General features: G+C 40.7%; 11 protein-coding genes across 12 annotated transcripts in view; 8 read left to right on the top strand and 3 right to left on the bottom strand.

Moving 5' to 3' along the window:
- Positions 1 to 3,077, bottom strand: part of ifi44g (interferon induced protein 44g) — a 5,097-nt gene extending 2,020 nt beyond the window's left edge. Inside the window, exons 1-6 of one of the 2 annotated variants that reach the window (XM_069680415.1) lie at positions 3,020 to 3,069; positions 1,723 to 1,803; positions 973 to 1,103; positions 673 to 721; positions 311 to 506; positions 1 to 127 (exon numbers count right to left, since the gene is read on the bottom strand). The exon at positions 1 to 127 is cut by the window's left edge and continues 26 nt beyond it. In XM_069680415.1, coding sequence (XP_069536516.1) covers positions 1 to 127; positions 311 to 506; positions 673 to 721; positions 973 to 1,103; positions 1,723 to 1,803; positions 3,020 to 3,033 — 598 coding nt within the window. In that variant the 5' untranslated portion in view covers positions 3,034 to 3,069. Of the gene's footprint in view, positions 128 to 310; positions 507 to 672; positions 722 to 972; positions 1,104 to 1,722; positions 1,804 to 3,019 lie in introns of both variants that reach the window. The other variant, XM_069680416.1, reaches the window with a different exon arrangement.
- A 1,474-nt stretch (positions 3,078 to 4,551) lies between these two features.
- tmem38a (transmembrane protein 38A) lies at positions 4,552 to 14,661 on the bottom strand. The gene is made up of 6 exons (XM_069680164.1): positions 14,187 to 14,661; positions 8,887 to 9,043; positions 7,215 to 7,399; positions 5,927 to 6,014; positions 5,317 to 5,434; positions 4,552 to 5,171 (listed from the first exon to the last, which is right to left on the bottom strand). Exons 1-6 carry the CDS (start codon positions 14,308 to 14,310, stop codon positions 4,968 to 4,970), a joined length of 876 nt encoding a protein of 291 aa, XP_069536265.1. The 5' UTR covers positions 14,311 to 14,661; the 3' UTR covers positions 4,552 to 4,967.
- A 922-nt stretch (positions 14,662 to 15,583) lies between these two features.
- smim7 (small integral membrane protein 7) lies at positions 15,584 to 18,136 on the top strand. Its single transcript, XM_069680228.1, has 5 exons — positions 15,584 to 15,666; positions 15,890 to 15,931; positions 16,023 to 16,075; positions 16,182 to 16,272; positions 17,393 to 18,136. Exons 1-5 carry the CDS (start codon positions 15,641 to 15,643, stop codon positions 17,406 to 17,408), a joined length of 228 nt encoding a protein of 75 aa, XP_069536329.1. The 5' UTR covers positions 15,584 to 15,640; the 3' UTR covers positions 17,409 to 18,136.
- An 872-nt stretch (positions 18,137 to 19,008) lies between these two features.
- Positions 19,009 to 23,385, top strand: LOC138607457 (mediator of RNA polymerase II transcription subunit 26-like). Its single transcript, XM_069680069.1, has 3 exons — positions 19,009 to 19,289; positions 20,315 to 20,389; positions 20,492 to 23,385. The coding sequence occupies exons 1-3, from the start codon at positions 19,218 to 19,220 to the stop codon at positions 22,034 to 22,036; spliced, it is 1,692 nt and encodes a 563-aa protein (XP_069536170.1). The 5' UTR covers positions 19,009 to 19,217; the 3' UTR covers positions 22,037 to 23,385.
- A 572-nt stretch (positions 23,386 to 23,957) lies between these two features.
- Positions 23,958 to 36,901, top strand: slc35e1 (solute carrier family 35 member E1). Its single transcript, XM_069679645.1, has 6 exons — positions 23,958 to 24,314; positions 26,518 to 26,588; positions 29,778 to 29,915; positions 30,922 to 31,047; positions 31,155 to 31,400; positions 31,915 to 36,901. Exons 1-6 carry the CDS (start codon positions 23,987 to 23,989, stop codon positions 32,140 to 32,142), a joined length of 1,137 nt encoding a protein of 378 aa, XP_069535746.1. The 5' UTR covers positions 23,958 to 23,986; the 3' UTR covers positions 32,143 to 36,901.
- A 1,761-nt stretch (positions 36,902 to 38,662) lies between these two features.
- On the bottom strand, positions 38,663 to 41,172 carry LOC138607997 (prostaglandin E2 receptor EP4 subtype-like). The gene is made up of 3 exons (XM_069680657.1): positions 41,165 to 41,172; positions 39,895 to 40,723; positions 38,663 to 39,012 (listed from the first exon to the last, which is right to left on the bottom strand). The coding sequence occupies exons 1-3, from the start codon at positions 41,170 to 41,172 to the stop codon at positions 38,680 to 38,682; spliced, it is 1,170 nt and encodes a 389-aa protein (XP_069536758.1). The 3' UTR covers positions 38,663 to 38,679.
- A 25,157-nt stretch (positions 41,173 to 66,329) lies between these two features.
- Positions 66,330 to 82,331, top strand: LOC138607815 (FYN-binding protein 1). The gene is made up of 16 exons (XM_069680468.1): positions 66,330 to 66,430; positions 70,833 to 71,430; positions 71,968 to 72,073; positions 72,665 to 72,720; positions 72,838 to 72,875; positions 73,107 to 73,138; positions 76,228 to 76,360; positions 76,620 to 76,782; positions 78,493 to 78,643; positions 79,759 to 79,775; positions 79,992 to 80,052; positions 80,332 to 80,374; positions 80,641 to 80,803; positions 80,978 to 81,011; positions 81,617 to 81,654; positions 81,806 to 82,331. Exons 1-16 carry the CDS (start codon positions 66,428 to 66,430, stop codon positions 81,832 to 81,834), a joined length of 1,665 nt encoding a protein of 554 aa, XP_069536569.1. The 5' UTR covers positions 66,330 to 66,427; the 3' UTR covers positions 81,835 to 82,331.
- A 462-nt stretch (positions 82,332 to 82,793) lies between these two features.
- pex11g (peroxisomal biogenesis factor 11 gamma) lies at positions 82,794 to 86,444 on the top strand. Its single transcript, XM_069680318.1, has 5 exons — positions 82,794 to 82,936; positions 83,615 to 83,812; positions 83,984 to 84,162; positions 84,675 to 84,743; positions 84,891 to 86,444. Exons 1-5 carry the CDS (start codon positions 82,874 to 82,876, stop codon positions 85,087 to 85,089), a joined length of 708 nt encoding a protein of 235 aa, XP_069536419.1. The 5' UTR covers positions 82,794 to 82,873; the 3' UTR covers positions 85,090 to 86,444.
- Positions 86,445 to 86,966: 522 nt separating this feature from the next.
- Positions 86,967 to 94,849, top strand: LOC138607269 (amyloid-beta A4 precursor protein-binding family A member 3). Its single transcript, XM_069679850.1, has 11 exons — positions 86,967 to 87,191; positions 87,974 to 89,000; positions 89,149 to 89,176; positions 89,270 to 89,415; positions 89,574 to 89,660; positions 90,714 to 90,884; positions 91,591 to 91,770; positions 91,993 to 92,205; positions 93,249 to 93,368; positions 93,554 to 93,694; positions 93,811 to 94,849. Exons 2-11 carry the CDS (start codon positions 87,987 to 87,989, stop codon positions 93,880 to 93,882), a joined length of 2,172 nt encoding a protein of 723 aa, XP_069535951.1. The 5' UTR covers positions 86,967 to 87,191; positions 87,974 to 87,986; the 3' UTR covers positions 93,883 to 94,849.
- A 241-nt stretch (positions 94,850 to 95,090) lies between these two features.
- On the top strand, positions 95,091 to 123,562 carry abca7 (ATP-binding cassette, sub-family A (ABC1), member 7). The gene is made up of 49 exons (XM_069680369.1): positions 95,091 to 95,175; positions 96,652 to 96,750; positions 96,863 to 96,956; positions 97,544 to 97,685; positions 98,185 to 98,309; positions 99,430 to 99,548; positions 99,802 to 99,999; positions 100,126 to 100,218; positions 100,460 to 100,697; positions 100,854 to 100,993; positions 101,239 to 101,355; positions 101,447 to 101,644; positions 102,645 to 102,850; positions 103,219 to 103,395; positions 104,352 to 104,574; positions 104,702 to 104,923; positions 105,068 to 105,272; positions 105,370 to 105,483; positions 106,303 to 106,474; positions 106,866 to 106,997; positions 107,221 to 107,360; positions 107,500 to 107,637; positions 107,898 to 108,139; positions 108,357 to 108,414; positions 108,579 to 108,781; positions 109,979 to 110,108; positions 110,462 to 110,607; positions 110,704 to 110,828; positions 111,382 to 111,489; positions 111,855 to 112,041; positions 112,270 to 112,364; positions 112,602 to 112,634; positions 112,791 to 112,896; positions 112,985 to 113,059; positions 113,265 to 113,434; positions 113,651 to 113,828; positions 114,143 to 114,258; positions 115,289 to 115,433; positions 115,723 to 115,846; positions 116,606 to 116,735; positions 116,892 to 117,018; positions 117,273 to 117,335; positions 118,345 to 118,451; positions 118,616 to 118,757; positions 119,048 to 119,182; positions 120,044 to 120,147; positions 120,310 to 120,402; positions 120,701 to 120,950; positions 121,360 to 123,562. The coding sequence occupies exons 2-49, from the start codon at positions 96,685 to 96,687 to the stop codon at positions 121,822 to 121,824; spliced, it is 7,116 nt and encodes a 2,371-aa protein (XP_069536470.1). The 5' UTR covers positions 95,091 to 95,175; positions 96,652 to 96,684; the 3' UTR covers positions 121,825 to 123,562.
- A 2,560-nt stretch (positions 123,563 to 126,122) lies between these two features.
- On the top strand, positions 126,123 to 132,574 carry r3hdm4 (R3H domain containing 4). The gene is made up of 8 exons (XM_069679920.1): positions 126,123 to 126,300; positions 127,416 to 127,573; positions 127,723 to 127,844; positions 128,060 to 128,180; positions 128,263 to 128,348; positions 128,728 to 128,813; positions 129,765 to 129,820; positions 130,189 to 132,574. Exons 1-8 carry the CDS (start codon positions 126,257 to 126,259, stop codon positions 130,290 to 130,292), a joined length of 777 nt encoding a protein of 258 aa, XP_069536021.1. The 5' UTR covers positions 126,123 to 126,256; the 3' UTR covers positions 130,293 to 132,574.
- The last annotated feature ends 8,466 nt before the right edge of the window (positions 132,575 to 141,040 follow it).

Below are 141,040 nucleotides of genomic sequence, written 5' to 3'. Positions count from 1 at the left end.
TAATGACAGACAGGATGTCATGGAGGGTCAGTCCAGTCATCTCTCCATCCCCCAGGCCCATGACATCACACAGCACCAGTCCAGTAGGATCCTCTCCCTTCTGACGACGAATGCTGAACGACTGCAGCTGACACAAACATGAGAAAGTTTGAATGAAGTTTGCACTAAGACTGTCTCGAGACAGATTCGTTAAGTGTCGCTTTCTTGTAGCTTTTTGTACATATGTCGTCTGTACTATACTTGAATTACTTCGAATGGAGCGTGAAAGTTCAAGCTTGACCTAAATAATGCCTCGAACACGTCCTCTTACCTTCTTGGTGAAGCTGGTGGAGGAGGAGCCCACCATCGCCCGGTTGGTCACTCTTCCGTTAAACACCGACTGGACTGAACTGACGAAGCTGGACTTTCCAGAACTGACCGGGCCCAGGAGGAGCACCCGGGTCTGAGTCACCTCCTTACAGCTCGGCCTGAAGGAGCTGACGGTCATCATCATGCTTGTCTTCTGCCTAGATTGGAATTTTAGATACTTGCTGTTCATAATCATTTGAGGCATTGTAGGGGTGTATTAATCTTAATAAGAGGAATGAGGGTAATATTTTCAACAGTGTTTGAAAGAGGTTTTCTTCTCACTTAAAACAAGCAGAAATGTTGAAAATAAACAGTTTCACTCACTCTTCTGTCCACTCCACCGCTCTCCATGGCGTGTCAAACCTCAGTTGAGCTGAAAAGAGTTTAATAGTGTATCACGTTTACTGAAATAAGCATAAGTACTGAAAACCATTTTGTAAAATGTGAAAACTATTTATTTATTTCTGCAACTGTAGTAACATTACAAATAACGTTCTTGAAGTTTAACTGCTGCTGCTTTTAGTGCTTAGTAAACAGAAAAAGACATGCCTCCAACCTTTTTCCAGTGCACACAATGTGGAGGTTCTGCTCTTTGATAGTTAGTTTGGCTGTCTAGAAACTTACCTGGAAATGACAACAAGGGTTCATTCTTCCCTTTTTCTTTCACAGTGGTAGTTACAGCATTGGCGGCAGAAGGCTGCCCAAAAAGTGAGGAAGTAGGAGCTGGGAGGGGCTCAATGGTTCCAAATTTGAAGCTGATGAAGTAAACAGTCACAGGCATTAGATGAGTTGGTCATGATACCAGCATTTTAAACTTCAGTATGTGTCAAGTATAAAAAAAATAACTTAGTACCTCTTTTTATGTCTAAGGTACACAAAATATGATATAATTTATATTATATGATTCTATTTATTAATAACCAACCTGAACATTGGTGATAATGTTAATAGTAGTAAAAGGCAAAGTGTGAAGGATTTTCCTAAAACAATGTATGGACTCAAAAACAACCTCTCTCAATCAAAACGAAGGAAAGAGCAAAGACCTGTTAAGGGTCTTGCACTTTACATGCATGACACTTTATATACCTAAAATGTAATCTTAGCATATATACCTTGTTTTTCAAAGAACTTCCTGGAGATAAAATATGGAAGAAAGCAAAATGACGTCCCTGACTTCTGTAACACAAAGGACTGAACCCCGTTTTTACATAGCATCCGACTTTTTCCACACTAAAAATCCTCTGAGATCTAGGACAAAGTTACACTGCAACTTTATTTATTATTTTGTACAATTTAAACAAAGATGCCTCTCCTACCAAAGGTTATCATTATTACATTATACAACTATTCAATCATCAATCACTTTTAACCTACCTTCCTTGTCTGCTCTCACTTTCTTTTATCTTCTTTCTCCTCCCTGTGACTGTCTGTCTCACATGACTTGATAGGTCTAGGCTAAATAAAAAAGTAGTCATGATAATCATGCAATGAAAATCTGTGTCAAAAATCTAACTGAATGAGCTAGCTGAAGTTAAATAAATGATAAGAAATAAAAAAAACCTCAAATAAAAAGTTTTGCACACACTGTATTTAGCATGCTTTGATAAATAGAGGTAATTTTGACCCATAAAAAAACGGGAGTCCCTCTTTAATTACCCTCACATATTAATATGGTAGCACTCAGGCCCTTCAGACCTTTAAATCCCATTAAAACATATTTTCAGTTGAAAGGCCTTAGTGACTGGAGCTCACTAAATTTACGATCTTTAATTATGCAAGTACGTTCTTTAAATATAACAGAATCAAACTGACAAAGACATAAAGCTGTAACCCTATGGATAGTTAGCCAAACACAAGGTTGAAGTCACAAAACAGGTACAAAAACATTAAATACCTAAAGATTTGGCCTCTGGTAGTGCTCGAACCTTCCCTAAACTCGGCTGATTCAGCTTATTCCTACAGAAATCGCTATTAGTGTTACTTATAGTGTTGAGATAATTGGTCTATCACTTGAAAATTATTCAATAAGTATAAGTATGGGTGAAGTCACTTTTCAACGAAAAGGTTCAAATACCCCAAAAGCTCATTAGAAATAGAATATTTGGGAATTCTGTGTTTGGACAAAAAGCCACTGTAATGGGTATTTTCATCATTTACCCTCTATTTGATGGCGTAAATCAATCATAAAACAATAAACAAACTAAGTTAAGTCCCGGTACAACCAATAGGTAAAAGAGGCGCATCCCCTGATGTGGTGACCCTCAGCAATAGCTCAAAAAGCTTCTCTGTTCTCCAACACAGATTTAAAACTTGCTGAATTGACTGCTAAGAGTATAAAATAATGATCCCAATCCAAATGTAACTTTATGTTGAACAGCGATATCCAAACTCATTTCATGGCGCAAATGTTAATTATATGCTTGAAAATAACTAACAATATGGGACTTTAAAGGCTCACTGATCCAATGAAGCTAGCCTATGTTGACGTGAACCTGTCTGCTTCATCTTATCACCTAGTCTGCCTGCAAGCGACGGAGAAAGTTCAACAGGCTGGGAACCGTAAAGTGGAAAAAGTCCAACACGGCTAGATAACTAGAAAAAGTAAGTAAGTTAGTCTGAACTCCTATCCTTTTTTCTACCTGTGAAAACTTAACGCTCAGATAAACCTTACCCGAATGAATTCATAACAGCTGTTGCATGTAGCTCGACGTGGCAGTGAACTACAGCGTTTAAAGCCCAGAGGGAGAATCAAAACAGAGGCGACGCCTTTTCTGGAGAAAGGAAAATGAAACCTAAACTATCGGACTGTAGACAGAGCGGGATGGTGATATGAAAGTTAAGCACAGTGCTAGCTTTCCAAACATCAAACATGAACACTAAATGGTTTCAAGGCAGTTTACTGTGTATCATATCATCGGACCGGAGGGCTTGCCCCCTCCCTTACACCTGGATGACTGCATCTTCACTTGGAGGGGGATACGAGTTGTTTAAAGCTGTTGAGAGGAACTTTCTGTTTGTGTTGATTTTGGCGCCTCCTGTGGACAAAGCCTTACCTCTTACCTTTTTGCTGATTTTGTCCTGCACATGCTGGGTTCGACTCCCCGCCTGTTATGTTTTCCTTACCTGAACAGTCATTTAACGTTGTCATTTTGAAAAGGTTTAATCAGTTCAAATAACTGATGGACCCCCTTCAGGAAGGGCACTCACTTAGCTCAGTGGATAGAGCACCTGCCCCATATGTCAAAGTGTATGGTTACACTCTGGTTCAAATCCAACCCTGGTTAAAACACTAATATGGGTAGTGCATTTCTTTAAGTTATTATAATATAATGGAAAATAGATCAACTTGAACAGGTAAGTACAGCACAGCAACAGGGTGGTGCGATGGTTTGCACATAAATGTTCTGGGTTCAAGCTGGTTGGGGCCTTTCTGAGTGGAGCACGGTTGGTCAGGTCGTCGGCTCTTCGGTCAATGTACATACGACAGTACTGGGGCGTTGGTTTCGAGGGATAGCGGAGCTTGGTTGGTCGGGAGAGTACAAGTAATTTGAATACTTTTGTTAAAGTAATCTGATTACTTTTTTAAATAGGTTTTTAGCACCATCGCCTCACAGAGAGAAGGAACTGGTCTATTGTTTAAATCTTCACAGTGGCATAAAAGGTACATGTACCCAAACAGGTAAACATTTCAAGGTGGCAGGTTAGTAAGGGGGTTAACACTGCTGCCTTTCAGAGAGATGGCCCTGTGTTCAATTTCCCAACAAGAGGCTGTCTTTAAATCATCATAGTGTGATAAAGGTAATATAATATATACACAAACAGGTTAGCATTTAGCTTTGCTGGTTGGTGCTCGGGTTAGCACCATCTTCTGGAAGCTAAGAGTCCTGGGTTTGATTCCCCAGCTGGGGCCTTCCTTTTAAAGTTTAAATCATCATAATGTGATGAAAGGTAGATAAGCCCAAACAGGTAAATACTTCAAGGTACTTAAATATATGTCAGAGCATCCTGTGTCCAAAAATCAAATATCTAACAGCTGCTGAAATGTTGCTTTAATATGTGATATCAAGATACATAACCTACTGCTTGATCTACAACTGAGCCTCGAGTAAAGTACAGATAAATTCAGAACTTTTTATGACCATTTCTTACTACTGAGAGTAAATCAGAAAGAGAAGTAAAAACCACAACGACACAGTGTTTCTCTTGATTTTATTTAAAGACATGATTTTGTTATCTCAATGTAAAAAGCAGCAATAATGCTTTATTCACATTTGAATTTCTGATTGAGAGTCGGCTAAATTTAGGAACATTTTCTCCTCCTCTCTGAGGTGAGGTTTGATTTGTAGCAGAGGCCGTCCTGATACAAACATGGATCACCACACAGTGTTGAGCACAGCTGCAGATGTTCACAGACATAAATAAATAGGTTCAAAATGTCTGGTTTGGGTTGAAGTGTGAAACATTTGCCGTGGTATTTACAGAGTTCTTGTGCTGTGTAAATGCAGAAAGCACCATTTTGCTCTAATAGAAAGGGTTTCATCTGGAAAAACATCAAACTGACCCTTTCCCTGGAAAGGAATGGGAAGTCCCATCAAGTGGAGGCCGAGGCAGACGCACTTTTACTCAGCTTTCTTGGCCTTCCTTTTACGAACGCCTTCACTCAGCTCCTCCTTGGTTTTCAGAGGTGAAGACGGGGCGGCGGCGGGGGCGTGATGGTGGTCTTCCTCAGATCCACCCAGAGGAGAGCCGAACAGCAGGTGGCAAACCCAGGACTCGATGAGGGCGAAGGGGGAGCCGTGAGAGTGTCGGGCGGTCATAAACACCTGAGGACAAACAAGTAATAAACCTTCACACTAACAAAACACCGTCATCTAGTGTCCAACAAAGCACATTATATTATAAACCAGGCTTTGAATAAATCAGAAAAGCAACCATATCTACTACACTCCACACAGCAGCCGATCTCACCTTGCTTGTGGCCATGAAGAGGGTGAAGGCGAGGATGAGGGTGCCTTTGGACACAGGCAGCACGTGAGCCTCCTGCAGGGTGAAGAGGATGGCGCCGTACAGGCTGGCTTTGGTCGGGCTGCAGAGACGAAGGACAAACTCTTATAAAACATCAAAATAAAGACATCACAGAAAGAGTGGTAGATAAAATAATTCACTTGTTGAAATCCTCTCATTTATGGGGGTTTAATGGGGTCCACACATAATGTACAACAATAAAACAGTTAAAACATCCAAAACACAAAGGAGAATGAAAAAAATGTTTTGAATTAAGCTTAAATGTTCTCCAATAACGTGTCTAGTATTTTTTTCCCTTAAGGAGTTAGTGATTTTAATGTGACAGTGACTTTGTGAAAGTCAGTTGCACTACAGTCTGCCAAAGTGCCGTATTTCATGTAACCACTAGGGGGAGCCAGAGTCTGAATATTTCTTTAGTGGCTTCAAAACCTGGCCGTGTTTTGTGCCACTTTTTTCATCACGTCTCTTAAAATCCTAGTTTCGTCACTGGGTTTTGGTTGGAAACATCTTGACGGATGTTCCCCCCCCCCCAGCAGCATGAACTCAGACTTACAATGACATGTTGAGGATCTCGTTGGTGTCGGGCCTCCACACGCCGCGCAGCAGCTGCTCAAAATTGGAAATGAGAGCCACTCCAGAGCCTGCGAGAATAAAAATAGACAGTGGAAAAAAATGAGGACAAAACAGTCTGTGTCTCGTGTGACTGCTCTTATTTGGCTTCAGCTTTTCTCAACGTGGATGCCTGCAGGTCCGACGGAGGAGAGACGACGTGACAAATCAATAATTTGCTCCTTTTCCTTTTAAACGTTTTGCTGTGTTTTGAACACTTGGATTGGTAAACATTATCTACAGACAGATTCGAACAAAATGAAGTCAAACTGAGCTGAAGAGACTTTGACTTTAATATGGATTTAATATAAATTAGTGATTATAACGTTACCTGTGTAACCTGGTTTCTAAGAGTAACCTGGTAATCGCTGGTACTGTCTTACTTTGACATGAATGAAAAGCACGTGCACGCCGGCGCTCACATGCGTCATTCATTCATGTTTAAATATGGCGGTTGTGTCGTTTGCTGAGGGTGGCACTCACTGAATGCAGCTGTTAACGCAGAGAGCTGCCGCTATGGTGAGCAGAGCAGACTGCACCCTTTCTTCTTTAACATATTTAACGTCACTTTTCAAATAAAATGATTCTACAAGCAGTCCTTCCTCTCAAAGGACAATAAGCTGGATCAGCTACAGATCTCTGGTCAATAGGTTACAGATATATTACAACATGTGTAAACAAGTAGCTGACAATTTTTATATCTATTTATTCTTGTTTTATTCTATTTATTTTATTTGATCTTATTCTGCACTTCGCACCTCCGGGTGATGCCACCCTGTTTTGCACAATGACTTATTTAATAGCTAAAATAATCTTTCAAGGTTCTGCAGAGTTGGTGGGACAAAGATATCGATATAATTACCATTGGCTTTAGGGAACTGTGATAGGCCTTTTTTACACTTTGATAAAATAAATTTATTTTCATTGTTGATTGGTTTGATATGTTTGCTGTTTCTAAATTAAAATCTATAAAAATTTCAGAAAATAGTGAAAAATTTAGATCTATGTAGGTCATAGAGGAGTAAAGAAACCAGAAAATCAACATGTTTAAGGAGAGGAAATCCGAGAATTTGGCGTGTTTTCCTTTAAAAAATGACTCAAACTGACTAATCAATTATGAAAATATTTGCACTTCATTTAGTTCTTGACAACTAATCAACAAATCCCCAACCTTTCCTATGATGACTCATATACATTTACAACAACCTGCTGTGAAATCAAAGGACGCTGACCTTTCACGTATCCAACGATGACCATGATGAAGAAGCCGTGGTGGTAGGCGTGGTGGGCGTGGTGAACACCTGCCGCGATCTTACGAGTGCGGACGACTTCCTTCAGGGCGACCAACACCAGCTTGACGGGCAGGAAGGCCACGCACTTATAGAAGAGGTTCAGAGGGCAGTAAAAGACGAGGTACCTGTGATTGTAATGACACAGACAGAGAGGAAGATGGTGGAGGATGAGATGTTAGAGTGAGAGGAGGGGGTGCCAAGAGATGCCAATGAAACCTTTGTATACAGCTGTGATATGCGGGGTAAATGTATTTTTAGTTTTGCCTGAACTGATCCTTTAAAAACTTGTTTCTGTTCCCGTTTAAAGCAGGAATAAGAAACGAACCATTTAGTTACTGGACATATTAGCAGGTTGATATCAGCAGTCACGTGACCTTAATTACCAGCTGATGCTTTTTTAGATGTTTTAACCATTGCTTGAAGAGCAACTCAGATCTGTTACTTCGGTAACAGCACTAATAACACACTGAAAAATACTCCCAAAATGTGCTGTAAGTGTAAGTAGCAAAATGACTCATTGCGTGTCAAAAGAGCGCTTGTAACTCTTATATTCTATATTTCATTATGAATGTTTTTATAATGTGGTAGCATTTTAATGAGCTTCTTTTATTTGAATACAAGGCAATGATTATTTTCATTATGTACCAACATGCTGATTATCTTCCCAGTGGTTTGGATTGTTTGGTTTGTGTCCCGAACAGGTCGCACCTTTACAATGTTTGTTTAATCGAATCAGCAGTCCAACCCGCTGACTTTCTATTATCATTAAAAGTCAATTAAGATTTCTTATTTTTTGCACTTATTGTTTAGGATAGCTGAAGAGACAGGAAATCTGGGGAGTAGAACGTGGGGGATGACATGCACCGAATAATCAGTGCGTCGAGGACTGTAGCCTCTGTACATGCTCTACCAACTGAGCTAAACCAGCGCCCCATAAAAAGTCAGTTAAAATAATAAAGGAAAAGCAGCAAATCCTCACATTTAGCAGGTGAAACAATATTTAGCGTTTTGCAGAAAGACCATACATTTTCTGCAAAATCACCTGATCGATTAATTGACTACTTTCATTTCATCTGTTATACTGCATCATATCTGATAGGTGCAGCAAAGCAACTCCAGGTGTTAGATGAATGCACGATTTTGTACAAGTACAATATTGACATCTGTATTGTAATTGTAGCAGGTAAGAAGTTTAAGGCAGCCTGTAAAGAAAGTACTCCTGTTCAGGGTTGAGGGGGGGGGCTGGAGCCTATCCCAGCTGTCATTGGGCAAGAGGCGGGGCACGTCCTGGACTGATCGCCAGTCAATCACAGAACCTAACGAGCATGTCTTTGGACTGTGAGAGGGAGCAGTACCCGGAGGGAACCCACGCATGCACGGGGAGAACATGCAAACTCCACGCAGAAAGGCCCCCTATCTCCTCACTGGGATTCGACCCAGGAACCTTCTAGCTCACCGCCCCTGTGCAGCCCCTACTTGATTAAATATAATTCATTATTGTCAACCACGGGAATGACCTCCATCTGGTGGCTGGTAGGAAATACTTTGATCACATATCAAGTCTTTTAAGTTTGATTAAGTATTATGTGATGTGATGCTGAGGTTTTCTCACCACACAGCGGAGGCCAGCAGGATGTGACTGTTGTGTTGGAAATAGTCGATGGGGCTGCTTCCAAGCATGATGTCTGCCAGGATGTAGCTACCGAAGCAGTAGAGCATGGCGCAGAGCCAGGAGGCCACGGGACTCCTGCGAGAAACCTCCACCGAGCCTGCAACACAGAGGAGGAGATGTGAGGAGAGGAGGAATTGAAGGAGTCCCTGTGAAGGTTTTTGTGTTGTTGAGTTTCAAATGTCACCTGGTCAATGATGCATCACAATGACTACAAAAATATAGCATGAAAAACTACAAATCACATATTGATTGCATGTTTTTCCTGCCCGGGATAGCTGGGATAATCAGAGGCCTTTTCAATCATTAATCAATATAATTTACTCATTGAATGTTTTTGCTCAATATGTATGAATATATGTGTAAATAATTCAAACAAAGAAGAAGAAATAGAGAAACATTGTGGTAAAACAATTTCAAAGAAGTGACGCGTACTTTGGCCGCTCCAGACTGTCGTATCAAAACAAAGACATCAATGTATGCCTCGGATTATTGCAAAATCATTTATTAACCTCAATTTCAATTCATAACCTGACCTAACCAGGACTGTGATTAAAAGGAATCATGATGCTATCTATTTAAAGACTTTCAATGGGTTTCTATGAAGTAAAACTGTTAGCAATGACAGTTTAAAGCAGCTATCAGTGGATCCCTTATGTGTGTATGAGCTGTATCTTAGTCCACGCCCAGTCGACTATTTCAGTCACGCCCTGATAATCCGCCTTTTTATCATAGCATAATATTGACTTGTGCAGTGACGTGCGAGCTGACAGTCAACAAATGACTGAGTCTTTAAAGTAAACCGAGCAGAACAGACAACTCGTTATACTACGTTATTTACAAACTGGTTTTAATAAATAAGTTAACATATATAAGTTATGACATGAAAGAAAGGTTTATATATATACAGTAGCTTTATGGCACTAACTTATTATGTGCTATCCCATGTGTTAATACATACCATAACATGACAGCTATACTTTTGGGACACACCTAATACAAATACAAAGTACAAATAGTTTGATGGGAACAGATATTTCTTCAACCCTATTGATATATATTGATGACATATTGATGACCCTGTTTAATATTATTAAGTAGAAAAAAAGAGATGAAAAGAACAAAATGAGGATGGAATTATTTTTCACATTTAATCTAAAGCCAATATTTCATCAATTTGAAGCATTATAGGCGTAACATTTGTATCCTCAATAAATTATAGGTTTAAAAAAATACAAAATTTGACTAATTTTACGTGACATCCTGTATGATAAACACATCTATCTGTACACAGATATAGAGAGGGATACTTTTTGCTGGATGAACAGATACAGCCACACACACAGATAATGATGACCTTTGAACCACTGCTAAATCAGCATATTTATCCACCTAATCACAGAAAGTATTCATATATGATGAATACATTGTCTAAACTGGTGTTGGCTTCTAAACCCACCAACTGCTTAGATTGTTTTTAGACATCTGTTATTATTTCTGGGACGTACAACACTGGATAAATGTCTCTTCTAGCTCTTCCCTTCTTCTGGAATAATCTCCTTGTTCGCGTCAGACAGTCGGACTCTGATTCAGGCCTTTAAGTCTGAACTGAAAGTGTGTAAGATGGGAGGATTTATTGTCAGATATTGTCAGAAATAGAATTTAGTATGTTTTAATCAGTGTGTATCAGCTAAAAATAAGACAGAGAGAGAGAGGGAGAGAGAGAGAGAAAGTCCTCTTCAACAGAGTCTACCATGTTTCTACGGAAGCCCAGAGAGGACAAACTGCTGGCTCAAGATAGTGAGACAGCTGAACATATTCCATGGATTTCTCTTACACGTTAAGAAGAGATGCAATGTCCACCATCAACACTTGATACCATTAAATCCTACACACACTGGACTTTTAAACTCATCTTTTTGCCTTATGTTTCAGCCAGCTCCTTATTGTTTAAATACTGACACAATGGAGGACTCAGAATGTTCCACATCAGCGGCAGCCATCTTGATTTTTTACAGTCAAGCCACAACAGTGCTAAAACTCGCTCCTTAAAGATTAACGATTGTGATTGGCCTGAACAGGAGCGGGACCAAATTCATCTATCAGAGATAACTAACGCAACAAGTTTTTTTTTTTACATGGGTCAGTCTCCATGATGAGTACTTCAACTGATGTTTTCTTTGCCAATACCTTCATATTTATTTAATGGAGTTCTTCTGTAGTGTGCAACTGAGACTTTTATTTTAGTAAGTGATCTGAAAACAGTTTTTCACACAAGTAAGTTGTCGAATGTTAACCATCCCCAGTAGGAGGATTAATTGACAAACTGAGGCAGACCCTTGGATGGATAATGCTAACAGGTACAGGGTCTGAAGTAGTTAACAAACTACATGAAAGTTCAATTAACATATGACAATCAGGAGTGTTAACTTTTTCTCCAGGTCATAAAGGCAGCTAAGAACTAAGCGTAACAAACTACCAAACACTGGGAAAGCCAAATGTTAGCTTTAGCTAGCTAACATTGGTTAGCTAAACTGTAACCTAACGCCAAAGTAAGAAACCAGCTAACATTGAGCTAAATGTAATTCAAACACTCCAACTGTAAGAAAGTAAATTGTATATCTCTAGCTAGCAAGCTAACATTAACCAACAGTGTCTCCACTGGCTTTCACACAGGACCCCTCCAACCAAAGTGTAAACTAAATAGCATTAAAAAAAAGACTTCCAATGTACCTCAATAAGGCTTTACTTTCCGTCACTGCTGAGGAGTCCTATTATACCAAAATATGGCACATTTTTACCAATATAATTTCTATAATGATGTATGAAATCTGTATGAATGTGAACAAATATTCTGTATTTCTATACAACATTTGATATGATTCTGTATCTATGTTTCATGCGGGTAAAGATTTGAACACTGGTGGAGACGTGCAGTAAATCGAGATGTGAACAGAGTGCGGCTGCTTCACCGCACAAATCTCCGACAACAGGTGGGTGAGGGTGTCGTGGTGACTGGAGCTCAGTTTGTAAGCAATCTGATCCTGAGAAATGTCGCCCTATAAATATATTCGGCTCAACTGCTTCTCCTGCCTTCAACTGTAAAGCCTGCCTTAACCTTTAACCCCACACTTGTCTCTCCTTCCCCGCCCATGTTGACCCCCAAAAACTCATTCATGTTCTCCTCTCATGTACTGCGAACTAGGACTCTCCACTCAAACACATGTAGGGAAGGTGACTATGAGACCAGCTTGCAAATGTTGTCAGCAGGCGACATTTGACAGTCAAATTCAGTCAACTTTGGTAGCCTCATGTTACATTTAGCCTGAGGTCTGATAAAACACTACAGCGAGCAAATATGTGGATTGTTCGATCAAATATAAGCTCTGTCTCTGTTTCTTCTTTTTTTCCCTGTCTATTTATACAAAATACAACAAACGTGTCTAAAGGAAGGTGAGCCAATCCTCTTTACCTCAACTACCATAAGAAATGTGAGAGCCACCATCTAAAACCCTTTACCCCTAATACTGTTAAAACCTCGGGGACAGTAATTACTATGTTTATACATGTCTTCATGCATGTGTTCGCTCTGATTAACGGGTTACATCAGCTGTGACTGTTAAATGATTACTTTAAGGATTCAGTGGTAACCGGTGGATGTGTGTTTAGAAATTCAATACAGCAGAATCAGACCAATCTTCTCTTTTTGAATCCCATACATTCTTCTTGGGGCGGCTGTGACTCAGTGGTCGAGTCGGTCGACTCCCTATCTCAAGGTTGGCAGTTAGATCTCTGACTGCTACAGTCTACATGTCCAAGTGTCCTTGAACCCCAAATTGCTCCCGAGGACATAAGTGTATGAATCTAGTACGTTCCAGACTGGAGAGTGACACTTTGCAAAAGCGCTTTGAGTGGTCAGAAGACTAGGAAAGCGCTATGTAAGTGAGGTCCATTTACCATTCTTCCGAAAGCTGGTGCCCACGTCACCCACAACGCAACTCAACCTGCTAAAGTTATGTATGAGATTCAGGCATGTAATGCTAGTTTTAAACTGTTGTTTGCTAAACAATTGCACGCTTATGACAATGTCCCTCTCACACTGCATAGTTCAATACTGCTTTTAAAATCAAATTTAAGGCAGAACCAGAGATATATTCTTTAATTGTCCAAACACTGTATCTACATCGCCCACGATGCAGCTCAGTCCCCAAAAGTATGATCGGAGTGTGAGGTGTGTTAGGCAGCTGATGTGTAATTAGACTTCGAACAGCTCCCTCTGGAGACACAGCACTTTCTAAGATCTGTGATCAAATTTAATTTTCTCATGAACTTTGACCTTTTTTTGAAGGGTTTGGCGGACATCAGGCCCATTTAAATATGAGACAACTGTACACTTTCAAGATTTTTAACGAGGTTGACATGTGTTTGATGCTCCAACAATCTTCACTGAAGGTCGAGCTGACGTCACAATGCCTGAACTTTTATGCCAGAGTTAACTTTTACTTTGGTGTGTGATTTTTTAAAAGATACACGCATCCTGAAACAATACAGGCACGCTGAGCTGCTCGCTCGACATCTTATTTCATGTTTAACACTCAATGTAAATAACACACTCACTGCAGCCGAAAAGAGTGCAGCAGAGGGGCTTCAGAGGCCCACTGACACTGTCTATTTCAGGATCTTCTATTTATTGCCTAAGTCGCTGGTATGCGCAGGCTTTCTCTCATGTTTCACCCTCCTCAGGCTCGGTTGCTCAAAGGAGTAAGATCCTGGAAAATATCAGGCTTTACCCAAAGCTGAGTGGTTTAATCCAGTTCAGTGATTTCCTCAGTGTAAATGAGGTCAGACTGCTGCAGCAACCGAGATTCCCCAACACCAAGCAAGCGGAGCTGCAAGTGCTCCTGCTGGACTTTATGTAACAGGTCATGCTTTATAAGGATAAAGATAACAGCAACAGAAGTCCCTATAGGGATATTACAGCAGTGTAAGACAGGAGAGAAAGTTAATGTTACAGGCATCTAATTTCTATCTTATAAAATAACTTTTAATGGCTTACGTTTTAAATTCCCATGTTAGAAATGTGTTATTCTAGTTGTATATTTGCTTTGTGTTGCTGTAAATAAATGCATGTTTAAGGACATGTGTTTGCAATGTGGACCTACCAAAATAACAAACATAACATACCCTTAATCTGAGAAACAACGCTAATATAAAGCAAAAATAAAAGTGTAAAGTACACTGACCTGGCTCATACTTGAGGTAGAGGATGGACACGATGTAATACGCGACATCAAACACAGGAAACATTCCCATTTTGGAGAAAGCCTGGGCATAATCGCCCAAATTAAGAACTGCCAGCACGTCCATGTTGCTCGTCTGGTAAACAGCAAATCCCTGTTTTTATTCCAACTGCGCAGTCTGGATGCGAAGAGCCCCCCCAACCCGGTCCGCCGACTCTCCACCAAAGCCCCCCGGTCTCGACAGTGAAAGCCTGTGTGACACTCAAGCCCTCCTATTAATACCACTCATCTACACAGCCTCAGCATCATCATCATCATCCTCATCTGTGCCCCGTGCCAGCTGCTCCGCGACAGGAGGTCAAACATGTCAGCTGCTGGAAATTTCAAAACAAAAGGCTTGTCCTCCTGTGCTCTTCATCGATGTCACCATTTGTTAAACAGAGCCATAAAATGCGATTAGATGTTTGGAGACGCAGAAGATACGGACAGAGATAAATTCTATATAAATAAATTAAATAAATTTTATATCAGAACATCCACAACACAATCCGGATCACATCCTGCACCGAGGCTGCCTCACAGCCACATGATCGGCTCTAAACATACAGCTCGGCAGCAGTACGAGATATCACCGACTGTTTACATTCCCCCACATGATGAAGAAATGTTGCATTTAAAGGCGTAGTGATACCAATTCTACATAAATAAACAACAGTAGGTATTAATATATTCTTAAATGTATTAAATGTATGTATTTCTTTATTTATGCTTTTATCGCTTGAAAAAAATAATCTGAGCAACGATCTCCGTGACCACCAGGGGACACCAAAGTCACACAATTTAAAATGTTGTCAATCAAAGCTAATGACGGGTGAAAATGTATTTGTTATGAATTTAAATGGTTCTAATGTGTATATTGGAACCAAATACATAATTTCAGTATTGCAACATTAAGCCTACCTGTTGTGACATGATTTTATTGCCTATAGAGGAATCCTTCAAATATTTAAAAGGTGTTCAGGTCAAACAGGTCTAAATTAATACATGAAGTTCAGACGTTGTTTTTTTTATAGTATTAATGACGATTATCTTATGGAAGTTACCTCGGAAGCCTACGGGTGGCGCAAGCTGCTCGGTTATTGGGGATATATAATATTCTAACCTCCAAAATGGGGTCTTTCAGGACGAATTTCTTAGCTGCCGTACAGCACCCATCTCATTCACCCCAACTAGCCTTGAAGCTAGAACTTAATCATTTATTGCTGCTATAACTGAAGAAATGTGTTATAATTTGCTTGGCGGATAATTCTAGGAGCCCAAGGCCTGACAGTAACAACCTGGCAGACTAGCATGAGGGCAAAGAAACCAAAAGAAACAAAAACGTTGCTATTGGTCACATTCCTGATTGCGTGAACGAACACGGAAGTGAGGCGTCTCTGTGATGTGATGTGAACAAAATGATTGGAGATCTGTTGATATTCGGGTAATTTGTTTGTTTTTTCCGTATATAACAAGTATATACTCGCTTTTTAATCAAAATGTTCTCTCTGTGTGTTACTGTGCCCTGTTAGTTAAACGGCGGTGTATTAAGCTAAATGACACGCTAGCTCCGTGCTAGTGCCAGCTCACCAGCTAGCGTTAGCTGTGAAGGTAGATATCATTACCATTACCTGTCAACAAACAGTTTCTCTCTGTGTGCTGTTTAGGACCTTACTGGTGAATGCGGGGGCTGTGCTGAATTTCAAGCTGTGAGTATAAACGTTGGCGTAACAGCAATTAACCTAAGAGCAAAGCAAATAACAAAATTCAATCAATTGGTTAACTGTGGATGTTTTGCAGTAAAAGGAAGGAGTCCCAAGGATTTGGAGATGAGTCCGGATCACCGACAACAGGTGTGTTGAAGAGAGAAAGAGCGATTTCAACGAACAGTGTGTATCACTTGTATTTATAGTTGTCAAAACGCTGCCACTAAAATGATTAGGCTATACTTTCCTTCAGGTGACAACATCAGAGAGTTTCTTCTCAGTCTGCGATACTTCCGGATCTTCATCGCTCTATGGAACATATTCATGATGTTCTGCATGATTGTGTAAGTACGCTTGGTGTCTTGCTGTTGACATTTTATGGTTGAATGTGATAGTGGACTTGCTGCTGTGACCTTAGAAACCTCAAAAGTCATCGGCTAGTTTTTTGTGTATCCTCTCCTAAAGTGTTACTTTAAAGGAAAATTTGACAACTTCTGTATCTCTGACTGTCAATAAATCACATGAAAAGACCAAAACCAACAGTGAATTTATCCTACTTATTAGAAGATTTGTTGTCTCATGTATGAGCCATACAGCTTCATGGTGGTAGTTAACCTATGACACGTTTCTCCTTTGCAATGAACACTGTATTTTATTTTGTGTCATTCCCCCAAACAATAACACATTTTATTCCTGTTTTTGAAACATAAAAAAAACTGTGCCCAACTGTTTTCGGAATTTCCTCAGCTTTTTTATTATTATTTTTTTTACAGAAGACTATCAATTTGTTACCAGCTTTTGAAGATTTATTCTGTCAGTATGAAAAAAATGGGTTAAAGATTTAGTGCCACAGACAGGGTAGAAGAATCAAAGTATTAAGGGACGGACTAATGCTCTGTTGGTTTTGGTCTTCTTATGGGATTTGTTGACTTTCATGAAAATGTGGTACCATCTGCCTTTTATCCTTAAAAGTCTAATCTTTGTGTCGACTATGTAAAGTCAAAACATCTGTGATAGCACAGAAAATATATATTGACTTTTTAAGGTTATTTTAATTTCAGATGATACATTTTTATCACTACCTTAGGATGTTAAAGGGGTAAATCCCCATACTGTGCAGCTTTTCCAAAAAATGGTAGTTAACAAATGGGCAACAAAAAAAATCACTTTTAAAGTGGTTAAAATGTTTTCCCTCTTTTTTGAGTGACAATCTATTGACAAAGAAAGTTATTTGCATTTGTGTGTGAATGTTTCGAGTTGGAATATGAAAATATCTATAAGCATGTGATATCTGATACACATCAGTTATTTACATATCCATGTTTTGCAAGCCCACTTTCCTTCCTTCATCCTGCCTCTTATGGTTCAACTCTGCTTCACTTTGTGATTTCTTACATTTCTTAGAATGGGGAATGGCATATGAACATGCTTTTCTAACTAGCTGAAATTCTTTAATCTTCACAGATTGTTTGGATCATGATCATGGGGGGAAGGACTTCCATCAAAATGCTGATTCTCCAACATGGATGCTATAAACTTCTAGTTAATTTGTTGTTCTTTTGACCCTTTTAATTGCAATTATGCTCCAATTTCCTTAAGACCCCAAAGCTTAAATCTGTTCTGACTGTACAGGAATTTATGGATTGCTGTATTTATTTTGTCCTACATTTGTTGTTACATTTTTCTCCCTTTTTGTATGAGCTGTAACTGTACCGGTACCCCTGCCTCTGTTGTACATGTGATGTCTTGTGCCCTTTCTTTCAGCACACGGCCTGTATTCTCTAGCATATCAGTGTACCTATTAGAGAGAAAATAGGGTGAAAAGATGTACAGCTCTTACTAATTGAGTTTATTTTTTTGAGCTTGTTAACTTTGTCATCATGTAACAGTTCCGCTCAGCCCTGAAACCTCCTTTAAGGATATCCTTTTATCTGTATTACTTCAATTCTCTTCAATTGGATTGAAGAGTCAAAACGCCCACTGTCACTGCAACTCCTCTGTTGTTGATAACTGACACAAATATTAACAAATGTACCTGTGAGCTGTTATGCCATACTGTGTCAATACAGAATGTTTTAATGCAATCTCCCAGATTTACAAAATTCCATGTTCCTTAACTCTTGGGCAGATGTGCTGTAAGTAAATGTATATCCACTATTATGTAAATGTATCCTTATTCTTAACAATAAAAAGAGTTTTATTATCCGATGTCTGTCAATAGAGCTGAATGTTAAAAGTACATTTCCGACATCAATGTCATTATTCATGATAAGATGATGGTGATGATTGTATGTACTTTCAAATAATAGGACCTACCAAGAATGGTTATAACCATATGTATCCATTAGGGCTGGGCAATATGACAATATATCTTCAAAACGATAAGAACATGTCTATCGTAATTGTTTTTCTATATATCGTCCCTATCGTGATGTCACAAAACCAGCGAACCATTGAGGAAAACACTGTTTATTAACATGGAGAGGGCGGACACACAACATGCAGAAAAAGGCTCAGGCTCAGCCCAAGCGAAAACGGAAACTCAGTACTTTTTATTTGTAAAATATTCTATTCACACAGGATAATCCAAAAATAGGCTTTACCGTGTGGTTATTTCATATAGGCTAATTATTTTTTAAATTATTGGAAAACATGCTATATCGTGATATTTATCATTATTGAGATTCTGAAAATCCTATATCGTGATATAGAATTTTGGCCCTATTGCCCAGCCCCAATATCCATGTTTTCTTAATTAATGAGAATGAGATAGTATTATAACATTTACATTAAAAGGGGGAGAAGCATTAATATCATAATACTACATACATAATTTTTCAGACAAAAACCAAGACAGAAATAATCAGCAACACTTTCAGGTTGCAATTATTCAAAATAACAGCTATTTGAGAATCCTCTGCAGTACAGACCACGCTATTGTCCGTCTCTCAGAACAATATCGCGGATGTGAACAGTCGATTACGTAAAATTCTCCCATCATGCTCTGCGCCAGCGCTTCACAAAAAGCCCGATGAGAGGACCGAGGAGGAGGAGGCTACCAGCCGAGGGGGGTAGCCGATTCCTGGAGAGGATTTTCTGTTCTCGTCGCCAACATTATTAAAACGTGACAGCGGCGAAGGAAAACAAAGAGAAAAGCATCATAAAACATGATGCTTAAACGCACAGAAGAGCTTCTGTCGGGCCTGTAAGTGTCGGCAGGTTTCTAACCGCCGCCTCTTCGGGGGATTCTGCTGTCTGGGTCCTTCCTGACCCGCGACACCGCCAGGCGATGACAGCGGCTACAGCCACTCCGCAGGTGATGAGAGACCGGCTACTACAGGCCATTGACGGCCAGAGCAATGTGAGTATGCCGGCTAGATCCTAGAGGACGAACCGGGCTCAGATAGACAGACAACAAGGCCAAGCCGACTCCGGCTCGCCACAGTGGGCTGACAAAGTGGGGGCAGTTCATGTATCTACGGCAAGTTGTTATTTGCTTGCTAATTAGCCGGCTAACATCACTAGTTAGCTAAAGTAACCGTTTCCACGCATTCCAGAGCCAGGCTAACTGAATGCTGTTAGCTAATGTTGATGTTGTCAACTTAGCTTATATTTATACAGTAAAATGCAAAGTGCTTCAGGACTGGAGACATGCTAAACTGCGCCCCAAGGTAGGAATTGTAAATCTGTGAATATATGTGCTTTGGTGACAGTGATTAATTGGGGTTCAGTAAGCTTGCGTCATCACAAAGATTAAAGTAATATCTCTTTCCTTACCTTTTAATGCTGATGAGCAACAGCCAAATAGTAAATGTTTAACACTGCTTAACTTTTGCAAGAGACTTACCAGTTTTTTTTGTAGTTAGCGAATTTCCCCTCTGGGATCAATAAAGTGCTATCTTAGTACTGATATTACTAATCATTAAAAACACTAAAGATGGACATGTTATTTAACATGTTAAGAGAAATGTAGAGATGACAGCTGTTTTGGTGTGTTCAAAGGTTTAAGGACATGACTTAATGATGTTATGTATTTGCTTCTAGATATCTTTTGTACAACTGTGATCATACTGACAAACTTGTCTTGTCAGGCATTATGTGTGGCCTCTGTTATGATATATGCAGGTCTGTCCTGGTCTTGTGGGATAAAATAAAATTTGCATGTAATCTCAGTTTTGTCATACTGAACCTGAAACCAGTATGAGAACATTGTCATTTGAATCACAGGTGCACTTTTGAGAGTCCATTCAAATGATGCCTTAACCTTTCTCTGCCTGTGGAGTTTATGCATGTTGGGCCCACAAGGTTCTCAATTACAAACTAACACCTACATACAAACCACTGTACCTGAATGTTGACATATACATCTGTGTTTTTTTTTAGCAGATATGCAACATGGTGGTAGTTATGGAGGTAATCTCCTATTTGGAGAAATATCCAATCACCAAAGAGGCACTGGAGGTAGGTTACATTCAGGCGCATTGTATGTGCATTTAAGATTAAAGGGGCTTAAATCCAATCAACTTCTAATGGCTGTTTAACACCTATCTTATCTCCTTGAAGGAAACCCGTCTTGGCAAGCTCATCAATGATGTACGGAAGAAAACCAAGAATGAGGACCTTGCAAAAAGGGCAAAGAAGCTCTTGCGAAACTGGCAGAAACTTATTGAGCCAGGGAAGGGTGAGGTGTTGTCCAAAGGAAACACCGGTGCATCATGGTCTTCCAATGGTTGCATCTCCTCTCCAGCTGTCACCACACCACCAAAAACTGGGCCAGAGTTGAAGAACAGAAATGACTTCAATAACTGCTCCTCCCCTAAGGTGGAGAAACTGAGCAACAAGAAACGTAAGGGTGACCAGAAAGAAGGGCAGCTCATGCCAGCCAAGATATCCAAAACGGCTCTCAATGACAAAATACAAAACTCAAAACAGCTGCTGACCAATGGAATTGGCGGTAGTGCTGAAATTTTTACAGATATGCGTGCACATCAGCCTTTAGACAGGGAGATTTCTGAGCCTTTGGACAATGACCGGCTAAATAAAATCCCTATCATTGCTGTAAAACCTCATCCAAGTGCCCCAGGATACAGCAAGCCTCCTAGCACTTCTTCTTTGCTGAAAACATCAGTTCTGCAGCAGCAAGCCAGACAGGAGCAATCTGCCTCTGGGGGGCAGTACCGAGCCAGAAGCCCACGCAGTTCCTTGCACAGTCCTAAAACTCCAAAGCAGGAAGCTGTTAAACTAACTTCATCACAAGCACAGAGTCTGTCTGTGGACTCTTCTGTGCCGGGGCCTTCGACTCAGCCTATAAATGGTTATGTTCAGGGTTTGCACATTGACAGTTCGCGGTCTGCAGATTTGGACTCTAAAAGCAGGCCTGCCCATGCATCTCTTCACAACTCATACGCCTCGTCCTTCAGTGAAGGGGTCAATTTAGAAGATGGTGGTGCTGTTATGAATACAGGGAAAAGGAAAGGGCAGAAACACAAGCCTAAAGACTATGTTTTAAAGTTAGATGGACAGACTGTAGAAGATGACACTAAACCAGTCAGGTTAAAAGACAGAAGGCTGACATTTGACCCTGTGACAGGACAGATCAAACCCTCCTTTCTTAAAGAGCCTTGCCAGGAGGAGGAGGAGGAGGTCAAACTGTGCCACAGACCTGAATCCCAGTGGTCCGAACCGCCCAAACAAAATCCACCCATTCCTCCCAGTCCCTTCCAGCAGACAGACTGGAAAGAGCTTTCGAGGAGCGAAATCATCCAGTCGTACCTTAACCAGCAAAGCAACATGCTAACATCTTCAGGGGCCCACACACCTGGTGCACACTTTTTTATGACAGAGTTCTTGAAAAAAGAGGAACACCAAAGTAAAGATGCCAAGAAAACACACACGCTTGCACCAGAATTCCCGGCAAAGGATTTACCGGGGGTCAGCAGAGAGGTCATCAATGAAGACCTGGACAGATTACACTCACAGAACTGGTCAGGGGTTAACGGTTGCTATGACACAAAGGGTAATTGGTATGATTGGACGGAGTGCATTTCTTTAGACCCGCATGGAGATGAGAGCATGTTGAACATACTTCCGTACGTCTGTCTGGATTGAGACTCAGGTCAGGTTTTGGAATTGGAAATTGTAAGCTGCCTTCACCATTGGGCGGTGCATCTATGCGTGTATGAAGGCACTTCATGTAAGCTGCTGTTTTGCATGGTTGGGGAAAGTTAAGTCAATGTGCTGACTGCTCGGGTGTCTGGCACGGGTGTCATCAGTGTTCTTTATGGGTTTTTGAAGGAAAAGGCTATGCATTATATGACCATTTAGTTGTTGGTGTTCACTAACTGTACAGGTTGAGTTTACCTGCCATTTTTTTGTATGGGAGAGGACAGGACATTAAACTGCACAGCTACATTTTATTCCTCTTATTTGTTGCCTTGTGAATGTGAGTTTCCTGCATCTACACAAATTAAGTTGACAGTGCAGTATTTAATCATTTTAAAGTTTTGTTTAATGTTTTACTTTGCAGAAATACTAAATCAACTTTATCACATTTCAGTAGAGCCTAAGCTAAAAAACTGGAGAAAACATTTACAGAATACATCTACCAAAAAGGTTTCAGTTGGTATTTGCTTGTAAGAAGTAGCTATCCTCATTACTATCAGTATTCACAACCATCTAGCGGTTGTGCTGTGGAAAACATTTATCAAGCCCTTTAGGATCAGCTTTTTTTCAGCAGTGCACAGCTTTCTCATGCGGAGACTTTTAGCAGAAAGTATTACTGACGAGTCCGTTTCAAAACATTTGCATATTTCTCTTGTGTTGTGAGGTTTGAATGCTGTTAAATAAAGTGACATGAAACTGCCAGATGTGACTGTGCAGCAGAAAGAAAGGCTTGTATTGGGGAAGAACAATACACACTGATTAAGAACTGTGGCTGTCTTGTATTATATTTATTTACATTTACATATTCTTTTTAACTTAAGATTTATATACATGTTCAGAGTATGCTAAATCCTTTCCTGTTAGATTTCTTCATTCAGAATCGGTTCAGTGATGCTGCAGCCACTTTCTGCTGGTACAACAACCTACTTGACACAGGAAATCTCTCTGAATCGTTTTGATAATGTGAAATTATTTTATTTTATACTTGCCTTTTCCTTTTACTGGTTATTACGGTTGTAAAATATGAATTCAAATTGCAGGGCAGTTATTGCTTCTAGCTTGCATCTTTGTACTGTCTGTCAGGAGGAGCTGAGATATAAATTGACATGCTGGATAAAGTACTTAATATCATTCCTTTAGATATTGTTTGCCTTATGGAAACCTGTGTTTTCCCTAAAGACAGAGCCTTAGTCAATGTACAGAAATGAGCCTTTTGTGTTCAGTCGAATGCAGAACTGAACATATTTGCTAGGTAGTCCTTTAAGTGGACATGTTGATATGTGTTAATAAAAAAACTGAAGGGATTGTGTTGTCTTCTCTTTAAGTGTTCATTACTTTCTCTTTGCAATTACTTGCATAAATCTAACAGACAAATTAATTTCCACGGTGCAGGATGTACGCTGGCTATCCATGCTAATCACTCTTTCTACAATTGTGATTAATTCCCAGGATACTCTAAAGCAGCAACATTCCCATGATTTGTCATCATCATGGACAACAAGGTTTTTTGAACACTTTGTGTCTTAGTATAATATATAGTTTATATATAGCTTAGTATATAAAATGTTCATCTTGAGGAAATGGGACACCTCAAAGGGAAATATATTTTAATGCATTTCTTGCAGTGGTTTGAATTTTATATATTTATGTATACTTTCATTACTTCTCTTAGTGGTACAGTATAGAGTTTGAAGTTTAAACTCCACAATCTATCGTTTTAAACTCACTGCAGTTGTATTTTACAAAAGCATGTCCGTTGATGACTTTTATTTTGAAAGTCTTCCCCGGAAGCCGTGCGTGCTCTTCTTTGTTGGTACTTTGACGGTCCGTGCAGAGTTTCCCTACCCCGTATGCAGCCAGACACACCACCGGTGACTCGTCACTCCGCGCTGGAAGATGGCTGCGGCGGACCGGCCCCCGGTCAGGGAAGGAATCCGGATATTTTTACTTTGTGTGTGCTGGTACACAGTTAGCTCAGGGGGCAACATCGTCAACAAAATCATCCTGAATGGATTCCCGTACCCGGTCACAGTCTCTCTGTTTCATATCATCTCTATCGTCGTCTTCCTCCCTCCGTTGTTGCGGGCATGGGGAGTCCCCAAAACAGAACTGCCGAGCAGGTACTACCGGTGGTACATCCTGCCTTTAGCTTTCGGAAAATACTTTGCATCTGTGTCGGCTCACTTCAGCATATGGAAAGTTCCAGTTTCATACGCGCACACGGGTGAGTACATTGGATTTGTGTTAAATTGGGTAATAATGTGAGGCCACCTGGAGCGTGTCAGCCTGGGTAACTTGATGATGTGTCTGTACCGTCAGCTGATGTTAGCTTTGTGGCTAACGCTATGCAACCTCGGCAACACCGACGTTTAACCTGCTTATTGGCCCTGATTCTGTGGGTCAAGAACAAACAGGCTTTCATGCGTTTTATTTACTTACCCTTCACCCTCTTACTGCAAATTGGACAGCTTTAGGCTCCCCTTAGGAATAACTAAGTGGCTGCTGTTAGCTAGCTAGCCAACTTAATTAGCGCAGATATACTACGGCAAGGGGGAGGGTCCATCTTCTGTGTTGAAGTGTGCTCTTCCAACTTTGATCTCAGAGTGCCAGGCAAAAATCAGATCACAGCTCCTCGTGCAATTGTTTATTTTTTTAATTTTAATTAGACACTTAAGGTAAAATATAACTTTGTCACCTGTTGTTGAATTCAGTAAGGCTAACGAGCTGTCGCAGTTGCTCCTTAATTAGGTACACCTAGCCAAAACCGAGCGGTCAATGGCTAAATTGATTCAGTCTTATACAACAGATATCTAATATAACTTCCCATTATGACGGTTATAATGTGCAGTTATGTTGAAACTGTTGTGTTTATTCTCACTACATTGTATTTTTGGAGGCTTCACTTTGTAGTCAGATGTTTAAAAAGGTGTCCATAGTCTTAACAACGGAAACATCTCTCAGTATACTGCTATACAGGTCAGCAGCACCACAAGTTACCGCCTATAGAAATGACTAAAGGGTTAAAGCAACACATTTGTTTTACTGTTTCATGACAGTAGAAATTATTACAGGACTTTTGTTGAACTGCATTAGCATTTCATCAAGTGGCACTTGACTCTTTAGTCAAGCCTCTAAATAAAACAGCCCTCTTTACCTGTAAAATCTTTCTTCCTCTGAAAAATAAACTTGCAGCTAGGGCTTCCTCTAAACTACCATTAAAATCCCTGGTGAAGTTTAGACCAGATTTAGAAGTAGGTAAGATTAATAGCAGGGTTGTGTATACCAAATTTATTGCACCGGTGCTTTTAGTCAAAAGGTGTAGTTTACTCCCAACAGTTTGTCTCAGCCTTCTATTAACTTAGCAATGGGTAGGTCAGGCCTCCTTTACACTACTTAAACAGCCCCTGTTGGTCTTCATACCCAAGTTGGTAGCCATTACTATTATGTCAACTAAACAAAGTTTTCCTGTTATCATGAAAATGGTTTCCTTCAACACTTTTGACTGCTTTTGCCAGCCTCTAAACTCCAGTAGATTAATTCCACCCGTTTCCATCCGTACAAGTTTATCCAGTCAAGGCTAGCTTGCTGTGACAATAAGTTATCCAGGAGGCATATTATACTGAGAAGGGCTTTTCATATTATGTATACCCTCAATAATATAACTAAGGTTGACAAAATACTAGAAACACCTCTCAGGATATTGCAAAAAAACAGCATTAAAATTCATTCAGTGCACAGGTTTTAGTTCCAAACGCATTACTACACCTCAAGACACACACATACACACTCTCTAAACAATAAACACGCTGAACAATGACTTCCACTTCCTTTTCTTCTTTTTCTTTTCCTGTCGCTTTGGTAATATCTTATGACATTTATAGCAATAAATCTAGCTAGGTTTAGCTAGGTTCCCTGAGTAAAGAGGAAACGGAGTGTATAATAACACCAGTGAATCTGTAGTAGTTTCCTTTACTTCAACTAGAAATAATTGAATTGGAGTTGCAGCTGCCTCATTAAAAAAGATGTTTAAAGTTTTTAACATGGCTTTACAATCTTTTGGTTGTAGATAAATAACTATCTTCTGTCTTGTGTGTGGCAGTTTTTAGGAGTGCTGAATTTAGCTTTAATAGTCTTAAAGTTTGAAAAGATGACTTGAGTACCTTTTATAAATGATCAGGGTGCCACCTAACTTCAAAAATATCACTTAAGTCTGACGTAGTGTAGTAAAGGCATATCAGTCTTCGAGTGTTTGACAGAGGCGTGGGCCTCGCTCTGACGTAGGTGTCAAACAAATAAGATTTCAACATGATTTTATAGTCCAAATTAACTCAGCCTCATGTTCTCTATCTGCTGCTGGTAAATGTTGTGTGTTTGCCTAGGACATAAGCCAAGTTAACACTATCCCCTTTCTGTTTTTTATTCCACAGTCAAAGCCACCATGCCGATATGGGTTGTGCTGTTATCAAGAATAATCATGAGGGAGAAGCAAACCACAAAGGTGAGTAGGTTCGACAGCAGACCAGGCACAAGGCCCGCTCTGTTTCAGCCTGTTTCTCAGTGTTTCAGAGCCAGCAGTGGTGATGTGGCACCGTGCTGCGCCTGTACTGCATCTCATATTACGGCCATCTGCAGGGGCTTTTGTCCCCGAGGTCAATCACATACTCTGTAGGCGGAGGGGGCAGCGAGGAAACTCGACTTTTTACCAGCCGGAAACACTCACCTGTTAAATCCCTGCGTTCACTCACTTCTCTCCATATTTTAGCGACCAACTGGGTCTGTGTTTATGCATGTCTTTTCTTAATGCAGGGTGTTTTGGTACGCAGTGTGCAGGTGGTGGAAAGGCTTCACACAGGTGGTTGCTCATTTCTGACCAGGGGGCAGAGTTTTATGAGAACAGGAAGAAGCATCATCTCTCTTTCTGTGGCTCAGTGTCGTTATGCTTTAGAAGTACAAAACACAGGTTATAAGTACAAAGTGTTTATCTCATATTTATTGCATGAGCATAGGGAAAAAAAACAGATCATAATATCTGCTTCTACTTAGTTTATATATACTTAAATATAGTGAAATTGAGGCTTAAAGCTTGACCCGGGGCAAAGTTCACAGGCATGATGAATAAGGAGACGTCTGAGTCTTAACATGAGCTTGTCATGTTTACCTTACAGTGGCCAGTCTGGGTCCGCAGTCGGGGAGCGTAGGTGTGCATGACGTGTTACTGCGCGTGTAGAGATCCTGCTTGAGAAGAAGAGGGCTGCTATACCGTCATGAAAGACTTATAGAACAGCTTATAGACCGACTATACACTAGAATAAGTACTTTGCAGAGTCAGGGGACGTCTACCAAACTGGCAAATAGCTACTGTACTGTGTGAGTGAAACATGAATTAAAGAAGATGACATATATATAATTTTTGAGAATGGATAACTAACTCATCCCTGTGGTTTTCTAAACTCAGAAAATGTAATCACCAAATGAATCTAATAAAGCACAGATCTCCTTTTCTCTCTGATAGGAAAACCTCCTCTGTTAATAGTAAGCATTCTTATAATGGTGTACGAATAACTTCAGATAAACACACCATTAGCGTCACTATTAATATAATGGATTGCAATTGAGCAAACTAACCCCGATGTTGTGGTCACTTTTTAAGAACCACACCGCTGTATAATCCAACACAGGCTCACGGCAGGGCTGTTGTATTTGACTGTCTTTATAAAGCTCATAATAGAGACGCAGCGCAATAAAGTCCTGCCCACACAGGAGGGGAAGGCAATTCATCGCTCCACTGAGAAATGTTGCCTGCGAGTCACTTTCGCCTGCTTGCAAACAACAGAAAAATGTCTGAGAGCTGCTGTGTGGTGGGATGGACTACCAACAGGATAAATACCCGAGAGCTATGTTTTTATAAGCATCTGAGCTGATGGAGTGAGCATGTAAGAGAAGAAGTGGATACAGACTATGAGAGATGAGGCATCAGAGGGAAGAATGGGGAAAACCGTAGGATCCTGATACTCAGTAATTTGGCCACATGAACGTTGCAAGCTTAGATATGCAAGGCCTTGTTTTGATTTGAGTTCATTAAAGCTCCTGTGAGGAACTTTCAGTTTGTGTTGGTTTTGGCGCCCCCTGTGGACAAAGACGTACCTCTTTTCTCTTTGCTAATGTTGTCCTGTACATGCTGAAGTGGTGGTTTTTAACAAAAAATCTCATCCTGCTTTCTTTAACAGTCACATGTGTCACGCACTTTAAATTGGAAAATGTAAACAAAGGCAGCGAGCAGTTAGTCGCTTCGTCTGACACCTACCCCCCCCCCCCCCCCCCCGCCAGCAGTTTCAGGAATTAAAAATAACTATATAGAAATAACCAACTTTTCCTCCTGAGTACAAAAAGCCTTCATGGTGGCTTTTCAAAATAATTGTGGGCTCCGGAAATGGGACAAAAAACTAGGCCTCTACTAAAATAGACGAGGCCAGCTCAACAAAAAACTATCAGCCGCTTTACAATAACAAACCTGTATTAATATGTAGGCGCGTTCGGTGTGTAAGCAGACGTTACTTCTTTATCTTTTCATCCTGGTGCTGTTGAAGTCGTTTCACAGAGCTGCCCTGCTTCCTCATATTGTATCCGGTTTAAAAATGTTTAATCAGTAACCAGTGACTCAGGACATCTGGTTTAAAGGCACAGTCTACAGTTGTTTGGAGTTCACACTGTCTTCAGTTGATTTGTTTCACTCTGTGTGTTCGGTTCAGCAGGTGCAAAAGTGGTTTCATGTCATCTGCAGGTCTCAGTAGCATGTTCAAAATAGCACGTGTGTGGTCTGAGAGGAGGTTCAGTGTGCTCTGGTACTGTGGGTTTAAAAAGCTTAAAGCTATTTCATCTTGGTTTCCACTCTTCTTCTGAAGGTTAAAAAGAGACATTTTCTTTGGAGGAATGTTGGAAATGTCACTTTAAAATTTTTAAGCAAAAGAATAATGCCAGCCTCAAACATCAAACTCGTTACTAATCTTTTGGCCTGTTGAAGTTACTATCATCCTTTGTTGATGTTGAAGCTAGAGCTGCAACAAATGGCCGAGTGAGAGACAGATAAAAGCCTTTTATTTTGAAAATCTATTTATCTTTTCAGTCATTGTTAAAGCATGCAAACGTTTGCTGGTTTCAGCTTCATGAATAAAAAATGTTGTTGCTTTTTTGTTATTTGTGAAAGTAAAAGTTTTTGGGGGTTGGACTGCTGGTTGCAAAAGAAAAGCACATTGTAGACTTTTGGGTTCTGGGAAATTGTGACTTCTATTATTTCCAATTTCATGACATTTATAGTCTATACTGTTAATGGATTATTGTGCTAAATAGTTGATCATGAAAATAGTTGTTTATATCCCTACATACAGCCGTGCATAACGTTTTATAGATATGATTGGCGTTGAGATATAACCGAAAAAGGGCGGCAACAAGCCACTCATATTATTACTCATCTTTTTGTAGGATGCAACCAACAATCACTTTGATTATCGATTAACCTGCAGATTAGTTTCTACATTGTTCAGTCTATAAAATGCAGAATCTCCTAAAGCCAGAGGAGTCATTTTCATATTTCTCTGACAAAAAAATTTCAGGTAGATTTAGATTAAATTCTATTTTGACACTTCTGCATATAACTCTGCCCTGTGTCTCCGCCTGCTCTCTCTCGCAGGTTTACGTATCGCTCATCCCGATCATCGGCGGCGTCCTGCTGGCCACGGTGACTGAGCTCTCCTTTGATGTCTCAGGACTCATCAGCGCTCTGGCTGCCACGCTCTGCTTCTCTCTGCAAAACATCTTCTCCAAAAAGGTAACTCATTCTCAACCCCGTCATGTCCCGCATGATCCCTGCACCAAAGAGAGGGCGAGACAGTGGAGGAGGGAGAGAGGGAGGGAGGGGGGTTTAAAAAGTTCCTTTTGGTGGTTTGATGTAAATCGGCTGAAACTGAAAAACTGAAAGCTGGAATTCACAAGTGGCTGCTTTAGCGTAATAACAAAGGTGGGCTTCAAAGAATAATTCCTTTTTATGTCCTTCAGCTTTGATCTTGTGTACCTGATTGTTGCTTTCATGAGAAGTTATTGTAATCTTGATGCTTTATACAAACAACTTCTAAATACTAGTTGCGATGTTCCAGGTGGGACATGTGTTCTATAAGGTCGTATTATATGTTAAACCGTTTTTAAAAATGTAACTTCCATATTACAAACCAATTTAAGGGCAGCATTCAAGAGGGACTGAAGGAAGAATCTCACCTCTAAAATGCCTATTTTAGTTGGTAAGTGCAATACCATCTCCTGCCACAAGATGGCAGAGCTTTTTAACAACTGACCCGATGACACAAACGATCATTCTGACTGTTTTCCAGAGAATATGTTGGTTAGATCATTGAATTTGACAAACATCATCTCTGCCACTATTTTCATGCAAATCACACAATTTCAGAAACAAGGTTATTTGAAACAAGCTCATGTTTCGGCCGCCATCACAGCTCGACACAAAGTGATCAGGCTGGAAACAGTAAGAAAAGGAGGCCCAGGTTTAACAGAACTCCCTGCACACTTCACAGGGAGGGAATGTTTCAGAAGAAGCTGGATTGCACTCTGTTTAGTCCACATGTTGAAGGAGGACCTGAAATAGGAGCTCTTTTAAAAGCAGATCAGGTTCTTGGATGACTTTTTATTTTTCATGTTCAGTTAGTGTTCAGGAAACAGGTCATGACCTTAGATATATCATCACCATCTCAAAGGCTGGTGCAATAACGACTTTGTTTTCACTACCTTTTTATAAAATGATCTGTTTCCCCTTTTTTTCAAAGGTGTTGCGGGACACAAGGATCCACCACTTAAGGCTGCTCAACATCTTAGGTTTCAATGCGGTAATCTTCATGCTGCCCACTTGGGTCCTGGTGGATCTCTCTGTGTTTCTAGTCAATGGAGACATGGTGAGTAACAGTTTCACATTCACACCACCTGCTGTCTTGATTGTTCAGCAGCATCTGGCTTATTCTGTAACCCTGAACGACACCTGACCGAACTGCTCTCCTCGCAGTCGGAGGTCTCAGGATGGTCGGGCACCTTCGTCCTCCTTCTCATCAGCGGCTTCTGCAACTTCGCCCAGAACGTCATCGCCTTCAGCGTACTCAACCTGGTCAGCCCGCTCAGCTACGCCGTCGCCAACGCCACCAAGAGGATCATGGTCATTAGCATCTCGCTGCTAATGCTGCGCAACCCGGTCACGCTCACAAACGTCCTGGGTATGATGACGGCCATCGTCGGGGTCTTCCTCTACAACAAGGTGAGTCACCATGGCAACTGGGATGGAGGAAGGGACCCGAGACAGAAAAAATGTATCTCCCTGTTTTACGGCCAAGGCAGCGACTTTTCAAAAGAACATTTTGAGCTAATTTTGTGGTCAAACATGAATGAAACATGTTTGCATCATTATGTATTTGCCATAGAAACCAGCTGTTACTTTGTGCTCTATAGATTCTCTGTATAGAGTCTATACATGCTCTGTTAGCTCTTTGCTCCATTCACAGCTGTTCTTTCTATTAATAGGAGTGAACTGCTTGGCACGCTGCCTAAAAACCGCTTTCCATATCTGTCTTTCCATCCAACGTGCGGCTGTTTGCCACTAACTGAAATGTAAATAGTAAAGTTAAGCTACACTTTATTTATCCTGTCGAGGAAACGTCTGGCCCGCCCAAACTATTTAGGATCTGTGTGCAGCCGCAGATCACTGCCAGGGGACCAACTACAAAGACACTCAGTCATTTAAAAACCCATCTGCCTCTTTCCTCTGCCAACAGGCCAAGTATGACGCCAACAAGGAGAAGAAGCTGCTGCCCAGCACCAAGGAGGACCTGTTGTCCTTCGACAACCCGGCGCTGGAGAAGATCCAGGCTAACGGGTCAGTGCCTTTCCCCCACGGCTCAGAGCAGCAGCACAACTGGAACAACGTGCTGACCGACCACTTCCAGTACAGCCGGCAGGCCTACACGACGAACTACAGCAGCAACCACCAGTATGTGGTGTAAACGAGGAGTCCGTCCTCGCCCCGGGGGTCGCTGTCATAGACATTACTGTGTGTAGCCGCCCTCCCTGCAGCGGGTCCTCTTTGCCCCGCACACGAGACTGAAGGCAAGTGCTGTTTATTGGTGGAGATGAGATGAGTCTTTCATGACGGGCCAGTGATGTGACCTCCCCCGCACTCCTCCCTGTCTAAACTTCACTTTCTGTAGTTTATTTATTACTTTGGTCCCGACTGTATGAGAAGAGAGATATCACCTGTTTTCAGACACTTTGGGGACAAATTCAGACATTTTATCCAGACGCAGAAAAGTGCCACAACAGGTGGACACTAAAAAGGTAGTTGATTACTAAGTTGCACCTTACTGTCTGGACATGTCTGAGTTTAGTTCTCACAAGCAGCCGTATTCTGTTTTGGATTGTTTTGTTCACTTTCAGAGGAAACGATGTCAGCTGTAATTATTTACTGTGAACACTAACATGCACCGAAACAAGAGTCCGTCATGATACATCTCATAACACGGGCAGCTCAGTGGAGGGGGGGGGGGGGGGCATTTACATTTGGGCATTTTTATCTTTTAGGGTAGTCATTTTTTCTTCACGAGGCACCTGTAACGATGTGAGGAGAAGTCATCTTCCTCTCCTCTGTCAATAAAAGTTTGAGGCAGCAGGACAAAGTTTGTCGAGGGTTGTGCAAAGTAGGCGACAGTCACCTTAAGTCACCTCAGCTCTACTTGGTGGTGAGCGCTTACTGGCAAATGTCAGAATACTAGCATGCTGTACTTACAGGGTAAATATTCTACCTGATAAACGTAGGCATGTTAGCATCGTCATTGTGAGCATGTTAGCGTGGTAACAGTAGCGTTTACCTCCAAGCAGAGCTGTTAGGATGGCTGTTGTTACAAATGCCCGATGAGGAAAACAATTCAAAAATTCAAAATAAAGAACAAAAACTTTAAGTCACATTTCAGCCACATTTGTTGTCAGCAAGTGTTTTTACTTGTTAAAATAACTGTCGAAGAACATGATTTTCTAACATGCGCACAAACACGGAGCCTCCTCGTCTTTGAACAACAATAAACCGAGAGCGAGACGAGTTCTGTCTCCCGGAACAGTCAATGACCTCCCGCAGATCTGTCTCGTTCCCCAACACAACACATCACAGTTTGATGTCATTAAGATAAACAGAAAAAATTTGCTTAGAATTAGACATTAGCTAAAACAGAGCACTACACGCGTCACACTACAGCAGCTGCGCACTGCAAAGATGATGCTTCGCCCGTCTTAGAGGCTCTAGCCATTAAAATTAGTCAAGATGTTAAAGTTCTTTATTTTTCTGTCTCAGTTTAGAGTTGAAACAACACACAGGCTTTTTTAATTGATTATTAGTATTTCGTGATCTGCGAAGCGTCTCCGGCAGAGAAAGATTCTCTCTCCTGTCAAGTGTTTTTTTCCCCAGTCTGAACCAAAGCTGCTCCGCCATGTTTGTTCTTTGTTTTTTTACACATGGGCCCGGTTCAAGTTTGCGCATCATGAAACGACTAAATGTGTTACGCAGATTGTGACTCTGTCCGTCAAGTAGCGTCGGAGTGTGATGTTTGATTTTAAGATCACTGGACAGAGGAGACGTGCGTGAAATCAGAGGTTTGGTTTGTGCAATTAAAGACTCAACTTTAACTTCACATAGACGAGAGGTTTGATTGTCATTATTGATTACACGTCTGAAAATTTGTTACTTATAAACATTTAATAATGAAAAGCTCTTTTTCACTGCTGGATTTAATATAGGAAACATTGGTCACCTGCTTTTCTCCGTGTGGGTTAGCTTGTGCTAACTGATGCTCTGTTAGCATAGGAAGTTTTTGCGTAAATTTTTTTGGTTCAGCCGTCTCAGCGTCTGAAATCTATTTCTGCGTATTTATTTTGTAGGGATGATGCACATTTACATTGTGTAAAAGCTCCGGTTGTAGCCTGTAAGTTTTTAAACTGTGTCTGGCGGGAAGAAGAGAGTGCAGTTGAATTGTAACGTGTTTTTTAGAGTACAAAGTTTTGCCTTTTTCGACTAATTTTAAACACTGTCGCTGTATTCAGTCTGTGGAAGAAACAGCTCGTGCTTTTGGGGCTTACCAGAGACTAAGTAGCATTAATTCTTCTACGTTTCCTCCTTTTTTTTTTCATTTTTAGAGCGAGCTAGCTCTGCTGAGCTGGTTAGTATGACGTAGCGGTTCTGTTATCTCCAACAGGGCGAGAAATCCCCACAACTTCGTCAGGTAAACAAATATGATGCCCTACTTTTAGAAGCTGATATCAAGGGGAAAAGCAGAAACACTTCTTTGCTGTGACATAGTGAATGTTCACATCCCTGGAACAATTTTTTAAATGATGGCTCCAATCTTATTAGTGTGCTGATTATTGTGCTCTGTGAGGCTGTACGTTGTGGAGTTAGACTACACAACAAAAAGTGTAATGTAGTCCAACACAACACCACAAACAGCAGCCTCAAAATAACAAGACTTTGATCCAGAAGCTCTAAATTACATTATTTTTATTTTTCATATTCAGTCTGTTTTCAACATTTCATATACCGGCAGTGGATGAAATGAAACGGCAGAGAGTATCGCCCATCTCTGCAGAGATTGGTTTTACAGCTGCATGTGTCTCACATAGGTCAATGTAACATCTCTCTTCAGCTCCTGAGGCGGCTGTAAAGCACCTGTAAAGCACCTGTGATAATATGATACCTTCCCAGCACCAAACGGGAACTAATTCACTGAGCTGCCGGAGAACAAACAGGAGCATTTAACAGCTAATGCACCACATATCTCTTTAAGCATTTAGGGAAGACTTGAGTTTAAAGAGGGGGTATCATGCTGTTTCACATTTTAAGATGTATATATATAATGTTACAATGTTGGATGTCCAGACTAAATGTGGGTGAAGTTTCAAATCTATAGGTTAAAGTATGTTGGAGTAATCTCCTGCTAAAAAAGTCTCAGCTTGCAAGCTGCTGTGAACGCTCGCTTTCAGACAGACTTTTTCAGACTTTCACTTTGTGATGTCACAAAATGGAGGAACTCTATATTTGGGCATCTGCTCGAGACACAGCAGAACTTCCTGCTCCTGGCACAGTTCAAGGACACATCCACCAAGCAGCTCAGTCTGCCTCAAAAAATTTTTTCACTCCCCACTCTGCTCAACGGCTCTGCTCGTCACGTTGGTTCAGAATGTATTGCAGAAAGTGTTTCTTTTAGTCGTGAAGGAAAGACATCAGTGTTTACTTATCCAAAGGACGAGAGCAGCAGACATTCGGTTCAAATCGAAAAAATTAAGTTTACTCTTTGCGAACAAGTCTGTAACACGGCCACAGGGTAGGAGGCGTGCCTCTCCCTCCCTCGGTAGGCTTCGGAGAGCTGGCCAATCAGAAGAAAGCAGGCTTGTATGGGCGGGGTTTCTTAAAGAGACAGAGCTGACTGAGCTTTCAGGCAGAGGCTGTATGAGGGCCTGCACAGAGCACCAGTGTGAGGATTTTTTTTTAACTATAAATTATGCTAAGCTACTCCACAGGTATCACAGAGTGAAATATGAAGTGTGAAATTAGCATCATACCCCCCCTTTAAATAAGAGTAAAGATCATTTGTCAGGAGGCCATTGATCATTAATGGATCTTTTATATGTTACTTTAGTATGTTTTGAGTTTCTGCTCCTTTAATTTGAAGGAGCAGATGCTTTTGAGTTCCTGTGCAGATATATTACTGAACACAAAGCAATGGCAATCAGTCAAGGACACACTTCATCTTTAAATCTCTCTTATCTCCAGAAGGTGAAACTTAGAGAGCTGATTTTCACTCTCTGAAATCATCACGACTGCTTTAAGAAACTATTTCAATATAAATTCATTGCAAAATGCTAACTTGCTAACAAAATGCTAATTAGCGTATCAGACTTGCACAGTAAATTACTACTTGTGCAGTAAATCAAATGAATCTGACATATCGTACACTGCCAGATGGTTAAATTAAAACTTTTTTACGAGTAAAATCTGTCGTCCAGAGGGAGCGGCTCGCTGCTGAGAAACGTGGTCACTTCTGAAACAGCAGGTTTACATCCAAACAAACAATTTGAAAAATTACACAATCCTTTTCTGAGGAATATTGACGTGAAAGCTCCACTTCAGTTTCCAAACACTCTGTGATTATATCGAGAGGGTTTTTTGACTGTTAATGTCAACATGTTCATGCAGTGTTTTTCCCAGAATGCATCAGAGCAGACCTTTTCTGGTTAATTAAACATCTCAACTCCTCCTGAATCTTCATCACATTTTCTCCTTCACGTTGCCAAAAGCAGAGTATGTAATGTTTCTGGCGCTGACGCAGTGCAGCACGGAGGCCTTGTTTGCGGGTGAACAAGATGTAAAAATCCATAAATTATAACATGTTGTACTTTATGGATTTCCTGATGATTGTTTATTTCTGTACAGTGAGAATTTAGAGAACGGTCAACTCTCCTGTAAAGCTTTTATCGGGGCTGTAAATGTAAACTAGCGAGGGGGGGGGGGGCTACTTTGTAAAACTTGTATAATTATTATTTTTGTGCGTCTTTAATGGATCTCGAGACAGAATTTTTACTTAACCAATGTTTATAGATTTTTATTTATGTGTCAAGGTACAAAGATGTTGTACAGAGGTGCAGCTGTGCACAGTCTCGTCTGCTTATGTTTAGTAAATGCTATTTTTAAATGTTGGGGAAAAAATAAATGCATTATGGAATACTGAACAGAATGACTGTCTTTATTTTTATTAAAATATCAGGCAGGCTATATATACATTCAGGCTTTCTTATTAACCTTTTTTGGCCTTTTTTATTTTTATTTTTTAGCCTTAATGTGATTGGACAGCCGTTGAGAGACAGGAAACGTAGGGAGTAGGAAGTGAGGGATGACCAAATGATCGTCAGACCGAGAGTCGAACCTTGGATCAGTGCGTTGAGGACTGTAGCCTCTGCACACGGGGCGCCTGCTCTACCAACTGAGCCAAACCAGCACCCCAAGATGGACATTTGACACACTTTTATGCTATATTCTTTTAGAAGGAAGTCATCATTTCAAATATTCCACTAGCATTGTTATATGTTATGTGTTTAAGGAAGAATATGTCCCTCTTCTGCCTTGTCACAACAAGAAACAGGCAGCTAAAACCCTTTTAAAAAAACGGACACCAGAGTACAAATGGATTCTGAAATATTACCTAGTGTCTGCTTGATGTGTAAATAGCTCATTATCAGCTTGTTTTGATGTATTTGTGCCCCCTAGTGGCCAAGAATCACTTAAGGCAGCATCATACTGCAAGTAATCCTGAGTAGTATCACATTCTGTTTGGAGCCTCTCATCCACAGAACCCGTCAGTGGAGCCAATCTTACCTCGAACTTTTTAAAGATGGATGAAATCTGCACAAGCTCCAGGAGTGCATTTGAAGCACATCCTGGAGAGAAAATCCTGCAGGTGGAGGTAAGTCACCATCCGTGACACCTGCGTGTTTCCCCGCCTGCACTTCCTTCCCCATAGGGTCACAAGATTAATGAGGTGTCATGAGATGATTAATTGGAGGGATTCACTGGCCTTTGTCTTTTTACTTTCTCTTTAATCTTTGTAAAATGTTGAGTCATTTGAACAGCTATTGGAATTAAATGATGTGAGAATTTCGAGCGGAAATGCGTCTTTTTTTAAATGTAAAATCTTCATCAAACATGGAGTGAAAAGAACATTAAATCCCTCTTCTGTGTAGGAAAGTAGAAGTACAAAGCAGCATGAAATGAAAGTACAGTTTCATTCACGACTAAATCATTCAAAGAATTGAGACAAAAGACACCAAAGATGAAGCTGTAGGATCTTTAATGCAAACATCCATCAGCGATATTCAGTCTGTGCTTCTCATGTTTCCCTCCTGATGCACAGGTAACTTCTGAGGAGTCTCCTAATGGCAATTCTGTAACTGAGAGAGGATTAGGAGCACAAACCGCGAATACCACCGCCAGACTGTTAAGATGTCCACGCACTTCTAACACTCACTGATCAACTGAGCTCTGCCTGCAGATGAAATGAGCTACTGTTAAATCAGCAGGAGCTGTAACCCTTCTACTTTGACCACTAATCCTGTAGCTGCTTCGTTCACATTCCCGGAGGACTGATGGAAGGAGGGTCGGCCTGGGGGTGAGGTAACGAGAGGAAAAGTGCAGCTTGACACAGGCCTAGTGGTATGGAGAAAGCAGGAGCCGGTTAAGAGAGGCTGGGTGACACAGAAAGGCACAAAATAAAGGCTCAGTCTTTTTGTCGCTCTTAGTTAGAAACAGACTCCTCTTCCCTGATTCACTGCAGACTCAAAAAATAATCCTCCAGGAGCTCGGAGGGTCCCGTCCTGCTGTGAGTCCACAGTCGTCACAGTGTCTCCATCCCTCTGACGTCACTCTGAAGCAAAGTCTCTGGCTCCCCGTCACAGATGCTCGCAGCGTGAGCGAGGTTCATGGTTGTCAAACATGTCCTCAGAGTGTTTTAAGTCTGGTGGAGGCTCTCTGTGTCATGCGGAGTGAACTTGGCTGTGGCGTGCAGCTGAGTGATGATGTTTGTGTTGCACATCAGCTGTGTGAACACGTGGCCGCCTGCCATGAGTTCTGGATATAACAGATGTCTTCGTGGTGTGGGAGGTGAGCTTCCGCGTGTGCTGCTGCCATGTCTAGATAAACTGAGCAGCCGACGAAACAGAGACCGCCTGAGGAGGATGTAGATCCAGGGGTCCAGAATGGGGTTAACAGAGGCTATCCGGATGGCCGCCAGGTCAGCTTTGTGGTCATCTTTCAGCATGAAGCAGTTGGCGAACACACGGACCTTAAAGAGAAAAACACGTTCAGATCTTCACACTGTGAATAACATAAGATTGAACTATTTATCCCGAAGGAAATGATAGTGCTAGACAACTCCAAAAATAGTGAAAGTACTTCCATATACTCTGAAAATGTCCTCTTTTTCATTCATGAAAAATGAATAACTATATATATAACTATATTAACCCTACGATAAAATGTAGACCTTATTGCTAAGCAACCTCTTTACCTGACCACTTGTCCAAGCTTTAAAGTTTTAATAAAGTGTGTGCAGTTGGAAAAAGATTTTTTTTATCCTCAAATTGTTGCATTTAAATAACTTTTGGAGATGACAAATAAGTAAAACAAAGTAACTCAAAACTCAAAAATATATAAAAGAACTATTAGGTGTATAACTTTTAGTTTGTATGGAAAAAATAAAATAAAATCGCCTTTTAAGTGTATTTATTTAGTGTCTGGATTATAGATCAATCATAATACAGCTGAAAACATGTGAAGAAGTCCCTCTACATCGCCCCTGAGAAAAAGCCAATCGGCTTTATACTTTTGTAGTCTTTGAATTACTTGGGATCTTAAACAGGATGTTGAGCTGTTTCAAAGTAAAAGCATCAGGCTGGTGCCCTGCCCTTAGTTTTTGCCCCAGCCCCTTAGACAGGCTCAGACCGCCACTGAATCTCACTTATTAATCTATCGCAGCTTAATAAATAGACACCTGAGACAAATCTTAAAAGTAACATTTACTGAACCTAGGATGTTTGCTTTCCCCTCGTTCCTGAAAAAATTCTGAAGATGAACAAGTTTTGTTGTCATTTATAAAGTTTTGAATGAAAGATGAATAACTAATGCAAACCGATAACGGCTTCATCACGATCCCACTCTGACTCACCACTAGCGGGGCCGAACAGGCGAGCACCACCGCAGAGGTCGTCACCAGCACCGCGATCATCTGCGTCTCTGCGGCGGAGGACAGAGCTCTCCACCTCTCCCGGACGCTGGCTCTGGTGACCGGCCGCCGAACGGTCCTCCGGCGCATGAGCAGCAGCGCTCCGCACACCGCCAGGTTCAGCACGATGGTGCCCAGGATGAGCAGCACGCTGACGGAGCCGTACATGACGGAGTACGCGGCGACCACAGGCTTGTTCGTCCTCCAGTTGATGAAGCACCAGGTGCCGGAAGGCTGCAGGTTGCTCTTCGCCATGCCCATCATCGGGAGGCAGCAGAAGAAGATGTGGCTGATGTAAATGAAGAAGAGGAACTTCTGCGCAAAGCGTCGGTCCACCCCCCACCGCTGGTAAGTGTAAGGGCAGCAGATCGCCATGTAGCGCTCTGCTGCCATGGCGCATATGATGCTCAGCCCTGCGAGACCGAAAAACAGCAACAAAAAGGAGTCAAACTCGCACACACGCATGTTTTGAAGCACTTGCCGGTCCAGGTAGTTGGCTATGGTGAGTGGGCTGGCCAGGCACGTGCCCAGCAGGTCCGTCACTGCCAGACCGCACAGCAGCGTGTAGAAAGCAGAAGATTTCCTCTCCTGTCTCGATACTGAAAGAACGATTATTGCGATTATATTCCCAACAGCACCTCCAGCGAACATAAAAACCGGTAAAGCTAAAGCAGTCTGCCTGGTCGCGTGGGAACGCTGAGCCATACTGTCGTTACTGAAAACAGATCCGTGCGTAAAGTTCCGGTTCTCCATGGCCAGAAGCACCCAGAGGCTGATGTTTGGTTGCGATAATTACTTTGGACTGTTGTGGATTTGGGAGTGCATTTCCTTTTGAACCCCCTGCAGAAGAAAAGGAGTCAGCAAGGGTATTTTCTCTGGTAGTCTCATCCCCTCTGCTTTCCTGTAATCCACATGTGTGTAATCACAGCTGTGGAGGGAGAGGCGGGCTGTTTCTGTAATCCTGCACCACTGAGACTTGACAGGGATGGATGGGATGAGACGCTCTGGGCGACGGACAGACGGGAAGATAGACGTTTTTTTTTTTTGTATAGATCAATTTCCGCTTCTTGTCTAATGTGCGGATGTTTACGTCACCACAGAGCTGCGTAAACTTTGAAGCAGCCTGTCAGGAGGTCAGCTGGACTGGCTGGTGAGTAAAGACGGAGAGCACAAACAGAGAGAGAAGAGACCTCAGCAGACTTGTCACACCCACTTTGACATGAGTCGTGTGAACGCAGAAAATATTACACCGAATCAAACCACAAATAACAGAGGGAAACTCCTCCACTGCTTTGGAGCCAATGCACAAAACTCATCCATCAAACTGAGCATGTGCATTTTAACTGGAAGAAGTAAATCAAATTCAGAGCTTCACTCCTGAACTTACACAGTTTTTCTCTTTCCTTTGCACATTTTCCCCCCTTCTTTAGAAACTCTCCCCTTGGCGAACAGGTGAAATCTTGACGTCTGAGGCAAAGAGATCTCGCTTACCAGAAAGCTCATATTTCCTTTGTAGTTATTACATTCCAGTGTCACATGGGTGGATTTGAGGCTGCTGTAAGGAAACCAGAGATAAGTGCAGCTATAAAAGCATACAAATCCACATCTGTACATCAATGAAGTCCACTTCTGGTTTGGATTCTGAGACGTTTCTACTAGGGATGCACGATATTGGATTTTTTGCCGATATCCGGTATGCCGATATTTTACAACTAATTTAGCCGATTACCGATATTTTTTTCCCGGCACGCCTAATTGCAGATATCATCAACTCTCTTCTGTATTGGAATTAGCGTACAGTATAATGGTGATGCTCTTATCACATTTGTTACAACGGTCGGGGTGACGGGTCTTGAGATGGTTAATCAAGTTTGTAGTGTTGAAAGACTTTGCCTTGGCTCCTCCTCACATCACCGAAGCTGAGCAGTCGTTGCAAAGAGCAGTTTTGCTCTCTATTTCGGACACTTTGAAAAAACTTCCACACCACGGACAGTTTGGCTTCTAATTCTCTCATGCTGCACGTAAACACATGTGACGTCATCACGCTGCGCCGCGCAGGTCTTCTTCGCGCCGGGGACATTGCGCCGAGGTCGGGCATTTAATCAAGTATGCAGCAGCCCTTTATTTTATCGGTTAATTATATTGGCGGATAACGGCGTGTTGGCCGATATCCGTCCATTTTAAAGCCAATATCGGCCGATACCGATAACGTGCCGATAATATCGTGCATCCCTAGTTTCTACCCTTTTTTTTTTACTTATCTGACAGAGTGATTGAACTCTTGAACTGACCAAAGGCATGTTACCAGTGAAAAGTTAAACTCATGAATAGATGGTTGGAAAAATGTCCTCCAGCTTGTGTTGTTATGGTTTGTATTTTCCCATTCACGAGACCGTGTGTCCACAGTGCAGCACACAGCTTCGCCCCAAACACAGATGACTGTAAAAGGTTGTGAGGAAGAGCAGACGGCAGATGGACAGCGTTGAACACTCGGGACGTCAGTGCACTCAGCCGGCTCTGTGTTGACGTCTCTCTAGCCGTCGCACATTCATTACAGACTGACTTCTGTTTACAGTGAGGAGCAGCAGCGAGGCCTCTCTGTGTACAGGCCTTAAAAGACAAATAGGACACCTCTCTGAGAGGTAAACCAGCGCTGCTCATCTCTGCTGCAGACAAAAGAGGAGCTGGCAGACTCTAAAAACAACAAACCACTTAAGTGATGCCACAGCTCCAACACAGACTGGAATGTCCCGTAGATAGGAGTGAATCATGGGACGTACAATCCGTCCCTGTGGGGTTTACAGTTTCGTGTATTTCGGTAAGGTAATTCATCTATTGAAAATGCACTTTAGATGTATAATCTCTGTCTGTGGTATGGGTCTATAAAAGTTAATGTAGATTCTTTTGCATGACTAAGCTGCAAAACAGAACATACCTCAATATGCCCCTATAAACCCATCTAAATACATTAATCAGCCCTTTAAGACACAGGCAAATGGACACAGCCTTTCTGAGCAGGCATGTTCCAGTTAGCTGAGACTGAGGCGGCTAATCTACCATTCACTGGTCAGTAAAGGGAGTAAAAATAACAGCCCAAGTTATTTTACTGAAGTTCCTTTGGTTCTTATTAAGCCCTTGTTTTGGTAATATATGTTTTTTAAACATCCCACCTTTTTGGAGGATGTATGGACATAAGCTACACAAGACTTAATACACACATCTCAGTATCAGGTCCTTGAATCGCAGTAGATCACATATTCAATGGAAGAACGCACCATCCCATAACTGTAGGAAAAAGAGAATAAAGAAACAAATAACTTGAATAACCGACTTAAAGAGCGACTTGCAGGTTGGAGACCCCAGTGAATCAATGTGTAGAAAAATGATTTAGTAATTATATTACAATTAAATATATGAATTAATACACTACGGTTGCTTCTGGAGTCATTTTTTGTACATTTTCTTATATTTCTGCATCGAAACAGACGACCAGGTGTGTCGTAACATAAGGGAGTCCCACAGATTAATGACAGAATTAACATTAATAAATATGGATATAAATCCCAGTTTTGTCACTGAAGATGAAGAAACTGTTAATTCATATGCATATGACGGACCACAGGCTGATAATTATGAGCCTGTTAGCGTCAGAGAGACCAGGAAGAGAACAGCAACAGGAGAGACATTGAGCGATGAGAACCAGTGGAGAACTGGGTAGTGATGATTGAGCGGCGTTAGCTAGCGATATCTAACACTGTGCTCACATCACAACTTAAAGTTTATCACATACCAAAGGCTCTAACAAATCATGAGTAGTATCAAGTGGGAGCATTAATACTTACCCATTACAGGTACTAATGGTTGAGTGTCAGCTTGTATCAGTTGGATTTCGTATTGCCCTCTATAACGGTAAATCCTACGTTTTACGGCACCACAGCGCTGTGTGTGAGAGACAGGGAGAGAGAGCGGTGACAGTTTCCTGATACTTTGTTTGATAGGTGCTTGTGTGTCCCATCCCGAAGTCCCGTCTCTTCACCTGCACAAAACGCACCCAGGCATGAAAGCTGCTCCTCTTCCCGTCAGGACAACGGTCAGCTCGAAGTCCTGTCAAGCTGGAATTGGCACAAACGCTAAAATTAGACATCATAACAACTGGTGAAATGCAATGTTAGACTACCGAAATAATATTTACACAATACGATACGAAATCTCAGACTTAAGACCACCTACTTCTGCAAGCTGAGCTAAGGCAGAGTGGCACACCGCGAGTCCCTCTTGTTACGTAATATAACGCAATGTTGAATAAAAAGCCACTTGTAGCAGCGTTACTGAAAACAGCCACAGTTTCATCTAAATGTGTGCCCTTATGTCTTTTAAATAATATGAAATCAAGGATTAACCTTTCCCACAGCCATTTTCAGACAAGATTGAGTATAAATGTAGTAAAAAATGTATCCTGCAAGTTGCTCTTTCAGGTTTGTTTCCCAGAGGGTTACGGTGTAACTATGGCAAAGACAGGGGAATATATTTGCATATTGGAATATTTGAAAGAATACATAGCCCTAAAAACAAAATGTAAAATCGTATCAGTTCATCTTTGAGTCCAAGGGCACTTCTGAGCAAGATTTAAAGATACTCCCACAAGGCCTTACTGAGATGTTGGGTTCACGGGAATGGAATGGACAGGAGGTCTCAGTAAACTTAACCTTTGACCTCCAAACGTTCATCTTTGAGTCCAAGCGGACCTTTGTGCCAAATTTGAAGATATTCTCTCGAGGCTTTACTGAGTGGTCGTTCTTAAAAATGGGACAGACAAAAGACCTGAAAAAAATGAAGCCCTTGGCCACAGCTGTTGGCTGTGTGAAGGCATAAAAAATATTAATGTTAATAATATTAATGTTTCAAAATATGCAAAGAAGGCACTATATGTGACCACAGGATGAGCACAAATTCCTCTTTGACCGCACTGTAGTGCTGCCTTAAACACTGGCATGTTAAAGTTGCACAAAAAAACACCTATCATTGGCTCATGCAAAACTGCTCGGACTTGTGTATACAGTTTATTGTGCATACCCTTGTGAATTCTTGTTCTAGTCAGCAGCAGGCTGGCTCTTAAAAAGCATGAAGGTAGCCAAAGTCCGTCTGGAGTTACACAAGCAGAGGCAAGTCACAAAAACAACAGAGACTGATCCAAAGCATGTGAGCAAGAGTTTACAGCCTCTGATAGGAACAAATTCAACATTAAGTTAGCTAGTAATTACGTTAACTAGATATTTGTTCTAGGCTAACATTACGTTAGCTAGGAGTTAAAGCATTTTCTATTGTATTGTGTGAAACTAACAAAGGGTAAATATAGCTTTGAGCCAAGTCCTTGCTTATGGTAATTCTCTATTTACAGATTCGGCATTAAAATGTTGACTGTCGGCACATGACAGAATATTAATAGGTTTCTGTTTGTGGTACATTTGTTGTCCAAGTAGTATTGACCAATCAAGTATCAGCAGGCAGCGGTGTATGCAGGAAAAACAGTCCAAAAGCAGGCGGAACGTAATCCACCGTAATGACATCTCAGCTCCCATCAACAATCAACTGACCATGATTTAGCTGCTTATTAATCTCTATAAAACAGACAGATGCATGTTAGTTCAGCTCACAATCCGTTCTACATCTACTATTCAACTTCAGACAAATTCGATTGACACTGTCACGAAAGCCGTTCAGCGTTTAGATTTCCTGACTTCCTCAAATGCACCAAAAAAATGCTCAGAAACGGATGGACGAGCGCTCCTCCGGGGGGATGTAGTGAACCAAGAAATGACAGCGTTTATTTTGCTGACATATCTGGAGGGGTGAAATGTTGTACCGCAAGAGAGGACAGAAGCTAGAGTTTCCCCTGTGTTACCGTGTTTTGTTCAAAGTTATTGTCCGCGTGTTTATGTACAAATGAACTGTCAAAGGGAGCACTGACGCGAGGACGTGTCACAGCACTGAGAGCAAGCGAGCCGTGGGTGAAGAGCATCTGAGAGGCGACGGACAGGGTCAACAACCGGTAGGCCCATTTCGCTCACCTTTAGCCTGGCAGCCAAATGCTTAAACCATTTTAAAACCAATGCTTCATATACACGGGCAACAGACTCCTGGAAGCCCTAGACGACAGCTGGTAGACCTTTTCCCAGGTTCATGTTTGCCGTGACACTATCAAGTTGGGTATCTGTAAATGTAAAAGTTTGTAAAAGTTTACCCCAGGTTTTGTCATTAGGCCTACACAGTAACACCACTACTTTTTTTTATATTGCAGTAACATTAGGCCGAACATAATTTGCAAACATTGCCTGCATCACAGCCGTACTGATATTCAGCACAACAGCACTCTCTCTCAAGTGATAACTTACAGTGAAAACTTCAAGGACACTGGGTTGTAGGGTCAAAATCCCTAGTACTGATACTAATACTTTTTTATTATTAAAGCCATCAGTGTACGAAGGGTAGAGCCATGTGTCAGTATTTGAGTTGAATGCATCACTTCCTGTGTCAGGTTCTACAGACTACATCGTTCATTGGTATTAAACATGTTTGCTGCGTGAGGAGCAATGAAACAAAAATATAAACTGAAAAACTATATCTGACAGGACTACTGCTACATTGATTTATCTGCTTTCATTTAGTGCAGCCGAAGTTAAACACAAATAATGAAGTATGAGTAACTCGATTCTATTGTGTCTCAGCTCAGCGGGCTGGGACCTCCATGGGTCCCGGGGAGACTCCAGCGGCCACAATAACATGAGGAAATCTTTGATCAGTTCACGAGAAAGGATTCCACCAAAGATCCTTTCTCCCTCAAAACAACTGATCGCTTCACAGGAAAGGATTTCATTCAGGAGTCATCATTACATCATAGACAATAAACTTCTTCTGTGTCTCTATTCTTGTCAGTCTGCGGCGGGACTCTGTAAAATCCATTCATTAATTCTGCCTAATCACAGCAGAAATACCAATTAACTATCTGTTCTTTGGTGCCTTCTTAAAACATCATCATCATATGAATTTCCAAGGACTTTGAAGTATATGTCTCTCGGGGTAGATAAAAGATGCTGTAGCCCTTCGGCGCTGCATTTCTCAGTGCAGATTTTTAAGATATGGGCAGCCAGTGATCATTTTCAGCTGACTACCTCCTCCTTCTACCTCATCTTTTGCCAACGCCTGAAACCACTCACTTTCGAGAAATGTCTCCATCTTCACCGAGATATTCCTCCCCTTTGCAAAAGCACTAACCCTCCAATCTTGCTCATATTTCTTTCAGCCATTCGCTGAAGTGTATAACTGATATCTTTTGTGATTTATGAAATACATTTACTTGTAGGTCATGACTGGAGCATGACTACATGACTGTATTCTTAGATTAAGAGGCTAATAAAAAAGAAATCCTCCAACATCACGCTGGTCTCTTGCCTTTAGGTCCATCTGTTTCTAAACATTGCAGGCATACAGAAGTCTTACAGAAATAATTCATACAGTAAGCCTATGTCACATTCCTACGCTTACAGGAAGAGGAGTGACGCAGTTCATGGTGATATTCTTTAAGCACTGTAAACCCTGTCTGCTCTCTGGCGTCCATATGAACCCTCGAGGGACCAAACTGTGACTTTCAAGACATTCAGATGGTGGGACAACAGATGCAGGAAGTAAGAGTAAACCAGCAATAGGAATAAACCCTTATACAGACAGGCATTAACAAACTATTATGAAAATGTTACGCACAGAAAAATTAGATAGACCTAGCAAGTATCAATTTGCAAACTGCTAGTTTGCTGTGTTTAGAATTGCAGCCATCTTGTTTTTTGTTTGTTTGTTTTGGTGCCAGAAGTGACCATATTCGGATGAAAGTGTGGAGCGGAAGACCAACAAGGGGTAAATAAACGCTAAGTTGTCAGATTCATACAGTTATACAAGCCTCGTTCATTAGCTAGCAAATTAGCTACTTTGGTCAGCTTGTTAGCTAGGTCTGTCTGATCTGTCTGTAACTAATTATATTTACTCAAGTAGCTTAGCGTACATCGTTATATATGTAAACAACTTGTACTTTACTTGGGTCTTCTCTTTTGATTTCACTTTCTAATACAACTCAGATACTCACTTTTAACCTCACTACGGTTATCTCTCAGCTTCAGTTACACATGTGAGGAGCTTATATAATATAAGTCCAAGGACGGTTAATTAACTGACAACGTTTTTGATAATTCTGTAAGTGGTTTCAGCCTTTCAAATGTGAGGATTTTTAAAAATATATATTTCAACATTTTTTTAATTTGTACTCATGGTTGGATAACCTCTGGCTAATGTTGACAGCATTTCTATTTTCAGAATCCTTCAGACCAAATAATCGTCCTCTGTGGAGTTGGTGACATTTACAACTTAATGTAGTTCATACAAAAGCATTCAAACACTTTTATACGGTGACAGCGTTACATATACTCTCTCCTGTTCACTAAATATACATTGTCAACAAAAACAACCTGAATTTTCATCCCTGATACTGTTTAGCTTGAACATTTTTGAGTTTATCTTTAGAGGATTTAAATCTTTTTCATCCACTCAAAAGGTCGCAGAGTTTCCACAACACACACAAGAACATGAAATCCTTCAGCTTCAGGATGAAGAGAGAAATCCTCAAAACGGGTTAGAAGGTTTTCATGCAGCAGTGACAGACTTGCTGTCCTCCGTCATTGGATGTCAGATGTGGGAAACACTTGACCACACTCGCTCAGATCAGCATGTTGGAGAGATGCTGAAGTATTTCATGTCATCATTCAGCCGTGTGGAAATGTTTTTGTCTCAGCCCAGTAGTCAGACCCTAATGAATGATGAGCCACCCTTGCATATGATTATTATCACACAGTATTAAAGGCCACATTGCAAGCATTTCCCAAAGCTCCAGGGGGACTTTTTCTTAATACAATTAGTTTAGATCTCCAACATGGAACAGAAAGTTTTTCATGTCATGTAATACTGGAAATAACAATAAGAAGTTCAGAAGACAAAACAGTCCGAAGTCACGGTTTCAGCTGTCTGCTGAACCTCTTGGCTGAGGACTAAATCTGGATGCTAACCACGGCAAAGAAATGTTTAAGTGAGTGAATAGTTAGTGTCAGATTTTAGCAACATTTCCACCAAACACTTCCAAACTTTTCCAAACATTTACCTTGATCTCAGATCTATTATTGTTTTTTTCCGGTTTCCAGACCGACTGTGAAAGGTCGGCGTGCTTGTTACTGGATGGTACTTCTGCCTCCACTACAAAAGTTGCATCACATATAGTAAGCATCTGTGCTAATATTTTTCAATTAAACAAAATTAATTGGAGTTTATTCAGTGCTTTGACAAGCAGAAATAAATATTTTGTTCATCAATCAGCTGAGTGGAGTGTCTTTAGCTCCACCTTTATGTCCGGGGTCAGTGTGCTTGGTACCTCAAGAAAGGGAGAACAAGAAATGGGACCAAAAAAGTACTTTTTTGGTACCATTGATAATGATTGCCAATCAAAACCCATAAATAATCATTTTTAGGTGTAACAAGCTTAATTGGCCTGTGTCCACTTACAGCGTTTTTTGCTCAGGCAGCGCCCACGACATCCATTTCAGAGCGCTTCTCACGGGCGTTTACTGTTGCTAAGTTACAAAAGTTGTCTGCCAGCACTTCCGATTCCCTCGGTAGTGATCATTAAGTCTATTTTAAATAGCTCTGTATGCTTAATATTTGCTTTTATTCAAAGAAATTTTACATAGAAAAAAAAACTGAGGAAAGGAATCGTGTCCTGACATTAGCAGCAGCTCTAAACCTGGAAATTCTACCCTTAAAAAAATGAGAGGATTAGCTCTTCCTCTGCGATTGTTGTTGACAAAGTTGATATGTGAAGTCCCGTCCCTTCTTGATTTTGGCTGGTCGGTGAGGGAAAAGTGACATTGACGAGGGCGGCGGCGTTCTAAGGGCCCGATCAGACAGAACGCGCTTTGCAGGCTGTAAAACGCGAGGCGCAACGCACTGCCTTTTTTGTGGAAGTAAACATCCGATCAGACAGAGCGCGTTTTAGCAGCTGGGGGCGGCTTTTTTTTCCTACTGTTGTTAAGGCAACCACCGAATCATTAGCTGTCATTAACCTAACCGTTACAGTGTAAACTGACAGAAGGCTCACCTCTCCTTTCATCCGATTGGACAATGAGAAAAGATGCCCATGACGTCGGGCGCTTTTCTGCTTTGAGTTGAAGTTTTTTCAACTCGAGGCGCTCGGAGCGTTTACTCAAAAACGCGAGGCGCACAGAGCGGAAAAAAGCGAGGCGCTCTGCAAAGCAAAAGCAGCGCGCAGAAAGCCTCTCATTGAAAACAATGACAAAAAAGCCTCCCCCAGCTGCTAAAACACGTCCTGTCTGATCGGGCCCTAAAAGTTGAACTATTTTCAACTGAGAGCATTGTGAGCGCAGCAACTGAAAACACCTGACAGTGAAAACACTGAAAATGTATAGAAAATAGGGGCTGCAAGCGCAAAAAACACTGGTAGTGGACACAGGCCCTAATTTGCGTTATTTTGGGGGTTTATTACAGACTGTAATGGAATATTTCATCACAAACCTGGCGTGAGTGCCTTAAAATTGGCTAACACTGGTTATAGTGAGGTCATGTCTTCTGTATTTCTTTGTTTTTTTTGTGACTTCATGGTTTCACCAGGAGGCTTGATAATGAATAACTTGCATGACAAATTGATGAGAAAGTGGCCAACACACACAAGTAATAAATCCTCCACAGTGCAGGGCGGAAGTGGATCATCCCGTTCAGCTCAGCCTGTGTGAAACCTCTTTTGACTTCACTGTCACTGTTGGGAAATGGGGCTGTAACCTTTACGCACACTTTTGACCAAGGAATCTTGACCCCCCTCAGAGCTGTGATGACTATGATCTACATGACCTTTTCATTTCTCTGGTGTTTACTTCAGATTGACGAGTAAATCAGATTTAATTTGGTATTTTATGCCCTCAGGTTACTAACTTGTCTGCTGTCCTGCCAACTGACCTAGATATTGTGTGTTTGCGTATTATTTCAGCTTTAAAAGAATCTCGCTCATTTAGATGAGATTTGGGGAAAGCTGAGCCTAATCTGACATTAAACTTCCTGATTCTGATTCTTTCAACAAATTAGCTTCGCTTCCTGAGAAAATGTTGCTACATGCACAGAAGCCTCTTTGCTAATCAAAACAGAGCGTCATAACCAGTGTTGTGCTTTCTAAATATTTATTTGGGTAAGTGAATTGCTCGTATTTGGCTTCGTTTTAAGTGAAAGCCACTTTCTCTGTTTCCTTATTACTTTGGGCACTTTGAAGCACTTCCAACTGAACAGAAAAGAGGAGGTAAAAAAATCTTGTTCCTGTGTATTATTTATATTTTATACTCACCGGACAGGACAGAGAAATAACTTACAAATAAAAAAAATATTATCACAACAATAACTTAGTTTGAGGTACTCTGTCTGAAACAAGCCAACAGCAAACCGTAGTTAGTAATGGAGACAGTCATGTGATGTGTACCTGAGGCTATGAATGTCTGAATAAAAGGATATCAGCTGTAGTTGCTTTTGTTTGAAAATAGTTCTCACAAAATAAAGAACTTAAAAAAATAAGGGGGTTGGTGGGGGTGACTGATTGTTTGGTGCTAAAGATTCGGTAGAGCAGATTCATTGAACATTACGATGGAAACAACAATACACAACTCAAGCTAGCTAACAGCCGCCTACCACCTGTAGCTAACGTTAGCCAGAGGCAAACAACACATGACAAAAATAGCTTACTTTGAGCTAACGACGCTAACTTACAGTGTTAATGCAGCACGCTCTGACAGTCCTGTGCTTCACGCTCATCCTCATCGTCCTTGTTACCTTCCATATTTGGCAACACAATGTCTCCACCACATTAGCATTTAGACGTACTTTGTAGATCCACAGAAATCCTCTTTGTTGGAATTAGCAGTCCGAGATTGTTGTGACCAACATCATCCACTCGCCCTCGTTTCTTTTCGATATCAAAAGTAAAATAAAAAACTAACATAGCCCATAATCAGCTGATAAGCATGAACTTATTGTATTTAGTAACTTATTCATGTTTATGTGGTCCAACACATTCAATCTGACTTGCGACGACATGAACCCACCAGTCAAATGCACACTAAGCAGCAAAGGTCAAAGGTCAGCTATGGGCAAAATATGATTATGCAGTGCTTTGTTAGTTGTGGGCATTATGCAAATGACACCTGTTGTTACATTACAACAGGAGCCAAATTGAAACAGCTTGTTGAAGCACATATCCAGTAGGCGAGCTATGGAAACAACCCAGAGGCTTTCACTTTCCACAGTCTTAGGTTTGCAAGGCTGAAGGATGATTAAAGTATATATGTATGGGCAAGGAACAACAAACAATAAGGGACCTTTAAGTTGTTGTACAAGTCAGATAGATGTCTCTATTTGCACGCTGTTGGCAGACAGATTTTTTTCTCCACCAGCTCAATAAAGGAACTGAGCAGTCAGTGATGCTTTAGAGAGACACTACAGATTGTATACATGATGTTCAGTTTACTCATCACTGGAAGTATTACTCATCCTGTGAATAAAGTCGCAGGATGTCCTCTTTAGTCTAAGCACAATGATGTCATAGTGATGTCTATCTCAGCTTGGCTCGAGACCTTCATTTTTAACTGAAAGCCAGCAGTACTCACTGGAAGAAGATGGTATTTAGTTGGCAAAGAGTCAGGTGACGCGATGGTTGCATTGTGGGTAATGTAGTATCCAGAGCTTTTGGAGGTTTAGCAATACATGGATTTTAGGACATCTCTACTATTTCTTTTACTCTTGAGCCAAGCATTTTGCTCTAAGGACGGCATGTTAGTCTTATCTCAACGCACCGCTAATTCCAGCCTCACAGAGCTGCTAGCATGGCTGTGGACTCTTGTTCCTGTCCCAAAACATCATGGAAAAACAACTTTTGCTTGAGTAACCATTTGAAAGAAAAATGCATGTATAATGAATTGCGCAATACTATGTTTCGCATCAAACATATTATTAAGTAAAATACCTAAAGCACTATATAACTTCATCATGTGAGCAGTTCTCTCTTCGATGGGTTCATGAACTCTTATCTATCAAAATCTACTTTTGGAAACACTTGCTGTTTTCTGGTTTCTCTATGCCAAACCTCCTGCAGAGGTCTTAAGCAAGCTTGATATTTTATTGGCAGCGGCAGACATTTAGCTCAGCTGTTATTTTAAGAAATAACCACCCAGAGCTCGTCCTTGAGGGAAGCACGTGACCTCCCCCTCATCCCCATGAAAGAGAAGCACCATGTGCTGTCCCTGCCCAATCAAATGTTTTCTTTTTTTTTTTTTTTACAAGAGTTCTCATGTATTTGGGCCTCACAGCGGATGTTAATATATTACCAGTAAGTCTTCGGCCTGACCTTTGACTCTAAGAAGTTTCAGCTATGAGAGGAGCCAAGCAGCGGGGTCAGAGCGCAGGCAAACTCCCAGCAGGTGAGGTGGATCTTTCTTCTGCGTATTCAAAAAAGAAAAATACAGATTTATCCCACAATTCTTTCATTTTCTCCACATCAGCTGAACTGATGTTGCATGTTCTTTTGCAGCGAACAACCTGAAACCCCGGCTGTGAATTTCTAAGCAGACCTCGTCATGATGGAGACGGAGCAAACAGCTGGGAGTTGTCCTGCCCCGGGCCAAACTGCTGTCAGGACCTGGCCCCCCCCCAGCACAAGAGGTACGAGTGCTCAGCTGAAGCATTGTTTCCTGTGACAGAGGCTGTTAGCTTTATCCCTGGAAAAAAAACTTCAAAAACCTGCTTAATTCACAGGTTTCTGTTTTGTTTTTTTAGCTTTTCTTCAGACACAGGAAAATACCAACATTTCGTGGGCATTTCTTTTTGAACCAAACGTGATTATTTCTGGGTACAAAACTTAAAACTACTCGACTTTGCTATCTAAAATTTCAAATCTACCAACACTGTAACATCAGTATGTGAAATGTCTCTATTGACCGTGAGAACAGTTCCTCTGCTTCTGCTCTGTCTCCAACTTCTCTTCCACAAACATATCTAGTTAATATAACTGCTTCATAATTACAGACGGTGTTAAGGTTACTGACGACCTACAACATGGTTATTCTGTAATGACCCGGCTCTGTAGACTGTAAATACACTGGATTTATCAGTATGGAGAGTTTGAGCAGAGGTGGTGGTGGGTGTCGTGGTGTCTGGGAGCCTGACAGACTTGAAGCACTTTTTCATCGCATCATTCCCCTCACGCATAAAGTTATTTACGTTACTTCTTTGATACCCAAAATATTAACCCGCTGAGGTCTGCAATGTTGTAAAACATCTGAGGGCATCTTTTACTGTATTATTTGTTACTGATGTTTGTGTCATCACTGATTTTAAATCGTCATCGTACAGTGAGATAGTAATCCTCCTGTCTCTTATCCATCGTTTTATACTGCCACAGCAGCTGAAAAAAAGGAAAGGACAGCGTAAATGTAACAAATAATGTGTAGACTACAGCGCTGAATGTGCGTGTGCAGTGAGAAATGTAAATGGTTTGTACTTTTATCGCGCTTTTCTAGTCTTCCGACCACTCAAAGCTGCTTTTACACTATATGACGCAAAGGCCTAAGTGCCAATCAGATCTATGCCGATTCATACCCACTGGCTATGCCACTGGAAGCAATTTGAGGTTCAGTGTCTTGCCCAAGGACACTTCGACATGTGACTGTAGCAGTCAGGGATCGAACTGCTAACCTTCTGATTGAGAGACAACCGACTCTACCACTGAGCCACAGCCGCCCCGAAATGAGCATTTCATGGCTTTTGACTTTAGTGTCATTCAATTTGTACACATCTCCTCCGGAGTCCTGACTCTGAAATAGACCAGAAGTGATGTCAGAAGACAAGCAGGCTTCATTGGAGCGTTCTTCCAAAGCACTCACCGTGGATGTTTAATGTGTTAAAAAAGCTGTCGGGAAATATTGGTCATATAGTTTTGAAATTCAGTCTGCGCTCTCTATATGTGTTTAACTGAGTGTGTACATATTGTTGGATAAGTACGGTACGTCCTCTGGTCTGATGTGTGACAGTCACTTTGTTTATATGTGATGGGAAACTGGAACATGTTCAGGTGTCACTGTTTGTGTTCCTCCTGCTGCATGCACAGAACAGACATTTATCTGGAGGGTATAACTGTTCCTGCTGTTTGGGAATCACCCCGTTGATTCGTCATTTGTTGAGTTGTGCAATAGTGTCTTACTGGAAATCATTTCAAACATTTCAAACTAGGAGAAGTGGATAAATGTCTGTTTGGTGTGAGTTATAACTGATGTTGCTCCTGATCCTCCATGTTTACAGATGTAGCAAACAGCTGGTTTGTCAACAAAGCTGTTTCCTCTCGTCTCTGTGAGCTTTAAAAATGTTAATCTTTCACAGTCTGTCCAACACACTTCTCAGGCTTGTTAACCAATAAACATCATGAGCAGTGATGGCTGCGGTTGAAATTATATTACTATTCTGTTCCTGCAGTAATCATACTGTGATGAAATGCTTGAGCAAGGGCTGCAAACGCGTATAAAGCCTTTGAAAGCCTCAGAATTAAGGTCAAAGGTCAGCATGTAAGTCATGTTTAGAATTGACGTTGCAAAATGCTTAAGAAGACAAAAAATAAGACAAAGACAGGTGATAAGAGTTGTGTTTGACGCTGCTGTAAAGTCTGAGATGTTTAACAGGAGTGAGTTTCATAGTTTGTGACCTCAAAGCCCCGATCCTCACGAGTCCAGAGCGAGGTGGATCTAAGAAGTCCTGTGTAAATGATGTAGTTACATAGGACTAATCTGCAGCAGCAAATATGTACATCTGTTTCAACACATCCACATCCAAAAGCACAATTAAACTTTTAAAGGTTGTGTTGATTAACTCAGCTGTAGTAAGGGTTGTCAAAAGTTCATTGTATTTGCCAGGGTCCAAATCTTAGTATCCTCCAACCTCCACCAGCAATTTGACTGATTGATCACATTGTGATGTGAAACATCAATTTCGTCTTTAGAATAGCTTTCGATCCATTGAGCGCTACATGCAGGACAGTTTTTAAGCTGTTGTCAGGCGTTGTCAGACTGTGTGCCAGAGCGGAGAAGTTACAACAAATTGTGTCTTTTATAGACCAGATACATAGTCGGCATGTTTTCTTAATGTCGCTTGTCTCTTAATTTGCTTAATGCATGCCTGATGAATAAACCTAACCAAACTGCAACCCTTTGCAACGTTAACCATGTGTGAAAATGGCTGTTGGCCAGAAAATATAAACTAAAGGGTTCCTTAAAATGGGGACTTTTTTTTTTTTATTGCAGTTTGTTTTGTCGACTTGATTCCTCCAGAGTTTTTCCAAGTAACAGAAACCCGTTTCACACATGCATTACAGGCAATTTCCAGTTTTTCCAGAGTTCTCCTTTAACACACATACCTCAGAGCGGGAGATTTTCTCTGTCAGACGGGGGGAGCGGGGGTTTCACGAGGCAGGACATGGCGTAAATAGTATGATGCGGTTCCTATAACTGGCGAGCAATTTCAGCGTCAGCCTTCACAGCCAGAAGTTCACGCATCTCTCCAATGTGCAGACATCTTTTCTATTGTCGCCTAATTTATGATTCTTCTTCTTCAACCTATTATGTTTTTGATCATTCTGATATGTGCCGCTCTTCTTATTTCGCAGCGTTCTTATGTTCACTCCTCCTGTGACAAAACAAACAAAGAGACAAACTGTGAAATTTGTTAATGCCTGAATTAAAATATGACACTTGGATATTTTTGGTTGTTAAACCAGAAGCCTGTGTTTCAAAACGTTTTTTTACTGGGCTTTTCACAATCCGTAGCTCAGGTCGTTGACTGACTATTGGTTCATATTGGATTGTGTATTTGTGCTGAACATTAAACTAAACAGTGACTAAAAGCCAGTAAACTGTTACACAACTCGAGTGAAGCTGTTAAAGAGGCGACCTTTGTTACAGCAACACACACCGACATTTCCATAATCGCTAAATTGCTGTTTTTATTCCAGGAAATGAGATGAAACATTGACCGAGGATCAGTGAAGCACTAACTCAGCAATTTGAAACACACACACACACACACGGACACACACGGAAAATACACTAACAACATAAACACAAATATACTTGTAATGATGATCCATTAACAAACACAAATATGTACTCACAAGTAAACACAAAAACACATGTACAGACACAAATAAACAGAGAGTAATTACAGAAAAAAGATAGAAGTACAAACACATTAAAAACACAAACACACACGGACTTTCATTAAATCGTGACAAACAAATAATATTAAGATGCAAAAAATCAACACAAATAAACGCCGACATTCTCTTCCCTGCTCTCACACAGATTAATCGTCCTACTTTGACCCTTTATCTCCTCTCCTCATATTTCCCAGGAGCTCCCAGTGACGCCACGTCCCGTTTCCATGGAGACGGGGTCCGGTACAAAGCCAAGCTGATCGGCGTCGACCCGGTACCCGACGCCCAGGGAGAGAAGATGTGCTGGGACTCTATGATGAAGCTAAAGGTAATCTGTGTCCTCTGCGGCCAAGATAAACCCGGCCTCCATCCTGTCTTCATTAGAGCTGATTAACTGTCTGTTAACTGGAGTCGTTTTATCAGGAGGAAAATAAACATAATATGATATGACGAGTGAGATTAAAATGTGTCATCACTGCTTGTTATGACATGGAGTGATCAGGGGTCGTTTTCAGAGGCCTGTAATGAATAGGTTCATTTTAAAAACAGCAGTTGTGATAATAAACACTTTATTTGAACACTTAGCCCGTTAGCTATCTTAGCTATTGACAATTATAATCCAAACTAAATACAGCCTCATGAAAGTAATCCACCACCCTTTTAATACAATGAATCAAAGTAGATTCAATGTGACTATTTAGACACTGATCAACAGAAAAAGCACTTTTATTTTGAAAGGGGGAACAGATCTTTAAATGGCTTAAAAACAACACTGTTTATGCCCTGGTGTAGCCCAGTGTGAGTCCAAATGTCTATCCACTCATAAACATGACTTTACGAGAGTGTACTGTCAAACACGCAGCTCTGTACAGCTTTACATCAGTATTGCTTGGAGCTAAATGCTAATGTAAGCATGTTAGCATGCTCTCAAGGACAATGCTAACACATGTAATGAGCAGGCATACAGTTTTACCATGCTCAGCATTGTAGTTGGTGAGCGTGGTAAACAGTATGCCTGCATAATATCACGAGTGTTGGCATGTTAACATTGGCTAATTAGCAATAAACACATAATAAGAGTATTTTTAGTTTTGCAGGTAGGCCTATTTGAAAACTATGGACTAACTGAAATTCGGCACTTACGATGCATGTTTTTGTCATGGAAATTTACCCAATAGTTGTTGGCATATTTCATTATTTATTATGGCTATCAGGGTAGAGAAACTGCGATGGTCCCCTGACTGGGAGTCGATCCGTGGACGTTGTGGTTTCATGGATTGGGCTTTAATCTGCATTAAAGTCTAGAAAGAAGCCTTGGACTTCTGACTCAGCTATGCCACTAAAACACTATTCACTCACTATCCAACCTGAAGGTGCTTGAACAGTTTTGTAATGAAAAATTAGGGAATAACTGCAGTGTCCAGATGTGCAATGCTAGCAATGCTAACAGAAATGTACTGTAGGATATCTAAGCAAAGGTGAATAAACTGTATACTGACTTGGAGGAGATAACTTTTATGCGAGCATGAATTTTGTATATATGCAAATATTTAGATCACTTTTCAGAAGCCTGTTTACTCATCATGAAAGGTCTGTTTCTGTTTATCAATGTCAAAAACATTAACCACATTAATATAGTTAATGTGTAAAAAGTTAAAAACATCTAAGAGGGTATAAAGTATTTATAAATGTTCACGAACACCTCTGCACTCAATGATATTGATGCTATTGATGATGACATTGAGGATGTTGTTGATGTTGATTAGGCTATTCATGATGATGCTGACCTTTGACCTTGTTGATGCTGCTGATGAAAAAAAAACAAAAACGCTCTATACATTGTGTGGTCGCACTTTAAGCTGTTTGTTGGCACTTACTGACTTCGTTCCCTCCTGTCTTGATCGTTGCTTGTGTTGTATTAACTCTCAGATGTAGGTCGCTTTGGACAAAAGCGTCTCCTAAATGAAATTGTAACATTGTAAATAACAGTGAACTGGGTTGTGGGAAAATTCCTACAGTGCAAAAGGGCTTCTGACATATCTGATTCCTGAGACTCTTTAATCTCACAGGACTCTCCATGATCCAGGGGGAGTGTTCATATAGCAATGTCTTTCTAAAAAGACCAAATCAGGTAAACACACATGGTCCACAGGGGCTGAACACACTGAGGGGACTGGAGGAGAGTCAGTGTCATCCATAGTTGCACATGTAACTTAATCTTATAAATATCACCAGCTTAAGTCATACACCAGAAAACACACTTCAGTAGACTGTATGCCTGTGGCTTTTGTGCAGGATTTCAAAAGGAAGGTTACATTTTTCTTCACACAAATTTTATACAAACAGAATAATTTCTAAGATGATAGAGTATTCTACAAAGGGGCTTTAATGTAAAATATAATCAGCATTCTGTCCTCTCTACGCCTATGGGCACAGAGCAACATGCCTCTTGAGTCCTCTGCATAGACTTACAAACAGAGTAACTATAAAACTATGATTTAGCAGATGAAAACTAAGCTGGGCAGCTGGTGCCAATATATCTACATGCCTTCTAGTTCAACAAAATACACAGTCATTTAGAGCAAGGCAGAACTGCTAGCGTTAGCCAAAACTCTAATAGCATCCAGGCAATTAGCCGTCACAGCAATGAAATACTACACCTATAGATTATTTTCTATCCATGAAAAAGACTTTCTTCAAAGGCAACCTGGCTGCTACACTAAAAGATAATGAAGGTAAAGATCTTATCTTGAAGATTTTCATTTAAATAAATGTCTGTTAAGTCACTATCTATTAGAGTTACAACTGTAACAAAGGGAACCAACCGTGGGCGTCTGGTTATGAGCAATGTATGCGCCTGCAGTTGCCTTTTATCGCCACCAGGTGCTGCCAACAAAACTGAGACTTCGAGTTTAGTACTTAAACTTAATAAGAGGTACTGTGCTTCCTCTTGACCTTGGAATTAACACTAACACAGGGGCTGTAGGTAGTAAGTTAGTTAGCCAGACATAAAAACACAAACATTTGCAGTTTATGTTAGCACAGATTTATATTTCTGCATGATATTAATATTTTATATAAATTATCATCAGTTACTGTGGACGTGTCTTCTCTGCCTTACCACAGCTGCTGTAAACTCAGCTCCTCTGTGCTCATATTTTAAACCACTCTTCTTTTGTTGTTTTTCTCCACCACATCTGTGTTAGGGCTTTGAGGCAGCAGCAAGGAAACAGGGGAAACACAAGCAGAGAGTTTGGCTGAAAGTTTCCTCCAGTGGCCTGAAAATTGTGGATGAAAGGACAGGGGTAAGTTACACTGACTTATCCTATGCTGCCAAAACCTCCCTTTCCTCGTTGTGTTTCCTGCAGCTCTAGCGCCCCCCTCAGGTTGATGATTCATCTTGAAAGGTCTTGAAAGGTTTCCTGCTTGGATTACATCATGCCAGCTAACATGCATTATTTGTATTCTTCCAAAATTGGAAAATTCTCAGGATTCCTTTTCTTTCCTGAAAAGTGTTTCCTTGCAAATACATTTCCTCTTCTAATAACAAACTGAAAAAGGGTTGAATGAAATGAGGAAGTATAGTTTCCCATGTGAAATTGATAGTGGAAGTTTGTATTTGGAGATCAAATGTTTGGCTGTGCTTCTGCAGCTGTTTTGGCTCCACGTCACAAGTTTTTGCCTGTACTGAACAAGTATGTTTATTTCTTTCATGTTTAACAGAATGATTCTTCTCTTCAAACATACTTTAAAGGAGGATTTGGAAGTGATATGGCTGTTTGTTTTAAGTACAGAAATCAATAATGTGGTTAATAGTCAACAGAGGAGAGAAACAGAAACTATTTCAGATTGGAGCCCAGACGAAATACTTTAATCGGGTTGTATTCTGTGGATATGATCTGTGAATTTTCCTTTTTCTCTTGCAGTGTTGGTTGTTTTCTATTCCCTGAAATGATTGATTTTAATGCTGTAGTGGTAAGATATGTTGTTACATAACATAAAGCTCAAATCCTCTTCATCATGTGTTGATCCAGGCTGTACTTCAGGACCACGACAGGACCAGGATCAGCTCTTTGACCAAAGATGAGTCTGACCCCAGAGCTCTGGCCTACGTCTACCAAGACCAAGACGCCTACATCCTCTTCTACATCAAGACGGCCAACCTGGTAACACCACACAGTAATACATGGGAAATATAAGAGATGTCTTAGGAACATTAATAATGAAAAAATACTTGTATAATAGTCTAAAAAACGAACGCTTATAGAAACCATGCTGTGGTTCTGTCATTTGGGCAGTTAGGGGCCAATCAAGGCTGAAATGGTGAAAAACTTTATGTTATGAAAACATGGAAACACAAAGACAACTTACCACCACATTTAGTGGTAGTATAAATGTTCATCTTTAAATGTTGCTAACTGGATGAAGGTCTAAGAGGGAACAAGAACCTTAGGCTAAACCCCACTTACGATCCAGTAGGTCTATTATGAGGCTGGTTGACTGTCATGTCTGCACTGTAGGTTGAACCACCCTGCAGAGACTGTGTTTGCCACATAGTGAGATTTTTCTCTGTGTATATCAGGCAGATCCAGTCCTGACTGACATCAGGGAGGTTTGTCAGGGTGTGGACCAGGAGACAGCACAGGAACCCGCAGAGCAGCAAACACAAGTCAGAAAATCTTTATGAGTGTTTGTCAGTGGTTTTATTGTGCATGTGTGTGTTGTTTTAATGTATTTCCCCTTGTTTATTTGCTTTTCCAGAACAATACATTGCTGCTCCTTAATGACAGCTCAGCCCCGCCAGTGGAGGTAATCCAGAGAAAGAGCTTTAAACTCTTTCGAATGTCCTAAATCACAACATGTTAAAACCTTGCAGCGCTGTAATGTACTAAAATACCTTATTTTTCAGGGAGCAGGTTTTGAGGAGGTGTTCAGTCCACACCCAGACTCTTCATCAGGACAATCAAATCAGGTAAAACTAACAAAACACAAACTGAAACGTCAATGTTCTGATGTTTTTTAAATTATAGCTGTAATAACATCTGGAGCAACACTGGAATACAACCTTTTTCAGAGATTGAAATTAGTTCTTTTAAATATTGACTGTTTTTTTTTCTGTTTCTGTGTCTACAGGCGACTTCCAGTAATGAGCTGATGGAGGTCTTTTCCATCCAGATGCAGGACCCTCTGATGCCTCCGCAAAGCTCATGTGCCAGTCAGCCAGGTGAGTAAGACCACATGCCTCGCACAGAGTCTAACCTAAACTATCTATGACCTTTAAGAGGGGGTATTATGCTGTTTCACATTTTAAGACATGTATATAATGTTACAATGTTGGATGTCCAGACTAAACATGGGTTAAGTTTCAAATCTGTAGGTAAAAGTATGCCAATCAGAAGAAAGCGGGCTTGTATTGGCGGGGTTTCTTAAAGGGACAGACCTGACTGAGTCGTTTCAGGCAGAGGCTGTATGAGGGCCTGCGCAGAGCACACAGGTTTTTTTAACTGTAAATTTTGCTAAGCTACTTCACATGTATCACAGAGTGAAATATAAAGCTTTAAATGAGCACAATACCCCACCTTTAACACTTTATTTGTAGCGCTAGTAACCCTTTCTTTTGAGTGTCATTTTACGTTGAGATGAACTGTACCCAGGTTGATTTTTATTTTATTTATTGCAACATTTCTGAAACAAACATTAAATATTACAAACCCAGAAGAGGAGAGTTATTTCAAGCTGTATTTCTAAAACCATGATATCATATCAAATTATAAAATCAGTTAAAAAATCATAACGTGAACGAAACGCTTGCCGCCTTTGTGCTCCATCAGATGACACTATCCGAAGCAGACTGAAGAAAAGCACCTTATTTGACATTAAAAACACATCTGACCTTTGACCTGGAGGTGAAGGAAGGAATATGCAGTACACAGCCCTTTCCCATGATCTCTCTGTTCATGAGGTTTAATATGAACCCTGGTAGGGAATTGCATAATTCCCTCGGTACAGCTGATAAAGAGTTTCAGTCACATTTCAATAATATATACAGTATACAGAGGAATGTGCGGTGCCTCTCTCTACACGTTCCCACACTGGAAGAATCAATAGTACACATCCTCCTCCTCGTCTGTTGGCTGATGATGAAAATAAACAGTGAATAAGATATTTAGTAGGATACAATCTTTTGTGTTGAAGATTGTCTTCAGAGTGATTACATTTGTGAGTAGGCAGCAGTGTGATGGTCAAATAGTGAGGACTGTAATATGTTGCTGAACAACTTGAGCAAACCGGTGTTTTTTAAAGTTTTACTTCCTTTACTACTTTTTTTTTCTCTCAGAGTCTCCAAAGCCTGGGCTCTCAACCTCTCAGATCCTCTCCATGTTCCCCACACAGCCAGTAGGGGGCTCTCCATACTCCTCTCCCCCTTACTCTCCCACCATGCCCTGGGGCCAGCAGGGGCCTATGGGAAATCAGTGGGCAGGTCCAGCTGTGGCCCCCTGGCCCGCAATGCCCGGCAATGTGGCAGCAGCGTGGCCACAAGCAGCGCCCCCTGCAGGCGGCCTGTATCAGGCACATGGCTCTCACCCAGGAGTCATGGGGGGAGGAAGCACACCTGTCTCACCCAATGCTCTCAACGGGCATCCTGCTGCTTTAAACACCCTCTATGCCCCCGCGGGAGCAACAGGACCACCACAACCAGTGTCCCCCACCTTAGACCATAATTTCCTCCTGTGATAAGCTGGTTATAATCCTAAAATTGTTCCAGTGTTTTGGATTAAGGGGGAAAAAAATATATGGCGTTTGATTTGATTGATGAGTTCGAGTTTGACTGGTGAGTCCAAAGAGGATTTAGCTGTTTTGGTTTTCCCATGAATATGTAATATCTATTATATTTATTTCCATTCACAGACACTGAACATTCACTGTTCTTGCTGTTTGGCTGATGCAAATTAACTTTTATTGAGCAGAGAGCATTTCTGGATATGTGATGTCAGGTCTAAATGAGTGCACCAGCAGAATCACTCTTACTTATTAGAACACTACAGACGACAACAGTGAGGCTGAGCTCAATCATTTAGAGCTAGTGTTATTTGCGTAACTACCACCAACAAACACCACAGAGACAGTACTATAAGTAGGTACTCATTGAGAATCAAATGTGTGTTTTATTTGCTTGAGTATGGACCCTTCTTCTTCTTTTTTTTTTTTTTTTACATATACTGTAATCAAATATTTGTTTTTTGACAACTGGAAGATTAAATAATCCAAACCTTATTGTCTGTTTAAACCAGAAAATACAATCATTTGATCTAAAACTGTTTCACTCGTATTTTTTCACATAAAGAGTTGAAATCACAAAGTATCATTTTTATAGCTGTCAATATAGATTAATAAAAACTATTGTTTCTGATCATATACAGTACACAGAATAACTTTTACCTAAATAACTTTTACAATTTGTTTTTAATTGTCCATGTTTACTTGCTGTTTCTCAAAATAAAATACAGAACATACAAGGAAGCTTTTCTTCAGGCTGCAGTCAAAAAAAAAAATCTATACTAGCAGTATGTACTGATTTGGCCAAAATGTAGTATGTAGTATGCAAACAAAAGCAAAATGTGCAGTAAGCCAAAAATACCCAGATGTCGTACTGATTCAGAGAAAATCTCCAGTATGCATCGGACCAGCCTACCTAGCCTACTGTATCCCACAATGCAAAGCGCTGGAAGGTGACAGCGGCAGTTGAAATGACGGCCAGCAGAAGGGGGTGCTATAGCTAAAGAAGCGGCGGTTATTGTTTACTTCCGCCTGGCGTAGCATACTGCAAAATTAATTTGAAAAGCTCCTCCCTACTACAGCCGAACGCAGTATGCAGTATATAGCATGTTGTATATAGCATGTAGTGTGTAATATGTAGTATATATTATGTAGCATATAGTATATAGTATGTAGCATGTAGTATATAGTATATAGTATGAAGCATGTAGTATGTAATATGTAGTATATATTATGTAGCATGTAGTATATAGTATGTAATATGTAGTATATATTATGTAGTATATATTATGTAGCATGTAGTATATAGTATGTAGTATATAGTATGTAGCATGTAGTATATAGTATGTAGTATGTAATATGAGTATATATTATGTAGCATGTAGTATGTAATATGTAGTATATATTATGTAGCATGTAGTATGTAATATGTAGTATATATTATGTAGCATGTAGTATATAGTATGTAGTATATATTATGTAGTATATAGCATGTAGTCTGTAATATGTAGTATATAGTATGTAGCATGTAGTATGTAATATGTAGTATATATTATGTAGCATGTAGTATGTAATATGTAGTATATATTATGTAGCATGTAGTATATAGTATATATTATGTAGTATATAGCATGTAGTCTGTAATATGTAGTATATATTATGTAGCATGTAGTATATAGTATGTAGCATGTAGTATATATTATGTAGCATGTAGTATATAGTATGAAGCATGTAGTATGTAATATGTAGTATATATTATGTAGCATGTAGTATATAGCATGTAGTCTGTAATATGTAGTATATATTATGTAGTATATAGTATGTAGCATGTAGTCTGTAATATGTAGTATATATTATGTAGCATGTAGTATATAGTATGTAGCATGTAGTTTATAGTATGTAGCATGTAGTATATAGTGTATAGTACGGCATTTTGAACACAGCCATTGTCTTGAGTTTTTAATTAACAAAAAATATCATTCTTTGTCGTTCTTTTTTTGACTGTTTTTGAGTAAAAGAGAGAAACTGTAAAAACTGCCAGAAAGACAAAATAAACAGATCACATTACTTCCTTTAATTGTCTTTACATTGCAACAAACACAAAAACACGCAATGACAAATGTGACCTTGTAAGAATCAATGAAAGAAAGTGGCTTGCACCATGTTGACGTTCCTCTTGTGTTAATCCCACGTTGTGCGCTGTCAGTCCCCCTGCTGCCTCGCTGTCTTACTGAGCATTTCCTCATTTGCAGTGAGTTTAGTAACAGAGGATATGTAGGTGTCTCTGCAGCAGCATCAGCTTGGATACTGAACTGGACATGGAGCACTTTAACCATCACTGAACCATCACTAAAGGCAGATATGGTAAGAGTTTATTATTTATTATGTTATTTAGAGAGTTTTATATATATATATATATCTAAATTAATGTAGTGATTAACACTCCTTCACAACACGTTTCACACTTCTCTTCATGTGGTAGCTGTTTGATTCTGTCCGTTTCCTCCTGACCATCAGGGCATCTATGTATCAACTTGACTGCTGTGGACAGATTTAATTGTTTCACTGTGGGTCAAACCTCAGTTTCCTCCTGTCATGTAGCCAAGAAAAAGTACAAATATGAAGTACATCTTTAAAACTTTTAACCTGGTTTGTAATCCTAGTAAAGATCGGATGTTACAAAACAGCACTTCCGAACCAAAAGTAAAAGGTGGATGTGTTCAGGTGAAATTGTTCTCTTCAGTGAAAGGGGAAGTTGGATTTAGAAATGTTCATGTGGATGAAAGAAAGCTTTATTGCACACAGCTATCACTGGTTAATGATTCACAGCGAGCTCAGTGAGCCTTTACTTGTAGTTTTGTTTCTTCCCATCTTAGTCATCCCTCTTCAATTACTCAATTATAGGCCTTTTCTTCCAAAGAAAAAGACTGTTTATGGTAAATACACAGTCTTTAAATTGTAAAGGGTGCTATAATTTCTTCAGATTTCCTCCATATTAGCGTGTAGGTCATCATGATTCCAAAACATCACAGAAACCAGACTAGTTTTTGTATACCTAAATATGTATTCAATCAAACTTCATTTGTATAGCACCTTTACTACACGTTAGTGCATTTACAATACTTTACAGGTGTCTGACAAGCTGATAATAAGGCCCTTTATTGATTATTGTTGTAGTATTATTTGAAATATACACAATATTTCAATAGAGTAAAACAGAGGTATGAATATAACTGTAATCAAGCTGGTTTTATTGGAAGACTATTTTATTACTTGCTCGTACATTTCTCAGCAGAACACCTGCACAGCTACGCTTAAAGTATCTGTGTTAATGTGTCACACACACACACACACACACACACACACACACACACACATATAGGTGCACACAGACACTGCTTATACGGCTGACTGAAAGTGGAACCCCCGCGTGTGTTTTGTGGTGTCGAGAAAAAGTTTTTGTCTGTTTCCTTTGTTTCTGGTAATAAGAGCGACGTCTGCAGAGCGAGCAGCGCCTGCAGACGATTGGTGCAAATGTTACTGCGAGAGCGCCGTTTCTATGGTGCTGGCCGCAGGATGCTGGCTGAGGTACAGAGGTGTGTGGTTGTGAGAACTTCCTGCTCTTCTTCACAACCTCTCTTACGACTACAGGTGTTCTGAAAATGTTTAGATTCTATATTAGTATCACTTTTGTGCATTTAAAATGAACAAGAACTGTTTATTCATAAGTGATTTTTTTTCATTTCTATAAAGTTTATTTACCTTTTTGATCTTAGCTGTCAGTTAGCTTCACACTGCTCAATCATAACAGTTTTCTGACTCCGCCTTTTCATGCTTAGCTCGACCTATGATACGATGAACTACTGAAGCTCTTTTGTAACGGTTCATTTTTTAAAATCTGTTGTTCCTCTTTGACCATGATTCATTTTTCTAGGTAAGAATGACATAACCACAGAGAAGCCTCAGCGTTGTCTTCCTTACTGGGAAAATGACTAAGACTCGTGTCGATGCTGTTGCGGGAAATTCTTCCGTCTGTCTGGATTTTTATAAACACTAAACAGGTGTTCAAAAAGTCCCTACACAAAGTGGGTACACCTGTACGATCTTAAGAGGACAGATCGGCCACAAATTCCACATATTGAATAAAATGTTCAGTCATGCTCACCGACATGACATGACACCGAGGTCATATTTAGTGTTTGATGATACATAAGCACTTAATTAATTAATATATTATAATATAATATTAATATAATATTATAATAATTAAAATATTAAAATATTTTGAAAGTTTTAGTAAAAATTTAACAATGTTATCTTTATAAATTGAGAGTTTAAGGCAGAATATTTCATATCAGATTGCTTTTGATTTTAAAGGTTACCTAACAAAGTGGCCTCTGAGACCTCTTACATGATGACGATCACCCCTGCACAGACACAGAGCAGAGTTCCTCTAAGCTGCAGGGTGGTGCAGTTCTTTATCAGGGTGAGAAACGAGACAGGAAATGACTTGTAATCATCCCGTTCAAGAACAATAAAGAGACTGACACACTTGTTTGATAACAAGCTAAAAGCAGATTAGTTCATGATAAAAAAAATAGTTAACTGGACTGAGTTATTAAACACAATGTCCGCCACAGGTGCTCAAAAACACAACACCAAAATATAACAAGAATTTCCAAGTGACAAAAAGTAGAAAAAAATAAAACAAGACCAAAAAAGTACAACTTAAAACCCCTGTAGTTACATTTAGACAACCAACACTGGCAGGATTGTAACCTCAGGAGAGTCACCTAAAAGTCATGTGACCGTTAAATGAGTTTTGGTTTGCATATTATGGCCAATGTAACCCAAATGACCAACACACAACATCTGCAACCATGACAACCACAACATACATCATCTAATAACCTGCCTTAATTTCTCAAGCATTAGTACGACTTCAAACAGTGCTGTGTTACGGTCTGTTGAGTGCATTGACAAAGTTTTAAAGTGGTTTAAGGGAGTGACCAGCCTTTGTTGTGGATGCACTTTTCCTCTGTGCTGGATTCACGGACAAACCCCTTATCAGACAAATTTGGAATCGGAAGTGGCAACGTCATTATAAAATGTGTGCACTTTTAAGTGCCATAGCAATACTTGTTACTTATTTTACTTTGCAGAAAATAACACCATTTGCAGTAGGAATTGTAAATATAGAATCAGTTATCAGGTTGCGGATCGGTTCAAGGCATCACAAGATATTTCTAGACCTAGCTGGTCGTGGCAGATGGCTGTCCACCAATGAGTCCTGTTCTGCTCCAGGTTTCTGCCTGTTTAAAGAAAGCCAAGCGCTTTCTTTGGTGGATTAGTGTTGAGTCTTTGTAACTAATATTAAAAATAGGATGGTCCATACTAGAGATAGACCGATATGGTTTTTTCAGGGCCGATACCGATTATTAGTAGTCAAGGAGGCCGATAACCGATATTTGGAGCCGATATTCATTTGCAGTAAAAGTGAAAATATTGGCGTCAAAATTTTGAATAATACAAACTCCAACACTTAACTTTGTTTAAATGCCTTTAAGCATATGTTTATTAAACAAACAAACAAAAAGCGCAGGGAGTTCCCAGGGTCAGCAGCATCTCTTGCAAAGTGAAATGAAAATTTAAATAATAAATAAATAACTTCCTGAAGTTTTATAAAGTAAATAACACAAAGTTAAACAACATTTGCAAAGAACTTTTTTTCCTCTCCGCCGTGTGTGTGAGCACTCTGCACAGCTTTCACTGCTGATTGGCTGTTACCCGTGCCATAGCTCTGCGTGTAACCAATCAGTGCTGTGAGTAGGACAATGCTGGAGACAGAGTAGTGACTGCAGACAGAGAGGCGCGGCTGCATCAGAGCCAAAATAACCCAGTTTAAAAACAAACAAAAAAACAAAAAAAAGGCGGATGCCGATACGCGTCAAAATGCCGAATATCTGCGCCGATAATCAGCCCGGCAGATGATTGGTCTATCCCTAGTCCATACCTGCTCTATTTGGAAAGTTGGAGATAACTTTTGCTGTGATTCGGCACTATATGAATAAAAATTGATTGATTGATTGATCTCCTGAGTTTGGGGCTGCACGATGGTGCAGTGGTTAGCGCTGTCGCCTCACAGCAAGAAGGTTCCTGATTTGAGTCCTGGTTCAGACGTAGGTTGCCTTTCGGGGTGGAGTTTGCATGTTCTTGTTACCATGCATGTGTAGGTTCTCTGGGTATACTCCGGCTTCCTCCCACAGTCCAAAGACATGCTCATTAGGTTCATTGGTGACTCTAAATTACCCGTAGGTGTGTATGAGAGTATGAGAGCACCCCACCTCTCACCCAATGACTGCTGGGAAAGGCAACCCTGAAATGGATAAGCGGTACTAAACTTTATAAAATTTTAACTGATTAACAGAAATATAATTTACTGTTTTATTCGTAATAATCTCATTAGTCTTTAAGGATCCTACTTTCTGAGAGGATCTATAATAACCCATGTTGGCCTTAAATATCTTCCTGTTCAGACTGCAGTGATAAAAGATTTGTGTGCAGCTCAGTCAGAGGACAAATCAGCTCGGCGAAGAACAAACAAGAAGGAAGCTGTTGCTGCTCAGTGTGCTCTCAAGATAGCTCTGAGGTTTGACAAGCTCCGTGTCTGTGTGCGTGGGGGGCATGCCTTGCTGTGCTGCTAACTTCCTGCTTTAGAAACAGAGTTGCTTCACTTTCAGAGTTTGTGTTCCTGTGTTGTTTTCAGGGGGACAGCGTCGATGTCAAGGCTCTGAGGGCCCGCTTCAACAACAAGGCCAGCACCTCGGACACCAGCAGCAGAGACAGCAGCTCCCCAAAGTCCCCACGACCAGGGTTTGGGAGGTCAATCCTGCCAGTGATGGAGAACAATCTGGCCCATCACAGACTGTCCCCAACAGTTCCTCCTCCTATGATGGCCAGCCCGGGCCTGGTGAGGTTCCCCAGGGCAGAACCAACAGCGGCTTCAGTCCCCTCTAGACCCGCTTTCTCCCCTCGACTACCTCCTAATCCTGTCAGAGCAGCCAATCAGCCGGTGGACGCCGGCAATGTCAAGCAGACCGGGGAGATGCTTCAGAACATGATGCTGAGGCACCAGAATCTTCCAGGAACCAAACCGGGTCCAAGTCCTGCTCCTGCTTCCACCCCTCCACCGCTCCGACAGCAGTCCCGGCAGAGGAGCGCAGGGGATGTGACCCCACTGAGAAGGCCCCTGCCCCCTGAAGGACCCCTGCCTTTGAAACCCAAACGGCCCCCCAATGTCAACCTTGAGGCCTTTCGGAGGTCAAACCGAGGACCGGCCCTGCCTGGACCGAGAAAGCTGGACAGTGAGTGAATTTGTTATTATATACGACCAAAATGGAAATGAAGACCATCTTGATATTGCAAATATTCGTCTTGAATTTGTATGCTTGTATAACTCTCCCTAAATGGTCACCCGATGCTCAATGTTCAGTCCAAATCCAATCTAATTAAGCGAGTAAAATCATGACAGTGGCTGCAGGATTTGAAGGATTTGTCACCGTAGCACAAGAGGAATCTGGTTTATTTCCTGCCGTGCTGTCGTGCTTCTTGTTCCTTTTCTCAGGGGACATTTTGGCTTGGCTTAGTATATTAAACCATTCTTCAAAAATGTTCTTTTAAAAAGTAATAACTCTGAGAAACCACAGTGAATTTAATTTGTGTGCAAATTTGGCTGTTAATAGGATTGAAGCAGGGAAGCATCAGCATATTTGTCATACATTTTTGCCCATTTATTGACTTGCTTATCAAGTGAGTGGGTGTGAGTATTAGTTACTGGTTATATGTCTAAGTTTTCTGGAAACTTCTTTGAATAAAGACGTTCTCTCTGATTCTCCAAACAGGTTCCCCGGGCTCAGCGGGCAGAAAGATGTCTTTACCTGCAGTTGTGACTCCTCCAAAACCGCCACAGAGATTAAACAAGCCGAACCTGCCGCACCAAATGTCCATGTGAGTGTTTAACTTGTAAACAGGACAGTGGTTCTATTACAGTACATGTATATAAACTGCAGGGATGTTCATACAGAAAAACATGTATTTGTTTTGAATAAAGTATAATTTATTTCATATTTGTAATAACAAGTCAGCTATAATAAAATCACTGACACCGCAGAGGGTAAAATCAAACTCTGTCAGTGTTCAGGGTGTGAAGATGGCAGACAGGAAATAGTGTGAGAAATTGCATTTCTTTTTAATCAGGAGACGATTACGCTATTTTAATGAAGAAAAAAAAAAAGATTTAAAGTTAAAGTAAAAAAAAAATAATTATAATTTAATGAGGAATAAGTGTTAATATTTGTGAAACTTTTGTAGCCTGCAGATATCAGGTGGTTTCAGCCAGGTAACCACTATGTTGCCGTGTTTAGTGTATTTATCTCTGTCTCTCCACATTAATATCTAATGAGGGAAAAATGATGACATTACCAATATTCTCAGAGACAAAAAAAGGTTGGAAAGGGTTTCGCTTACATGTGCCAGATGGCCTGAAATAGCTCCATAATTTATTTACAAATGAATCTAATTATGTTTATTTGACTGCAGGGACATTGAGGACATTCAGGACACCTATGATGACATTGCAAGCTTTGAGAAGAGCGGTAACTATTACATCTTGTTCATTGGTGCTTTATGCTGAAGCGCTTTGAATTTTCTACGTAATATTATTTCAAACAGAAGACGAGCCTTTTATGTCTCTATGTTGTCTGACTTCACAGAGTCCTGGAGTGACAACAGCTCGCATTGTTTGGACGCGGTAAGGACGAGAAAATAAACCAAAAATATGATTTACTGTTTAGAGTGAAAGCATCCATTTTTAAGATTCAAAACCAGGTGTCTCTTCTTGTGAGACCATTAATCTTCCGTAAAAGCAAAAATAGAAAGATTAACACCTGTCTGTATTGCTGGGAAATTCCTATTTCCCCTTTCATATAAGAATGTTTTTCCTTGTTTGTTTAAAGTGCAAATAAAACCTTTTCTGTTGCAGGAGGACGATGACTTGTACGAGGCCATTGATGAGTAAGTATAAACCTTTAAACCATTGTGTCTGCATATGTTTAGAGCTCTGATGGCTGAAAGTAGAATGTGGCTGCAGCTGTGTGAAGAAAAGGCAGGGCAGTGTTAATATCATATCTGTTATTGCTGGTGTTATTTTTAAACATACTGCAGGTACGACTGAAGCAGCTGCACAAACAACCACAGCAACTGCAGCTTCTTTTACGAAGTGTTGGAAGAAGTATTCGGATGTGTTACTTCAGTTAAAGTAGCTATATGACAGTGTAGAATTATTCTCATATAAGTAAAAGTCATGGAAAATCTTGCTTATGTAAAAGTACAAAAGTATTAGCATTTAAAAAAACGTCCAAGTACCAACAGAAAAATACTATAATGCAGACCGGCCCTTTACGGAATGATGTGACTCATATTATTGATGACTATTGTGTCCATCACTGGGATAAAGGTAGATTACTGTATATACTACTATGTAGCATGTAAAAGTTTAATCTTAATCTTAGATAAAACATAATTGTATTATTAATATGACCCAGCTGGAAATGTTTTGTTCCACGAACGTTCTGAGAATGTGACGTGCGATGTTGTGGTAATGTTTTGAGCGGGAAGTTTTTATTTGGTTCCCAGAATGTTCCTTTTCATAGTACGAGAACGTTCTCTGAAAACATTTTCAGAAAGTGGCAGCGAAATTTGTTCAAATCACATTTCAGGAACGTTTTATAAACCACGTCCTGATAGTTCAGGCCGTACAAACATCCTGAAAAGATCCTCATCATGTTGCAGTGAGCGTGTTCTACCTTTTGTTTTTATGTGACATTGAGCAAATGTTTTATAAAAGCCGTTCTGACATCCCAGGCCTCAGTAACATCCTGAAAATATCTTCAGAATGTTGCAGTTAAAACGTTTTGTCTTAGTTTAAGTTTTAACGTTACAAGAACTATCTTGAAATGATGAACACCTTTAAAATGTTCTTTGAATATAAGATTAAAACATTTTCTTTCAAACGTAATTAGAACTTGTAATGTTTTAGCCAATGTTATGGAAACGTTCCCTGCTAGCTGGGGAACCTGTAAAGAAACCATTATCTGAAGTTGTAACATAAATCTAGTGGAGTAAAAAGTACAAAATTTCCATCTGAATTTAGGTAGAGTGGAGATTTAATGTAGCAGAAAATAGAAATACTTGAGCAGAGCACAAGTACCTTAAAATTTAGTAACTTTCCACCACTGCTATAACTAAAACATATTCTTAAATTTTGCAGAAGTCAAAAAGTGCTTCAAATTATCCTCAACTGGCAGCAATGTCTGCACCTTCAGATTTAACGTCACAAAGAAACAGCAAAGTGATGGAGTGTATTTTCGGTGAAGTCGAAACAACAGGTCTCAGTGAAGCAACATCAAAAGTACCCAGGTGACGATAGCTTGTAAGTTGCTTCTGTGATTCAATATATTTCCTGTTAAAACAGGATATAGTGACAAAACTTTAAGGAGGTTTGTAAAAAAAAAAAAAAAAAATGTGGGCAGATTGTGACAAACTGAAAAAGTGAAGGTGTGAAAGTTTTTTGAGATATTGCAGCTGATAAAACAGTTAACTGTTAGGTGCCTGATTCAATTTGAAACTTGTAACTAACGTATAAGGCTGATATTTAATCAGTTAATTTTAATTAGAAAAATGTGAGAAAGGGTTTTGGTGTGTCCCTAGCATGGACAAATCAGTCTGTTGTATTTGATAAATTCGCGGGAAAGTACAGACACTTATAATCCCCTGATGATTTAGCCAACTGACTTTACTGATGTGCTGATTTTTCCTCTATTGCCACATTGTTTTTTACACAAGCTTTGTCAATTCAGGAATAAAGCGTGAACACTTTTAAATGGAGCCCATTCAATTTGGTACACACATAAATTCATTAATAAATTTAATTGCGATCAGCAGGCTTCATTACCAGTGCCACCATCAGGTTAAAATGGTAAATGGTAAATGGACTGCACTTATATAGCACTTTCCTAGTCTTGCTACCACTCAAAGCTGATTTTACACTACATGTCACATTCACCCATTCACACACACATTCACCCATTCACACACACATTCATACACTGATGGCAGAGGCTGCTATGTAAAGTGCCACCGGGAGCAATTTGGGGTTCAGTGTCTTGCCCAAGGACACTTCAACATGTAGGCTGAGGGAGCTGGGGATCAAACCAACAACCTTCCAATTGAAAGACGACCAACTCTACCACTGAGCCACAGCTACCTCTAAATTAGTGAAGTAATTTGGTTTTTGAACAAACCACTGAAACTGTCTCACCTTCTGAATTACTTTGTGTGAAGTGCTACTCAGCAAATGTTAGCATGCTATCACACTTAGTTAAACATGGCATAAAGATTATTCTGTCGCCATGTATAATGAGCTAAAGAGCATTTTGGCAAGTTAATAACTAGCGAACAAGATCATAGTGTTATAGTGTCAGTTTTTACCTACATAAATGAAGCCATGTTTTTAGTGAAGATGTCTAAAATCTATTCATACAGTAGCTATCTGATAGGTGTACTGTTAGCCCTCTGTGCAAATCACTGTTAGCCTCCTAGCATGCTTAGGCTGACATAACAAGTCTTCACTGAAACTGTATTCACAAGCCATTTGGTCCTATTATCAATACAGAACGAAACATTTCAGAGATATAATGTAAACGTTACTTACTGCTTGCGGTTCTGACTCTTGACGAATCCCTCTGTAAAGGGCAGCGTAAAATTCCCGAGAGAGACAGCGCTGCTGGGTGGGCGTGTCCTTCGTGTTCCGCTGGGAGACTGACAGACTGAGCTTTCAACCTCGTGATTTTATTTAAATTTAAATTTCATTTAAACAGAAATTGTAACATATAGCATGTCATACAACATCACACTGTAGTACTGCTGTCCTGAGCCTTTTAGCATACTGTAGCATTTAGCTCAAAGCACAGCTGTGTACAGCCTTATAAAGTCTCTATCATGACTGTAGATTCATGTAGAAGCTTGTTATGTATCTGTGAACACTGTGATGTGAGGCACTGTCTAAAAACGGAACAATTTTTCATTTTTTTGCTCCTTTTTAGGGACCAGGTGGAGGTTAATCGGGCAACTGCTGAAAAGAAAAACAAAAAAGAAGCTAAAAAGCAACGTGAGCAGGAGAAGAAAGAACAGATGGAGCGTCAGAAAAAAGAAAATGAGTTAAAGAAGAACTTTCAGGTAAATATCAAACATTTATTTTCCATGAAACTCTAAAGTCTAACAGGAATGCAATTTGCAGATTACATTTGCAGATTTGCTACAGTGTTTTTAGCTAAACAAACGGAGCTACACCTGCGAGCTAGTTCAGGCAGGCAACTGGGATGTAACTTCAGGTTATGTCCCATTAGGGTTCTTTGAATCCACTGCGTCTCCATACACATGGCATTCATTTCTGTTCATTGTCAACTTTCATAGCTCTATTTCTGTCCTTCTGTAGTTGCAAGGGGAGGTGGAGGTTCTTCATACAGCCAAGGTCCGACATGACTGGAATGGAGGAGGAAAACTGGACCTCAGTGTAAAACAAAGCGAGAGCGTAGAGATTCTCCGAGTGAAGAATAACCCAGGAGGAAAATGGTTAGCTCGCTCTCTGAACGGAACTTGTGAGTACCACTTCAAATATCACTCAAGCATTTATAGAAAACCTGCCGTTCTTAACCTCCCTTTGCATGATGTTCTGATTATATCCGGCCTTTCATATGTGTTAACTGAGGCGTAAACGCTTAACCACATTACTGACAATTTTGACTATATGATTCTGACCGTCCAATTTGATGTGCATTTTTAATTTGCAAGGAAGTACTTGTAATTCAATTGAAACTAGAGGTATTGCTGTTGTTACACTTGCTCTGTTGGAAAAGTTGGCATATCAAGAAACATATTTCTCTTTATTTGAAATGCACCTAAAATGTTGAAGTGTCTGCTGCTTTTGCAAGCAAGGTTTTGTGTGCTATAAAAAGGGGATCTGTGCATTTGTATTTATGAGAAACAACTTGAGTTTAGCTCTTCTGATGAAAAACATTTTCTCTGGTCCTTGCTTCCTGAAAGAGCTGTGGTGCTGCCATGGCTCTGAATTGACTTTGTATACAAATACATGATGTATCTTTTTATGCAGATGATACTCAATTTTATCTGGCCTCATCTCTTTCAACCTCATATTTAATACTTGCTCAAGTGTTCGATTAACCTTTCTAGTTACTTATACATAGTTTACATAGAATTATATTGGGCAAGAAGAATAAAACAAAAGACAAATTGAAGACAGCGAAGAATACCTTAAAGCAAAGTAGAGTAGCATTTTACCACTGATAAACTGAGGCTTTGTTTGGAGTCACTTTAGCCAGTACATCCTCATACCTAAATGACAGATTGATCGATTGCCACTGACTCCATCAATACATTTATGTCTCTAAAACATCATATATGAATGTTGGAGAACACCAGAGACAGGAAAACTGGACAAACACGTAGAACACAACACAGTTTTGGTTTGGTTGGGCGTCATTGTCAGGGTCAAAATAAGCACATTTGTTACGCAAGTTAAGTGTGTTATAAGCTAACTTATCCAACTCAACGTTGACTTGTTCTTTACACACGTGGCATGAACAGCATGTCTCCTGGGGGAAAACAGTGTTTGAACCCTCTATCTACCCCTACCTCATCTCTAAGCAGACTTTCTTGCTCCTTAGCGGTCACCTGACTGTTTCCTTAGCTCCCATCATAACTGCAAGGCCACTAAAGTTTACCGCCTAACAATTAATGTAAATGTGGGTCAAAATAAGTCGCTTGCACAGCCTATTCGGCCGTACTTTTGAGAGGACGGTCTGACTTTGGCACAAGGTTATGTTGGCTTCTCCAGTAAGCTAACTGACACCAGCAAAAGGCAAAACAACTCGGCATATTGTAAGTGTCCATGTGAAGCAGGCAAGCACAGAAAAAACAGCTTTATCTGCCTTTCTATTTATGATGATCTGGATTTATTGTTGCATATTATTTACCTTTTTTATATCTACACTGCCAATCCATCAGTAGAAGAGAACGAGAAAAATAACAGAAAATTAATAAAAATCACATGTTAAAATCTTAACCTTTTGCTCATGTTATTAATTCAAAATGACATGGAAATCTTGCATAATACTGTACTCTAATATATTACACGACTATTTAACTTACTTCTAATTGTATGTGGTTACATATTGAGACACTTATTGAAAGTAATGATTATCATACTTTGCATTAGATGGGTCTGTATTGACTCACAAACTGCCTCTTTTTAACACAACAATGTACATTTTGATGTTGTTTCCTTGCAGACGGATACATCAGTAACACATGTGTGGATATTGACTATGAGGCAGTGAAGCGCAAAGTGCTCCAATCCAGAAAAATAGACACATCACCTCTGCCTCCACCTCCTCCGGACCCCCCACTGATGTTACACGTGGATTCCAATAACAGAGACAGGTAAATAACGTCATGTTAATCCTGCTGTATTTAAATATTATCTTGTGATAGTGTTAGAAAAGTGTCTTGAACTTTTCAGCCAAATTTTGCCATAGTTTTAAGGACATTTCTGTCACGGTTTGTAGTGATATTAGGGACCCACAAGCAGACACAAAGGCAGAATTGAAAGTTCAGTGAGGTTAATGCAGAGCTGTGTGGCTTGCTGGTTGGTTAAGGCAGAGTTTTAGACACTGTACGCTCGAAGGTTTTTGGCACTGATGTATCTCCGTAGGCAGACTGAGAGTCCTTGCAGTGGAACTGTTTGCAGGTGGAGCCCAGACACGTTAGATATCACTGGAAAAAACACTTTCCGTCTAAAAGAGTTCAGAGCAGTCAACACAGACACCACTGGAGTAGACAGAATAATTTGGTGACGAGTAGAGGTGAAGCTGGGGTTCTTGTGCTGAGGCAGATGGGGAGATGAAGAAGCCACTGCCTCCAGAGACACAGACGCTGTGTTCGAAATCGCATACTATACTAGCAGTACGTACTGGTTTGGCCAAAATGTAGCATGCAGTATGCAAACAAAAGCTACATTTACAGTATGCCAAAAACACCCGGATGTTGAGCTGAAAAAATCTCCAGTATGCATTGGACACAGTCTACCTCCCCTACTGTATCCAACAATGCAAAGCACTGGAACGTCACAACGGCAGTTGAAATGGCGGATGTCAGCAGCATTCGAGCAGAAGGGGGCGTTATAGCTAAAGAAGCGGTGGTTTGCTTTTGGCCGGCTGTTGTTTACTTTCGCTTTCCAAAACCGGAAACTGGCGCCTGGCGTTGCATACTGCAAAATACATTTAAACAGCTCTGTACTACATACTACCACCGAACGCAGTATGCATTATTTAGTATGTAGTATATAGTAAGTAGTACATATATATGATGCGATTTTGAACACATACACACACAAAGACAGACAGGGGGGAGGAAACAGCAACACACAGGGAAAACACTGTGATCACAGCCAGAGCTGTGATTTATTAGTGATTATCTCATCTGACATCAACTGTTAACTCATCTATTTGTTTGGTTGCATTGCTTAAACGATATGTTGTGTTTTGTCTATTCTGCAGCATGATTGAAGATGATGGTAAGTGCCAGCAAACACATAACCATTATTATTAGATTAGGATTAATAACAGGTGAAACCTCTTGTTAAAGGCATTTATAGTTTATAGGGTTGATTTATAGTTAACTGTTGTTGAACTGCTTAATTATCCGAACATATGATGATTATCATTGTCTATTTACAATAAGACAAGGTCATTGTAGCGCTAGTTATATTTCACTTCTTTATTATCCTCAGATGACTATGATGATGTTCAACCAATATCAGAGGATTTCCCACCACCACCACCTGAAATCAGGTATCCACTCACATCTGCTTTACTGAAGGGGAACAGAAAATAAGAGCCTGATACTGGCACTTCAGTTCTGTTCCAGTATAAGTGTGTGTACAGCTTTGTTTAGTAGATCTGGTTAGTGATAAGACCCTGTAAGGTAACATACACATTGGAGTGTACTTCTGCTTTACATTATTAATGTGTCAATAATAATCAGGACAATAAATAATAAAATAATAAAATGCCTCAGAGTTGATTTGCATGCTTCTTGATTAACTGTTGATTTGTTATGTTTCTTTCCAGCATAGATCCTAAAGCGGTAAAGGAGTTAAGAAAAAAGTTCAAGGTAAATAGTGTTCCCACTTTCACACCAGATTATGTGGTTAACCTTTTCTGGTAGATAAAGCAATATGTCATCAGCATAGCAATGAAACAAAATGTTGTTAGATATATATCCTAAAGTGTTTGTACAATTGGACACATTTATAGAATACAACTATTGGGGGCCCGTGACAGATCCCTGAGGAACTCCAAATACACTCCTTAATGATAAAATACATAATTTTCATCATAAAATGTTAAAAATTGATCTCTGTAAATGTCTTTTCTCAGTATGATGGGCCGCTCACGGTGCTGCACAGCATGATGGTGGATCCTAATTGTGTCATAAAGAAGCCAGGAACAAATTATCTCCACGTGAGTCAGGGAGAAGTCCTGGACATCATTCAGCTCACCAACAACAAGAAAGCTCTTTGTCGCAACCAGTTTGGAAAATGTATGTAAACACTTCCCAGTCTGTATCATGACACATACATGGCGCAAATTTACCAAATCGCTGTGTTCAATAGCAATCCATTAACTCTTTGAGAGTACTGCTGTTACTATTTCAGAAAAAGCTGTATTTAACTAATTCAATGTGATGGTTTTACATAACTTCTTTTTCTTACAGACGGTTATGTGCCCAGAGCTCTTCTTCTTCCAATGTAAGTGACTCTTCATAAGCTCAATGTGTGCATCACTTAATATGTTTTAATTGTTACTATGGCTGAACAAACAAAAAAGACTGATAACTACAGATGATCAAACTTTTTAAAAAGTGCAAATACAAAGAGATCAATAAATATATATTATATAATAAATCAGATACTCAGATAAATAACAAACAGTCAAAACCGACAGCAAGGACTCTTTGTGGATCTCTGTTAGAGTCCACACCTGCAATTACCACTTATCGCCATAGCTACTGTCAACGAGAATGAAACTGAAATCTTCAAGATTGCTAATAATGATATAGATTACGCACATAATGATAAAGGCATTTCTGAAAAAACATTTAATTAGTAAGGCAACGTCTTAGTAATTTATGCAATTATGCACACATATATGATATGATATATATTACACTGCATGAAGATATTAGGAGATGTGTTAGATTCTTTGTACTGAATGTACCCATTTTACACATTATATATCCATTTTATACAAGCTGAAATATATTCAATTTATTCTCATCAACTGTAACATCACTTGTAAAATATTTCTTTACTTAGTTTTAATACGTTTTTACACACCTATCTTCTTTTTGCAGGGAGGGGGATATTTATGATGATGTTGACTATGCAACCGGTGAGTTTTCTTTGGATCTTCATGTTCAGTAATAAATACTGTGCAACCTGCAGTTAACAATGCATCCTGAAATACTACATTCTGAAAACCATTGTGTTTCTCTGACTTTGAAATCTGTTTTTAAAGAAATGTTTTTTCTTTTGTATTTCAGACATATATGACAACGACTCCACACACTGATTATCAAGACTTTATTAATTAACTGAACACAGACTCACACAGTCAAAGAGACTCAAACTATGTGATAGGTAAAGATAAAAACCTAAGCTATATAAAACTATTAAACTGTCCTTCTGGATGAACATTTTATCTTTATTCGACTCAACCACTTTCATCTACTTGAACAGATTTTTAACACAACCTGTACTACACAGTGTTACAAGTAGATCACAAACAAACTTATCAAACAAACTATCTTTTATCAAACTTATACTGTATTGATAAACACACTCACACACACGCATGCACGCACATGCACCACACACACACACACACACACACACACACACACACACACACTCACACACACACAAGCACATGTCCTGTGCTTAAATAACAAACTGCACTGTTTGTCAAACTGCTTGTATAGAAATGAATACACTATCACTCTACTGCTTTGTGTATTGCTTAATCTCTGAGATACTGTACAATTATTGAATAAACTTTTTTTTACTGGTTATTGTGTCCAAGTTTTTTTTGTATAAAATAAATAAATAAACAAATAAAAAGTGCAGGAGGGATGTCCACATCCATCGAGCTGAAGCAGGTAAACTTTTTTAGGTTCCTTGGTGGAGGACAGCTCAGAAAAGGGGGCAGTTTCACACAAACACATTAACTCAACTGTAACTCAAAAATCTTTCACAACATTGGGATATTTTATGTATTATTATTTGCAGTAAATATTGATAAAAAAAATATATATAGGCTTCACTATTTCAGCAAGCATTGTTTTCTACAATATTTTTACTTATGCAAACAACTGCGGAGGGCAGCAGCGGGTATCTCATCGCATCGAAAAAAACAAAACAGGAAACGTTCAAATGAATCTGTGAGTCATTGATCTGTGATCATCTATTTGAGTCTGTTTGGTCTACTTCCTGTTTCAAAGTCCAGCTGAGAAGAACTTGTAGTGACAACAGTCAACGTTGGAGATGTTTTTGCTGGAGCTTCAAAGACTTCTGTTTATTTATTGCTCCGCGGTGTGAGAGAGCAAAGAGACATGCAGCAGTCTGTGGAGGCTCTGGTGCGCGTGCTCGAGTCATACAGAGGAAGGGATAAAGTTGTGAGTACTTGTATTTCAACTATTTGGTGTGGAAATAAACCCCTACTGTTCTGCTCTTGGTTCATTAGTTTTATGATATTAGTTTTATTGTCTTTCAGTGCACAGTTAATTATGATATGGCTTTGGTGTTTACCGCTAGCTCACATTTACGTCACGAAACCAGAAAATTAGCTTGTTCAAAAACGTCCTGCGAGCATATTACATCTCCTCCAGTATCAGCCATTAATTTAGCCGTTAGTTACACGTAATAAACCCTTAAGACAGAATACCCTGAGAAAACTATCAGCAGATTTAATATCAGTTTTGAAGTTAAAGATGCCACTTAGCCATTAATATATGCATGTAGGTCCAATTGTTGTACATTTTTTACCCAGAACATATGTTGTCAAAAGGCTTTTTCAAACCTGGTAAGTCAACCTGTTCTCTATATTGGCTTCTAACTGATCAATTAAAGCCTAAGTAAATTATCTATCAACATTAATGAAGCCATTCGTCACAACATATAAACATTCAACAAAACAGATGTAATACAGTGATGCTTTTCAATCATTTCAGGTATTAGACAGCAAAATTGTAAAGTTATATTGTCATTTCACTTTTTGTTTTGTGATAATTAACACCTTAAAGAATTATGGCAACCTAAATCTCAGTGTATCCCTCCTGTGTTTGTCTTCTCAGATCAGGACGGCCTGTTATGGCTCCCAGCTGGTTGGAGGCGTTCTGTCCCGTAAAGCAGAATCAGACGTTTCATCCCAGCGTCTCGGGAAAAGCCTGCTGCTGTTTTCTGCTCAGCTCAGCCACTGCCGGACGGTGCTGAGGCTGTTTGATGATCTCTCCATGCTGGCTTACTCTCACGGTTATGGGTTTGGAGCCGGGGTGAGTAACACAATATATGAATAGTCTTCTCCATCATCTTCCACCTCAGAAGTCATATGCTTCTTCATTATTCAGTTGAGGAAGGATGGACTAGCTTGAAACATGTAACAGAAGTCCTTTGTCCATCTTTTAGAATTTGCATCGTTAATTTTTGTTGATTGTCCTTTAAAGGAGGAGGATGCAGGCGTGCGCTGGATTTCAGTGCTGACTAACGTGGCCGATCAGCTGTATTACCCCTGTGAACACATCGCCTGGGCTGCTGACGCCAAGCTCATCAAAGTGAAGTCTGATAAGTGGTGGCTGTTCAGCACAGTGCTGTGGGGAACGTCGCTGCTGCTGGGAATACTCAGGTGTGACATAATCAGAAATCTGACTAGATACACTAATATAAAACTAAATAAACTAAAAGGTGCTGAAATCCAAATGTCATATGTTTGTCTGGTCAATATGTCTTTTTGTATAAAACTATATAAAAAATAAAACATGGATAAGGCAATCTTTCACTAGATGAAATGGACAGTAAAGTTTATGTAAGTCAATCCCACACACGCTGTTCAGCTGCTGTACATCCTTACTGAAGCCCAAAATTTGAATTAATCCGCACCAGAAAATAGTCCTAAATAAATACTCTATTTACTCTAATTGGAGTAGCCTTGGTTAAAAACTGCCTATTTTAAAAATGAAATTTTATTTGTGGCCTGTTTTTAAAGATTACATCTTCTGTAGGAACCAATGGGTTTGGTGTGAAGGGCCAGCGTGAGGATAAGACAATTGGAAATACTGACAGGCGGACAAACACTTTGTCTTTTTATGGAATTTGATGCTCTGAGTTGAAGTGTTTTGGGAATCTTTTACTCTTCAGATCAATCAGAGTTCTGCTCCTCCTGAAGAAGAAGCTGAAAAAGCACGAGAGGGACGGAGCAGACAACAGGTGCTGTACCTACAGTTTTCTTTCAAATATTAACTTTATTTACATCTAATGTAGAGAGGGATTCTTATAGTGTGAGGCATTATTTTGTGATGGTCGAGTAATAAGTTCAAACCATGTGTCCTGATGAACCTATTTTTCCTTCTGTAGTCGCTCTCAGCTGCACAGAAAGATGCGAGGAGAGGTCCTTTCTGTCCTCAGCAGCATGGCCGACCTCAGTAACGCCATTCACTGGATGCCGCCCGGCTTCCTGTGGGCGGGAAGATTTCCCAACTGGCTGGTGGGGATGATGGGCACCGTCTCGTCTCTTATTGGTTTGATCCAGATGAGCGGCGGCAACAGTGACTAGACAGACTGTGCATAGTGTTAAACTCACAGTGAGGAGTAGATCAGGTGCTTAGATAAGAACTGAACAATTAATTTGTATTGGAGGAAATGCAGAATGAAAGGATGTGAAGCAGATCCTAAATGTGGTCAGACTTTTATGAGACTGTCTGTAGGAATTCATTTTAGTTTCTTACCAAGTTAAAGTCTATTGGATATATGCAGTAAATTCTACATGATAAGCGAATCGTTTACTAGATTTGTATCCAATCATTCAAAGGCCCAATCAAATGTGAAAAAAGGAATAAGGAAACTACGTTTTTAAATTCGTTTGGGTCTCCTAAAAACGTTGGGAGGCAAGATTTAATGATCAGATTAATTACTCAAATATTCTTTACTTATTTATTGTCTCATAGCCATTTGCTGCAGCATCACAATCACACAATTTTTTTATTTGTATATGTGTAATAAAATTAAGACAAAAGTATTTACATGCCATTTAAGCACAGTGTTATACAAAAGCTGGATTCAGGTCCTACCTGACAATAAGTCCTAATGATGTTATGTAAACTGGCAGGAAGCTCCTGGGGTAACTCGTGTCTGTATTTAGCACATAATACCCTAGTTTTTTTTCTCTCCAAGACCTGTTTTAGTGCAGCCTAGTTTCTAAAAACAACAGATTCAGCTGGTACGACAACACTTTTCCCTGTAGAGTACGAGACTGCTTACAGTGTGCATCCTTGTTTTTAATATGCAAAGTGGTCCAAGACTTCCTCCTGTACCTGGCCAGTCACAGGTTTATTCTTGCACAAAGCACTATGTTTAACACCGGGTTTAGGGGCAGAGGAGAAGCAGGGGGACACAAAACCTCAATCTGTTCAGCCAGTCAGCAGAGACGGTCAGTGAAAAAGAAGCTGCAAATGTTAATGATTGTGTTTAGAAATGAAAGCTGTGTGGGGATTTTAAAACAAATACAATGACAATGTGAAAATGGTAAATTGTTGCCTTAAATACACACTCTGTATACCTTATTTTTAATCTTGCTGTTTTATATATAGTGATTCATTAATGTAAATTAATTGTTACACCAGTTACTTGGATCACTCAAGTACATTTGGTTTCTGTCTCTTAATGTTTAAAGACGATCTTAGTGTATGTTTAAAGAATGTAATGTCCTAAGAATACACTACATAAAGTGGCGTGGCTAATAAGTTCATGTGTTATAATTTTAGCTGGAAAAAGTAACTGATTTGCAATACAGAATCAGTAGAAAACAGCCAAGAGACAATATTGGTCAGATTTTAATGGAAACTCGTCTGTTTATGTTCAAATGAGCATAAAGCTGCTTAGAAGTTCAACTGAATTGTATGTACATATATTTTTGATTATGTAAACATTTTAAAAAAAATAAATCTAATTATCTTTCCTCTCTTGGGCCCTTTTATTAAGGTTTGATTGAGCAGGTCTGGAAGTTCAAATGACGTAAGCAAGCGTTGCTTTCAGGTGATGGCGGACTGATTGTAATTGGGAGTAGAGCCTCTTCAGCGCACAAAACCTACCTCATGTAAGATACCCCCGTCATCTTGCAATAGCTGGGTCTACGTTTTCTATGCAAATTAAATTATAAGCAAGTTAGTATAACACATTATCCAAATTATTAATTGGATGGTTAAATTCAATATTCTCATTTTTCGCAGCAATGCATTTTTGATAAAATACTACACCTGTTTGTGTTTTGAGTTTGAAAAGGTGTTTTAAGTAGAGTTAATAGTTAAGTTGTCGGTATGGGCATGCAGAAGAGAAAGAAGAAACCAAAAGTGATGTCTGATGGGGAAGTTACAAGCTGCCGTGAACGCAGCACGGCTACAAAGTCGGCGAATAAATAAAAAGCTGTCGAGTCGAGAACAGCAACACTGACAGAGAAACTCTGCTTTATACAGTGACTTTTATAACCCGTAGACTATGTTTAAGTTAATATTTATAACGGTTCTACTGTTGTTAGTATGACGAATATAATAAAGCTGAAGTTTTGGAAAAGACTCTCAAACCACGTCAACTTATCTGTCGTGGCACCCACAGGAGTATCTGTGTGGGTACAAAGAAACCGAGAAAGACCTTGAATATCAGGTGAGAGCCGCTCTTTTCGCTGCTTAAACCAAAACGTTCAACAGATAAATGACCTATTATGTTAATGAGCTCCTCTTGAGATGCTGAGGTTTCTAATTGGCTAATTGGTTAGCATAACGCTACTTTCACTGCTAACTTTACTTAGCCAAACTGAGCTGGATTTTTACTCGGGGGAGGGTTAAAAAACAGCGATGTTTGTAAAGACCCTGCGTTGCTTCGTGGATAATTTATATGCCGAATTTACCAGAGGGCCTCACTGATTTGTTAAATTATATGTATTATTGTTCAAAATAACCTTTTTCCGGTACCGATTAATGAAATGTGTAAAATAACAGATTTCAAATTAAGTTTGGTATGCTCCGTCTGCACACTTTGCCAAGCCTCCCTGCTCGCTATGCAGTTTAATTTAATGTACAATAATTGATATGTAATGTCAGCTGAATTAGTTGTATTGAAAATGTATGTTTTCTAGGGTGACAAATGTGGAACATGTTGTCCATGTACTTTGAGCTTTAGGCTGCTTTTCTATCAGGCCGGTCATGGTGCAATGAGGACAAGGGGCTGTATGATAGAACTTCAGATAATACTGCTGCTATCTGTTACTGATGGTATCTGCTGGGATCATCCTTAAGACATTAAGTGAGGCAGATTGGTTTATGCAGCACCTCTTATTTTCACAAACTACTTACTCTAATGTTTAATGACAATGTCTTTCGTGCAGTTAGAAACCTTAATTTCTTAAATGATACTGCTGTGTTGTGACGCTGATTTTCCTCTGACAGGCTTTCTTATAAAATGGACTCAGACGTCTGTCCTGCCGATCAGTCAGCCTCTGCACCTTCAGACTCCTCGTTTCCTACGGCTGATCCAGCGGATGTTCTCTCTAGGGTTGACTTCAGTAGACAGACTGTGGCCGCTTCACTAGGTTCAGAAGTGGAGGATCTGGACTCCTACAACCCGATCGAACCTCCTCCTTTAGACTGGAGGTCTGACTCCTCCAGTGAGGCGGGCTCGGCTGACGACCTGGATGATCCCAGCTTCCCTCCGTCTGTTGACAATCTTGACAAGGCTGGTGCAGATGAATCAGTATTACTACCTTCAGACGTGAGTCACGCTGTGGCTTCACTTGACGTGAACCAGCAGGAGTTTGTGGGAAATATTGTTGAGCCACTCCAGGATAACAGAGTGGAATTTGAAGAGGATGAAGGAGTTGAGGAGGAGGTAAGGGTTGAGGACTTGGAGGGTGTTGGGGAATACCAGGAGGAGGTCTTATGTGATGTGGAGAGGGGGGTCAGTGAGGAGGAGGATGAGGTTTCTAACAGAAGTCTAGGTGACGAAGACCACAGTCGCATTCACACCCTGCTCAGCCAGCTCCAGATGATGGGGGAAGAGCCTCACCCCAGCCATGAGATACCCCCTCACCTCACCCAGCATCAGTACTCCAGCCTGTCTGAGCCGGAAGCGTGCGCCCCCTCCCTCATTACAGATGACAGCACAGAGACCACCGGGCTGCTGTTCTCTGAAAGCCACCACAGAGACCTGCTGGGGCTGCTGCAGTTCACAGAGATCGGAGCTGCACCTCAGCCGCCCTGTGAGCCCCACAGAGGGGATGTGGACGCTGTGGTGTCAGTTTCCTACAGCCAGGAGGACGCTCAAAGGTTCTGGGGGCATTACAGGAATGGTCAACAGCAGCGGCACAGAGAGGACTCCCTCGCCTCCCTGCCTGATGAGGAGTATCCTGAGCCAGTGTGGATGAAGCTCGGGGAGGAGCCTCCGGAGGAAGAGGAGAGTGCTGCAGAGAGCGAGCAGGTAGGATGAGGTGCTATTACTAATCAATAAAAACATGTTTCATAAGATTACAATATAGAATAAAAACGGATAATAAATGGATAAAAAAGGGCAAAATTTTCAACCGAACAAGTACTGAACTTAATTCCTCTTTGTGCTGTGTTTGCAGAGTGCTGATCATCCATCATATAAAGACGGTGAGTCACTTCGCAACACTTCCTTTGTCTTATATAAATTCAGCTTGACACTTGAGTGAAATGAGGTCAGTGTATTCTCTGTGTACTCTTCAGTTCCCGGTCCGTGTGACCCTGAAGACCTGTTGGATGGAGTCGTGTTTGGGGCCAAGTACCTGGGCTCCACTCAGCTCAGATCTGAGAAGAACCCGTCTACAAACGCCCGCATGTCTCAGGCTCAGGAGGCTGTGGACCGCATTAAGGTGAACTCACTTTAGAGACGCTCCAAATATCAGCCTGTTAAATCAAGGCTGTGTGCCACTTTGTTTGATAGTGCCTCTTTGTGGTGGATCTTTTACTGAGAAATCAGAATACCAGTTTGGACCACGTTTCATAACAGTGCAACTGATGTTCCTTTCAGGCTCCAGAGGGAGAGTCCCAGCCGATGACGGAGGTGGATCTGTTCATCTCCACCCAGCGGATCAAAGTGCTCACTGCTGACACACAGGTGAGTTCTGCTAACTGCTGCAGAAGTTTTCATTTTGGGTCTGGACCACATTTATCAATGTCTGTGTCATTTCGTCTCAGAAGTTAAAGTTGAAAGTGTTATTAGAAGTGTCAGGGCTACATCTCCTGTGCAAATAAACAACCACCACTACTACGACTATAAAGTACTTTTAGATTTCAGGTTGTTGGACAACTCTGGAATCGAGATGTTCTAGTGTCCGACAGAATTACTGTCCTCATTAACCTTCATCTAAAACTATGTAGGATTATTTTCCCTGTGTGTGTAATGAAGTAACTGCCTGTGGGTTAAAGGCCTGATTATCTTCAGGGTTTGAGTAACGTTGTGAAAACATCCATTTATGAACTTTTTTTTTAAGGCAGCTTTGAGCTTCTTCATTTTCCCCACCAAGCCCTGGCAGGAAGAATGCTTAATATAGAAGTGGGTTGTGATTTAATAAGAGGGCTCTGCGGTAATGTTGCAGTTGTAGTAGAGTCTATTTTCCTCCACAATGTGGTTGAATTGTCAGGAGAGTCAAAGTGGGTCATCTACTGTCAGCTGCTCCCTCTTTACACGGCTGGTTGCTCCTCGGTGCACCCTACTTATGGATAAGAAAATAATCCCAGTTCTTTTTGGTGCTTTCACCTGGTTTCATTTGGTGAATTTGGCCATGTGCTTGGCTAAATTATAAAAAATATTATCATTTAAATTTGTGAGCAGATATCATTTATTATAATTATCCCTGTCGTATTTTCTCCATCTGAATTTGAACTTTTTCATCAAAATAGCTCATCATTGCAGTGCTTTTGGCAGCTGATTGTCATTTCTTCGTGTGTCCTTGAATGCCTCACCGATGAATGTGTTGGAAGTGGTCGAGTACGAAGCAATAAAATACTGATCCGACTAAAATAGAATAAAATACAGGCGGGGCTTCGCTCTCTGTAAAGCATGTACTCTCTTAAGGAAGTTTCAAGTCTTGGCACGTGAAAAGCAGACCTTCCTGTTTTCACCCTGTTTCTAATATAATTAACCCCCTCATGTCTGGTTTCCTCTCAGGAGGCCATGATGGACCACGCTCTGCAGATGATCTCTTATATTGCCGACATTGGGGACATCGTGGTCCTGATGGCTCGGAGGAAACGCAAAGGACAGGATGCCGACTCTTCATCCTCCTCCGGGCCTCAGAAGAAGTGCTTAATGATCTGCCACGTCTTCTCCTCTGATGATGTGAGCTGGTCAACTGCAGGATTGTGAAGTTTTCATACATATTTGAATCCCAGCACCTGTTTCCTACTGTTCTGTTGTAATCTTCGCCGACGCCACAACTTCATCGTTTCTATTCATCTATATTCTTGAGCCTTTTATCCCACAAATAAGCTCTCAATTAAAGACATTAATAAGGTGTATTTCGCTCCCCTCAGTGCTGCTCTCTGATCAAATGTGCTGTTTGTTTGGCTGCACAGTAGTTTGAGCTTTAGGTTGGCCTGGTTTCTTTCCCCCAGACAGCCAGCGAGTTCTCCTGAATGTAAAAATGGTCTGGCTGTCGTCCCAGTTTCCCACTGTTGGCAAGACTGAATAGGAGGAGGAAGAGGGAGAGTTTCTTTTTAGAAACTAATTAGCTGTGGGATACTTACTGCCATGAGGCCACTGTGTCTACTGCTATTTGTTTCATTCAAACCTTTGTCTTTTTTATGTGTGATGAGTGAGACAAAAAAAGATCCACTTTTTTCTGACCTGATTGTCACAATTAGTTTGTCTCTACTGTTTAGTATTGTGCTTTAATGTCTTGACATGACAATAGAGGGTAAAAAGTGTTCAAAGAATATTTATTTCACTCTGCCCATTCTTTAGATGTAAAATCTGTAAAGATGTAAATAACAATGTTATTGATCTGATCCAGTTTCCTCTCCTCCATCCTGTCTCTCTCTTCCAGGCTCAGACCATCGCTCAGGCCATCGGTCAGGCGTTCGGAGTGGCTTACCAGCAGTTTCTTCAGGCCAATGGCATCAAGGCCAGCGATCTGAGGCCCGGCGAGTACAGTGACTACCTGGAAAGTCAGGAGCTCTACAACGGAGACCTGGCCCACTTCTCTGACTCTCAGAACATCAGAGATGTAAGCAAAAAGTGTTTTCAATCTTGTGTTTGTTTTCCCTCATCTTCCTTTTATATCACCTAATAATGGAGAAAATATTCCCACTGATGATTAAACTTGTGACAGCACTTGTTTTACATATTACATCAGACATTTTATGAGAAACGATGTTGATCCTCAATAATTGTAGGGACATAACTGCTAAACAAAATGAAACCATGTTCTCCGCTGTGTGTCGTTCAGGTAGCCATCACCAAGGCTGCTGGAGAGATCCTGGGTCTGGCAGTGGTGGAGTCAGGCTGGGGCTCCATCCTGCCCACAGTAGTGGTGGCCAACCTCCTACACGGAGGTCCTGCCGAGCGCTCCGGCGAGCTCAGCATCGGTGATCGCATCATGTCTGTTAACAGCACCAGCCTGGTGGGGCTGCCCATCACCACCTGCCAGAACATCATCCGGGTAAGACGGGAACACGGGGAAACATACTTACAATTTCAGGGATTTCCATAATAATAACTATATAATCTCTTTGTTTTATCATGTGTTTTATGAGCTGTTTCCCTGTTTTTATCTTTATCACGTTTGTACCTTTTTCTCTGTTTTTATCTTTCATTTTGTATTTTGTTATGTAATTGCTTTCGACTTGTGTGTCACTCGACGTCACTGTAAATGAGGGCAACCTCAGTGAATCTTCGAGTTTAAACAAAGGTTATATATCAAAAATAATGGACGTTTTTTTGTTGTTACGCTGGAATGACAGGATTTCCCTCTTGGTGCTTCTGATAAAAGGTTAAGATGTAAACACTGAACATTTAAGTGATGTTGCCTTCTACACAGAAAATGTAATGCTCTTAGGATGCACTAGATGGCACTACATTTCTCTGCAGTGTGAGTCTATTTATTATGTGATGGGCATTCAGATATGAATTGGGTTTTAAAGTAGTTACATCAGTATTCATCCGAGTTATGATCCTATTAAGGTAATATTATATCATCGTAGGTATTGTAGGTTTTTGTTCTTATTGTGGGAAGCATATGCAAAAATAAAATCCCCCTAAAAACAATCATTAATGATAAGAACAAGGTTGTAAGCACCTGAACACTGACTGCTGTAATTGTAGTGTGTTCACATATAGTTTTTGGCTGACTGCGGGGATCAGCCCTACACACGGGTCTGTATGTGACTGAGTGACTGAGTGAGCACTCAGTCTTTCACAGCCGTAGAGGGAGAGAGTTGCGACATCGCAATGTCGGATCATGGAGCATATTGGACCTCCACTGACACGACTCTCTCTCTATACGGCTCTGGATTTTGTTTAGGGGAGTAGGCGGGGCTGTTCCTCCGCTGTCCTCACCTACGTCCGCAGCGCGCACCTGCTTTCAAACACATTGTTATCTGCCTCATAAGGACAGTCCTTGTAACACATTGCCCACAAAAGCGCACACTGACCCGATGCGGTCAGCCACATACTAGGTTTTGACCTAGTCTTGTTTCTTCTCAGGACTTAAAAAGCCAAAAGTATGTGAAGCTCAGCATCGTTCACTGCCCGCCGGTCACCATGGCGATAATCAGGAGGCCAGATCCCAAGTTTCAGCTGGGCTTCAGTGTGGAGGACGGCATTGTAAGTCAATCATTGTATTTTGTGTATGTCAGCCCCCCAGATTGCTGCTCTCTTTTCTTCTCTTGTTTGAAAAATGAAAAATATAATATGAACCCAAGATCCACCTCCTGGCTTTTTGTGGCGCTTTCCATCTGCGGCTCAAATCTCTGTTGTTTTGAAAATGTCTTCTCCCTTCCTGGGGTCAGATCTGCAGTTTGATGCGAGGCGGTATAGCAGAGAGGGGAGGTATCCGTGTTGGGCACCGTATCATTGAAATCAACGGGCAGAGTGTTGTCGCCACAACGCACGACAAGATCATCCAGATCCTGACTAATGCTGTCGGAGAGGTGAGACATTTCTACATTAGATTTTTAGTTAGAGGTGTACGACTAATAAAGTTTGCTTATACAGTTTAAAATGGGACGATTACCTATTCTAATAGATTATTTTTTTCTCTGTTCAGATTCATTTGAAGACCATGCCAGCTTCAACGTATCGCCTCCTAACAGGACAAGAGCAGCCGGTGTTTCTTTGAGCACTTCCAGCGACATTAAGGACAAAAATACTTCACAGTGTTGAAGCTACATGAACTTTTGCCAAATACAGGAAGTTTTATGCAATTGATAACACAGCACATGTTAAGCTGTTGTCACAACACTGAACACAACAAACTAGTCTCGCTGTATATTTTAAAGAGTTAAGCATATTTTAAAGTGACAGGGGTAGATGTTCATTTGTATTTATCTGATATTTAACATTGAAGGTGGTAGATGAGATGCAATAATTCATGAACAGAATATTTTGTGAATTCACTAACTTTTTACATGTACTGGTTGTACTGTACTCCAGAGTCTTCCAGCCAGTGTGCCTGAGCTGAACGTGCTTCAAGGGAAATGTTATTTTATCAGAACATAGGCTCGACCATTGGGATGTACTTCCAGTCCCTCACATGCACTCATTTAAAACAGTGTTTGTTGCATGCTTCAGAGAGGACTATTTAGACCTGGTTCATTCAGATAATGCTTCCCTGACTGTGCCTGACAGGACGCAAATATCATGCACAATTAAAGGTAACTGCCTTATTTGATAGCGAGATGCGTATATTTTTAAGAATTAGCTGTTTTTGATGTTCATTAAGATAACCTGTAAGATATCCTCTGGATGTTATTTATTGAGAGTCAGTGGTCGCTGAATAAATTTCAGATGCAAAGTTTTTTTTATCATAGGCTATATATAAAATGGAATAATTTTAAAACGAATAACATCCCTCTATCGGCTAAGTAAGAGCTAATGTATATCAAGATTTTAACAGCTCTTTGTAATATGTTTCCTTTTTTGTTATGTTATTGAAAAATACCTGATAATTGCGTGACACTTGTAAGAAAATAAGTGTCATAATTGCAAATGTCATATCATTTATATCTCTGAAGTTATTTTCACTAGTTATAAGTAAATAATGTATTATCATGCTGCTTATGCTAATAAAGTATGCCTTGTTTTTATGTGAATATTACTTTTATTATGACACACAGATCTTATCTAAGCGCTATGAGCATGTACTCTATATAACATAGGTCTGTCAAAGCCTGGCCAATCAGCTGTCTTCAGCTATCAAAACATGGGGAAAACAGCCAATCAGATTCTTTACCGGCTTCTGTGACCCCGCCCCTCGAATATACTTTGACCAATAAGCGTTGCTTGTGGGTGGGACTTTATGCATATCACAACTGCTCTTACAAACACGGGAAATGGAGAGTCAATGACAAGCTACCGGCCGGTGGTGTGTCTTACACACTGAAAGGAGATATTATCACCTATATCACAGAAGGTAATTATTAACAACCGTTTTACGAGTCTCCGGAGCTCATTATGTTATGAGTGTATTGTTTTGTAAAGGTCATTTTGAACCTCTATCAGCATCACCCAACATGCTAGGAAGAGGAAGCTAGTAGGAAACAGTGAAGTAAACATGTAATTACCGAAGCAAATTCAATAATTTTTATATGTTTTACTTTACAATTTGTTTGACTAAGTAACGTCCGTAATAACATGCAGAAATTACTTTACATTGTACAAACGGCGCTAAATTGCAATTTTATGTCATTGTTTTAACCCGTGTGTTTATTTGGTATGATGTGATACCCTTTTTAAGTTGTTCCATTAAACTAGCTTGCTACATGAAGAGACAAGAGTATTGTATTTCTGTAACAACATTTTTACTGCATCAAGCTATAAAAAGAGAAACATTTAAAGCGAATAACATGGTAACTGTACTTGCATCTGCAAAGTCTAGACATGTAAACAGGTGAAGGCAAAAAATAGTTTGACTTTGAGTTTAAAAAGATTTGCAATGGAAATCAGCATGGTCATTCATTTCTGACCTTGCACAAATCATAAGCCCGATCTTCAGATTATTTACTACAGCCCAGACATGAGGAAGAGACCATACCGGTGCAACATACTCTGAAGTCATTCACAGGGCAGAAGTAAATGTTAAAGTCTGAGAAAGAAACAGGTAAGCTGTTAGGATCAGGAGGATTTCAGGATGAAGGAGGGGATTGTCCATCTTGAGCAGATTACACCAGGCAACATTAGACAACATCCACCCACAATGAATGAAAAAACAGCCTGTTGGATCTGTCATATGCACATAGGTTATTTACTTTCTTTAACATATTTGTATCTAAGGTGACTCCATAAAAGTTTAAAGGTTAAAATATGACATTTCTTTCTGCTGAGGATTAAGGCTAGCTGTCCTCTGCAGGGTAAAGGTCAGACACAGTGTCACTACAGCCCTAACTTGTGTTGATTCTTCTTTATTCAGCCAAGCACAAAGTAGTTTTAAAACACTTTATCATACGTATCATAAATATAAAAAGAGAAAGGCAGTGTTAAGCAGTTAATACCCATCAGAGAAACTAAGACATTTTGATACAGAAACAAACTAAATCTACAGGAAATGGACCAAATTCCAATATGCCCAGTTATTTTTATAATTACTGACTGTCATCCTGTCCCCACTGAAATCAATGATTTCTTTAGTCTGTCAGCGTGTTATTGTACCAGGTTGTGAGTCCTGTATGACAGGACTTTCTGTAGTGTGTGAAAATGTTTTAAACACTGCAGAATAAAGTAAGAACAGGTTGTTTATGTGTATACAACCTATATTTAATCTTTTATTATTTGTTTACCAGCATGTTGCCTGTATTTGTAATTTCGTCTTAGAGAGGGACAGGACATGACAGTTAACTAGGATCCCCTGCTTAACCTGACTTTTTCCGACCACATGCTGTGTGTTTTCCAGCTTTGCATCATGGCCAGGTAGCTGCAGGGAGCGATGGGGGTTTTCAGGCAGCTCTTCCTCCTGCTCTGGAAGAACATCACGTATCGCAGGAGGAACAAGGTGGCCACATTTTGACTTTTCAGAAAGCAACAAAATAGTCGGCTGAATCTGAAGACACAGTTTGGAGAATTAACCTGTACCTGTAACATCCTCTCTCTCTCCTCTTACGCAGATCCAGCTGATCATTGAGCTCCTCTGGCCGCTCTTCCTCTTTGTCATCCTTATCTCCGTCCGTCATTCACACCCTCCTTACAAACAAAGCCAATGTGAGTGTTGTTATGTAATGTGCGTCTCTTTGGGCACACACACTATCAAGGTCTGAAAAATGGCGTTGTGCCAACCAGCTTAAGAGGATTAAAGCAAGGAGAGTGATTCTTGTACCACGCACGCACATTTGTTTCTCTAACCTGTTGTGGTCATACATTCTTTAAGAAGTCCTGCATATGCAGAGGTGACATTAGATGAGATGATGACATAATAAAACACAGCATGTCAAGACACAACACAATGTAGGCCAATTGGTCAGAACCATATGCGCCTTGGTAGCTTTTTTCTTACCAGAAAATGTACATTTGAACCCTGCGTATTATTGTAATTCAGTGTTCACAAAGTTTAGATTTTGTACTTTTTGTGCATTGATGTGTGCAAGAAGTTGGTGCAGCATACAGTGCACACTGCAAACTGCTTAGGGTTATTTCTTATGTGACAGCTTCTGTGAAAGCAGTTTTTCTTTAAATAACAACAGCTCAGGAAATGCTCGGATTATTGTTCATTTTGGCTCACAGTAAATTCATTGTTTTGTAGCTCAGGCTGATCTCCTGGTAATGAACTGTTTGTGTTTGTTTGCTTTTAGGTCACTTTCCAAACAAAGCGTTGCCATCGGCAGGCACCTTGCCCTGGATTCAAGGCATTATCTGCAACATCAACAACCCCTGCTTCCACAGCCTGACACCAGGAGAGAGAGCGGGCCAAGTTGGAAACTTTGACAACTCCATGTAGGTAGACTGGAGGTAAAACAAGGACAGCTGTCATGGGCAGATGAGCGATGCTTTTAGGATGAAAAAAGCCCAAAAGATCAACAGAGAAACTGCGATTAGTAACAAATGTTTTTGGTAAACTTTTCACTTTTTAGTTCCATGGGCCAGAATGCAACGCTGCTGCATACATGTCACATTAACAAGACTGTAGGTACTGCCGCAACTAAAGATCCACTCCAGTGTTGCTGACCTGTTGACCAGATGAGAGGAAATGACTAGCTGGAAAGAGCATACATGTGTCCTCACATTTTTTAGCTTATTAGCAACAGATGCTTTGAATGAGGGCGCATAATCATACCTCAAAGGCATTGTTTGACATGTTGGGAATTATGCATGCCAGTTTAAACTTTGATGAAAGTGTTTAGAAATGGTGTTCATAGTTAAAAGGTCAGTTGAATGTAACCTAACCGCATGTATTCATTCCCGTTAAGACTCCTCCTCTTGTCGCTTTCTACAGACTGTCTCGTCTCTTCGTGGACGCCCAGACTGTTCTGTCCTACAGCGGAGACCGGAGCTTCTCGGGCTTTCGGGACCTGACCGAGAGTGTCCGAAGGCTTGGAGAGAGACCTGGAGCCTGGCCAAGTACCACAGCCTCTTTGAATCTCCTTTAGCACTGCATTAAGGGATACCTTGACATTCTGACACAGTGACTCTAAAACACATTGGTGTTTACTTTTCCAGGCTCTTAATTCTGATGACAGAAAATGGAGAAACACAATAGAGCCTGGGAGTTTAAACAAGCTCATTGTGTGCTGAAGACAAGATGACCACAAAGAAGGAAGCCTTTACTTCATATGTCAGGGAACAAGTGAAAATAAATTACAATGCAGATTTTTCAACATTTTCTATTTAATGACAATATGCTGTCAAAACATAAATTCATGGTTAGCAGGTTTAAGTCCATGCAAGCCATCAAATGCAATAAAAGCACTGAACTTTTTTGTGTTCCCAGACTGATCTGAGCAGCACTGAGAGGTTACAGTAGCAGCCACTAGCTGCTCTCCATGAATGGCTTTAAACAGGTGTCGAGTGACCAGATGAATGTGGCCATTTACTGCTGTCGTGAAAGCAGCACAGCACGGCTGTTTCGCCTCTCATTGCTGTGGGCAGATTCAATTACATGACTACTCCAGACAAACAATCAGATGAATGAAAGCGGGCCTTCAATAAGGTTTTTCATGCAGCAGAAAAATCCCATGAAAACGGCTCAACAGACATCTGCTGAACGCTGAAATCCTGACCCACTGATACAGTAAACGATAAAGAGGGTAAACACTGTTTTAGCTATTTAAGAATTTCTCAGCCTTGCCAGAGGCAGAAATAACTTAAATTTATGGGGCTGTGCTGAAAATCAGGATTTTCCTGTTATGTAGGATGTTTACTGTTGTGACCATAGATATAGAAACATAGATACCGTGTTTGAGATTGGGAGGTCGTCTTTGCCTAAAAAGTTTACTAACTTTTTGTTACAGCTCTTGACAATCACATTAATTTGTATTTTTAATATCTTTCTTATATATTTTATTGCGAAATCAAGGATCTCTCAATACACATTCTATTAGTTTCTAGCGGATCCTGACCGCTCCAATATGGTGGCCGCACAGACGTTTAGCCGAATTAATTAATTTCAGTCTGTTTCATAACCGGTTAAAAACTCCTCACAGGAGCTTTAATGTGTTCATGTGTTTGTTTCCCCATTTAGATCTCCCCGTAGAGGATTACCTGAAACCCAATGAGACGTTCTCCTCCTTCCTGCTGACCAACAGCAGCCTGTCGCCTGTGACTGTGAACCAGCTGCTGAAGGCTCGTCTTAATTTTCAGGTAAGATATCTGCAACAGATGTTACATGACAAACATTTACTGTGAAGAGAAAGGACCCACTGAAGCACTCAGGATTAGGCATGAGCGGCAACAAAGAAGATATTTTAGTCTTGGTTTAAAAGTGAAACGGGAAGTATAAAATGTTAAATTTAAAACTTATCGGCTCGGTTAAACGGTTTCTACCAGCACCCATGATAATGAAAGGTGAGAACAAGTCTTAGTAATGAAACACTGTCAATGTTGTCCCATCCAGGTTGCTGTGGCTGGAGCTCAGTTGCAGCTGAAGGACCTGGTGTGTAACGCGAGCATGTTGAGACAGTTTCTGACGGTGGACCGAGGAGAAGCCGCCATGAATAATCTTCAGACTCAGCTGTGCAGCCTTCCAGTCGACGTCCTGCAAGAAGCCGAACGCCGTTTCCTCACTCAGCTCGACTTCACCAAGCTCTTCACGGTAAAAATCAGGAAACTGGAAACTTATTTTGTTCCCCACATTTCGCCACGGCACTAAGTTGCTTTTATATCTGACGAGCTACAGTAAGTATGATCAATAAACCTGTCTGTCTACTCTTTCTGTTAGAGAGAACGTCTGATGGCAAACGCTGGAGACCTCAGGGTCATCAGTCAGGCTGTCACAAGAGTGTCCCAGGAGCTGGCTGTCCTCATTGACGATGTAAGAACACACCTGATGTTTCATGTACATCTGTGTCTGTGAAATCATTTGATTGATTATTATAAATTAGTTATGAGGTACTGCAGTGGGTGCTTGTGGATCCTTAAGCTTTTGGTATTTTTATTAACGTTATATTTAATTTTATGCTTGTTTTGTTGCGACTGTTATTCACTGACTCTGTTTTCTCTGTGCCAATCGACCCTCTTTCTTCTCCTCTTCGACCAAACTTTCCTCTTCTCAGTTCTCCTCTCTCTCCAGCTTTGCGGAGATGAGCGAGGCTCTTCGTCTTCTCTCTCCAGAGAATCGCTCATCGCTGCCGAGGGAGAGTTTTCGTGCTTTCTCGAGGATCATGTGCGGTCACCCTGAGGTTGGCGGTGAGCGAATACCATCACTCAACTGGTACGAAGACAATGACATCAAGTCCTTCTTAGGGAAAAATGGCACCGAAGACACAGACCTGGACCGTGACAACAACACCAGTAAGAGGCTTTCTTCTACTTTGTGTGCAGTTTTCTTAATAGACAACCAACACAAATCGATAACGCAGAGAAAATTAACCTGGACTTCTAGCGGTGGCTTTAACATGTGCTGTTTGTCACTTTTTACAAGGTGCTTTTGTCATGTCCTCTATGCAGCTCCCTTCTGTAAAAGTTTGATCCAAGGTCTGGAGTCCAACCCTCTGTCTCGCATTGTGTGGAGAGGAATCAAACCTCTGTTTATTGGGAAACTGCTGTACACACCAGACACTCCTGCAGTCCAACAAGTCATGAAAGAGGTACAGAGAGCCACAAGTTTTAATGTTTTCTTGCTAAAACCAAAATATTAAATTTTATATGTTTGAGATTTATAAGTCGTCTTAGTTTTGACGCGGATCGGTAGAACACAACATGCTCATATTGTGTGTCTTACGCTGTGAGATGTCCTAATGGGGTAGCTGAAGAAATAAAGGCTATAGCTGTAACAAAGCATTATGAAGCCAATGCATCCATCTAAGCTAACTACAGGTTGTGTTTCCTGAAGGTGAACAAGACTTTCAGTGACCTGCTGATCCTCCAGGAGCTGAATGAGGCCTGGATGGAGGTGGGACCGCAGATCAAGAATTACATGGAGACCAGCGTGGAGATTCAGCTGCTGCAGGTCAGACTAGCTCTCTCTCTGCAGGAGGGATGAGAGTGCTGTGACACTTAAAAATCTTTCTGCATGTAATGTTTTTGTGTGTGCTCGACAGGATTTGTTGAAGCGGCCAGAGGTCGCAATACTGGTCAACCTGCGTCTGGAGAACACGTCATGGACAGCATCGCGCATCGCACGTTTCCTGTCCACAGCCTCACCGGACGTCCCACGGAAGCCCGGAGCCCCGCCTACCTGGCTGGACATCTACAACGACGTTAACCACACCATCACCACTCTGGCACAAGTCACTGAGGTTCTCTTTCTTTGCCGTTCTTCTTTTCTGTTCATACTTTCAACAGAGTACTAAGAACATTAACAATTGATTCTAACAAATCAAAGATTGCTGACCAGAGATCGTATTCAGCCAAATATTGTCTAAACATTTACATGTCCCCATCAATCGGTTACATCGTGTCCTACGTTTGTTTTTGTTTTTCAAACTTGATCTTTAAGCTCTTTTTGTGAGTTCTTCAATGATTGTTGATGTGAGGATAGTGAGGCAGTAAATGGTAAATCCTTACACCAAATTTAGTTCAAAGGGGCCGTATCTTTTAAAGGGATATTCTCATATTATGCATGGGTTTCACATTTTGGGTGTTTATTGTTCACAGTGAAAAAGTCAGAACTGCATAATTCCGTGTTTTTCCAGAGTTACATGTTTAAAAAGGTCGCCTCTGAAATGGGCCGTTCAGAACAGCTGCAGGTTTCTTCGTAGAACATTACTTTAACTGAAATCGTCATTCACTGTCGTTCGCCTCAGGCTGCCTTCTTGCTCTAGCTTGTAGTGAAGTTGTTGTCAAGATTTCAACTTAGCATTTCGATACCTCCTGGCGATTCTGCCTCGTACATATAAAGCAGAATAACCGATCCGAGAGCAGCCATGTTTTCTACAACTTTGGAGTGACAGTGTAGTGCGGCCGCACCCCCATGTTGGATCTCACACATGCTATGAGGTCACTCCAAATACTGTCAGCCAATCGTGGCTAAGGTCTGACCTTTAAATGGCAAAACGGCCTGTTTGTTTTAAGAGGAAGGAGAGACTTAATAATTCAATAACAATATGTATACATTTCTTAAATGAAGCAAACTTTACCAATGTGATTCAAAAACATGAAAATTGATTGCAGAGCTAAAATATGTCCCCTTTAATTTTGCACCCATTAGTGTGAGGTATAAGTAAAGTTAAATTGCAGCTCCTCTTCACTTTCATTTATTATTCATATCTTTCTGTGTTTCTTATTACTCTTGTTCAGTGTTTCTCTATGAACAAGTTGGAGGGGTTGCAGACGGAGGGTCAGATGATTGGCCGGGCTTTGGAGCTACTGGAGGACCGGCAGTTTTGGGCGGGTGTGGTGTTTCTGCTGCCCAACTCCTCATCCCACAACCTGCCGCCACACGTCACCTACAAAATCCGCATGGACATTGATGACGTGACCAGAACCAACAAGATCAAGGACAGGTACTTTTCATTGGTATCTAGTACTTGTATCTAGAAGCTTTTTACGTACTTATACTGAATGATTCTCTGAAAACTAGAGACCACTGGGGTGTTGGGAAAACCAGATTTATTTACAACCTGGTTCATTTTCAGTTTAAAGAATTCAAAACTCTGAATAGTTTATCACTGAGCAGCAGTTTTATGATGTGAAAATGTTTAGAGAACTTGCTCCATCAGCACTCATAGATTCATGAAATTCTATCAACTCAAAAATCAATAATATTAAGAAAGAAAAACTTTTCAACTTGCAACAATTTGATCATTTTTCTTAATGTTGATTCTCCATCATTTAAAAAAACAAAAACTTTTGTTTTGGTGTTTTTCTTTAGGTTTTGGGATCCTGGTCCAGCAGCTGACCCATTTAATGACATGCGCTACATTTGGGGCGGCTTCGTGTACGTTCAGGACCTGGTGGAGAGAGCTGTGAACCGCATCCTGACTGGAGCTCAACAAACAACCGGCATCTACATCCAGCAGATGCCCTACCCCTGCTATGTGGACGATGTGTGAGTTGTATGTTGTTGCAAAGCCGCTTGTTTGGGGTGCCTGCCCGTTCTGTGTCTTGCCAATCTCGGATCCCATCGGCTATAGCCTGAGACGATGTAGCCTCTGGGGACACCGGTGAACGTGCCGGGTGGTAAGCGATAACCGACTTCCTGCCAAGACTTCCTTTTCCGCGTGCTGCATTGTTACAGAAAGAGAACCCGTTTTCTTGTGATTTACTTGTTATTAACGAGTCTTACCTCTGCCGAAATTTCAACATCATGGTGCAGATTTGTAAGAAGTAAAAATTCAAGCTTTGTCAGGTCTGTCCTCGAGAGGAGAAGAAAACTTTTAAAACACTTGTTTGTTGAACGGCGGTCGGATCGATCTGATGCATTCGAGGAAGTCGGGAAATCTGAACGTTGAACAGCTTTCGTGACAAGTTAAATTTTAGCTCCAGAACAGATTGTTAGCTGTTAGCATGCAGATGTCTGTTTATAGAGATTAATAAGAAGCTAAATCGTCGTCAGATCTCGCTGATGGGAGCCGGGATTACGGCGGATTACGTTCCGCCTGCTTCTGCTCTCCTCACGGACTGTTTTTCCTGCATACGCTGCAGCCTGCTGAACCATGATTGGTCAATATTACTCGGACTATATACGTAGTTCAAATGGAAACCAGAACACCTGCCTTCCCGGAAATCCTGCCTACAGATTCTGCTATGTAGACTATGCTACTATGTAGAATCTGTAAATAGAGATGAGTGTGTTGCTCAAGGATACCTTAAAGATAGTTTACGTCAATCAAACCACCTAACCTCTTTGATGTGTAGGTCATTTGTTCTGTGTGTGGTTCTGGATCATAGCAGGAATCAAGGACCCCCATTAAAGGTTCACCAACACTTTTAGAGTTAGCAAACATGTCAGAATAAGTGTTGAATTGTGAGTTGACTTTGAATCTTGGTTACCTTTTCTGACAGTTTCCTTCGAGTGCTGAACCGCTCTCTGCCTCTCTTCATGACCCTGGCCTGGATCTACTCGGTGGCCATGATCATCAAAGGCGTGGTGTATGAGAAGGAGGCGAGGCTGAAGGAGACCATGAGGATCATGGGTCTGGGAACGGGGACACTGTGGCTCAGCTGGTTCATCAGCAGCATTGTTCCTTTCCTGGTGTCTGCAGGGCTCCTTATCGCTTTACTCAAGGCAAGATGACCACTCATTCTACACAAAATATGTTATGTAAAATCGGTGAAGTGTTTGGGTGTTTGATAGCTTATTAGTTATCTGTAAAGGTTCCTAAAGCATCTGCTTTTCTTTGTCTTATCTCCAGTGGGGCGACATCCTTCCCTACAGCGACCCGTCTGTTGTATTTTTCTTCCTGATGGCGTTTGCCACCGCCACCATCATGCAGTGTTTCCTCATCAGCACCTTCTTCTCTAAAGCCAACCTGGCTGCTGCTTGTGGAGGGCTGATATACTTTGGCCTCTACCTGCCGTACGTACTGTGTGTGGCCTGGAGAGACCGCCTGAACACCACATACAGAGTCCTCGCTGTGAGTAGAATAATTTTTCTCCCAATCTTTGAAATATACAGTCGTGAAGGAACAGTATTAGCATTGAATTGTACCATGTACCATTAAATCAAATGAATTTAAATGTCAATCGTTTACCAAAGATTTTTGTTCCTCTGTCCTCAGAGTTTCCTGTCCCCTGTTGCCTTTGGCTTCGGCTGTGAGTATTTCTCTCAGTATGAAGAGCAAGGTGTCGGCATTCAGTGGCAAAACCTCCACTCCAGCCCTGTGGAAGGAGACACATACAGCTTCACAACCTCTATAGTCATGCTTTATGTGGACGCCACCATCTACGCCCTCGCAGCCTGGTATATCGAAGCAGTGTTTCCAGGTATGACAATATTAAAAGTATTTCTCTGCTTTGTTTGTGCCTAGTTTTGAAATGTTGTCTAAAGTAAAAGTGTGCGTGTGTGTGTGTGTTAAACCAGGTGAATATGGGATACCCAGGCCCTGGTACTTCGTCTTCCAGCTCAACTACTGGGGCGGCATTCCCCTGGAGGCAGGCATGCCGATCCCTCCCGCACCAACAGAGCAGGATGAAGGTAACAAACTCTTGATGCAGCTATTTCTCTTTCTCTTCTGAGTTAAGCATTTTTACAGTGATAGCCACAGTTGGCTACTTTTACTTTGTATGTCTTATTACGAGTTTAAAAGACCACATGGGTAGCCTTGTATGTTTAGGCTTATTAAGTAGAAATCAAGTTAAAGTGTTAAACTAGAGGGTTTTAGAGAACAGGAGGGTGAAGCGGTAGGCGAGTTTGCACCACAGTTACTTCTGGATTTACTTGACCCAAACTGTTCAGAACGAAAGACGTCATCTCCATGGCTGGGCCTGTCTGCTTTTAAACTGCAGTGTACCAAGGACAGGCTGAACAACACGTTTTCAGATTGGCAGGTTTGAGACGTCACAAATCTAAGGAGCCAATCCTGTTAATGGACGGGGTGACGCTATGCGAATCATAATGTGTAGCAAAACTCACTACTACATTTTTGCAAACTCACTAACGTTAACGTTACTACTGCTAATTACTACATTTCAAGCTCGTTTTAACAAGTTGCCACTAAACGATGGCAGAGATGTGTTTTGTTTTCGCGACCGAGGGGGCGGTTGTAAATGTGCATAGTGGGCGGGGCCTATGCAGAGTCAGGTTTTTTACAAGGTAATTAAATGTATTTTGCAGAAAAAAACATATCAGACACAATTTATTATTTTATATGTTTTAAAACAAGAGCATTTTTATATGTTTTAAAACAAGAGTAAAGTAGATTTAGCACTTTGTAATTTACTATTAAGACTCCCCAACATTTACTATGATTTACCAGAATATATTTCATTGTATCAAATGCGTTTCTTCCATCAGATCACATTGAACCAGAACCCACTAACCTGACTCTGGGTGTGAGCATCCGAAACCTGGTGAAAATCTACAAGAAGGGCGCCAAACTGGCCGTCAATCACCTCAATCTGAAGTTCTACGAGGGCCAGATCACCTCGTTCCTCGGCCACAACGGAGCCGGAAAAACAACCACCATGTAAGGAGGTTTTATTTCTACAAGGATATGATACAGATTTTATTAATTTGGTTGAGTACAATTTCAGGAAGTGGAGCCGAAGAGCAAGAAATATGTCAGGCTTTGAGTAATATTAAACTTTAACTCAGAAGAAGCGAAAAGGGAGTACAACAATAAGAAGCCTTTGCCTTTAATTCAGTCTACAATACAGTGATTATGCCTGTTATATGTGTTAATATGCTGTCACTGTGTCGCACACACACACAAGTGAGATGACTTTGTGACTGAGTCAGCAGTAGCGTCACTCATGTGATCACAGGGGAGGTTTGTGTGATTAGGATCTAATTCAAAGTAAGAGAAGTTCTCAAACAGAGAATGGGATTATTCTAATGTCTAATCCGATGTTTGTCAGATCTGTCCTGACTGGCCTGTTCCCCCCCACCTCGGGCACTGTGTATATCAAGGGGATGGACATCCGCAATGACATGGACATCATCCGGAGGACGCTGGGAGTTTGTCCTCAACACAATGTCCTGTTTGACATGTAAGGCTTAATCAATTCAGCCTTAGCTGTGCTTTGTTGCCAAACACTAACATGACGCTGTCAGCTTGTACTGTAACTCGATCGATTAGGCAAATTCCACTTGCAGATTTTATACCACAAGCTTCTTTTGAGTCTTTGTATCAGGGATTGGTGAGATTCTGGTACACTGGGCCTTTCACCAGAAAAGGATTTGATTGCAAGATTTTGTGTCTCTCTCTCTCAGACTGACAGTGGAGGAGCACGTGTGGTTTTATGGCTGTATGAAGGGTCTGTCTGAAGAAGAGGTGAAAGCTGAGCTGGACACTCTGCTGGACGACGTCGGCTTGCTGCACAAACGCCACGAACAGACCAAAAACCTCTCTGGTAAACTTGCACATTAGTTTTTGTATAAAGTCACGACCTGAGCCTTTATTTCATCAATTTGTAAAACCAGTGTATATTTTGTGGAGGGATTTGTTAACTTTAATATAAAATAAACACCCTCTCTCTGTCTCTCTGTCAGGTGGCATGCAGAGGAAGCTCTCTGTGGCGATAGCGTTTGTTGGAGGCTCTAAGGTGGTTGTTCTGGATGAACCGACAGCCGGGGTTGATCCTTACTCTCGCCGAGGGATCTGGGATCTGCTGCTCAAATACCGCAAAGGTGCGTGACAAGGGGTGCTTTTGAGCTGTAGAGCTAACTGTTTTTTTCTGATGAAAGCTCATTTTACAGGGTCGCAAGCCCTTAAAGATATGAACCACTGGCTAAGATGAGAAGCTACTAAAACAAAAAGGCTTCGATTAGTTTCCTTGATATGCTAGCTGTTATCTAAGAACCTCACCTAAACCTGCTCACAGGAGTCCTTCAGAATATCCAGATGCTAAGTGAAAGAAATAAGCATCAGTACCGTCTTTCTCCATCAGACCGGACCATCATCCTGTCCACCCACTACATGGATGAGGCGGAGCTGCTGGGTGACCGCATCGCCATCATCTCCCAGGGGAAGCTGTGCTGCTGCGGCTCACCGCTCTTCCTGAAATCCCGCCTTGGGTCTGGCTACTACCTCACGGTGGTGAAGAGGGAGGGGCTGGACACCAGCACTCTCAGCAGCACCAGCATCTGCACCAGTACCAGCGTCAGCACCAACAAGCTGCCTCCTCTCAAGGTCTGTGTTTTTTCCTTTCTCTGGATTTGAATATTTCAGGAAAAGTCATGTTTGCATGGTTGCTTTTTCTCACCGACATGCACCAACCACATTTTAATTTTTGATGCCTCCACCTTGGTTAACAGTTCGCCACTTAGACATTTGCTTTATTTGTTCATAAATATCACACCGTCATGTTTTTACTCATATGTGTTAAAAGCTCATCTTTGTGTTTCAGGACAGTGAGTCGTCCATGAGTGAGGACACCGGGCTGGGAAGTGAAGAGAGCAGCTTATGTGAGTGTTTACTTGCTATAGCAGAAGCGTGTTGGTTTCTTAGTAAAGTGTAGTTTGGTTCTTTTGAAAAGTCTACAAACACCAGTTTATTGTTGATGATAAAAGAAGCAATGAGCCATAACATCTTCACATGAACTCTCTGCTTATTATTGTCTTCATGGCAGACCTTGCGGCGTTGCTCTCCCTGGCACAGCACCACATCCCCGGTGTGAGGCTGGTGGAGGAGTCGGGGCGCGAGGCGGTGATAAACCTGCCGCAGGCGGCAGCAAAGGACAGCAGCCTGGGAGTCTTTCTGTCCGAACTGGATCAGAGGCTGAACGAGCTGGGCATCAGCAGCTACGGCCTGTCGGACAGCACACTGGAGGAGGTGAGACATTGTTTTTGATGGATAAATCAATAAAACATTTGATCCACCTGACAGAAATATAACTTTTAAAGTATAGAATTCAGTCATAGGTACTTACAGCTGACTAATACAAGCATAAAATGGTCTCAAAGGCAGTAAAAACTGTAACAATCCTAAACCAAGGATACTCAAATGCAGAGGAAAAATCCAGAACACAAAAATCCAGTAGCAGGAAAACCTCTTTACTGAAAATGTTCTTAGGTTATACACAGAAAATCAGTCAGCGAGGGCAGAACAATCCAAAACGGGCAATCCACAAAAACCAAAATCCAAACAGGGTTCAAAAACCAGGCAAGCAAACACAAAGGTATCAAGGCTGGAAAACATGAACACACAAGGGTGACAATGACAATCTGGCTGAGGGTGAGTGGAAACACAGGGGTATATATACAGGCTGGACTAATTACCAATGGGATACAGGTGTAGGGAAAAAACTGGCGGGAAACTGAACAAAGGCAGGAAGTAACACTAGACATGATACACAAGCACCAGGATACAAAATAAAACAGGAAGTGAACACAGATCAAATTAAAACAAACAAACACACAGAACATTACAAAAAACAAATGATAAAAATATATAACCTAACCAAGATTAGACCAAAGGTTTTTTTTAAATGAATGAGTAGAGTAGCAAGGAAACATGGTTTACAAAGATATAGACTAAATGTTAATTTAGTTACACTGACCTTCATAGCAGGGCCTTCAGCCATCCCACCGGTGTGATCCACATGAGCTCAACAAGGTCACATCCGTAGGGTTAGATATTTGTGGAGCAGCCATGGTTTTAATTGGATTAATGCTAGCATCAGATTAGCTTTGATTGTGACCTTATGGAGCCCGATAAGTTTACTCAGCATCAAAATGTCACACATTCTCTGATCCTCAGACCTCTGTGCAAAACCACTAGTTTGCTTCTTTACTGCCACCTGCTGTCTACAGCTTCAGCTGTCAGGGAATGAAAACTATTTCCACGGCAGGTCTTCAATGAAAAAAATCTCACCTGGCAGGAGGAATAGTAGCAGTTTGGACATGGTCGATGATGCTCATTAGAAATTTAGAGCTCTTGATCTAAAAACTAAGAATATCATGTTCCCATTAAGACCTACAGGGAGTTCTTTTGACATCTTTTCATCATGACCAATCTGTTCATTTCCAGATCTTTCTGCGAGTTGCAGAAGAAACCGGCGTGGATGCTGAACCAGAGCAGCAGGCAGAGTCTCCCAACAGGCAGCAGCCGTCAGCTCGGCCGAGGGCAGAGAGACAAAATGCTGAAGAACCAGAGACAGGTATGCACGCTCACACTCACAGACGCATAGTGTCCGTACCTCGCAGTGTTTCCATGTACAGTCAGTCTGCTGTTTCGTCTCCCACATGTGTCTGTTTGTTTCCATAATGCTGCCAGGAAGGAAAAGGCTTCGTAAGCAAGGTACCTTCAGATAAACGTCTAAAGAAAGAGCACTAGATACACAGAATTTATCCTCTTCCCTGTCACACAACAATACAATGCATTAGTCATTCGTCATACCGTGTTTGTACTTGTTTTCTGTGGCTCTGATCTGACAAGAGTATCTATCCATGGATTTATCAGCCCCCATATATGTGAGTGGCAGCTCTCACCCTGTGTTTGTCCTGCCTGCAGAAGCTCAGGAGACGGACCTGCTGAGTGGGGATGGCCGGGGTGGGAGCCCGTTGACCGGCTGGTGGCTGACCTGGCAGCAGCTGAAGGCTCTCTTCATCAAACGCTCGCTTTATGCTCGACGGAGCCGCAGGGGCTTCTTCGCTCAGGTGATGACAAACATCGAGAGCAGCTGTTAGAGAGCTGCATCCACCATCCATTGTCGTTAAGTTCCCATAATGAACCCAATTTGTTATTTGCTTCAGATTGTCCTGCCTGCTGTGTTCGTGCTGATCGCTCTCCTCTTCAGTCTCATCGTTCCTCCGTTTGGGAAGTATCCTGCCCTGCAGCTGCAGCCTTGGATGTACGGTGAACAGTACACCTTCTTCAGGTACGCCTGCAGCCTAAGATTCATATTTACAATATTTTCCAAAGGCAGCGCAAAGAAGAGTTAATCTCCTGCTGTAAGTTTGTTTGGTCAACTCCATCACTCTGTCACAGGAAGGAGAAGAATACAATAAAGCCCCCCTCCAGTTAAAATCAAGTGTCTAACCTTGTAAACATCTCCATGTGGTGTTCTTCATGTGCTACAAGACGTATCAGGGACAACATCAGCAGTCATGTCCATGGCTGGGCCTGTCTGCTTTTAAACTGCAGTGTACCAAGGACAGGCTGAACAAATTGTTTTCTCGATGGAGGGGGGCAGTTGGAAATTTGCATAATGGGCGGGGCCTATGCAGATTCAGGAATTTGTAATAAGGGAGATGGAGGAGATGCCTTGGGAGGATTTTTACAAAATAATTCAACATCTTTTGGAGAAAAAACGCATCAGACACAATTTATTATTTCAAGCAGAGCATTCCTTTGTCTTAAAACATGACTGGAGCTGCTCTTTAATGACAATATCTTTTATTTTGACGAACTTCCTCACCTCTTGTTTACAGCAATGACGCACCTGGGAATCCAGCCATGGAGAATCTTCTGGAAGCCTTGCTGGACCAGCCAGGTTTTGGCACCAAGTGCATGGAGAGAGAGGAAGAAGAAAATAGCACGTAAGACAGTTCATATACATGTAACCACATATACAATATTTTTTAATTCAGCAGCATCAGAAGGAGCTAAAAGGAACAGAAACATAGTCAGTGGGTCACGTGACTCTGAGAACTTACATTTAAAGAAAAAGACTGAAAAACGCATAATTAATGGCAAAAAAATCTTATCAATTTATTGTGTTTCATGATTAAAAACATGTATTCAGTAACATTAAAAAACATTTATTATAGTTAGTCATTACAGAGGGATCTGCATAAGTCTGAGCCTTCAATGTTTTGAATCGTTTAATGCACTTTATTTCTTAACAGACGTTCAGGCTGCAACTCAGTGCATAAGCCATGTTCACTCCCTGTTTTCCCTGCAGGAGGCCTCAGTGTGCGAACGAGCGGGCTGGCCCATTCATGCGGCCTCAGGTCTTATTCTCCACCTGGGAGAAGTACAACAGAGGCAACTGGAGCAGAGGGTCGCCTGGGTGTCAGTGTAGCACAGAGGACGTCCGGCGGATGCTCCCCGACTGCCCGCTGGGTGCCGGTGGTCTGCCGCCTCCACAGGTCAGTCAGTGACGTTTTCACAGAGTGCAGTGTGAAATGATCTCGATTCTGTGCACTTCCACATGCTTAAATGGAATTAACTTGATCTCTTTTCACTAAGTTAATTTAGAGTTAATATAAAGCTCGAATTTTTTGTGAACCTTGTAAGATTTTCAGTGTTTGATGTGCATTGTTATTTACTGTATCTTGTGTCTATATCTTGGTCTTAAAACGTTTTATACCTTTCAGATTAAGAGGCTGACTGGAGACGTCCTCCAAAATCTGACAAGTTATAACATAAGTGATTACCTGGTGAAAACCTACCCTCAAATCCTCAAGAAAAGGTATGTCTTTAAACATAAATAACATGCATTACTGTTTGGTATTTAACTTTATTTTGTCATTTTTGATCTCGGTTTAAGGTTTGTGGCTTTGATGTAGATCACTGTGGTCTTAAATTCATAACTAGTGTTTTTCTCTCTGAGGTGTTTGGAAACTGAGCTTTAAAAGAAAGGAATAGTATTCAGACTACACTGATATTAATGTGGGCAAACTCTCTCTTTACTCTGTGTCATTAACAGCCTAAAAACCAAGAAGTGGGTGAATGAGTTCAGGTAAGCTGCTTTTATAAAACACCATTTTGGACGCAACATTTCTGATCACTTTAGTAGCTATAGTATCTGCAGTTTGAGGGTTTGATCTTCGCTCTTCTGAAGGACAAGAAACAAACTTCTGCACATTAAAGATTTAGTTTAATCTCTGTGTTGCAGATACGGAGGCTTCTCCCTTGGAGGCAGCGCCACCCAGACTTTATCTCAGGTGGACCACGTCCAAGACTCTGTCATGGCAATCAAGACTCGTTACAGAGTCACTCAGGTATAAATGAAGTTTCCGGCACATTTTACTGAATCTGATGTTTTTTCTTGACTGTTCTTATCGTGTCTTGATGTTTGCTTCATCACAGAACAGTTCACTGGATCATCTGCTGGACAGACTGCCCGGTTTTCTACAAGGACTGAACAGTCAAGACAATGTGAAGGTAAATGTGTCTCAGTTTGTCTGTCTCATACATCTCTTTGTCTTTGAAGTGGAATATGATACACTATAGCTGCTAAGACTATATTACAAATGTTTCTGGCTCTGCTTTTGTTGCGGATATATGTACTTTCTTTTTCTGTCAACAAAAAAGTGGCTACAGTCAAGTTTTATAGTGAAAAATATGTTCCCCTCTTTGCTGTGCTCAGGTGTGGTACAATAACAAAGGATGGCATGCCATGGTGTCGTTTGTCAACGTGATAAACAACGGCCTGCTGAGAGCGAGTTTACCGCCGGGCCCAGAGAGGAGAAAACACGGCATCACTGCCTACAACCACCCGCTCAACCTCACCAAGGAACAACTCACAGAAATGGCCATGTTAGTTCACTGCTGTGCAGTTTTTACATACAGATGTTGGTAGATTTGTTTTTTTCTGCTTGTTATTTTGCCTAAAGGGGGAATTCTAGCTTAATCAGGACACTTTAAATCTGATGGATTACTTCATGAAGTACGTTTCATTGAAGTAAAGTAGGCTCTGTTTTTGTGCGTGTTGTTTTGCCTCTTACCTGAATGGTTTCTCTCTGCGTCTTTCAGGATGACCACATCAGTGGATGTTCTGGTTTCCATCTGCGTGATCTTTGCCATGTCGTTTGTGCCGGCCAGCTTCGTCCTCTTTCTGATCGAGGAGCGAGTCAGCAAAGCCAAACACCTTCAGTTTGTCAGCGGGGTCAAACCCATCCTCTACTGGCTGGCCAACTTCACCTGGGACATGGTCAGTACCTTATCAGACACATGTCTTACAAGAACTGGAGACCAAAAGTGTTTATGAATAATCTGCATATAGATGATAGTCATTGGAAATTTAATGTCTATGTCTGCTTATGATTTCATTGTTTTACTTACCTGCCCAGGGACTACGGGCCGAAAATAGTAATTTGCTAAAACCCAGTACACTACATCTTTCCTTGTTTTGTATAAGGTTAATGTTTTTCGTGCACTGTCCCTGCTTAAATAAAGAAACATAACATTTCCAAGGCACTGAAAGACTTCCTCTTTTTATAACTTTTTGTATTATCATCTCGCCAGTTGAACTACACCGTCCCGGCCACCATGGTGGTGCTGATCTTCATCTGTTTCCAGCAGAAGTCATACGTGTCAGAGACCAACTTGCCCGCCCTCATCCTGCTCCTCCTGCTCTACGGGTACGTTCAGGCCATAGACTGTTTAAAAAGATGGACGACATGACGGCTCCCTAAAAGTGAAGCCAAAACATCTTTATAGCCCCCTGCTGGCTGGCTGTAGTATATGTCATAAAGGCCGCCTCATCCATGTTAACAGATGGGACATGAGTCAAACTATAAAATCAAATTACACGCCAGATTAATGTTTCTCAAACATGGTTTCTGTCATTATAGTTAGTTCTTATCATGCTGATTTATGTCCAAGTGTAGTTTTTCTGACAAGTTTATTTGTAATTAGTTATTTGATGCTGTAAAATGATGATTGACAGCTCTGTTGACCAATACGGCTCCTGCAGCCGATCTGTTCCGGATCAGCAGAGTAGAGGAGGAACGGTGAGAGGAGACGTAACTAAAACAATCACTACAGTCATAGAAGTTTCCATATCTGTGAACGTCTGCTTCAGACCAACACAAGAAGCTGTTCTGCTGTTAAATACGTGTGCGGGTTCCTTGCTGGTTTTTCGGTAGGTTAAGTGTGTGTTTGGGTTAGCGGAAGTATCTACGGCGGCCTCACCCGCCAAATTCTACTGCGCAGTCTCTTGCTCCAAATGACATCTCCATCAAAGATGGCAGCGCCTACAACGGGGGCTATTTTGGCATCACTTACAATGGGAGCAGATGGAGATGTGTCGTCCATCTATATATACAGTTATTGGCACACTCCACTGACATCTTTTGATTCTGTTACACTTCTAAAAAACTGCATCATCAATATTTTGTCATTCACTCACTGGAGATAATTCGTACCAGCAAGTTGCACTTCATTGGGAGGAATGTCATAATATGGAAACATCATGTGTTCAAGAGAAATCATGAACCTTTTTCTCCCTACATAAAATCAAAGGCAAAATAGATTCATCTCATTAGACACAGATTAATTATTTCCCAAAGACGAGGAAAAATACACTTTTTTTGTGTCTGTAGGATTATTGGTCTGTAACAAATGTAACGTATGTCTTCGCTGATTAAATAACTGAGTCATTCTTTGTAGGTGGTCCATCACCCCTCTGATGTACCCAGCATCCTTTGTGTTCACCGTCCCCAGCACAGCCTACGTGGTTCTGACCTCCATCAACCTCTTCATCGGAATCAACGGCAGCATCGCCACCTTCGTCCTGGAGCTGTTTGTTGACGAGGTAGAAAAAGTCCTGATTTGTTGGCTAAACAATAATGAGAAGAAATGAAATGACTTAAGACCTTTCACTGCAGCTATACAATTATACATAACAGTATCGCCACTTTCATCCTTAAGAGCTTTAACTGGATTACGTTGAGCTCTTAACATGAAAGGTTTCGTGTTAGTAGGTTTAATGTATTATGGACGTGAGGTAGGTGAGCTGGATATTGAGTGTTTCTTTGTAATGCAATACGAAACTAATTTATCAGACGGTTCTTTAACGAGTGCACATGATTTTTTCCTCCCAGCATCTGAACGAGGTGAACAGGATCCTGAAGAAGGTGTTTCTCATCTTCCCTCACTTCTGCCTGGGACGAGGACTCATCGACATGGCGAAGAACCAGGCCATGGCAGACGCCTTCCAGAGACTGGGTACCTACATATTCTCTAAGTAGAAATCTGCTGTGCAACGTATTTCAAAGCTGCTCATTGTTGTGGTTTTGATTAATTGATTGGTTTTATTATTATTGTGTCATGCATAAACAATCTGCCCAGAACAAAAAAAGGCTTACAAGACACCATAAGTTACAAAAGACACGACCAGAAACGAAGAAGGAGACGATAAGAGAAATAATATTAAATAAATAGTTTAAACATTTTAAATAAAGTAAATTGTGTTGTTAGACCCTTTTGTGTACAAGAAAGACTTACAGTCATCCGTTATCTATACCACTATACCATCTATACCTGTTCAGGGTCGTGGAGGGGGCCCAGTTATCATTGGGCAGAAGGCGGTACACTACAGGGTACACACTGGACTGGTCGGCAGTCAATCACATAGAGACGTTTCGCACTCACACCCTCACCTATGGGCAATTTAGAGTTACCAGTCAACCTAACAAGCATGTCCTTGGACTGTGGGATGAAGCCGGAGACCCCGGAGAGAACCCACGCATGCACGGGGAGAACATACAAACTCCGCACAGAAAGGCCAACTTTGTTCAAACCGGGGTTTGAACCAGTGACCTTCTAGCTGTGAGGCAACAGCGCTAACCACTGTGCAGCCCTCTAATGGAGCATTTTTGCATCCATACTTAAGCACATGAACTTCAAGTTAGACTGCAGCTAAAACGAAAGACAAACAAGTATGCTGTAAGTATGTAAAGAACGTCCTTGCTTTTTCTTCTCCAGGCACAAAGCAGACTCTGGACCCTCTTCAGTGGGACTTTGTAGGGAAGAACCTGTTTGCGATGGCGGCTGAAGGTGTTATCTTCTTCATCTTTACCATACTGCTGCAGTACAAGTTCTTCATTCGCTTCAGGTATGTTAAAAATAACTCTCTCAGTGGATAAAAGATCCCGCCCATCACTTCTCGGCCATACATCAGGTGATGATTATTCCATGGATGGTCGTGATGAAGGTGTTTCAGCTTCACAAAACTTAATTAAACCAGGGGACCTTGTGTCTCTCCTTTCAGGCCGTGGTGGGTGGAGCCAGAGATGCCTCCTCTTGGTCCGGAGGATGAGGACGTCGCCAGGGAGAGGGAGAGGGTCAAAAGTGGCAAAGCCCGATCAGACATCCTCACCATGGTCGACCTGAGCAAGGTACAGCCAGCAAACAGGCCTGAAAAGTAGAATTCATAGTGTTTTTTTTACTTTATTAACACTCTTGTGGCTGAGTGGCAGCCAAACTCTGCAGAAGTAATCCATACAACACATTCAAACAACTTGTTAGAGTCCCATATAAAAGAGCTAAATGTTTGTCACAGCATCTTCTTGCCTAAACTTTCGATTGATTTTCTGAGTAAACTTGTGAAAACCCATTTGATAGTTAAGCAAAGGTCTTCTTTGTGTTGCAGGTTTATAAAGCAGGCAGGAAGCCGGCAGTGAACCGTCTCTGCCTCGGGATTCCCCGTGGCGAGGTGAGAAATACACACGCCAAAAGCATCATAGTGCAATAAAAACACTCCCACACATCGTCTGGTTTTTGTTCTAATCAGCACTGTGTTTGTCAGCCACAGTTTCATTGATGAATCACTGAGGCAACTCCGGTAATATGTCAAGGATTTTGTTATCGTCCCTTCTGCTGAAATGACTACTACTTCTAATCGTGTTAGTATTGCTGCTCTTGCTGCTACTTTGACTGTAACCATGAATAACTCGTCCACAACTGTAACTGCTGTTTACAGATAATACTCCAACTTCTAACACGGCTGCTTTTTCAGCTACAGCAACCATAGCTGCTACTAAGACAGTGGTTTCTGCTGTTGCTACTGAACAGTGAAACATCTGTTATATTTAGAGTTAAAGGAGCACTTGGCCCCTGGAAAAAGCCACTGTCAGTCAAAGCTGGTGTTCTCTGTAATCAATAGAAGCAATTATATTTGAAATTGGTGCCATAGCTGTGGAGAAAGTTATACAAACAGCTCGGGGTTTCGCCCATTCTACATTCCTACAACCCCCAGCGTGCATTGCGCCCCTCCCTCTGAAAGGAACGGCCCAGCGAGAGACGCTGGAGTGAAATACTACCGTTTTCGCTGCAGGCAGCGGCTCAGAGCGGCACAGAATCCGAAATACGACATGACATGACGTCGGAGGTGGGCGTCCCAGATTGAGGGAGTGTAGTTTAGCGAGCTCCCTGACCTCCGCCAGATAACACGTTTTATGTAGTCTGGTGGACGTTTTCCAGGGCCCATTGGAGAAGCCGATAGCGTCCTTCAAAGGCACAGAGCAACATTGCATTTTTTTCCTACCATAATTGCATTAACTCCCCTTAATAACATGATAGGACTGAGGTTGAAAATCGGCGAACTGGCCCTTTAACACTGAATCTTGTCACATAGTCTCACAGGAACGGTTCCAGCTGATGACTACATCTGCTGCGTGTGTAGATATTTTAATAACTTGATGATTTTCTGTTACTTTCATTAGTGTTTTGGCCTGCTGGGAGTGAACGGAGCTGGGAAGACCTCCACCTTCCGCATGCTGACCGGAGACACACCCGTCACCAACGGAGAGGCTTTCCTTTATTACTTCAGGTGCAAACCTTCTCCACCACCCAGTTCTGTAACTTCTACAAAAGCCTGGTTCTTCTCAGTGACCAGAGTTTAACAGAGACTAACAGCTGTGGCAGTAGTTCTTCAAACAGCAGCAGTATTAGTATTGGTAGAACTGTGAAACTGCGTGTTTCTGTGCCTCTCAGTATTCTGACAGAGATGGAGCGAGTCCACCAGCTGATGGGCTACTGCCCACAGTTTGACGCCATCAGTGACCTGTTGACGGGTCGGGAACATCTGGAGCTGTTCGCTCGCCTGCGGGGGGTGCGAGAGGACTCTGTCGCCAAGGTGAAGTACTATTTTATATTAAAGGCCTTTGCAAATGGAGTCCGTATTTTTCATGTGCGTTTTTTTTTTATCCGTCAGCTGATAAAAATGGTTACGCACAAAAACCTTGCACACTGAGTCTGATGTGTTTTATTATTCTGTGGTTTTATTTTCTATTCTTTTCAGTGTGTAAACGTGACACAACGTGAGGTCATATTTATTTTTTAACGTGCGACAATTTCGTAAAAGGTTATAAAATCCATGCACTGTGCAGAAATATATAGAAATGCACCTTCTCTGCTGTCCTGTAGGTGGCGCAGTGGGGCGTGAAGAAGCTGGGACTGACTCAGTACGCGGAGCGGGAGGCTGGAGGCTACAGCGGAGGCAACAAGAGGAAACTATCCACTGCCATCTCCCTCATCGGGGCTCCGCCTGTCATATTCCTGGTGAGAATAAAAACTGATTCACCAAACAGCTGGAGAGAAGCTGCTCACATCTGTTCAGGAACAATAACTGTCAACTACTACAACATTTTCCTCCTTTGTGGAATATAATAATCAGTATTTAAAACCCCTGATATTACCTGTTAGTTGGATGAGCTTCACTTTTTATTTATATTTGATTAGAAAGCATTGAAAGCATTAAAACACATTAATTATTTTATTTAAAGATATAATCTTGAAGATTTTCATGTAAATAAATGTCTGTTAAGTCCCTATCTATCGCTGAATGAGGTAACACAATGGTGATTGAGCCTATGGCCCACTGATGAAAGCCTTTGCATTTGCAGTATTACAGACTGGGTGTCTGTGGCGACTATCACGGAACAAACCACAAGCGGCGCCCAGTTAGTGACGCATTTTCCATCACCCAGCAGTGGTTGGTCTGCCAGAGAGGGTAGGCGGAGCTAAGCGGGTGCTTTTCCGCTCTCTGCAAGTGTTGCGAGTAAACAGTAATCTACTATGGCTGAACAAACAAAGAAAAGATCGATGACTACAGATACAACTTCAAAAATAAGTGAAAATCCAAAGAAAGAGAAACAAATTTGACGCTCAGATGAAGGCAAACAGTCTAAAAAGGAAAGCGGCCGTCAGCGAGGAAAATCAAGAGTTACAACCGGAGCCAACCGTGGACGTCTGGTCATGTACGAAGTGTGCTCCCGCAATCCCGGTGCCTCCAAAGAGAACTAAACTGAAATCTTCGAGATTATATCTTTAAAGAGTGTTTATTGCTCTTGCTAAAGCAAAAAAGGATTTAAGCTTACGTCTTATATTCCTTGATGATGTGATTCCTTTAACTCTTGTCAGGATGAGCCCACCACAGGCATGGACCCAAAAGCCAAAAGGTTTCTGTGGAACTGCATCCTGAGCGTAACAAAAGAGGGAAGAGCTGTCATTCTCACCTCCCACAGGTAGGTGGAGACGTTTTATATACTCTTTTAAAGTGAGTTAATGGCTGTAATAGTGACGACACTAAAGCAGGATGACCCACAGCTTCCAAACAGCTGAGAGTTTAGTCATAGTTTATATACTGTGTATGTGTTAATGGTTTGATCTTGTGTCTGTATGATCAGTATGGAGGAATGTGAGGCTCTCTGCACCAGAATGGCCATCATGGTCAACGGCAGATTCCAGTGTCTTGGATCCGTACAACACCTGAAGAACAGGTAAGCAGGCTCTACTATTCTGTATTAACTTCAACAGTACAAGATCAACAATGTGGCAGTCATTAAATGAATGTTGGAGGTTTGTCACACTGCCTACCTTCACCCCTCCTCAGTTGTATTTGTTACTAAATAAACACTGGGATTTTTAGATGCATTCATTAATTCAAGATGTTTGATCGACCTTCTGTGTGCTGGTATTTGTGAGGAGTTGATGACTGAGACTCTCGATGAGGTTTTCCAGTGAGTCCAGTAAATATACGATATTGAAGATTGTTTCTTTGTGTCCTTCGTCTTCCAGGTTCGGTGACGGCTACACCATCATCCTGCGTCTGCTGGACAGTAAATCCGACCCGGACTCGTGCCCTGTCGACGCCTATATGAAGAGAGCTTTTCCCAGCGCTGAGCTGAAGGAGCGGCACCAGAACGTGCTGCAGTACCAGCTGCCCTCACACGCCTGCTGCCTAGCTCGAATCTTTGATGTGCTGGCCAACAACCATGAGGAGCTGGGCATCGCCGACTTCTCTGTCTCACAGACCACGTTGGACCAGGTGAGGACAATGACGCATCCAAACCTGTCATATGTCTGCAAAAAGGTTGATCACTCACATTCTCTGTACTGTGGTTACAGGGGTAAAAATTTAGATGAAAATGTCTAGCTCAAAGATACTAACAGAGGGGTTTCCACATTCTCTCAAACTAAAAGGGAAACTATAAATATTATTTGGCTACAATGAGGGAACACCCCGTCTGAACTCCCTGTCTGAGTTGTAGTTTGAGATCATCCAACTCAGTTAACCTGCAAAGGCCTGCTTCTTTAATGCTTCTACATAGATCAGTTCATATTAGCATGCATGCTAACGAACGTCTGGCTGTCATTCGTTTTGATAGCTGAACTGGCTTCAATAGATTAATTCAATAAGTTATTGATATGACATTAAAGCCGGCTCATTTTTATAGGTGTTTGTCAACTTTGCCAAGGAGCAAAGTGATGATGACTGCCTCACAGACGTGGTTATCGGCAACAGCACAGTACAGACCAACCGGACTACAGAGCCCTCCCGGATTAACGCTCCCACCATCCAACCACAGCCGCCCATCACGCCGCCTCAGCCGAGCAAGAAGCCAAAAAAGCAAGGAAAGTCGCCTGACAGCAAACCCAAAGAGAGTACATCGAAAAAGGCAAAGGCTACCAAGGTCAAAGCTAAGGAAGGCAAAGCTAACGGCGAAAAAAGCAGCAGTACGGCAATGACCAGAATACCTCAGACGAGCCGGAGGGGCAGCGCTGAATCCAACAGCAGTGACGGTGATGTTCTGGGACAATCAAGTAAATCCAGAAGATCCAAACACAGAGCAGAAAGCTCCAGTAAAGATCCCTCTGCACTCTTTATTGTCGACGGCAACACACAGGACAGCTCGCTGTGAAGTTGACTGTTACACGGCAAGCAGAGGGCGCAGGTTAAAAGGACCAACTACAGTCAAAAGCTTTTTACAACGGACTGTATGTTTATTTGAATGTTGCTAAATGTCGGCACTGACCTCAATATGCAACATGAAGCTCATAAGTTAGAAGTGGTAAAGATTGATTATGGAAGTATTACTGTTGAAACTGAGTCACTAGAGGTCAGTTTATCTGAAGAAAGAACAAAGAGTTACTGCTTCCTGGTATGGCTTTGGTGCCTTGTTCATCTTGCTAACAGATATGTAGCTTTATACCCTTTGTTTGGGGTTCATAAATCTTACACTGTGTCTTCTCTTTCTGTCTTTTCATCAGCCCAAAGTTATAGTTTATTTATTTTGAAAGAATATTATGCAAGGCTCAATTTAAAAAAAAAAAAAAAAAAAAACATGGGTTGGCATTCCTCAGGGCTCAATCATTAGACCTCTGACAATCTCATCTTTCTTTTGCAGAAAGCACTTTAAAAAAGGAAAATGCTGCAAATACTCCAAAAGTACCTGAAATACATTTTATATTTCAGAAAGTATTTGGGAGGCTGTCATATTAAGCAGAATCTCTTACGTGGAGAGTATTCTTACTGCATGTTCGTGGTTAAATACCTATTAAATGTTTAATAATTACCTTTACAAATATTATTGTTTTGTAGGTCAAGAACTTACTTTCTCTTTTGTCTGTAAAAATGTTTATTTTTTATTTATTCAATGTTATTTGTCATTGGGTTACACTGTCATTTCCAAAGGGGGGTATAACACACAATTAAGGGGGGAAAATCTAACTTTGCCTGTTTTTATTATGATTTTGTTTTGTTAATGTTTTGTCTTTTCATTTTATACAGAAATCAAGACATCACAGCTTCTTGCACAGCTCTTGAAATGTCTAAAAACATGATCTAATTATTACTAAATTTATTAAAAGAATATAAAACTAAGAGACACAGACACACAGGTGAGACTCTAGACTGCGAAGTCTCTTTACACAATCTTCTACAAACACTCCAAATCAAAGGAATTATTATCAAGATTAATCAAGTGTCTGTGAATGTTCTCAGTCATCCAGGTCATTGTAATTTGAAGCTCAATGTAAAAGGAAACTGGACCTGGTAGAAGTTGAAGTTTCACCTCCTATGGTAAAGGCTTCTTCAGTTCTAAACTTTCATCAAGTAAGCAATAGAAGCAATCTGTCTGAACTTTAATCATAAGACGCAAAGACGTTGCCTTGTCGACGGCTGTTTTTTTATAATGATTTTTTTTATTAAACTCTGTATTTCTTTTTTTTTTAATTAAAAAATGACACCGCTGACTGAATGTCCAAAGCAGGTTGTCACTGCACCACACTGCAGTGTTACATAATCAAACGATTGTTACAATAGTAACTAAAGGTATGAGACAGACATATCAAAGGGTTTCATTTTAAAATGCAAACTGTTACAAAAGAATATAATGTTAAAATGGTTGTGTTGAAAATGCTGAAATACTGCAAAGACATTTAGCTGGATAAAAGTGGTGGATGTTTAATTTTGTAATGAAAGTCTTCTACTGAATGTATTTTACAATGCTTGAGAAGTTATACTTGAACTTTAGGAGTGCATCAACTATAGATGTACTTTATATAGAGGAAATATTCTAGCTTGACGTTACAAAAAAAAAAGTATACTGAATGTCTGTCTGAATGTTTTGTCCTGAAGGAAAATAAAACTATTTTGTTTCGTGATGTTTTTTAATACTGTGCTTTATGTTGTGTTTCTGATGAGTCACTGCAGCACGTCATGTTCTTTGTCATCTTGAGGATGAGCGTTGGTTTGGCTGCGGAGAAAAGCGGAGGGAGCCTTCTCTGTCTGTCAACACTGCGTCCACCTAACGATGCTTGTGTTACAGCTTCACTGTTAACAGATAAATAGACAGGAAAAAACAAATTACTGGATAGTTTAACTGGCTTATCTAAATCTAATTTTATTCAGATACACTGAAATGTATTTATATGTATTAGAACTACCTAACTTACATGTTGGCTGAGCAGTCGACCTGCTGCCCGACACTCCTCTCTCTCAGATGCTGATCACTAACAGCCACGAGGAGCTGATCAGACTGAATGTGTCTCCCTGGTCCTTCATCACCTCCTCTCCTCCTCCTCCTCCCCAGTTTCTGAGTGACTGTCTGGAGCAGGGCATCCAGACTTGACAGGGAGATGTCAGGAAGTCGAAATTCAGCAGATCTCTGCACAGAAGAAGAAGAGAGGAGAGTCAGTCACATTTGTGGTGTGAGAACAGTTTTTATCAGAAGAGGAAACTTGTTTATTCCTGTTGTACTTGGCCAATGTGTTCCTCCTCTTTTTGATCTTGACTTCTTGATTTCTTCTTATAAATTCTAACTTCCTTGATATCTTTTTTAATGGAACTCAACCACTTTTACCTGAGCAACGCCTTTCAGCACTTAGGATCTTAAGGAGCAAACATAATCAGTCTATAATAATGGCACATAACATTATACACCAGCTGGTTTTAATGTTTACTTACACTTTTAGAGAGCAGAGGGTTGTCTATCCAGGCTCTGCTTTCTTGCACTTGTCCAGTAACAAACCTGTCACCTCTGCAGGCTTTTATTGTGAAGCCTGAGTAGATGGTGTTTGTTTGCTTTGATAAATTGATTGGAGGCAGTGGAGTGTGACACCTCTTAGTCTTCAGACTCTCAGGAGCTGGTTCAGTTTCAGTTATAGGTGGAAGCACTAGTCGAGTACTCTGTGATTGTTTGTTGTTAGTGTCCAAATTTAATCCTGCATCACTTGTTTGTTCCTCTGATTTAGAGACAGATGGGTCATTTTTGCTGCTGGTTTCTAGTTCCTTTGTACTCGTATAGATGCTGTCCTCTTCTTTCTCCTCCTCATCCTCCACAGGCTCCTTGGCTGCATTCAGAAGAGGCATTAGATTGACACAAAGCCTCCTTATATTCCCTGATGTCTCATCTGTAGTAGTGAGACATTTACTGTTTGATGTGGCACCTTTAATCTTCTCCTTTGACCTCACAGTTCTCGTGCTGGGAACTGATTTCTTCACTTGACCCACGATCATTGGAAAAGTGTGTGCTTCCTTTTTTTCTGGATTTACGGTCCTTGCCTTCTTCTCTTTCCACATCCCAAAATGTACATAAAAGCACCTTTGAGAATCTTCTCGGAAATAGACCAAACATCTCTCGAAAAAAGATTAAGAAAAGAAATGTGTAAACTTTACAGAGTTTTTGTGTCTGCTCCTTTTTCGCCAACAGCAGTTAGAAAAGCACAGAACAATTAGATGACTATGTGGCAGGCCTATTAAACTGGCTGTTATGGTAACACACACACAAACTCTTAATGAGTGGGAAAGACTCTTTGTTATTTGTGATTACGTATGAGGGAGGATAATGTTTGAGCTGAAATAATTCAGACATTCTTGGTTGCAAAGAGGTTGGAGGTGGCAGAGGATTTGGATTTTAAGTTATGATTAAATTTTTTCGGTGACAACAAAGATTGTCTATTAATGTAATGAGTCACTCATGTCCTAAAAAAAAAACACCTGTGCCATGGTAATACATTAAATTGGTTAAGTTGAGTAGTGTTAAGAGACATATTTTCTTCCCTCCAGAGAACAGAGGCAGGTATAAAAGAGAGTGAATGTTGGACCTACATTTGTCAGGTGGACAGAAACTAGCCACAAGTTTATAAATAGCACTCTTAAGTCTATAAATAAATATGACTGAGATTTTAAACGCATTACCTGCCTCCTCCATGTTAACAGATGGGGCATGAGTCAAACTATAAAATCAAAATACATGCCAAATACATTTTTATAGCTATTTTCTTCATGCTCCATATTTTGGCATCAATATCGTACAATGAGAGCAAATGCATTGTCCATCCATATATACAGTCATTGGTCCAGACACTGATAAAGGACTGTTTACACACCATGACTATAACATTATACTGTGCGTAAAGCTAGTTCACCCTTTCGTGTGTGATGAGGTCCATGGTGCCCAAATATCTTTTCTAGAGGATAAAATAATTAAAAGTCAAACTAACTGTGTTTAGATTCTAGAGTTTAAAATATACAAACACTTCTTTTTTCAATGTTTTTAAAGTGATGTTGATGTGATAACAATCCTCGCCAACTGTCACCAAATAAACATGGAGTGAGAGCTCACACTTTTCCTCCCCTCTTTGTTTGTGGTGGGAGGACAACAGCTATTTTTGTTCTGCTGGTTCAGCCCACTGTCAAGCTAGCAGCCAAGGAGCTAGTTTAGCTCCTTAAACGATAATCTGCCAAACACAGTCACTGTTTTAACTTTTCTTTGTCCAAACTGTGATATTTTTGCACGTCCCGTAAAGAACCGGAGCGGTTGTTCATTCCGTTTGTTTCGCTGGAATAAGATGGTCGTTTTGACAAACAACAATGAAGAGCAGGAGGATTATATGTAAGTAAAAATATGAGTATGAACGGTTGCCAGCCGTTAGCGTTAGCCTGAGTTAGCTTACGAGTCCATTTAAATACGGTAGAGTTTGAGTTTACGACGGGAGGAATTGTGCACGGTTTTGGTTTAAAAAAAATCTTATCAGCTCTCTTGCAAAAGAAAAATACTGCATACATTAACTCTTACTAGTTTGTTTGACGTTAATGATTAGGGCTTAACAGGCGTCTCAGTGTAATTTTCTGTACCTGCTAGCCTTTTAGCTAAACAGCTAGCTGACCTGAATATGGTTGTCATGGAGTCTTGAAAGTCATCGATATCTAAACCATGTCACGGTGTTTGATAATGATCTCTCTTGGCATTTCCCACAGCATATCTTATTCAGATTTTTTAAATGCTGTTCGTGTAAACATGTACAGATCAAGTATGTGTGAGGAAAATGTTATTTTAGTCTGAAATTGTTGTAATCAGTTCACTGCCTATTTAACTGCAAGTTTGCATTGATTTACATGTCAAAGTGACATTATAAGATATCCTCTTGTGTGCAAACCTTACTAAACCAGGCAGAGATGACATCATACAGTGCTGCTGTAGTGTTGCTAACAACCTGCAGGGCGCAGGCTAAAAATTGCATCTGCTGAGCATGTTGGCAAACCCAGCTGAGGCGGTCTTCACACAACACCCACTGACCTACATCTGAGGCTCCTGCAGGAGGCTCTTCCTAGCTTCAACCCACCGTAGTGCAGACACAAAACAGACGCAGGCAGGCACAGCAAATCTAGCTGTTTGGTGTATTCTTCTTTCCTTGTATGCATGCTAAACATTATGGTGAAATGATTTTCTGCATGTCTGTATAGATACACTATTTGACAGCATCATTCAGCTATTATGCAGTGAACTATGCCACAGCATGTCCATTTCTCTCCACCCTGTAATGCTTTAATATGACACATTTATCAAAGTCAAAGAGCATATAGCCATGAACAGTGCAAGTTCATTAAAATAGATGAAACTTAGGTCACAAATTCGGTTCCAGGTTTCAGGACACGTCTGTGTAAGATGTGTATGGAGCAGTTTGAGGAGCTTGACTATGCTGAAATCTCGTCTTCTGTTTTTCCCAGCCTGATAGAGGAGCGTAAATGCAGCTCCCTGCCCAGTTCTCCCGCCAAGCGAGTGTCTCCTGCCAAAAAGAAGCAGTTCTACATCAACCAAGCCATCCGCAACTCTGATCTCACTCCTCGAGCCAAAGGCAAGAAGAGCCTCCGCCGCCTGGAGAACAGTAAGCTCTCATTTCACATGATCACATTATTGTATCTTTTCATCCAATTCAGGCTGGTGCATTTTTAATTCAATCAGTGTTGCTACTGCAAAATCCACTGCAGACTGAACATACTAACACTGTCCACGTCTTTCTTCTCTTACAATCAGCACGCTTTCTTGCAAATCTTCTCGAGAGGGATGAGTGCTCTAAAGATGATCTGGAAGTTTGCAGTAACCCGGCCATCCCATCCATCTTCACTGAAGCCTGCACTAACGGAAACTACATAGAGGTAGGTTGTATTCAGCTCTGCTTTAACTTTGCTGCAGGAGTGACATAAAGTCTGTCTTAGTTTGACCTTTCTGTGTTTATTCCTTCAAACACTAAAGGCTGTAAGTTTTAAGACTTTAACCTTTTCAACTCCCTACAAAAGCCAGAGCTTGTCTTGCATCTATGATCTAAGCATAAGTAAAATACATATGAATAATTGTCCTCTTGTTCTTTTAGCCATGGAATGACTTCATGAATTGCTCCGGTGAGGAGCAGGAGAGGCTGTTGTCTCTGCTGGAGCAGGAGGGGGCCAAGAAGAAAACCCCCAACACCAGGCTCCTCAAAGACCAGAGGAATGGTGAGCGTCAGCACTTTGTGATCTTTGATTTGTTGGCTGTGTCATTCTGCGGTTTAACTGACTTTCACTCATCTCTTCACAGTAAATCTTGCCTTCACTGCTCAGGACTGCTTCCAGAGAATCGATCGCAGGCTAAGAGCAACTCTGAGACGGAAACAAATCCCCATAGTGAGTGTCATCACTTCTTGTTCTATTGTCTGAGAATTACATTAATCGGAAAGCCTCAACTGCCTGTCATTTCTCTGCCACAATAACTAGTGGAAGACATGTTAACCTCTGCGCTTTATGCCATATTTTGACTCATCTCTTGCATCTCTGCTGAGCATCAAACTCACAGGTTACAATGGCTTGTTGTCTGCTAGTCAGCATTTTACCTCCTCATAGTTGCCCTTTATGTCATTGGCTACTTTTAGAAAACCAGGACCTGCTGTTCCGGGTTTTTACATATGCCAAACAGGTGTGCTCGCAGTCACTGAGGAAGCTCACTGAAGTTTGCACACATGAATGTTGTTGACATCAATCCTCAAACCATTTTCTCTCCTCACAGGGAACTCTGGAAGTACTTGAGGAAAACCTTCTGAGCTTCTTCAACGCTCAACCTCACTCAGTTTACACAACCAACCTCGCCAGCAGGTAGAAATCTCTTTTCTACATTCTTCAAGTCTTCGAAACCATTGAATTCACTTTTCTCAGAAGAAGCCCAAAGAAAGTATTACAGTGTTTTAGAACTCAAACCATAATGTTAGTTATGGAGACTTTATAAACTTGCTCACTAAACTCAGAGGGTGATATTTGCAATAGTATACACTGTCACTGCTGCTAGCTGCATTAGTTTGGAAGCTCATGATAAAGTATAAAATAAATACTTATTAATCCATTCATTTATTTTCTCCTGCTAATCTTGCCACAGTTTGCGTTAAAGTGATTAGTTATATAATTAGGAATTAGGTTTATACATTGGCGGGGAGTGCTGACGTCAAAGTCCACATAGTCACTATCAGCTCTTGTCCTTGAGCGGTGTTAGCCTGCGTTCAACCCTTTTGTGCTAACCGCCGGGGTCAGCCCTACACACGGGTCTGTATGTGACTGACTGAGTAACTGACTTTCTGAGTGAGTGAGTGAGTAACAGTACTTTCCCAGCCGGCTCCAGATACTTTGTTTGGGGAGTAGGCGGTGGCTACTCCTCCACTGCTTGTCTGCTGTCCTAACACATTGCCAACAAAAGCGCACACTGACCTGATGCGGTCAGCCACATACTAGGTTTTGACCTAGTCTTGTTATTTATCTAATGACATCTGTCCAACGCTGCAGTGGACAATAAATTCCAGGCAGGTTGCTGGAAGGTCACAGTTTTACTGCTGAGTGTCTCAAGATGTTTAAATGTGTTTCCAAGTATTGTAAATGGCTCTGCTGTGTTTCGGCAGCTGACAAATCTTTAAATTCGTGGAGGTGTTACTCAGACTGAGCTTCCTGATTAGATATACTGAGCTATGCTGGTAACTGTAGTAATAAGTTGATTGTATTATTGGTGTAAGGGAACTGATGATGGGAGCAGTGGAGAGTAATGTCTCTGTTTGTGTTCAGCTTTGAGAGGCTGCTGCTTCATGCCGTCTGCCAGTACATGGACCTCGTCTCTGCAAGTGAGTGGAATCACACATTACAAATACTGCACTAATATATCAAACATGTCAGTGTTTTGTCACCTTCAATTAAAATGGGATTGTGTTTTGAATATTGGACAACCATTTTTTAAACAATTCAACGTATCAAAGGGAACATTCTGAGAGTCAACCCCAGTTAATCACTTGACAAATATTGGTATCTGTAAGAACCATCAGAAGCTCATAGACAAACCACAGCACATGAACCGTTGTATAAAAGCTTTTGACCATTTTTGTTCTTTATATAAACCTGAGTACACAACCTGAGTGGCCTTACAAAGCAGCTTAATGTTTTTCAGTCACATGAGAGCGACCAAAGTCTCTGTGTTTGTTTGTCCGACCCTCAGGCACCGACTACCACGGCTCGCGTCAGACTGAAGTGGTGAACAAACAAGAAGAGTTTCTGCCTCCTGGGCGTCTGCTGTCTGCCTACCTGGAGCAGATGAGCTGAGACAGACCGTCGCCCTGTTTCCTTGTTTCCTCCGCACAGCTCTGCTGCAGGCAGGAGAGGCAGGAGATGTGTAGATAAGGTGGTCTGTGTGTAACGTCTGTGCGATGTCTGCTAAAACCAGAAGATAAGGCTGATAAACGCCTGCTTTCTTTTTTCTTGTTGATCTTTGGATTCTCCAGATAATTTCCATAATTTTTATCCGTAACGAATCACAGTTCTAATAGGTTGGCAGAGGAATACATGATATGAAGTTACATATGAATTATTAGCTTATAAGCTGGCTAACGGTGAGCATGTGTCGTACATAGCTGCGCTTCATGATCAGCTAACTCTGAGTACATTAGGTTGACTCAAATCTGAGGCTGCCAAACTTTCCGTGCAGAGGAAAAACCCCCTCTTTGAACGAGGTCACATGACCTCTCTTACACACGTTACATTTTCTGCTCCTCTGGTTAACACCTAAGACTGTTGTCAAATCTATTATTCATCCATCCAAATGTTTTGCTTTTTGGGTTGTTATATGACACACAGCATCAAGGAGCTGACTTGATTGCAGATTATAAATGAAATTCTAAATGTTTTAATCTCATGACCTGATTTGTGAATCAAATTCACAAAAACAAGTACAAGCAAAATGCACTTGTTACAATGTAAACACAAAATTGTCATCCTTCTTGGTCCTTTTCATCTTGCTAATGATAAAATGTCACACGTTAATATGTTTAAACAACATAAACTACAATTTTCTTACAACTGCATCCTTTCACACTTTCACCAACTGATGAATTCATCAACCTCTCACCCTGAATGCCACCACTGGTTGATGAGAGCTCGATTTTTGAACTCAAAGCACAAAGTCACCACCATCATATTTACTGTAGAAAAATATTGAAAGTTCACTCTGATCCCATTTGTCTTGTAAAAAGTGTCCGACATGCAGCTCTGTTCTAAAGGTGCTAAAACAGAGAGCTCATTGTAATGCATCGCTGCCTGAAGGATTAGCCTGTAGGACTTGTGTAAGATGTCCGATATGAAGCATGAATATTAATAATCTCTCTACATTTATGCACAGACACATCACCCATCATCTTAGATAAGCATCTTAGGAAGCAAATGTCTGTCTTTACGGGTGCGAAATAACAGCTTGTGATAAATTTGTAATTCTCTGATATTGAGAAAAACTCCCCCTTAGGCCCAATTTAATTCTGGATCTACCTTTTTGTATCCGCTAGCTTTGTTGAACCTTTTCTACACCAGCTGTGTTTCAGCTGCATTTCTTTAGGTATCATCTGAAGGAAGTGCTTACCATTTAAAAAAACCAAAACCATCTGTTTATTGGTGCAGAATTAACAGGGTTTATACAGGCCTTAAATTAGAGTCAAGGACATGATTGTGCGCTGATTTCCCCGCACACTGCTACAAACAAGTTGTTACTTTAGTCATGCTCAGTAATAAAAGACAAGATAAGGTCCTCTACTTTAACTAAAAACTGCTACTATCCCTGTAATATTAGACGAATTCATGGATTTCTTGTATTACGCACAATGCTAACTTTGTTGACTCACAGCTGGAACGTTCAAAGCCTTGTGTTCACGTGTACAGGTGATGTGGTTTAAAGGTATTCTGTATGTGCAGTAGATGTGTTGCATTGGTGGAAAACATCCACAGGAAGGTGTTTTGATGGTAAAAAAGAACCTGCTGAGTCTTGCCTCTCAGGTCTCATCTCATTATTTACATTTACAACCCAAGAAAAGCACTTCTGCCTTATGAATACAGGTTTCTATGTTTTTTCTCTGTACATATATTTCTACATTTGTACTTTTGGAAACAGGTTACTTTAAAAAAAAAAACCGATTCTTTTTTATGCTGTCGCTGGCAGTGTAACAAAACTTGACCTGTTGGTGCATTTTGTCAACAACCAAAGTTTGTGTGTTTGTCACATTGAAATCTCATTTCTCAGGCTTTCAAACTTGTCACTCTGAATGTCGTGATCTCACGTGGTGTCATTTTCTGAGTACTGTATCTGCAAGATGAACTTGTTATGATCATGTTCGCCCCAGCACCTCGGGGTCCTGCCAACTTTTTAAATTCATGTAGACGTAGTCGTGCTGTAAATATGAACTCGGATAATTGACTTGTGCCAACATTTGGACGGAAGAGGCCTCTAATAGTCTGAAAGCTTTATACACTAGACTGACACATCTGTGTGTATATAATGATCTGTGTGTGTGCTACAGTTCCTATTTATAATTATTGCTGCATCTATTAAAGGATTTAAGATATGTCCTCTCTTTTCATTGTGGATTTTTACTTCAAAGGCCATGGTGTTCAAGACTAAAATAATCTCTTTGCTTTTGTAATTCACAATTCACTCTTAATTTTCTGACTTAACCTCATGTACTTTGTGTTGTACAGAGATCAGCTGCTGGTTGGTCATGAGTGATGGGTGATCATATCTTTCACTTAAATGAAAGCAGCATCATCCCAACCTCAAAATACAAAATTACAAGTAAAAGTCCTGAATTTATAATTTACTTCACAATTTTGAAACTTTAAAAGTTAAATAGATTTTGTAACTTCATCCAAAGAACGGTAATATTTAAAACAAAATGACCCAGTGTGTTCTTTTATATTATATATAACTTTTAAATACAACATCTGATATATCTTTGATTGCCTAGTGACCACATTTCCTTTTTTCTGTATTTTATGAGTCATGTGAATGTAGAAATTCTACGAAGGTGTAAAAATGACCTTCCTTCTTTACCTTCATAACTTTCTGTGCAAAAACATTTTGAAGGAACAATTCCTGAAGATAAGATGCATCAGAATGCTTCGATGAAGACCCTAAAACATTATTCTACACTGTATTGTTCTCTGCTCAGAGTTCCTGTCTGTCTCTCTTCAAAGTGTCTTATTGTTCTGTAATGAGCTCTCATATTACCCAGCTTTACGTTACTGATTCAATTGTAGTATACATGAACCGTACTTGTTCACACAATCTGTCACACATCTTGACTGCAATAATCTCTTCAAATCCACCTTTATTTTCAAATAGTACTGATTATTCTGCAACATCAGAAGCTTGATTCGGCTGTACAAAGATGCTCTTTTGGGGCTAATTTGACACCCAAAAAAAGGATGATTACAGGGTCCTTTATTTTAGACATGAATGTTAAGTGAATCTTAAGATATGAGATATTTTGTAAAGTTTCTACAAAGTTACTAAGCAGTCTTTCAGTGATAAAGATCTAAGGTAGGAATGCCCTGTATGTGTGAACTCCTGTCCACTAGATGGCGTAGTAGTACAAAGAAACAGGACTGACGTTCAGTAAACTTCATGGTTTTAAATATGGAGCTGTGATCTCTCAGAAGCAGCTTTCAAAGGTGGGCTATGGTGTACAAGTTAATGCAAACACGCACTGAACTTTTACTTTGATACCGTTGTTTTTATGAAAGACAATTAGCAGCTTTTCTCAGATGTTAAAGAACGGAGGGAATCTGAGCTTTGATGTGGCTGTTCTTAAAACAAAAGATCTGATAGAGGTCGAATCATCAGGGGGCAAAAAAAACCTGCAGAATGTCAGCGAGAACTGTCTCAAAAATCATGTTGTCATACAAACAAACTGCTCTGAAGCAGCAGTAAAAAACGTACTAACCAATGAGAAAATATAACAATCAAAAGAAGTTTGTAGGTCTGATAGATACTGTTAATTTAACTGAACATGAGCCATTCTTTGCTGCATTTCTTTAACTATTCCATTTACTACATGTCTTGTCTTTCGTGTGACGTACCTTTTAAAAGTTGTTCTTTTTGAGTTCAAACTACAGATTCAGATTTGGCTCCATGTTGAAACATAAACTTACACATTCAAAAGGCTGCATTTGCATATATGTCCTAATCAGGGACACAAACTAAGTGATTTGGATAAATACTTGTCATTTTTGTATATATTCAATGTGTCAATGCAAAACACTTAATCATAAATTCAATACCCCGTGAAAACGTGAAAATTCATAATGCAATACTGTGGGAGTTTTCAGTTTTTGTATTACACAGTAAAAATACCAAAGTCTTACTCAGAATACTTGCACTTAAAGACACTACTGTTCATATCAATAGCGAGAAAGTTTTCTGTCTGTCTGTGCACTGTGGGAAATGAACATCAGGTGGCAAAAATGTTGTTAATATTAACATAAAGAGATCTTAAATCTATTGTGGATGTTTTAATTTTTTCCCAAAAGCTGATTTGTTGTGTTCTCGTAAAAGGTTTCAAATGCATATGTCGTCTTGTTTTCTTTGAAGCTCGCTTCATTGAGGCTGTAAAACCATTTGTTTCCCTGTGCTGACCCCACCCTGGCAAAGCCTAACGTAAGCTGAAAAGCATCGCTCAGTGTCTGAGTATTTTCATATCAAGTGTGAAATTATAGTTGTCATCACCACACAGAGTCTCAAGTGGTGTTTAATTTTAATTTAGCTTCTCACTGTGTCAGGGAACTTCTCTCCCTGATCCCGTTACCTCTGATGAGGCAGAGGGAGGATCATTTTTCATGTTTCAACTATCTCAAGCTCTGTATTTTAGTTAACAGCTGCAACCAGCCACCGACCACTCAGCACCAGCAGATCTTTTTGTCTTATTTGGAAATAGTGACAGGGATTTTTAGAAGCTGTAAACAAATGTGGGATGAGGATAGAAAAGACAATTTCCTGTCTTCATTTAACACTGGCTTAACTGCTTATTTTCAGTATTCAACATTTCTTTTCATAATATGCAGTTTTTTACCACATAGTTTGGTCTATGTGAACCAACCCCGACATTTGCATACATTGTGGTTTAATGTTTTCACACTCTTCGCCCCTTTGTGACATCAAGGTGGTAGCTCCTAAACACAGGTTTACCTTGATTAAGCTGGAAAGGTGTCAGAATTTTCAAAATAAAATGTATTAAAATGTGAACGTTTTTTAGACTTAAATGCAGCTTTTAGCGGTTTTATTTTGATCAAACTTCAAGATTAAGCAGTAGCAATGGCAGAGATTCTGGCATGATATTTGAGTGTCAAATAAGAGTTCACTTTTAAGCTTATTTAATGCAGTTTCCTAAATGCAGAATTGAGCTAATTCTACTGGCCAGCCAAGGGACCGTCACCCAAAATCAACACTGAAAGAAAATGTAAACACAATTTATCACAAGCTATATGTGAAACCTATATCACGTTGTTAAATTGTGTTTCTTGTTTACTTCTTTTAGAGGCCAGAAGAGGGAACGTGTTTTTAGAGAAAGTAAAACTACATTACTTGTTATGATACAACTAACAAATAGTTTCATAGTATATTAGTCTGCAAATCATTTCAGGATTAATCCAATAATGCTGTGGTCTTGGTCCTAGAAGATAGTTAAAAATGAGTGTCTATGAAGAATTAATCGCTTGTTTTGTCTGATGAAATAACTGTGAAGCTCATAACAAAGCTTTTTTTGGTTGATAAAAGACTTATATTCATAAAAAAATAGTTGCAGATTTTTTCTTGTTACATTATTAACAAAACAGCATACGACATTTTTCTTTCTTATTCCTTGAAACTTGTTGTAGTTGTATAGAATTATATAAAACTCTTGTTGGAAATCACATTTCAATAGCTTATAGAATAAAGTCTGTACATTCAAATTAATCGTTCATCTTTGAAGCACTGATGAAAAATAAAATGTACACTTTTTTTGAGATTATGAATCATTTCTGACCACCTCTCTGTCTTACTCTCACGGTACATCACCTTTTTGCCCCACTCCCAGCGCACTTCATACCTCAAGCACCGTCGCATTTACTGACACCCCCTACTCTATGGGGTTGGAGGGGAGGAGGGGGGATATGAGGGCTGGCCCCTGCTGATTCAGAGGTTAGGAATTTGCATCTGATTACTGTTTGTCAACCAATGATCTGACTGTGCAGGCCGGAGAGTCTCTCCACGCCTCTCTCTCGCTGTCTGTCTGGCTGATCGTTGCGGGGGCTCTCAAACCTACACTCAAACTCTGAAAACACAATTACACGCAAAAGCCGATTGCGTGGATATCATGCAGTCACATGAAACCACTTTAATTCTAGCTGATAAACACACGAACCACCTCTCCTCTTCCTCTTTTTGCTGTTTTTGGCTGTGTGTGTAATCGAAAAGGACGAGACTGCATTCAGAGACGGGGAAAACAGGAATGTTTCTTCCGGTTCCAAAGAGTGTAAAAACGGAACGGAAGCCGATGTGGTAAGTTTAATTTCTCTACATATTTTTTCTTTCGCCTTATTTATTCCTCTACTCTCTTATTCTAGTTTGTGTGGCTTCCTTCTTTTTACTACTACTGCTGTTTTAATCTTCACTTATAGGACGCAGCTTTTTATTTAATCGATGAGACATTATCAAATCGCCTGATCAATAACCGAATGCTACAGTAGTGGATGGACTCACCTGCCATATGTCACCCAACATGCGTTATTTAACCTACGCTGAGTGTAATGTCACTATTGCTAGTGGTAAAATGTAACGGATTTTGTTGTTTTTTAAAAGGCTTTTCGGCAGTCAAACCGATTTTTAATCGAATATAAAGAGAGAAAAAAGTAAAAGAAAATGTGTCTGTTATTGGCTAACTGGGGTCGTATTTACTGTCAGCTAACAGCTAGCTACAAAACTAATTTCAGTTGTACCAACGGCTAACGTTCGGATTTCGACCGTAGAAGGGTCAAATCAAAATACTGCCACACATGTTAAACCATAACTTGGCTAGTTCAGCTATTATTACAAGCTGCTTATTTACAGTATTATCCGGTGCTTGAGCTATATCGGATATCCAATATCGGATAACCCAAGTGCCCATGTGTTTGCAGTGTGAGATATAGCCTATGGGGCAAAATCTGCTTATTAACATGACTTTAGTCATGGCGTGGGCACGTCCTGTACATTTCAACCCACCATTTTATCGTTAGTGTCCTTTACAACGCCATTAAACATACACGAACGTTACAGTACATCCTGCTGCCCTTTAAGATGTATGAAAAGGGTAGTCCACGTGACAGCATCAACAACTGGGCTTTTATGAAAGTTTAAAGTGTCATTTTGGGGGTTTAAAGCAGAGACAATAGGATTATTTAATATTTTTATTTTGTTTATTTGTGTAGGGACTAGTATGTAGAATGACAACCGATGCCACACACTACAGCATTTTTGGCCTTGGCCTTTAAAATACATAAAACTTGACAACACATACCAAGGGATAGTACAGAACACAAACTCTGCAATTAATGTGAATGTTAACAACACAAAACTCAGAACTGAACCATAATACAAGACACAGACTTAAGCCTACTACATTGAAACACCATTAAACAAGAAGCAACAGATCATACTTGACTACATAGGCTAACTGACCCCTGAGTCCTAGTATAGATCCAGTTTAACTGGTTAGTGTTTCATGTGTGGATCCCCCAAATCAGTAAAGGCTGATTGTCTAAATGAGGATTTAGAGCTAAATGTGGCTTTCTGAATGAATTTCAAGTTGATTTCTATGCCTGTTTGCTACTCACATATACAAATAATACAAATTATGTTGTAATAGGCTGTTGTAATATGGGTTTGGCTGGGCTGTAATGATCAAAACCCAACCACAGACAGGACTACACAAGAGCTGAACATGTACAAACAGCCCACATGTATACCTATTTAAAAATATAAAAATAACTCAAAGACTGGCCTTTAGCTCTGTGTTATTTCACTGAGGTTTTTGGTCAGATTTTTTGCAGGTGAAATCCCTTAAGTTGTTTGTAGCCATTTCATGAGAAGTGCAAAACAAATGTGTAGCAGACAGATAAAAGAGTCAGTATCTGTTGGTGGATCAAGTCATGTCCAACATGTCAGGAGAGTGACATGGACACAATGAGCTGCCTTCAGTGCTACAGCAGGGTGATGGGAAAATCCAGTGTATGATATAGTGTGACGTCAGCAGACATGAAAATCAGGCAGAAATTAAGTGGATTAAAAAAAAATCTTCGCATTGTATTTCTCAGGACAGTTACATCAAATTGACAAACCTCGCGGCCACAACCAAAACTAGTGACTTGGTCTGTGGTTGGTAGTCTCTCACCAAGTAGTGGGGGTGGGGGAGTACAGGCACAGGCACAGGCACAGGCACAGGCACAGGCACAGGAAGCTGGTTTGGTTTTAAAGCCTCGTATAGCACTTTGTCTTAATGACCGTAAACATATAGATCTGTTCTACAAACAATTAGCTTGCTTTTAGTGGAGATTTGCATTGTCTTGGTTTTATCTAAATGCATTTTCAGAGGCTTTTTTTTAAACCCTGTTGAAGTCAAAAGTTGAAAGAAAAACTGATAAAACGATCAATTTGAAAGATATTGGCAGATAAGTTTAATTATGTTTTGTATCTCCATAGTTATAGAATGTCCTTGGAATGATGAAAGTTTAATTTAACGGTTCTCCAAAGTATTTAAGTTCACTGTGACGTCGCAAATTAATGATGAAATGATGTAAAGCTTCACCAGCATTCAGGAAAAGCAGGATGAAGAGGGAGGCTTTTATTGTGAAGGAATTTGAAAAGATGAGGATTATGAGCAAGCCATTGGTTGAAAACTGGTCAGGTTTAATGCAACTCTGTTCTTATGTTACCAGTAACTTAACAGGGAAGCATCCATCGTTTGCTGGTGTGGTAAAAAAACACTTTATTTCGGCCAAATTCCCAAACTTCAGGGTCAAAGTGCGCGTAACTTCTTAAAGGAAGTGTGAGATGTTAAACTTTAAACACCCGGCTTCCTGGTGTGATGATTAAGCCCTGAAATTCTTAAGAGAGATTTCCAGACCCTTATCGCACCCTGCGCCCCACCACCCCTCCAATCACCTTAGAGGCTTGCCCAGAAATTGCAACACTAATCTGTTTGGTCCAATTTGACATATGGTATCCTGCAGAACTGCACCCGCTCACAGTTTTCAATGGAGAGAAGTCCTGCTGCAGCGAAGGGGGGTGGGGTTATGTTATGATTGGCCCATTGTGGATTAGAAACGTATGGCCGGTGATCAAGTTCAGGTCTTAAAAGGCCTACTATTACTTTTGCATTATATAGACCGGCCCCTAAGAGTAACTTTATGTAAACCGGGTTTACATAAAGACGCCCGTTGTAGCTTTTGATTTAAAGAACTACCTTCTGTGTTTTATTTTGGTAGGAACTCTGGAGTTTCCTGTTTAAGCTTTATGTTAAGACATATCAATTTTGTAATTTCAGTCATTTAACTATCACAATACAGCTATAGTCCGTGCTTCCAGGCAGATTTCCAAAGTTGATAACTTATAATTAGCTCCTTGCTAACACTTTAGATTGTCAATATTTGATGTTTTGGCAATAAGTGAAGTTAAAGGTGATTAAGTCAATGTTGAACTATATCAAATATATAAAGTATTGCCTCAATTCAAAGCCTCAGTAACTGTAGTCACGTTATAAGAAGGAAACCTCAACTGAACAGTGAACTATTGTATCACCCAAAAAGATTACATTTATAGAAATGTAATGCAGTGCTAACATGGCCGGTCAGCAGGAAGTTCAACATGATTAATTATTGATCATCAGCCACAATTTCTCAAGGGAAAAAAGGCCAATATTTACGTGTTCCAGCTTCTCCTGTGTGATGATTCGCAGCTCATTTCAAGCCGTATTATTATATCTGAATGAATCATCTTATGAGTGTTCTGTGCTTTTCTCTGACATTTCAGAAGCTAAGTTAATGAATAATTTGAAATACTAATCGAAAGTTAATAACGATGATTGTTAGTTGCCTAATTTGATTATCATTTGAATGTTTTCACACTTAAATGCAACATCAGCTGCTTGTATTGCCGCTTGGTCACCAGACATGTCCACTTATCATAGTTCATACCTCTTCCCTCTGGCATTTTCTCTAATCAGGTGTCCGATGTGATCCGACCAACTCAGGCTCGCACAAAGGCCTGTGTGTTCGTCACGTTCGTCCCATTTAGACTTACAGTTCTGTTTGTTGGCAGATTGACACCTCAGTGTGGTACAGTTTGTTTAACATTCGTATCAAGATGTTGTCATTCAAACGTATGCAAGCAGAAATCCGCACAGCTTCCTGTCGGACGCCTGATCTCAGCCGGAGGGTGTTTGAAGAACATTTGGAAGCTGTGAGTGTAATATGCAAATAGCACGCTCAGTTTGCCTGCGAGCAGCATGGCTGAGTGAGCGGCAGTCACTGGCAGTTGGCCAGTAAACTGGTTAGTGGCTGTTCATTAATGACAAACATGCAGAGACGAGACAAACAGGTCTGACGCCTGTTTGTTGTCTTATGATCAAACTATAATCCTTCACCGGGTTATTAAGGTTGCTTTTTATGTTGTCACTGCATTCACATCAGCCTCCAGGGCTTAAGGGTGTGGGCTTTGGCTTAAAGCCGACATTGTGTCTCTTGCATGTTTCAGTAGGAACCCACCTGTAAATACCAGCATGAATTGTGTTGCACTCTGTGTGTGTGTGTGTGTGTTGTGTGTGTGCACCACAAGTTTTCCTGCTATTAAAGAAGTGGGAAGCCGCATGGCTTGGCAGGCTTTCAACTGTTCCTGTGCCAAAACCTACATTTCTGAAGGGCCTGCTCGGCACGTGGGGCTTTCACTCTGTTATCCTGCCAAAAATGCAGGAAAAAAACGCACAAGTTACTTCACTGCCTGGGCCGGAGCCATGGGGGAA

The sequence above is a fragment of the Semicossyphus pulcher genome, unplaced genomic scaffold, assembly GCF_022749685.1.
Source record: "Semicossyphus pulcher isolate SPU_LCO1_2020_fin unplaced genomic scaffold, fSemPul1.0.p SCAF_4, whole genome shotgun sequence".
NCBI lineage: Eukaryota > Metazoa > Chordata > Actinopteri > Labriformes > Labridae > Semicossyphus > Semicossyphus pulcher.
The sequence above is the reverse complement of the archived record's forward strand: the minus strand, read 5'-3'. Positions and strand labels throughout refer to the sequence as shown.

Bases quoted from the DNA above. Each gene is read 5' to 3' on its own strand.
- tmem38a (XM_069680164.1), bottom strand. From the start codon at position 14,310: ATGGACGTGCTGGCAGTTCTTAATTTGGGCGATTATGCCCAGGCTTTC. The intron at 9,044-14,186 runs GTCAGTGTACTT...TCTGTGTTGCAG, and splicing joins CTACCTCAAGTATGAGCCAG to GCTCGGTGGAGGTTTCTCGC. The intron at 7,400-8,886 runs GTGAGAAAACCT...TTACAATCACAG, and splicing joins CTGCTGGCCTCCGCTGTGTG to GTACCTCGTCTTTTACTGCC.
- smim7 (XM_069680228.1), top strand. From the start codon at position 15,641: ATGATTGGAGATCTGTTGATATTCGG. The intron at 15,667-15,889 runs GTAATTTGTTTG...TGTGCTGTTTAG, and splicing joins GGAGATCTGTTGATATTCGG to GACCTTACTGGTGAATGCGG. The intron at 16,076-16,181 runs GTGTGTTGAAGA...ACTTTCCTTCAG, and splicing joins GTCCGGATCACCGACAACAG to GTGACAACATCAGAGAGTTT.
- LOC138607457 (XM_069680069.1), top strand. From the start codon at position 19,218: ATGACAGCGGCTACAGCCACTCCGCAGGTGATGAGAGACCGGCTACTA. The intron at 19,290-20,314 runs GTGAGTATGCCG...TTTTTTTAGCAG, and splicing joins CCATTGACGGCCAGAGCAAT to ATATGCAACATGGTGGTAGT. The intron at 20,390-20,491 runs GTAGGTTACATT...ATCTCCTTGAAG, and splicing joins TCACCAAAGAGGCACTGGAG to GAAACCCGTCTTGGCAAGCT.
- slc35e1 (XM_069679645.1), top strand. From the start codon at position 23,987: ATGGCTGCGGCGGACCGGCCCCCGGTCAGGGAAGGAATCCGGATATTT. The intron at 31,048-31,154 runs GTGAGTAACAGT...CTCTCCTCGCAG, and splicing joins TTCTAGTCAATGGAGACATG to TCGGAGGTCTCAGGATGGTC. The intron at 31,401-31,914 runs GTGAGTCACCAT...CTCTGCCAACAG, and splicing joins GGGTCTTCCTCTACAACAAG to GCCAAGTATGACGCCAACAA.
- LOC138607997 (XM_069680657.1), bottom strand. The intron at 39,013-39,894 runs GTGAGTCAGAGT...TTTCTCTTTAAG, and splicing joins CCTGTTCGGCCCCGCTAGTG to GTCCGTGTGTTCGCCAACTG.
- LOC138607815 (XM_069680468.1), top strand. The intron at 72,074-72,664 runs GTGAGTGTTTAA...ATTTGACTGCAG, and splicing joins CTGCCGCACCAAATGTCCAT to GGACATTGAGGACATTCAGG. The intron at 80,375-80,640 runs GTAAATAGTGTT...GTCTTTTCTCAG, and splicing joins AGTTAAGAAAAAAGTTCAAG to TATGATGGGCCGCTCACGGT.
- pex11g (XM_069680318.1), top strand. From the start codon at position 82,874: ATGCAGCAGTCTGTGGAGGCTCTGGTGCGCGTGCTCGAGTCATACAGA. The intron at 84,163-84,674 runs GTGTGACATAAT...TTTACTCTTCAG, and splicing joins CTGCTGCTGGGAATACTCAG to ATCAATCAGAGTTCTGCTCC. The intron at 84,744-84,890 runs GTGCTGTACCTA...TTCCTTCTGTAG, and splicing joins AGGGACGGAGCAGACAACAG to TCGCTCTCAGCTGCACAGAA.
- LOC138607269 (XM_069679850.1), top strand. From the start codon at position 87,987: ATGGACTCAGACGTCTGTCCTGCCGATCAGTCAGCCTCTGCACCTTCA. The intron at 89,177-89,269 runs GTGAGTCACTTC...TGTACTCTTCAG, and splicing joins TCATCCATCATATAAAGACG to TTCCCGGTCCGTGTGACCCT. The intron at 93,695-93,810 runs GTGAGACATTTC...TTCTCTGTTCAG, and splicing joins TGACTAATGCTGTCGGAGAG to ATTCATTTGAAGACCATGCC.
- abca7 (XM_069680369.1), top strand. From the start codon at position 96,685: ATGGGGGTTTTCAGGCAGCTCTTCCTCCTGCTCTGGAAGAACATCACG. The intron at 105,484-106,302 runs GTAACAAACTCT...TTCTTCCATCAG, and splicing joins ACCAACAGAGCAGGATGAAG to ATCACATTGAACCAGAACCC. The intron at 117,019-117,272 runs GTACAGCCAGCA...TTTGTGTTGCAG, and splicing joins CCATGGTCGACCTGAGCAAG to GTTTATAAAGCAGGCAGGAA.
- r3hdm4 (XM_069679920.1), top strand. From the start codon at position 126,257: ATGGTCGTTTTGACAAACAACAATGAAGAGCAGGAGGATTATAT. The intron at 126,301-127,415 runs GTAAGTAAAAAT...TGTTTTTCCCAG, and splicing joins GAAGAGCAGGAGGATTATAT to CCTGATAGAGGAGCGTAAAT. The intron at 128,349-128,727 runs GTGAGTGTCATC...CTCTCCTCACAG, and splicing joins GACGGAAACAAATCCCCATA to GGAACTCTGGAAGTACTTGA.